Source organism: Schistocerca americana, chromosome 5, assembly GCF_021461395.2.
Source record: "Schistocerca americana isolate TAMUIC-IGC-003095 chromosome 5, iqSchAmer2.1, whole genome shotgun sequence".
NCBI lineage: Eukaryota > Metazoa > Arthropoda > Insecta > Orthoptera > Acrididae > Schistocerca > Schistocerca americana.
The window spans coordinates 412649672-412793850 of record NC_060123.1 but is presented as its reverse complement, the minus strand read 5'-3'; the positions used below and the strand labels follow the sequence as shown (position 1 = coordinate 412793850).

The following is a 144179-nucleotide window of genomic DNA, read 5'->3' as shown; positions in this document are numbered from 1 at the left end:
AAGGCGAAGTTTTTAAAAAAAGTGCACCACACTTCGAACATATAATAGTGCAGGAATTCATTTTGCCATAAACAATTGTGTTTTCACAAAATACCTAATCTGGATCCCATCCAGAAACAATCCCTGGGGCGGCCGGGGTGGCCGAGTGGTTCTAGGCGCTACAGTCTGGAACGGCGCGACCGCTACGGTTGCAGGTTCGAATCGTGCTTCGGGCATGGATATGTGTGATGTCCTTAGGTTAGTTAGGTTTAAGTAGTTCTAAGTTCTGGGGGCTGATGACCTCAGAAGTTAAGTCCCATAGTGTTCTGAGCCATTTGAACCATCCCTGGAGCGTTTACAATAGTTCTAGTCGTTTAGTTTATTTCTGGAGTTGTATTTTTGGTGAATGTAATTTTCAGTGCATTTATTAAGGTTGGAAGAGAATACAGCACCACTTTCAGGCAAGATGAAGATCAGCTACGACAACGGTTCAGAGATACATAGCAAAACATCCAGAGACAAAAGACGGTCAACAACACTCAGGTACACATCATGGACGTCTGCCTGAAAACAATGACAGAAGTATGTATACTATGACTTACAAGTCGCAAACATCACTAAATCAGTTTATACAAGTTAACTAACTGGGCATCAAAACATTCAATGCAATATTAAATGATATAACAAAAATTAAACTTGCAATGCAAGAACTATAAATCAGCCACGGGTTAACGGTAAACAGTCTGATCTTACCGGAATAAAAGGAACCCCTAATTTCTCTCGCATTCGAATGTTATTCAACTTCTCAACATGTATAACCGGTTAAACACATAATGCGTGTGGGAGGCAAATTGATTGTAGGTCGGTCATAAACTGAATACTCAACTACAATAGCCCTACGGAAGAGAAGAGTAGTTTAAAAACTAATTAATTGTAGGTCGGTCATAAACTGAATACTCAACTACAATAGCCCTACGGAAGAGAAGAGTAGTTGAAAAACTGAAACTCATTAGCAAACAATTTACTGGCTCATAAGCTGAATGTAATAACATATATGTTTCATTAGCAAACAATTTACTGGCTCATAAGCTGAATGTAATAACATATATGTTATGATATATTTATGTGTGTTCATATTTGTGTTCTGAGCTGAAGCGTAAGGCAGTGTAAACAAAGGAGCTTGTTTGTAAATGTATATGTTGTTCGATTAGCTATACGGGAGTCATAAACTGAATACTCAACTACAATAGCCCTACCGAAGAGAAGAGTAGTTGAAAAACTGACACTCATTAGCAAACAATTTACTGGCTCATAAGCTGAATGTAATAACATATATGTTATGATATATTTATGTGCGTTCATATTTGTGTTCTGAGATGAAGCGTAAGGCAGTGTAATCAAAGGAGCTTGTTTGTAAATGTATATGTTGTTCGATTAGCTATACGGGAGTAACTTGGTGACTGTATTCAATTATAGCAATTTCGTAGAGCCGATATGCTTTGGCATATGAGGCAAAGTTGACTACATCGAACGTAGACCAGTTAGACACCGTCAAGAAAGTACAGAGACCTAGATTTATTTTGTAGGCTCAATAGAAGAGACGTGTTTCACAGTAGCGGAAATAAAAGAATGCTCAAAGCTCTTACGGTATGCACTTTAGAGCCCACGATTACTGAATTTTTTTTCTTGTTTTGGACCAGGCTAGCTCCTCCCAAAACATAAAAAGCAAAGACCTTGCTGTAGGAGGGGTCAACCGTCAGATACAGCAGAACGACTTTGTCTTATAACTTTTGACTCGCTTCATACACTTACCCTTCTCCACAGTTCCTGAAAGTTCACAGAGACACCCACTAACTCATCTAGGTTGATGGTACTTTCTAAACTATGCACCGGTAGTCGTTGGTTTTTGTGTCTGCTGCTGTACTAGGCTCCTCGGTTGTGCACTAAAGTGGTTGTGCGGTGGTAGGTGTTGTCATCGTAGAGTAGCTGACTTGTGGGCCATCACACTGCGGTGATTACCAGGACATCTTCTGTCCCTTTCGCATCGATGTTTTATTCACGGGAAATAATTCGAAATACCTCTATAATGTATTGGAGCTTTCCGTCTATTCTCGAATGTTAATGAATGTTTTCGAATGCTCTACAATATTCTCCAATGACCTAGAATACAACTTTGATACAGTCTTTGTAACATTGATCCACTCTTCGGCAAAATGGTCCTAAACAACGAGTCGTGCAACGTAGACAGAAAAAGTGTATCCGCTCACAGAGCGAAAATATATACTCAAAGAATGGTCGTGTAAGCGAACAACTTTAGAAACAAAAAAGATAAAAAAAAATGTTCAAATGTGTGTGAAATCTTATGGGACTTAACTGCTAAGGTCATCAGTCCCTAAGCTTACACACTACTTAACGTAAATTTTCCTAAGGACACACACACCCATACCCGAGGGAGGACTCGAACCTCCGCCGGGACCAGCCGCACAGTCCGTGATTGCAGCGCCTATACCGCTCTGCTAATCCCGCGCGGCAAAAAAAAAAAAAAAAAAAAAAAAAAAAAAAAAAAAGTATGTAGCTTAATAAACAAATCAGCGAGTACAGAATATGACACCTAACACCTATGAAAGAAAAAAAATATTTGAATCCTTTGATACAACGATAAACGGAGATGAAAGTGTAAACTTTCCAACCAAATTCCATAATTTGCTCAATGTTTCTGGTATGCCGTCGCAAAAAACCCTTGTAAGCAACACCAAACAAGTGAAAATATCAACCGGGAAAAATAAGGATGAATCGGTATTCATACTAAAAAAGGACACTCATTGCAAGCAGCTTCATAGTTAGCTTTGAAAAACTCAAGTCTCCTATTTTATTAGCGTACTGTATAACTCAATAAAGCACAAGAACAAACATTCCATGTTGTGCAGTCAATGAAGAAGGACCCAGTTTCATCCACGGACAACAATACATAGGGGCGTGAGTCGTGCTTGGGTAGCTCAGGTGGTAGAGCACTTGCCCGCGAAAGGCAAAGGTCCCGAGTTCGAGTCTCTGTCCGGCAGACAATTTTAATGTGTCAGGAAGTTTCAATACATAGCACGTTCGCATGGAGGACGAACACAGAACTTATTTGCCTCACCTCCGAAAGAAGAGCGAAAGAATACTAAATGTAGTTAGAATATATCTTGAATAAGATTCTGTACAAGTGAGGTGGTAAATTGTACATGCTCTTACACTTAAGAAAAAACCATACACGAAAAGCAAGCGAAGCGGCTGTTATTCATCCAGTGAGTCACTAAACGTCGTGTACTGACCTAGAACTCACAAATTGTCTCCCCGAACTCTACTAGTCAGAGCAGTGCTTGGCGACAAAGAAAACCTGCAACGTCGGAAAGAAATTACCAGCATCCATCTCAGTGGATACCGTTCCAGGATAAATGATTTTGAAGTCCCGGCCGGCCGACGCCGAGAGTCTGAAAATGAGACTGGAATCCGGATGACCCGCCCGGAAGACGAAGAAGAATTTCGCGGCGCAGAGACGTCGGCAGCGAGAGGGAAGCGCTCTCAGTAATATTAAATGGGCTGCGACCGGCAGTAAAAGCAACAGTAGCCGCGCAGGCCGGCGCTGGAGGCGAGGCGGTCGTTCTGTCATACTTCAGCGATCTGCGATTTGCGTCACGTCCGCCACTAACGACTTGACCCCGGCGGGCTACGGCAGAGTCGGCGGTGCCTTCATGTTTGGGAATAACAGAGAAATTTATTGCGGCGGATCTGGCGGGCCAAGTGGGCCCGACTTTCTCGGGGGGCTTACTGCTGTTTCTCGGGACTTACGGCGTGACGTTGACGGATCGCTCCAGCCCCGCTGCTGCGTCCATCCTGGGAGCTTTTGCCAGCAGGTGTCTCCAGCCAACGAGAGCGCTGCCCCCTCTGGAAGCGTTGGAGGGTACATCTTTATTTACGAAATATATGAAATAGAACATGAAACATACCGTAAGAAGTGCCCAACTTCTTTATGGGGCATTTTAAGGGAAGGGCATTAAATTAGACATCATTTCGCCCATCATCGTTTTGTCGATAGGTTGACGACGCATATATGACCAGATCATAACGCGACTAAGCTCTCGAACAGCTCATCGCTACACGAATGGCACGCATCCGAACATTCGATCCACTATCGAGGAAGAGAGGGTAGAAAAGCTGTCATTTGCCAAGGTATTTGTTAAACGAAAATCGTATGTGAAACTTGGCCGCTATATCCTGTTTACGTACAGTCCGGAAGCAGGTAAGAAAGGTATCAAGAAAATCTTCTTTAGCCAACATGGGGACATGAAAAAAGCAAGATTGCCCTTCATGTAACCACACTGACAAAAAGTTGCAACACCAAAAGATAGTTAATAGAGAGTAACGAAATTTCGGGTATACATTGTCTAGGTAACATATGTAAGTGACGAAAATTCAAGGTCATAGACTATATGATCAAAAGTATCCGGACACCCCCAACAACATACGTTTCTTCATATTAAGTGCACTGTGCTGCCACCTACTGCCAAGTACTCCATATCAGTGACCTCAGTAGTCATTAGACGTCGTGAGAGAGCAGGATGGGCGCTCCGCGGAACACACGAACTTCGAACGTGGTCAGGTGATTCGGTGACATTTGTGTCATACGTCTGTACGCTAGATTTCCACACTCGTAAACATCCGTAGGTCCACTGTTTCGGATGTGATAGTGAAGTGGAAACGGGAAGGGACATGTACAACACAAAAGCGTAGAGGATGACCTCTTATGTTGACCGATAGAGTCCGCCGACAGTTGAAGAGGGTCGTAATGTGTAATAGGCAGACATCTATCCAGACAATCACACAGAAATTCCAGACTGCATCAGGATCCACTGCAAGTACGATGACAGTTAGGCGGGAGGTGAGAAAACTTGGATTTTATGGTCGAGCGGCTGCTCATAAACCACACATCAAACTGGTAAATGGCAAAGACGCCTCGCTTGGTGTTAGGAGCGTAGACGATTGAACAATGGAAAAACGTTGTACGGAGTGACGAATCACGGTACACTATGTGGCGATCCGATGGCAGTGTCTGGGCATGGCGAACGCCCGGTGAACGATGTCGGCCTGTGTGTGTGTGCGGTATGCCTGCGACAGTAAAAGCTGTCATCAAGACTTAGGGTGGGCCGACACCATACTGAGTTTCAGCATTACCGATGGAGGGCGCAAAGAACATGAAAGTCATTTTCAGCCAGTTGTCAAGATACTTTTCATCATATAGTGTAGGTCACCGTAAATTTCATATAAAACATTGCACAAGGGAAAGTATGGTACTATAATGACTGGTGAAACTGTTGGTATTTTGAATGCAAACATGCGAACGGGCGTGCACTGTGTTGTTCAGGTGCCGCAAGTCAATTTGTAGGATGGAGTTGCATGCCTATTGCACTCGGTCGGTCGATACAACGACGGTGTATGCCGGTTGTGGATAACGCTGGATTTTTCGTTCGATAAAGTCCCATATGTGCTTGATTGGAGACAGATCTGTTGATCGAGCAGGCCAAGGCAACACGCCGAAATTCCGTGGAGCACGCTAGGCTACAATAGCAGTGTCTGGCCAAGTGTGATCCTGTCGAAGAACGTCCCCTCGAATGCTGTTTATGAAGAGCAGAAGAACAGGTCAAACCACCAGACTGACGTACAAATTTGCAGGCAGGATGTGTGGCATAACCACAAGAGTGCTGCTGCTGTCATAAGAAATCGCGCCCGAGACCAAAACTCTAGGTGTAGGTCCGATGTGTTCAGCACGCAGACAGGTTGGTTGCGCCCTCAACTGGCCTCTCTCTAACCAACATACGACCATCACTGATATGGAGGCCGAACTAGCTTCCACCATAATACATTACAGACCTACGCATGCCCTCCAATGAGTTCTCGCTTTAAGCCAATGAAATCGCTATGGTGGTGATTTGAGGTCAGTGGAATGCACGCTATAAGGCATCTAGCTCGGAGCTGTCCCTGGAGTAACCCACTGTAACAACTCGTTGTGTCACTGTGCTGCTCAAATTGCTATTGAAGATGCAGTAAGATGCTACAGATCCATACCCCGAACACGACGGTCTTCCATCTTTCGGTAGTGCCACGTGGCCGTACAGAGGCCGGTCTTTTTGCAACCGCACATTTTTGTGCTCACCCCTGCCAGCAATCATGCACAGTGGCTACATTCCTGTCAATTCTTCCTGCAGTATCGCAGAAGGCACATCCAGTTTCACGTAGTCCTGTTACACTACCTAGTGAAAACTCAGTGAGGCGTTGATAATGTTGTGTTTGTCATCGTAAAGGTATTCTTGACTGACATCAGCTCACTACGCCCACTCTCAAAGGTAACTAACGCTCACGACTATTACAGCATGTATTTAAAGCAAGCCTGTTTTTCATCCACATAGTGGCTAAAGAATTTGCTATATAAAGTTTAATATACATTCCTGGAAATGGAAAAAAGAACACATTGACACCGGTGTGTCAGACCCACCATACTTGCTCCGGACACTGCGAGAGGGCTGTACAAGCAATGATCACACGCACGGCACAGCGGACACACCAGGAACCGCGGTGTTGGCCGTCGAATGGCGCTAGCTGCGCAGCGTTTGTGCACCGCCGCCGTCAGTGTCAGCCAGTTTGCCGTGGCATATGGAGCTCCATCGCAGTCTTTAACACTGGTAGCATGCCGCGACAGCGTGGACGTGAACCGTATGTGCAGTTGACGGACTTTGAGCGAGGGCGTATAGTGGGCATGCGGGAGGCCGGGTGGACGTACCGCCGAATTGCTCAACACGTGGGGCGTGAGGTCTCCACAGTACATCGATGTTGTCGCCAGTGGTCGGCGGAAGGTGCACGTGCCCGTCGACCTGGGACCGGACCGCAGCGACGCACGGATGCACGCCAAGACCGTAGGATCCTACGCAGTGCCGTAGGGGACCGCACCGCCACTTCCCAGCAAATTAGGGACACTGTTGCTCCTGGGGTATCGGCGAGGACCATTCGCAACCGTCTCCATGAAGCTGGGCTACGGTCCCGCACACCGTTAGGCCGTCTTCCGCTCACACCCCAACATCGTGCAGCCCGCCTCCAGTGGTGTCGCGACAGGCGTGAATGGAGGGACGAATGGAGACGTGTCGTCTTCAGCGATGAGAGTCGCTTCTGCTTTGGTGCCAATGATGGTCGTATGCGTGTTTGGCGCCGTGAGCGCCACAATCAGGAATGCACGTCCGCATGTATCCCGTGCCACCCAACGTGCTCTAGAAGGTGTAAGTCAACTACCCTGGCCAGCAAGATCTCCGGATCTGTCCCCCATTGAGCATGTTTGGGACTGGATGAAGCGTCGTCTCACGCGGTCTGCACGTCCAGCACGAACGCTGGTCCAACTGAGGCGCCAGGTGGAAGTGGCATGGCAAGCCGTTCCACAGGACTACATCCAGCATCTCTACGATCGTCTCCATGGGAGAATAGCAGCCTGCATTGCTGCGAAAGGTGGATATACACTGTACTAGTGCCGACATTGTGCATGCTCTGTTGCCTGTGTCTATGTGCCTGTGGTTCTGTCAGTGTGATCATGTGATGTATCTGACCCCAGGAATGTGTCAATAAAGTTTCCCCTTCCTGGGACAATGAATTCACGGTGTTCTTATTTCAATTTCCAGGAGTGTACATCTTCTCTGTGAAGTAGAAAAACGCATGCCAACTTTCGTTTATGTCATGCAACTTCTTGGCGTGACGATTTTTTTTCTCTCAGTGCATCTTCCTCATATGTATTTTTTTTAAATATCACGCCTCATTCTTGATTCGCTAATTCACCACCTCTCTTTCAGAGCAGTTTAAAAATGTAAACGCGACGTCATTAAAAATGTAACGTAAAATGACTTTGACTCTCCTGTAGAAACATAGAGTGCAGGTATCCGGAATAGAGTAACTGGTCCACTTGCCGGATTTCACGGTAAACAAATGGAAACACAAAAATAAATGCAAATCGGTAATTATGATTTTGTTAACTTATTCCCTCCACAGATGAGTAACATTTTCTGTCCTTTCTACAATAGCGTACATTGTAATTAGAGAAAGCTTCAAGTGAATACGGTTGACTGAATCGTGAGTGTGTAGCTTCAAAATGGTTCAAATGGCTCTGAGCACTATGGGACTTAACATCTGTGATCATCAGTCCCCTAGAACTTAGAACTACTTAAACCTAACTAACCTAAGGACAGCACACACATCCATGCCCGAGGCAGGATTCGAACCTGCGACCGTAGCGGTCACGCGGTTCGAGACTGAAGCGCCTAGAACCGCACGGCCACTCCGACCGGCTAGTGTGTAGCTCCTGTTTCCATTTGTTTACTGTCATCTCCAACAATAGGACGAGTTACATTATCCCGGATATCAGTTACGTAAGCTACAAGAAACTAAGAGAATTTTGTTTTATGTTCTTAACAATGTTAAGTTTGGATGATTTGCACATTGCGATACGTTTTTGAACAGATCTGAACCAGAGGATACTATTTAAAAAAGATAGAGATGTGAGAAAGCGAAAATGTTGAACGGTCATACGCCGATCTGTATATTGTAGTTACTGCAATGCTACATCTGACGAAGTATGTAGAGTCTTACGAAGAAGAGGCGTAAGATCTATTTCCCGACCACCTAAGAATGTAAAGGAGACATGCCCGGTAAGGACAGTCCCGTTTTCAGGGTCCCTGAAATTTATAAGATTCCACCTGATTGTGGAAACAAGTGGACCAGTCAGTCGTACCGTAACAGACCGACCAGGACACCAAAAGCACAGTGTACATCTAGAACATGAGGAATGAGCAGCCGTTGAGTACAGCCTCAGAATAATCTTTGATGATATTCAAATTTTTTCCCACGCTTTTTAATAATGGGATCCTGTTTTTAATGAAGCGGCAGAAATTAGGATGTGTGAGGCAACCGAATCTCGGACAGTGGCTATAACTGTAGTGGCGTGTGGAAGTCAGCTCTCGACTCTGAGGAAAGACAGAGAAGCGCTCCGAGTCGTTTACGTTCACACACGGGCTGTGGCGTCACCAGTGCAGATCTCTGGAAGCTTGACGTACTGACGTCGTAACCCGATCCATCCCTATAGTCCAGTTCACGAATGATGGCGGTCCGCGCAGGCCGAGGCACGGACGGGGATTTCTGTGTTTCTGGATCCAAGTGACAGTTGCAATGCGCACATGCAGGTGCTTTGGGCTTGAAAAAACCGTGTCTCCTGCAAGCAGGTTCGACTCCATTGATTTTGCCGCCCTCACTCACTCTCTCCCCTCCTCACGTCCTCCCCTCCTCGCATTTTCAGACACAATCAACCGTTCTCAGAATGTTACTCATTAATGACTAATCATGTCACACGTATTCACATGTATTTTTGACGTGAATATGTCTTTAAGACCAGGGCCAGGTATGGGACACCAATCAGTGGAACGGAAGGCAGTGTAAGACATTTTGAGCTCTAGCTCCCAAGTTAATTATGACACTCGCAAAGTACAGAAGTAACATATGTTCACTTTTTCTCGTTCTCTGAGGAGAGGGGAACGTGAGGTGCGAGACCTTTAACGACCAGCACAACTGAGCACCGCATTGTCGGCAGTATCGTCGGAGCTTTTGCTGCGTAAAGTGGAACGTCATAGGACATTGACTTACATGTAAATGCTTTATTTGTTGAATAAGTGTATAAATCCTCAGAGTCTATTTTGTGTGTTCTTAGTACATAATGGGCCAGAGGCCTTGCTGTAGCGGTAACGACGGTTCCCGCCAGATCACCGGTGTTAAGCGCTGTCGGCTCGGGCTTGGCTAACACTTGGATGGGTGACCGTCCGGTCTGCCGAACGTTGCTGGCAAGCGGGGTGCACTCAGATCTTGTGAGGGCAGTTGAAGAGGAAGTAGTGACTCCAGCCACGAAAACTGACAACGGCCGGGAGAGTGGTGTGCTGACCATATGCCCCTCCATAGCCGCGTTCAGTAACGCCTGTGAGTTGAGTATGATACGGTGGTGGGTCGGTTCCACTGAGCCTTCAAGGCCTTTTCGGACGGAGTTTAATTTAGTACATAAAGCAAAAACGTCTATGGTCGAATATTGAGAAGGTATGCTTTCCGACATGGCATGACAACGATTTATTGCTTAAAACAAGCAATTTTAGCGCTAAAGGCAACAATGAAATCCTAAGTAAACTTGTTGAAATGAAAATAGCGTGAAATACGAAGAAAGCGAATAAACAATTCATGCAGTGCAGTTTCATTGCTTCAGCTCCAAAATGAGCTTTGATAGGTTTTCTTTGTATTATGTTAATACCTGTTGATTATGGCCTCGATACTGAGAAAGAAGAGGCAGTGAAGGAAAACCTACAAAACATATATCTTCGAGGAAATGTAAGAATTTTATTCGGTCTTAAGTGTGCCAAAGTGCAGTGCTACACAACACTGTTATATTGCACGTCACTGTAATTCGCTCTGTGGAATTAAAACCTGTACATTTTGGAATTCAAGCCATCGAACCTATATTCAGGACAGTGTAAATTAAAATGTCTTGTGATGCCTCTCCTGCTCCCAGTTTAAGAAAAAACAAAGAGAAATAATTCAGAGGAGAGTCGCAAGAAGACGAATGTCAGTTGTATTAGGGGCAAATCAAAATGGTGGTGGAAGGATGCTACCCATCTTTCCAAGTGAAAACGCCGCTTAATCATAATGTCTGGAGAAAAAAGACAAAGGCATATGACAGACAGTACATACTGTACTTATTCTTTATTTATTTATTACAAAGTGTGTTTCTCAACGATAGTGCTATAGGTGTTCATTGTTGCTGTTTAGGAACTGTTAGGCCGTCAAATACCGACATTTATCTTTATACCATTATTATAAATATTTTCTCCCTGTAGAAGCTTTCAAGCGAACGTAGGTACTTTTTAAGTTCTGTGTAGGCATATGATATAAACTCAATTGGCAAATTGCCCCTAGAAAATTTTGCTGTTTTGCGTAACGCCCCAATGTGACCAACTCAAACGCTTCATTTTTTATCCGTTTGAAAATTCTGCAGACTATTTCTACTAAGACACTAGATTTTTAGGAACGATCTTTGTTTCCATCTTATTCTTACGTTTCTTCACTGATGAAAAATTATCACTGTCTTGTTTAATTTATCCTTTTGGAACCACATGAAAATTTAAGATTTGGACGCCCCTAAAAACATGCCGCCCTAGGCAGTGGCACGGCTCGCCCTTCCCTGGAGCCGACACTGCCTGCAAATTTTGTCTCTATCTTGCTTACGTAGAATTTGTCGCTTAATATCACAATAAGCAAAGAGAAGTCACGAGAAGCAGAGTAAACATTCACTAAATAATTCGCTATTATCCCGTTTAGTGCTCATGCTGGCTATGACGTTCATGGCAGAATACTGAGAACACCATTGAACGCTCATTCTGTGGTGTCGCCGCCAAACACCACACTTGCTAGGTGGTAGCCTTTAAATCGGCCGCGGTCCGGTAGTATACGTCGGACCCGCGTGTCGCCACACGGCAGGTCTGCTAGAGAAAGACTCCCTAGCACTTGCCCCAGTTGTACAGCCGACTTTGCTAGCGATGGTTCACTGTCTACATACGCCCTCATTTGCAGAGACGACAGTTTAGAGTAGCCTTGAGCTACATCATTTGCTACGACCTAGCAAGGCGCCATATTCAGTTACTATGAATATATTCTGAACAGATAATATTGTAAAACATGTACCGTCAAGAGCGACGTTCATCATTAATGGATTAGAGTTAAGAATCAAACTAATTACGTCCGCTTTCTGAATTCTAATTCCTTGTCATGTTCCAGACCTCACGTCAGTATTGTTCTTCTCTCCTCATGCCAGGCTGCGTGAGCTAAAACGCGCGCATTTCGGCCCCCACTAGTAACACGATGTTGGCTCTCCTGCCAACTCAACACATTCCCTGTCGGAGAACGAGCAGACCGAGCCTAAACTCAACCACCATAGTTAGTGACTCTAATTATAGCAGGCTATGTGCTTCAAATGGTCGTCACAACCGCAGGGAGAGCAGTCAGTCGTTCCTCGTGCAGGCAATACATGATTCCTTCGTAATCTCGATGTTGTACTCAGATTCGACGCAGCTGTAAAATCTAAAACGTTTTACACAAGGACGTCATGGAGAGAAACTTCGATGCGAAAGTGGCATAAAGTAATCAAAACAATCGAGAAAGATTCAGGAGACAGCTTCAAAATGAGAGACGCATACCGCTGATCCACCATATACCGTACAACTGTAAGCGAAAATCACGACGCAAACAAGCGTTGAGCTGAATGTGGTGAAATTATGAGAGTTGGGGAGTGGCAGAAGTTACTTCTAGGGACTCCAGGTAAGTCGTCTACGACATGGTGCTAAAGAGTGACGAAGTGAAACCGGAAGAGCACCCAGCCGCCACTGCTGCAGTGTAAGCCTTGTCTGTAACCATGAAGGCTACTTCAGCGACGGAGGATGTACAGACCTGATGGCGGCACGAAAATGTACTCCCACCACTGGAAACAATTAAACAACTGCAGGAATTACCACTTTTGCACTACATCCTGATGATCTTCCGGATTCCACAAACACTATTTTAGTGCATGAGGTAGCGAACCTTATGCTACCTATCTTTAAAGTAATACAGTTGAGGAAGGATCTATATCTTTGTAGGAAATAAGAAGTTATAACATTAATAAAATTAGTCGGTAAGCAGTAATTCATAACGTAACTGTTATCTTTTTCATTTGGTAACCAAATGAAATAAGAAACAAAATATGCACGCTAAAATGTGACAGTCTGCTTTAGTTTCCAATTAGCACACTTTTACGTAAACCAATTATAAAGAAATAAAGAAATCTTCATTTCTGCGCTAATGCAAATAAAACTGGAGAAACGTGTCTCTACTACGTTACTGCCTATGACCATGGTAGCAATTACTCGTACCTTGAAGATTCTGACGTAACTGATCAGTGATATACGGAACTGCTGCCTTCGGAATAAGTTCACCGGACCGCTTTGGAACAGTGCGTAATTATGATGTAGAGCCGGCACTAGGCCATCATGAGAGTCTCTACAGTTGACTTTAAGTTATGACGATGAGGTCGTGTGTACTTCGTTGGTTGTCCGGAAACGATGCGAGAAGATGGGTCGAGGTGAAGATGTGACAAAATGGCAGGAAGGAGCTACAGTGTTTGGACGTGACCATACCCATACCAAGAATGAAATTGTAAAATATTTTCATGTATCAACACAGCAGTCCAACGTATCTGCAAGGGGTGGTGTAGCCCTTAAAGCTATGTAACACAGAGTAGGAACAGTGGTCATAAATAGGTCCTATCTGACAGGAACCGGAGACAAGCAACACTAATTGTCAATGCAAACTCGGCAGGATTTGCTGCTATCAGCGAACACGTGTCCATCACAACCAGCTTCCGAGCAAACGTAGCGGAAAGAACTGCATGTAATGGATACTTGGAGACAGGTACCTCGAAGTGGGGCGTTGCTAGAGGCGCCGAACACTCGATGTCATCAGTGGCCCAAACAACATAGAAACTGGACAGTACCTAACTGGATGTCTATAGTGCGGACAGACGCGTCGTGATTTTACATCTTTTCAAATTACACGAGGCATCGAGTGCACCAACTGCCCAACGATACGTCCAGCCCACAGTGTGAGGAGGATGTAGTTTAGGACGCAGTTGGTTCAGAAATGGTTCATATGGCTCTAAGCATTATGGGACTTAATATCTGGGGTCACCAATCCCCTACTACTTAAACTTAACTAACATAAGGACCTAACACACATCCATCCCCGAGACAGGATTCGAACCTGCGACCGTAGCAACAAGGCGGTTCCGGACTGAAGCGCCCGGAGTTGGTTCTCTGGTAATTTAGGGTGCTTCTCACACATTGTATCTGGCCCACTCATTCGGCTTTCTGTGAACGTAGGACAGGATGTTTGTTCAACATTGTCAGTTGCAGAGAGTCTCTTCTACATCATCCCAAGATGACAACAGCCGTGTTCACAGCAATGCACGTACACGTTCCTGGTCTGACGATCACTCAGACATCCTACCGCAACTCGACTGACCCGATCTTAATCTCGAAGGACACGTCTGGGACGTTTTGGAACTGAGGTTCGAATGTAACAATCAAGAATCCCGCGTTTCGGCAGCTCTATGGGAACTAATAATCAATGAGTGGCTTCATCTATGATATACATACAGAAATTTGAGGGCCCGTTTCCTAGCCCAATTGGGCCCATCAGCAACACTAGAGATGGTATTACATGTTATTAGAGCGGTTTTCCCTGGGGTGACCAAGTATTAATGCTGCTGCTAAATATGGTATCAGGTAACCCTCATAACTGAAATTACGACCTTAAAATAATTATGCGAAACTACAACTAATGTACGCTTATGAGGAGCTGTCATAGGAATTCTTGTGTCAAAATAAAATATTATTGCACATCAGTGACATGTATCAGTGTGGGCCTGTCGCTTTAAATGCCTATAATGTGCAGTATTTGGCAATCAGGCTGGAAGCAGTTGGGATCAACCAAATAATACAGACAAAATTAACTAACGGAACTAATACATAAATTTAGTTTCCCCACTATAGCGAAGAAAAACACAAGAGATGCTGTAATTAAATCGCTCATAGCCAAGAATGCATAACACTACTTAATTTAAATCTCTAAGCAAGGCTATCTAAATTATACTGATTTTAATTCACTTTCTAAAGAATTCAAATGATAACAACAATAAAACCTACTCACTCACTCAGGCAACCATGTTAGCATAATTATTCATCACTCAGACAAACCAATTAAAAACCGTTATCATTTTACTACATGTCTTAACGGCACCCTACATCAATCGAGCAAGGTGACGCAGTGGTAAGACAATGGAACACTTAGCTGGACGACGGTTCAAATCCGCTCCCAGCCACATAGATTTATGTGTTCCATCATTTGCCTACATTGCTTAAAACGAATGCTGGGAAGAGTCCCCAATCTGATGTTATAGGACGCCAGCGTTTTGTTTCAATGTTCACGGGGCCGATCACTGTCCCTGATCTGGAACAGAGAGGAGGGATTTCGTGACGATCTCACTTGCACATTTCTCGACTTCCGCTTTAGACTGAAGATTTGTAGGACTTTCCCTTAAAACTTCACGTGCGTTCTATACCGTGGAAAAGGCTGGTAGGGTAGCTGACCACCTACATTTCAAGACAAAGAAACCCCTCTACAACAACATATTTCAGTCGACATAAAACAGTCGTCAGAGGGACTGTAGATGTTAAGTACAAATTGTCAACTTTCGATAAGACTGTATAACAATTTTTGTACCAAAATGAGCTAGGGACAGCCACTCAGAAAGCATTCAAACAATATGAAAGTAAGAGTTGAGCTACCCATTCACCAAGAAAACCTAACACATGTTAGTCATACATCAAATTGGGAAACGTTTCAAATCCTTCTATAAAATTATTCAATGACGGTACTAGCAGCAGTATAGAGCCAGTCCTAGGACACCCTGCACCATCTCTAACAGAAACCGATATACAGTACCTCTTCAGATATGTAGATGATACGTTTATCTTTGTTACTTGGCCTCATGCTAGCGAAAATCTCAATAAGTTTTTGGAACAGCTTAACTCTAAGCACAGAAATACATATTTCACCTTGGAACTGGAGGAGAATGATTTGGAAGTTTTGGTTAAAAGGAGAGCAGATTTAGCCACAGTATGTACCGCAAACTAAGACGCACCGAAAGCTATCAGGTATTATCACTCAGTGCAGAAGAATGGAGCTATGAGTACATGGATCCATGGGGCGCTCACTGTCAGACCAAAGCGCGACTGCTACGGTCGCAGGTTCGAATCCTGCCTCGGGCATGGATGTGTGTGATGTCCTTAGGTTAGTTACGTTTAAGTAGTTCTAAGTTCTAGGGGACTGATGACCATAGAAGTCCCATAGTGCTCAGAGCCATTTGATTTTGTCAGACCAAAACAATTTGACCATCCCAGCCTTCTGCAAAATTTATGAATGGTCAGGATTAGAAGGTCGTTGAACCACCCATTCCGTCACATGGTAGAGAAGAATAGCAAGATAAATCAATGACTGTGGCTTGCCTTCCCTGCATAGGAGCCATTTCGCCAAGGACGACAGGATTCTCAAGAAGCATAACATCAAGTATGTGTTCTGTCCACCTACCAAAATAATAGGACTACTGGAAAATGTGAAAGACTATCTTGGTTTACGAGAACCACCAGTTCATAATATACGTTGCCAGTGTGGCATGTCACACACTGGCAACTAAGACAGAGGACACTGTACACCAAGAACAACAGACATACCCAGCTGAGAAAAGCAACTACATCTGCTATTGCTGAGTACTGTCTGGAACTTAATCATACCATTGTCTATGGAGTAACGAGGGTTCTGGTACATACTCCCAGATAATGGGACGGTGTTATGAGAGATTCAGTGGAGAAGAATATTGCAAAAAATCTCACGAATCGTGACACTGAGTTGCTACTCTTAGCCTGGTATCCTGCACTGAACTTGCTAACAGCAGAACAGTTGCAGCAGCAGAAGTCAACAAAAAGAAAAAGTGAGAATGTGGACATGGGAAACGAGTCCCAGACAGAGCATCGGCGCACCATACAACGGACAGAAATCCAGATTGATGTCAGGCGCACTGAAGCGAAAACAGAACAGCAGTTCGTTGCAAGATGCACCGGAACAAAAACAGAACGTTTCAGTACAATTGTAATGGGAAGTGACCACAAACAGTGTGCCTAGATCCGACCATAGACTGAAAAGGCGGTAGTATAAATGAGATGGACATCTATAAATTAAATATTGGACCGTTTATACTAGACTACAACCTGATAAAGACGAAGAGTGACATTGCCGATACATTATACAAGGACGACAATGATTTCTTGCAGTATTCCCGATGTCTCAATATGGCAACTGATCGGCGTTAAAGCCTAAAGATTTACAGCCATTCGTTTGTTAAAGTAGTGGAAACCTAAGTTTTTAGACGAAAATAATATGTTGGGGTAGAGTTGCTATGTACACCCCAAGACGATCTGTGTTCTGTCTGTATATGGTATTAATTATTTTCCTGCAAATTATGTGGAAATTCCAATATTAATTACGACTCGATAGGCAGTACACCTACAGGCTATCACTTGTCTGACATTTCTATAATTCTGCTACATTTTGACAGTAGTATCTTGGTTTGAACACCTCAGAGTTTTGCAATATTATAAGCCATGCGGCTTAAAAATGCTTCACTGTATGTTACGTGGGAGGGGCATACCAATCGTAAAGGGAAGATTTTTTTTTTTTTTAAAAAAGTGGCCACACTGTTTCTTTAAAAGTTGAGCCATTGCCGCTTTTACAAGCAAAGTAAACGATGACAGAGTGAAAATACTCAATAAATAATAATGTAGGAATGCTCTACTTCGGTTCTTGTATGGTAAACATACTACATCGTCTGGAACACTGACCTGTGGCACAGAACACCACACAGCATGCATCGTCTTACAGGAACGCTTCAGTTATGCTCAGCAGTCTGGGACATTTGTCAGGTTATGTTACAAAAGAGACAGAGAAGGTCCGATTCTTATAGGCTTGCATGTGACCGTTTAGGAAGCGCGAGGTGGTTATGAAGGTGCTCAACGAACTCTAGTGTAGTCACTACAAGAGAGGCATTGTGCATCACGAAGAAGTTTACTGTTGAAAGAATCCGAGAGAGTACGTTCCAAGTAAAATATTATTTCCTCCCATACACGCCTCTTGAAATTATCACTACGATAAACTACAGTAAACATAGATTTATATCGACGATCATTCTTCCCACGAGAATAGAGCAGCAATAGGGGTTACATAACACAAGTTCTCTCCACTACACATACTAACATGATCCGTAATTATTAAGCACCTGACTTTTGGTAGAGACCTCATATAGACAATAGCATCGTTTGGCTCAAGCTTTATGAAGCATTAAATTTTATATGTTGTAAACCTATCTACCTTGAAATGAAGCCCTGTAAATGTATAAAATAACATTTCCAATTCTGATATGAGAATCATGCCCGTGAATTGCATATGTGGATGTCTGAACAGCTGTCGAGCCGAGCTGTGTACCGGACAAACGATCACAAACCTCGGTTTTGTCAGTCACAATTTTGTTGCACATTGTGCATGTAAGAACATGCACATCTAGCCGAAAATCTATATCAGAGTCAGCCATATCAATCCGTCCACTCTTGGACAGCATGGGGGAAAAATTATCAAGTGTGAATTGAACAAAAAAATAAGTCACTGTCATTCTCTACCTTCAAAATTAGAGTGTTTAATGCTTTTATAAACAGAGTAACCAGTAGCAGAGTGGCGATGTTCCGTAAATAATAAGTTGTAGAACTCCTCTGTGGCTCACAGTTTCTTACAGATACGGTGCTCAGTAATATCTAATTGTTTAATATGTACTGGACGTTAGATGGGTCGAGAAAAGGAGACTCTTAAGAGAATTGCGCTTGACAGTGATAAAACCATAACCTCACTGGTTGTCTGAAGTGCACGGCCATCGGCTTTGCCAGCATTACCCACTAGTTGTAATAACTCTAAAATGTATGGAAGAATCTTACAATTTTGCAGGATTCGGCAGTACGAGTGTCAAGAACAGCTGACGTGAATACACTTATCTGCTCCGTGTGTGGGGTTGGGTGATTAATGTGTGTTGACACATGTTCAGCAGGTTTTGCCCTCACGCTGTTAAGGGTCATTCCAAATCAGAGTCATTCCAAACGGCACTTCCAGCCAGCCAGAGGTGGTGGTGGTTCACACACAGTCCAAATCAGCCGATAGCAATGATTGCTGCCGCTTATCCCAGCATGAAGAGCTGCCTCCACTGCAGACGTCTCATGACAAACAGAGCAGTTTAGATACATAAACATTAGTATCCTACAACATCAGTACGCCTGAAATGGCTTCAACATTAAAAGTATTTATTTACGATAATCTATACTGAATAGCCAAATAAACTGTTGTAGGCATGCGTATTCAGATACAGAGATATGTAAACAGGCGGAATACGGCGCTGCGGTCGGCAACGCCTATATACGACAGTAAGCGTCGGGTGCAGTTGTTATATCGGTTACTGCTGCTACGACGGCAGGTTATCAAGATTTAAGTGAGTTTGAACGTGGTGTTGTAGTCGGCGCCCGAGCGATGGAACACAGCGTCTCCCAGGTAGCGATGAAGTGAGGATTTTCCCGTACGACTATTTCACGAGCGCACCGTGAATATCAGGAATCCGGCAAAACATGAGTTCTCCGACATCGTTGCGGCCGAAAAAGACGTGCAAGATTGGGAACAACGACGACTGAAGGGAAGAAGTGCACCCTTCCGCAAACTGCTGGAGATTTCAGTGCTAGGCCATCAACAAGTGTCAGCGCGCGAACCATTCAACGAAATATCATCGATGTGGACTTTAAGAGCCTTGTATACCCCTGAAGGCTGCACGCCCCCTGGGTCCGTCAATTCCGAAAATGTACTGTTGATGACTGGAAACATACTGCATGGTCGGACTAGTTCGTTTCAAATTGTATCTAGCGGATGGACGTGTGCGTGTATGGCAACAACCTCATGAATCCATGGACCCTGCATGTCAGCAGGGGACTGCTCAAGCTGGTGGAGGCTCTGTAACGGTGTGGGGCGTGGGCAGTTGGAGTGAAATGGGACACATGATACGACTCTGAAGGGTAACACGTACGTAAGGATCCTGTCTGATCATCTGCATCCATTCATGTCCATTGTGCATTTCGACGGACTTGGAAAATTCCAGCAGGACAACGAGACACTCCACACGTCTAGAATTGCTACAGAGTGGCTACAACAACACTCTTTTGAGTTAAAACACTTCCTCTGGCCACTAAACATCCCACATATGAACATTACTGACCACATCTGGGATGCCTTGCAACATGCTGGTCAGATCTCCATCCCTCGTACTCTTACGGATTCATTGTGTCAGTGCCGACCAGTACTACTTCAGACATTAGTCGAGTCCATTCCACGTCGTGTTGCGGCATTTACTCGTGCTCGCGGGGGGGTTTCTTGGCTCTTCTGTGTATAATTCTCTTTCGATAACGATCTTATAATGTTTACATAATGCACTAAACATGTCGGTAGTTGTTTAAACAAGCAAACTATCTTACATTTCTAGACATTTTGTACTTGGCGCAGTGCTGGTGATGCTTGAATTGTGTTTAACTTATACTGCCATATTTCGTTGTGGCATCTGTATTGAACTATACTAGCTGAGGTAAGTCTAACGTGGAAAAACTTCCGGCATACATATTGGCTCATAAATCATAGGGATAAAGATAAGGGTTCATAAATATAGAGTTGGCCATCTTGGGTAAAAAATTATAGTGATAAAGATACTAAATAAAGAAATGAAGTCTGGCAAACATGCAGGATGTCCTGTTGTGCCTCTGCCAAAACGACAACACTCCGTTTCCGATTTTATGGTTCTCACCATTTACACCTAACGGAATGGCATAGATGGGAGACGAAGGGGGCAAGGGGATTAGTAGTGAGAGGGAGATGGGAGGGGAAATCTCTGAACAATGCAAAGTGTCTTACTACAAGCACTGGCCTCTTCTTACACTGCGCCAAAACGGAGAATTAAAGCGAGAAGAACGAAATACATTCTACGGGTTTCGAAATTATTTCCCCCCAGGGAATCGCACACAATCATCAAGCAGGCCGGGGTGGCCGAGCGGGTCTAGGCGCTAAAGTCTATGGCATGGATGTATGTGATGTCCTTAGGTTAGTTAGGTTTAAGTAGTTCTACGTTCTAGGGAACTGATGACCTCAGAATTTACGTCCCATAGTGCTCAGAGCCATTTGAACAAACATCAAAATTACTAATACAAGGGTATGTGACCTTGCGATTGAAAATTAACCAAAATAGGGCAACAGAGGAAAGATCACAACATGATATATCCATACGATTTTGAAATATTCTCCTCTTCTTATACTACTCTATCGAAAACAAGTGTTCCAAGTGATCGCAAAAATGAGTAGTTCGTGCGTTCCCTGCCAATACATACACACTACTGTCGGACTATATAGCTGACATTTTGTGCCTGCATAATTTAACCATTATGGCTAATGTCAGTCTCTTGTAAAGTAATCAGAATTACTTCTGCAATCAGTGATACTGTACAGCCCGGCTCAGTGATCGGCCACCAGGCGCAGAATGCACTGAAAATCGATGCTAAGTTAATGCTACGCTCCTTCACTTCAGAAAGGCGTCCTGTATGATTCCGCATTGCTACGTAAAGAATACACTGAGGTGACAAAAGTCATGCGATACCTCCTAACATCGTGTCGGACCTCCTTCTGCTCAGCGTACAGCAGCAATTCGATGTGGCATGGACTCAACAAGTCGTTGGAAACCCCCGCCAGAAATATTGACCCATGCTGCCTCTGTACCCTTCCATAAATGCGGAAGTGCTTCCGGTGTGGGAGACGAACTGACCTCTCGATTATATCTCATAAATGTTATCGGGTTATCCTGATGGCCAAATCATTCATTCGATTTGGCCACAATGTTCTTCACAATAATCGCGAACAGTTGTGACGTAATGTCATGGAGCATTGTCTTCCATACAAATTGGCTGCAAATGGTCTCCAACCAAGTAACCACAAATAACCGTTTCAATGACGGGTTCAGGTGGACCAGAGGACTCAGCCCAGTCCAGGTGAACAGACCCCACACCGCAATGGAGCCACCACCAGCTTGATCAATGCCTTGTTGGCAAATTGATCCATCGCTTCGTGAAGCCTGCGCCACATTCGAAGCCTATCTTCCACTCTTAGCATCCGAAATTGGGACTCATCGGACCAGATCACGGTTTTCCACTCATATAGGGATTCCTTTTGTCTATTCACCTGTAGGATCTTATGGTGATAATAACTGCCGCGAGTTTGTTGGATTGTAACTCAAATGCACAGAAGATGGCTATTTACTGCCGAGATCTAGATAGACAAGATTAATAAAAATTACTGGAATTGAAACTGATTGCTCTATGCCTCTCCTTCCTGATTTAAAAACGTTGAATATTCAAAACTCTTTTATGTAAATAATTATTGATAGTCTGTAGTACGGTACAAGAAGATCTTAGCGAAATATATTAAATTTCCCACACAATCAAGTGTGCAACACTGTTTTAAGTTACGAGGAGGTGTAAAAGTAATTATGATATTCATGAGTGAATAATTATAATTTATTGTAGTGTTCACAGAACTTCCATTCTGATTTTAATGATGAAGAGTGTATTTTAAATTTCAAGGACGAATAACTTTCATTTTATATTTCAAAGAGGAAGTAAACGTGAAAAGTTGAAAGACTGGTTCCAAAACAAAAAGGGTAAGTGCTCGACAAACAGTCCAAAGTTACAGGCTTCGGTGTCCAAATGGTTCGAGAACTCTCGTATTACTTACTACTTCTCTGGTATTGTTTTTTCAACGTAGTAAATGCCATGTCACGATGTGTTTCGGAATTCACGTTGACTTCCTCACTTTGTGGAGCTCTTTCACTTGAGTAAATAATCCAGTGTTTCTGAAATTGTAATCATTTGTTTGTCGGTACATCTACTGATTTTCGTCCCATTCAGGTAATTCCTTCGTGGTGCATTTTTAAAAGGTGTATATAAAATACGATTGTTTTCGTATAAAAAGATATGTCTTTATTTAAAAAAGCTAGCTCCCGAAACAGGATTCACAGTCTCAATTACAATTCTTTTGGCCAATGAAATCCTACATGCCAATATCTATCTCTCAGAATTGGACTTAGTATGAGGCCCGAAACTTGAAGCTTGTGAACAGTAAACAGGAAGAGTATAGACCCATACAACAGATCTCGAATCATAAATTAGTTGTTGTAAATTGATGGAATAGTGACATGTAAAAAAAAAAAGACGTTACCAGTCTGCAAGAAATATTATAAGCCGCAATTGGATTGTTAAGAAACTCTGTGTGAAATATATTGAGGAGACTAACGGCACCTTCTACCACAAAAAACAGAGATTTTGAGACAATTTAAAAACTGACAGCACAACTGTGCTCTGATAGTGGAGCGACTATATGGGAAGTATTCGTTGGCAATAACAGTGTACAACGGATCCATCTTTAGCACAACAGTGATTTATTAAAAACTTTATTGATAAATTAATTGTGGAACTCAATAATACGTTCAAAGACACAACACGACATTCACGGTTGTCAAAAGCGACTCTTTTGGACAATACATTGAAAAGATAATAATTTTTTGATAATTCGTCCTATGTATGCGCCACAGATCCTTTAAGGGATGAATTATTTTGATTCACGACAGCATAGGATCACTGTGTAATGGCTACGTTAGTAGTGACATTTAGCAAGGAAATTATCGAGTAACATATACTGAAAACATATTTTACAAATATTATTCTTCTTCTCCCTCCCGAAACATTTCCGCTTGTGCAGATCGTTACGAATATGTGTCATTGCTTCTGAGGGCCTACTGTTGAGATATGGAGAGACAGTCTGCCATCTTTTTTCATTCTTTCGAAAGGGTTCCCTTTACCCAACGTGATTCTCATTCATGTTCATTTCTGAGACCCCGCAAAAATATAAGATTAACCATGCAAGGAGGATAGCACTTTACGACCGAGTGACGTGAACATTAACAAATAAAAAAATTTGGTCGCAATGGTTAGCACATTGGACACGCATTCGGGATGATGGTGGTTCAAATCCCTGACCAGCCACTCAGATTTCTCTTTTCGCTCCAGAGAAACACAGAGACGGGTCATTTGAAAAGCGCACGACCAACTTCATTCCCCATCCTTTCGTAATCCGAACTTGTGCTCTGTCTCTAATGACCACCCTGTGCACAGGTCTTAACTCTATTTCTTTTACTTTCTTATTTTTGCGACTGCACTACTGTTTGCATTGCTTCTTAATAGAAAAATCCTAACCATTATAGTGTGAAATGAGGTTGTTTCATTTGTGTAGATAAATCTCGTAAATCTTGCGTGCAATTTACTAGAGAATGCAAGAACTAGGTTCACAAGAAGTGCGTGCATGATCGGGGAAATGAAGTTCTCTCGTGTGATGACACAACAAGTTTTTAAACGGCATGGACTGTTAGGTTTCAAATGAGTGCAGAAATCATTCTTACTCAAGGAGAAGACGACAACAGTACACATATTCCAACTAGAAAGAAAATTACAGAGAGTAATGATTATTTTCTCAGATTTTAAAATTTTCTTACTGCAAAACAATGCTTTTCCTTATTTTATTCTATAGCCATTAAAATTTCGGTACCTACATGTTAGCTCCAGTGGGTCTTTTTTTATTTCTCCAGATGTTACTGTATAAAATTTTTGGTTGCTTTTCTACTTTAGCCCTAAAAAATCATTTATAATTCCAGTTTATTGTGATTGATAGCCTGAAAGGTATAGTTAAAAAGGGTGGCATGTTTTTACGCCTTTTAAGGCTTTACTGAATGTCATCTCCATGGAAGTGGAAACAATTTCTTTCTCTTTGCAGGTAGTGTTTAGTTCTATATACTTGTCACAAATGTTGACACTAGTAGCTCACCTGCTCTTACATTTGCGGCCGTATTGCGCATCTTTGGTGTGCTTTATTGTTAGTCATAATTATAGGCATAGTTTCTTACAAAGTTATGACGATTTTCTCCATTGGTGCCGGATATCGCAGATTCCTATAAATTAAATTGGGATGTATATTCATGTGTGTGTGTGTGTGTGTGTGTGTGTGTGTGAGAGAGAGAGAGAGAGAGAGAGAGAGAGAGAGAGAGAGAGTGAGAGAGAGAGAAAGACAAAAAGCATTTTCATGTTAAGAGAGCTACGAGAGAAGAGAGAAGAGGGAGAGAGAAAGAGAGAGAGAGAGACGTTTGTGTGGGGTGGATCTTGGGGCGGTGGGTAGAGTAAGAGAGTGACAACTGCACGTGCATTTGGAAAACAATTACACAAATGGAAAACCTTGCGTATTGCAGAGTATGCCGGCCGAAGTGGCCGTGCGGTTAAAGGCGCTGCAGTCTGGAACCGCAAGACCGCTACGGTCGCAGGTTCGAATCCTGCCTCGGGCATGGATGTTTGTGATGTTCTTAGGTTAGTTAGGTTTAACTAGTTCTAAGTTCTAGGGGACTAATAACCTCAGCAGTTGAGTCCCATAGTGCTCAGAGCCATTTGAACCATTTTTTGCAGAGTATGTTGTTTAAAAAGGCCTAAAATGTAATTCCTAAATTCGGAAAAGCTGTACCAACAGCTTCCAACCCCAGCAAATGTGTAACACTAATTCTTCAAAGAACAATTAAAACAATTTAAGCAATTCATACAGAAATTAATTTTCAAATTAAAAAGAAATTAAACGTTAGAAACTTCAATCAAGGTTTTATTTCTTGTAACATGTACAGCAGAAGTAAGCTCTCTTTTCAAAAAACGGAAACATAATGACCGTAAAGTGTATCGTGGCATCGGTATTCTAAACACTGGCTACAAATTATACTCAAAAGCAATCTATAAATGCATGAAGAATATCACAGAATCTATTATTTCAGAAGAGCAAAATGTATTTAGATCAGGCCGTTCATACACAGACAATCTGTAATTAAAAAAGTTATAAAAAAACACCGAGTGTAATATATAACCCATATGGCCTTTATCGACCTTGGGAAGGCTTTTGACAGTTTGAGCCGTGATAGCTCGTGGAAGATTATGTCTGAACGTGGATATCGTTATCAACTAATAGAGATAGTGAAAAGTCTTTACACGCATCGTAATCAACACAGGTAGAAGAAATAATTATTAACCAATGTGTTAGACAAGGTGTCGGCTATCACGTATCCCTTTTAATATTTACACTGACTTCATTCTTCCCAAATGAAAATGTAAAGCAAACAAAGGAATGACAATAACCAATGAGGAATACCTGAAAGTACTTTTGATTTCTGATGATATCGTTATTATTCAAAAGAATGAAGACGACCTCCAAAGATCACTATATAAGCTCAATGAAATTTGCAAGAGGTACAACTTTAAAATTTCTAGCAATAATGACTTTTTGAGGAAAATATAAAGTCAGATCAAAAACTGTTTTTGATAATTCAGTTTTAGAACAAGCGTCTCACATATCCTATTTAGGCTGTACTGTAAATTTTGATTTTGACTCTGATGTTAAGAATGAAATACACAAATTCCAAGTTGTCTCTGGTACCATTATCGGTACATTGGGCAATAAAATAAAAAAGGGGTTATCATGAAATTTTATAAAGTAATGGTGACTTCTGTGTTACCCTACAGAAGCGAAAGTTGAGTTACCACAAAACAAATACATAAGTAAATAAAATTCAGTCAGTAGAGATAGGGTTCCTAAGAAACACAAAGGGCTGCATAAGAAGAGACATGATTAGTAACGAAGATATTATGACTTATACATTTTCAACATGAACGGAAAATTTCAAAAATATAGTGAAGATAGGAGAAAACACCTCATGAGAATGCCACGTTACAGAAATTCCCGGAAGACCGAATGAGAAAAGAGAGATTCGAAGACCTCTAAAACGATGGGAATGATTTGTTTGATAAATGGAATGATTTTGGTTGATAAGTTCGGAACATTCAACAGCCGCCTAATCGTTAAAAAGAAGTAGATGATGATGGTATTTTCTTTTTATGCGGGTACATGCCTGCAGTCGTACACAGTGAAATCCTCGCGCTATGGCGCTCGTTAGAGTAATCAGAAGTAGTTGCGCAGCCCCTTGATGAAGTGGAGGATCGGGCGGTAAGTCGCTTTCTGTATTGGTGTAGTGTATCTCGCTGGGTCGATTAAAGAGTGCGGCAACAATGCAACATTGTATGAGACAATGATTAGTTGGAGCAGCCGCTCCCACTATAGACGAGTGCGAAAAACGAAGAACGAAGTGGCTGAGCACCTCTCTGCAAATACCCAGAAATCACAAGCGGGGGACCCGATGCTCGAAGAGCGACGGGTCTTAACGGCAGCGAAAATGGAAAACGTGAAAATCAGTCATGTGCTTATCCGCCTTATCACCACGGATGAGTATCACTCTGCCCCGGAAACAAAGGAACGAGACGAGAAATGGAAAGGTACCTATCAGGTCCTAAGAACCGCGCGATGACAACCAGGCGCCATATCATCCTCTGCATTGTGGCACAATTGGGATCCGGTTTGGAGGAGGCGTGGGGTCACCACACACCGCTCTCCTGATCACTGTCTGCTCTCCAGAACTTGGAGTCTCTGTTTCGTGTTCACGTAGATCCAGAATTAGCAACATTAGGCGATGTTGATCCCGTCCCCGTCGCCCCACCAAGGAAAACCGTGTGGCAATACGAGAAACATTTCGTGGTAGGCCGATGCGCTGCTACTCAGCTACCGAGGCCGACTATTTTTATTCACTATCGCCATAAAAGGTGAACCAAACTAACATCGATTTGGATTTCCGAAAACGTAAACGCTGGCCTATAGTTAGCGACCGACCGACCCTCCAGCGATTGCTTCGTTCGATGCAGTATTGAGGGGCTTGGGATCGGCACACAGCTCTCCCGGCCGTTGTCGGTTTTCATGCCCTGTAGCCGCGACACCCCGATCCAGGAAAAATGTCTAGCAACACTGTGAAACACACCCGAGTCCTCGGAATGGTGGTCGACCGCGGTGACTATTTGGATTCAACATAGCTGGAAACTTTGAAGACCCAACAACTATGGAGCAAAGTGTGTTTTGTAAGGTGGTGGTTCTAGCAAATTATACTTGCAATGGGGAAACCGTCACAGACGAGTACTATTGAAATATCTTGACGACGTCACGGGAGGACTGTGGAGGGGGCGTTTCGGTAACTTGTCTGGAAGAATGTTTTTGGTCCATGGCAACGCAGTGGCTCATACTCGCAGAACACAGTTTCACATGATGCTTCTTTGAGCGAACAGGTTTCCCTCAACGTCCTCCACCCGCCTTCTCCATGGATTTCCCTTTTTTCAAATAAAGGAGCCATTAGATGGCACGAATTACCAGAATGACACGGACATGATTTTCTGGCTTCCACAAGGAAGGTCTCTGTCAAGTCGTCCACCTTAGGGTATAAGTTGCCACACTGAAGCGAAAACATGTAGATAATAATAAACAACATTACCAGTTTCAGATAAAATAATTTTGGGGGGCTGGGCCGCGTCATTGTAAGTACCAAAACAGCTAAATTCCCCTACGTTTCGACCGACTAGCTGCGTCCTCTACAGGGTGGTTCGCTGCTGTATACTGGTGAACGTCTTCTTTTATATTTTGTCATTTTCATTACCTGGTGGCTTCCGACATCACGAATCTGAGATGTCATCGGACGATTTGAAACATTTGTTACAGAGGTGTGGATATTTGGTACGCTACTGCGTGAGCTTTGTTGGAGGATGATTGGAGGGCTTATTGGTAGACGATAACACATCGCCGACCGCGGTGGCCGTGCGGTTCTGGCGCTGCTGTCCGGAACCGCGGGGCTGCTACGGTCGCAGGTTCGAATCCCGCCTCGGGCATGGGTGTGTGTGATGTCCTTAGGTTAGTTACGTTTAAGTAGTTCTAAGTTCTAGGGGACTTATGACCTAAGATGTTAAGTCCCATAGTGCTCAGAGCCATTTTTTTGATAACACATCGGCTGTCTGCTGCCTGTACCACTCTGGTAAGTGATCCCGTTGGGGATTGGAAAGCAATAAAAAATCGGCAGTTTGTAACTAGGGGATGGTGTTTTCTTGCAACGAAGCATTCAAGACAGTACGGCAGTTCTCTCACGGCCGCCGTCCACACTGCCAAACCCGGGTTCATGGTCTTAGTATGATTTCTTTTCAGTGTGATAATTAAAATTTTATGATTACCAAAAGGATAGCAACTGTAGAAACATGAAGACGATACATCTACATCTACATCTACATCTACATCTACATACATACTCCGCAATCCACCATACGGTACGTGGCGGAGGGTACATCGTACCACAACTAGCATCTTCTCTCCCTGTTCCACTCCCAAACAGAACTAGGGAAAAATGACTGCCTATATGCCTCTGTACGAGCCCTAATCTCTCGTATCGTATCTTTGTGGTCTTTCCGCGAACAGTAAGTTGGTGGCAGTAAAATTGCACTGCAGTCAGCCTCAAATGCTGGTTCTCTAAATTTCCTCAGTAGCGATTCACGTAAAGAACGCCTCCTTTCCTGTATAGACTCCCACCCGAGTTCCTGAAGCATTTCTGTAACACTCGCATGATGATCCAAACATACCAGTAACGAATCTAGCAGCCAGCCTCTGAATTGCTTCTATGTCCTCCCTCAATCCGACCTGATAGGGATCCCAAACGCTCGAGCAGTACTCAAGAATAGGTCGCACCAGCGTTCTATAAGCGGTCTCCCTTACAGATGAACCACATCTTCCCAAAATTCTACCAATGAACCGATGACGACTATCCGCCTTCCTCACAACTGCCATTACATGCTTGTCCCACTTGATATCACTCTGCAATGTTACGCCCAAATATTTAAACGACGTTACTGTGTCAAGCGCTACACTACTAATGGAGTATACAAACATTACAGGATTCTTTTTCCTATTCATCTGCATTAATTTACATTTATCTATATTTAGAGTTAGCTGCCATTTTTCACACCAGTCACAAGTCCTGTCCAAGTCATCTTGTATCCTCCTTCAGTTACTCAACGACGACACCTTCCCGTACACCACGGCATCATCAGTAAGGAGCTGGACATTGCTATCCACCCTATCCAAAAGATCAGCTATGTAGGTAGAAAACAACAGCGCACCTACCACATTTCTCTGGGGCACTCCAGATGATACCCTCACCTCTGATGAACACTCACCATCGAGGACAACGTACTGGGTTCTATTACTTAAGAAGTCATGAACGAAAGCAACAGGGGAAGTGGATGCTGAGAATCCTAGTGAAACCTACAGGTACTCCACGCCGACTTGGAGTAAGCTTTGATGCGTGACTTGTGCGACAAATGTGCGAAGGGTGGTGATGTTGTGGCCGAGAGGTGTGGGCGGGGCCAGCGGGTGGCGGCGTCCCGCCCCCGGTCCGCCCTCAGCTGGGCCGCACCTCTGCGTATCGACGTGGGCGGCGCCAAGGCCGCGGGCCGAGCCGAGCCGCAGCAAATACTGCATGCGATATCACCCGCAGGCCGCCTGATAGCTCGCTCACTTATTCATCCGGCCTCTAAGACCTGCGATTGTTCGGCCGGCTTGCATTGCTAATGGCTGCGCGCGCTCCCCTAGGCCTGACACACACACACACGAGCGCGATCCCGTCCCGTAGACGCCCGCTGTGGACTTCTTTCAGCAGAGACGCGAGCTCAAACAAAAGCTAATTAGAACCCGTCGACCGACTTGTGCTAACAGACCGCACCCTTGGGGCCTCCCTGCTCCTTCCTCGCTTCTCGACGGTTCCAGAATATGCTACGTTTCTTTTGTCAGCGCTTTACCGGATGTGTTCTGGCAGATTAATGGGGTGTGCCACTTCTCAAGGGAATCGAAACTTCGTAAAGAAGGAAACTAAAAAATAAGAAAGGAATCACTATATATATCCATGGCACTGTGAAAGTACGAAAGGAAGATTCCAGCCACTGTGAATAATTTCATCTCAGATTTTCATGGATCCCTCTTCAGCCAATTACAACATAAGCTCATCTTTATCTTCTTTTCTTTCGAAAAAAAAAACAAATATTTGGCTTTCGTAACTGAATATACATGGTGACTGGTGTATATGGAAACGTCACGATCAGAAAATATAGGTAGTATCATAACGAGAAACTCTGTGGGGCCTATTTCCGTGGTAGTAGGTTTCTACTATGCATAAAAATACAAAAAATATTTCATCTCATGGCTGTCAATTAATATTGCTTTAGATGATATCTCAGATTTTATATTTAGAACAGAGAATAAACTAATAGTGTTTAACGTTTAGCTTTCTTCTTTCACGTAACATTACGTTGTCACATTACAAGTCATAAGAGGAGAAAATGAGCTCATTTATTTAATGGATTGAGGTTCGAGGATATGTACAGATACAAACAAGTAGTTTCTTATTGTTCATTTAATATCTTCCTTTCAGTAAAATAGAAATGACTTTGCAGATGACTACGTGTTAACATACACGGATTATTTACAACACTACGAACGAAATAACTGAAAATCTTTGCAATATTTTTGATAAATATTTAAAGCATTGTGAAGGTATGGAATTCCACCAGTTCTCTTCTGCTAATAACGCCTCCTGTGGCCTACTCTATAATGTAATGGCGGCCAACAATCATATAATGCAAATACGCTAAATGTGATACTTTTCATAGCCGTATACAGTGAAGAGCCAAAGAAACTGGTACACCTGCCTAACATCGTGCAGGTCCCCCGCAAGCACGAAGAAGTGCCGAAACACGACACGGAATGGACTCAACTAATGTCTAAAGTAGTGTTATAGGGAACTGATACCATGGATCCTGAAAGACTGTACATAAATCAGTAAGAGTACGAGGGTGTGGAGATCTCTTCTGAATAGCAACTTGCATCTAAGATATGCTCAATAATGTTCATGTCTGGAGAGTCTGGTGGCCAGCGGAAGTGTTTAAACTCAGAAGAGTGTTCCTGGAGCCACTCTGTAGCAATTCTGGACGTCTGGGGTGTCGCATTGTCCTGCTGGAATTGCCCAAGCCTGTCAGAATGCACAATGGACGTGAATGGATACAGGTGATCAGACAGGATGCTTACGTGTCACATGACAGACTCGTATCCAGACATATCAGGGGTCCCATATCACTCCAAGTGCACGCGCCCCACACCGTTACAGAGCGTCCACCAGTTTGAACTGTCTCCTGTTGACATGCAGGGTCCATGGAACCTTGAGGTTGTCTTCATTTCCGTACACGTCCATTCCTTCGATACAATTTGAAACGAGACTCGTCCGACCAGCCAACATATTTCCAGGAATTAACACTCCAATGTCGGTGCTGGCGGGACCAGGTGAGGCGTAAAGCTTTGTGTTGTGCAGTCTTTGAGGGTACACGAGGTGGCCTTCGGCTCCGAAAAGCCCTTATCGATGGTGTTCGTTGAATGGTCCGTACCCTGACACTTGTTGATGGCCCAGCACTGAAATCTGCTGCAGTTTGCGAAAGGGTTGTACTTCCGTCAGGCTGGACTATGGTCACATTCTTGTAGGATCTTTTTCTGGTCGCAGCGATGTCGGAAATTTGATGTTTTACCGGATTCCTGATATTTACGACACGTTCGTGTGACGGTCGGACGGCAAGTTCCCCACTTCATCGCTACCTCTAAGATTCTGTGTCCCATCGTTCGTGCGCCGACTATAACACCACTTTAAAACACAAATCTTGATAACGTGCCATTGTAGCAGCATTAACCGATCTAACAGCTGCGCCAGACCCTTGTGGCTTGTATAGGCGTTGCCGACCGCAGCGCCGTATTCTGTTTGTTTACATATCTCTGTATTAGAATACGCATCTCTATAACAGTTTCTTTCGCGCTTGAATGTAGATCATTAATGTATTATATGGCACAGGATACTACTTCACATGACCGAAAAAAATTTACATTTAACGATACTTCTTATATTTTCGTATTAAGTTACAGATAATACGAGATCTGATTATGTAGTACACACGCAACTGAGAGGCATGACTAATTAATTTGAAGAGACTGACTTCAGTTGTACTAATTATTTATTCCAACCATGACCGGTTTCGGGATTTTAAAATCTCACCTTCAAGTATATAGAGTTACCCAAAACATGCGGTCCGCCCCGTCAGTGCAAGGGCTCCAAATCACTCCGCCCACTTTGGGCAGCCACACCGTATGATCGCCAACCACAACTGATTAGAGGGCCACGATTGAGGTCTGTAGGCGCTGTGTGACGTAGGTGCCAATGACACACAAGCGGGTATGTTGATATTCTCTTTTCAACTCTTCGTTATCACTTTTTCATTGAGTATTTGACATTACTCAACCATATTTCTTTTTTTTCTTTTTTTTCATTTATGGCATTCTAGGCGACAGTACAATATGCACATGAAAATTCTTTTCTCTTTTGTTCGTCAACAGCTTAAACAACTGTCATAGTAACAATCTTAGACTGTGTTCGAACAGGCAAATTCCTTAGCAATTCCTGATTTGTGTTGTCCCAACATGGAATGAGATATACGCCTCCTCCTCTCGACGACAATCAGAAAGTACTGTGTAGCTGACACCTGGGCTTGGAGCAAGCAGGATGTTTCTAGCTTCTCAACTCTCGTTTGCTTCGCATACTACTTTCTCGTATATTTTACGAAAAAAGAACTTCGGCTTGACGAAGCAGCACCGAAAAGTCATTCTAACATGGTAATTTTATGTTTGAATTATCTAGCTTTATTTACTTTCTACATTTCATTCTTGAGATACAGGGATGTTGTGATAACTCTGAAAGTATTGGCATTCGTGAAAAACGGTAAAAATCTGTTTGAGCCTTTCAGCAATCATTTTCCTGTAAACCAGTAAATCATGGGTCCCCGACCTTTTGGCGTACATAGGCCACATTGGAAGAAGGAGAGTATCACTTACTTAACGCCACTAACAGTAACTGCTGAAAAAAGGAAAAAGAAAGAAAGAGATATGAGAGCAACGTGCGGCGGAAGTTTCAGACTGAAAATATTGAATTTATCATGACTTTATGTAAACAGATTCTTATGGAATTTTTCTCCCCGTCGGGTGAAGAATCGTTGCTTCTTGTTCCGCATTGATGCTCGCTTTTGGCCGCAATGATACTTGCTTAGGGTCGCATGCCGCCCGTGGGCTGCAGGCTGGACACCCCTGCACTACATGGCACAATGTACGCATGTGAGTTTCATTGAAAATATGAGGAGAGAAAACACGACAGTGATTCTGCCTCCGTCATTACACCGAAAACTATATAAGACGATGTTTTAGCCTCCATTACACTTCATCTGGAAATTGCTAAATACATAACTGGAAGACAAGTCAGGCAATGATTTCTTGCGATCACAACTTTTTTCAGTAGTAACATCAGTGACAGAGTATATTTAAGGTCTCCAAAGTGGTCCAAATAAGAAGTATTACTTATTTACAAACATAATACACGTGAATCAGCTTCGTTTTAGCGACGACAGCGTGTTGCATGCCGCAACGGCAGATAAAGTTTAACAATACATAAAAGAAAGTATGAAAACAAGTTTGAAAATAGTCCTGAATATCAGTTATAATAAGAATTAACTAATTTACATGATGAAAAACAGTACAAGTTTATAGGTCACGGAATCTGTGAAAGGGTTTTTGTATTTATAACGAGTGAAAATAGTGGCTAGACAGACACGAAAGGAAGTAAGAGAATAATAAAGATAGTCAAACATCTTTTGGTGATCTGAACAGAGCTTCCAGAGGAACCCTTCCATCGTGTCTGAAATGCAAACATCACTACCAGATGGGGTTAGCAGTTTTGTTCTATTGCAATGATATACTCGTATGTGAAAAACAATCAGTGAATGCGGAGTTTTCAGCAGACATTTAAAAGATATAGAATGGAAACTACCTGAAGTGTCAGGACAACTAATAAGTCATTCACGGAACAAGCTGATGTGAGCGGCTTAACCGTCACTGTAATTAATATAAATGGTCGTAGACTGAACATGTACAGAGGGAAATGGATAATGCTTCGACAAAGGAAGTTCTTTGCAGGATTTGACGCGATTTCTTTATATATCCAAGGCTAAAAAACCCACGAGCCGTTTGAAAATTAATGTGCTAAACACGGCGCTTTTTCATTCGCAAACACGGTCCACCCTTTACATAAAACTTGTTCTATTACGGCAAAACTACCTCTCCCCTGTATGTGTTCCCATAACTTTAAAAAAGAATACTTTTCCCTTGCATGTGTTTCCATAAGTTTAAAAAAGAATGGTTTTAAAAAGAATTGTAAATTGTAATGCCATTACAATTAAATTATTGAATACTTAGACAAATTTTCTGGATACGAAATCACGAAGAAATGAAATAATTTCGTATGTTAATGATAGGACCTTTAGTGTAAGTGCTACATAATTGAAACCATTCACGTAAGAATTTTACGAATTTAATGATATTTAAATTAAAATTATCTGTCTGCAAAAACAGAAATGATTGTTTATCCATACCAAAGTAACTTACCGTGTAATACCCGTTGAAAAGAAGTTGTGTGAAAAACAGAAATTCTGTTAAATATTAAAATACGTAAGAGCATTTACTGTGAGCTTGCACCACATAGAAAGTATAAAACTATGCGAAAGTACCAATTTTACGAACGTAGAAATATTATTTAAATGAAAGAGAAATAAAGATTTTAAAAATAAAACCGAACTGGCTAGAGACCCTTTTTTATGGACCTGAAAAAAATCTGAACCCTATAAACATTTAGCAACAAGGAATCATTTTGTAGGCAGCGGAGACAACGACTACTGTTGAAAAGAAAACAAATTCGTATAAGTAGGAACCCATAATGAGAAAATATTAAACTGTCCTAATTGATCCTCTATTTCAAGATCAGTTATCAAAAGCTTGAGTTCACGGTAGGATTTTGTGTCAATTTGAAACTGGTTTCATCAGTTATCAACAAAAAATGAGGGCGAAGGAAGCTAGACCAGACAAAACATATTTGGATGAATGACAGAAAAACTTTCAGGTGTTAAATCTTGGTCATTAATATACACCCAAAACAATAGGGAAGCAGGTAAGTTATGATTTTCATTGGCGTCGATAATAAATTCACAGATGTCCTGTATTTATCAAAACTGAAATGAATGCACACAATTTTGTAAGACATAAATAACGTCTGCAAAACATTAGGCAGAAAATGTATGACCATTAAAATAACCGTCTAAAATAGAAATAAGTAATGTAAAACAAACTCTTCTGCTGCAGAGGGGTTGGTGGTGATCCTGCAGATAGATTCCTCATTCTTATCTTAACGTCCCACCTGATTTTCAACCTCCTTCCGCAGCAGAACGTCACAGACTCTTCGATTCTCTTCTTTTCCGGCTTCCGCACGTTCCATAATTCACTGCAATACAATGCTATCCTCAAAATGTAGGTTCTCAGGTATCTCTTCCTCAAATTAATGCCATTGTTTGATTTCTTTTTGGTAGCAACGCCCTCTCCGCCTGTGGTAGGCAAAATTTTATGTTCTCGTTTGTTCGTAAATGGCTCTGAGCACTATGGGACTTAAAATCTGATGTCATCAGTCCCCTAGAACTTAGAACTGCTTAAACCTAACTAACCTAAGGACATCACACACATCCATGCCTAAAACAGGATTCGAACCTGCAACCGTAGCAGTCGCGCGGTTCCGAACTGAAGGGCCTAGAACCGCTCGGCCAACGCGGCCGGCTGTTGGTAAACCACGTATTATTTTGCTTCCTTCTAATCTTATTTCTGCCCCTCCTTATTATTTTCATCTTTCTTCTGTTTAATCTCAAACCAAATGCATTACTCAGTAGATGTCATTTCAGTCGTTGTGTCCGTCCTAGTTTCACTCTTTTATTAGTGATAGCTAGGCTTTCATCAACTATTATCACTGATAGGCTTTCACGTGAATATTAGTTGGACTTCTTGACCCGCCTTACATTTCCGTCAATGCTTCGTCGATGTACTGATTGAACAGTAAGGGAGAAAGAGAGCATCCCTGTGTCACATCCTTTCCAATCCGCGCGCTTCGCTATTGATCTTCCGTTGTTATTGTTATTTCTTCGTTCTTGTACACATTGTATATTACCAGTTTTTCCCTATACTTTCCTCATGATTTCGAGCATCTTGCACCAGTTTACATTTTCGAACGATTTTTCTAGGTCGGTAAATCCTATGAACTTGTCTAGACAATGCCTAACTCTTGCTTGCATTATCAAGCGCAGCATCACAACTGTTTCTCTTGTGCCTTTACCTTTCCTAAAGCGAAACTAATCTTTGTCTAGCAGATCCTCTATTCAATTTTTCATGATTTAATAAATTTTTCTTGAAAGCAACTTGGATATACTAGGTGCTAAACTGCCCTTGGTAACCACAGAATTGTGTGGATGATATTATTCCGAAAACTGATAGTACAGTATGTCACGGAGTCTTATATAAGGTGTTTGGAAAAAAAAACCTTAACAAACATTGGGGACAGGTTCCCTACACCAAAACAAGAAAAAATTCCTGTAAACATAGGTTCTAAAACGAGTACTTTAGGACCTATGAGCACTTGTTCAGTAGAAGTAGAGAAGAGGAACAAGTGCTCACAGCTGTAAAGGTACGCCTTTTGAGCCCATCCTTACTCGAAGTTTTTTCTTGTTTTGGTCCACACTATCTCTTCCCAAAATATGGGAAGCAACGAGCCTACAATAGAAGAGACGTGTTTCAACGTGTCGAGGATGAACAACTGCACTTACGTCTTAACGTATGCGTTTTAGAGCCCATGCTTACTGGACTTTTTTTCATTTTGGTATAAAGAATCTGTTCCCAAAATTTGTAAACGTATATTTAAAATACGCTGCAGATAGTGCACACCATCTTGAATAGTAGCGTGGTTGCCGTTTCCCACAATGAGAGAATTTTCTCATTTTGAAAATAGAAGGAGCGTTCTGATTTAGTTGCAAGGTCGTACGAATATTTCTTTGCTTAAAAGAATCGGTTTCAACACACTTTGCTCTGATATTCAGTTCTTAAATGATCATTTTGTTATGAAGGGTGTTCATTTTGAGTTGGACCTCACATTAATTTGTCATGCGGATAAAAAGTTTCACAGAAAGTTGTTTTGTGTTTTCTATATGCTGAGTCTGTCCTCTCAAACACAAATTATTTTTCGATTCCTTTGCTTTTTTTTGCATCAGTTTTGTCTTGCCTTCACCACACTGCCTGTTTATTTGGTTCCTAAGTTTCCTATACTGCTGTATTTCTGTCTTTCCCTGAGCATTTTTGTACTTCCATGTTTCGTCGGCCTGTTGATGTATTTCTTTTCTTCCCGAAAGTATCGTCACAGTTACCTTCCTTGTAACTAAACGTGTCAGACCATCTTCGGTAGTTGCCCTTTCTAGAGATGTCCTCTCCTCTTCAGCTGCACTGTCTTCTATGGTAATCTAGAGCCTCTGAGAGCCCTGTATCTCACTTCTTTCCCCTTGATTCTTCCTCATGACTATCTTAAATTTCAGCCTTCGTTTCTTTAATCCTAAACTGTTATCTGAGCCTGTATCTGCTCATGGTTCCATCTTCCAACCCAATATGTTTTTGGAATCTGTCTCTCACAGTGATGTAGTCCAGCTGGAGTACTCTCGTGTCTGCAGGTCTTTTCCAAGCGTACGCGGTCCTCTTGTTGTTTTGGAATAGTGTATTCGCTATTACTAGCTGAAAGTTGTTGCGAAACTCAGTATTATTCTCCTCTACTCCTTCCCATATCACAGTGACCCATCACTCATGTAAACTGAATTCTCATCTCCCTTTTAATGGCGAGTTATCCATTCAATGCCCTCATATAATCTATCTCTTGATCTTCTGCTTGTGACGTTGGCATGTATACCTGAACTATAGCTGATGACGTCAGTTTTGCTGTCAACTCTGGTGGGAATTATCACAATTACTCACTCTCTGAGTGCCTTCCTAATCACAACGGATGCTACAATTTTCTGCTGCTATTGACGTTACCCTGCAAAAAGAAATCATCTTCTTTCCATTTCAGTGCACCGATCCTCACTATATCCACACTGAGCGATTAACTCACAAAATGTTATGTATCAGATATTTCCTTCCAAGGTCTAAATCTGTACTCCAACACATGGCTTTTTAAAGGTATTCATAATGACCTGCAGATTTTTTCCGATTTTAATCTTCTGACCATTATTGCGGGCTTTCAGAACGGAAAAATGTCATGAGTGGTGGCCCCCAACTACGAAACCTCTGAATCAGAGCTGAAATATTAAAAGTTACATGCCTGTAATTCATACCAATTTAGGTTTACACTGATAGATTTCTAAAGACACGTCGATCGACGAAATGGGATGAAGCGTTTAGATTCTGGAAATTCGTTGCTGAGTATTACTGGTATAATTTACTGTCGGATACGAAACTTTAAACTAAATAATATGACTGGTTTCGTTGTCTAGGGGCTGGGATACGTAGTTGCCGCATTACAGGCCAAATACTGCTGAGTCTAGAGTATACAATATGAATACAAACATGAATCGAATGGTCGAAAGCCCTTTTCACTCAACAATTGCGAAATAATACAGAAATTTATAAATGAAAGACTGCAATTACATAAAATCTGCGGGTACTATTTTAATGACTTTCAATGATGAGTACGATAGTGGAAGTACTTTTGAGAATGCGGTATATTTCTGCAAAACACTTACTGGTGTCGATGGTCCAGCAGTTAGAACAACAACATAGCTCGCGAGATATTCACTTCCAAACGCGTGCTACGTCTTCACTGCAGAAGCCACGGATATCTCACAAGTACACAAGTCGGCTCTACGAAATATTTCTATCTCTCGCGACCACGCACAAACTGCTCCACTCCAAGTCTTTCCCGCGACTCCGCGTCCGTCGCTACGTCGCGTCCAGCACTTTCCGTGTCCTCTCCCTACTGTCCAGCACTGCCGCACTCTTCCGAACTACCCATGTGTCCTCTCTCGAAACGAACTTCCTACCCCACTTCCCTACAGTCTCACCATTAACGAGCGCTGTGATTGGCTAGAGCGCTCCCTCCATGCCTCCAAGCCGACGTACACTCACAAGCATATTTAAGCACATACGAAATACTGGATTTACATATAAATACTTGAAATTAGATAAATATTCCTACGGCTGGACCATAAACAGGCTCTAACACATTATTAAATACATAAATCAATTAAATAAACATATATCAAAGGGATGGCATCAAAAGGTAGGCCAGTAACCTAATGTCTCTGTGCTTTCTAAAACACAGATTAGATTAGATTAGATTAATTATTCATTCCAAAGACCAATAAAAGAGGGAATCCTCCTGGGTGTGGAACATGTCAGATATACATATTACGAAAATGTAATTACAAAAACTTGAGTTACATTAATTTTATGATTCTCAGTCAATAAACAGTAAAATTATGTACATGAATTAAATTTAAACTCGTAATATTTACAGGTTTAATACTTACATCTTCTTTCATTAAATCCATCATTCAGACATTTGCTAGTTTCTTGGCTATTACACTCAAGTATTGTCAAAAATTAAAGTAAATTATTCATTTCAGTGTTCCTCAGTTAAGAACTGTCAGATTACGTACAAGATTTAAAATTAAACTTCCACTATTTACCGGCTTAAGACTTACATCTCCTTTCCATACATCCATCATTCACACAGTAGGTAGTTACTTGACTGTTACAACCAAGTACTTTCATTACAATGGTCTACTGCACTTGTTGAGAAACTCATGGATGGAATAGAAGGAGTTGGCCACCAAAAACCCTTTTAAATTATGTTTAAATTGTGCCTTGTCTGAAACTAAACTCTTAATGGTTGCTGGTAACTTATTGAAAATATGCGTTGCTGAATACTGGACTCCCTTCTGCGTAAGAGTAAGTGATTTTAAATCTTTATGCATATTGTTCTTATTCCTAGTATTGATACTGTGTACTAAGTAGTAAGTTGGAAAAAGAGGTGTACTATTTACAACAAACTTCATTAAGGAATAAATATACTGAGAATCTGTGGTTAATATGCCCAATTCTTTGAATAGGTTTCGATATGATGTTATTGGATTTACACTACTCATTACTCTTATAATAAGCTTCTGTACTCTAAACATTTTTTTTCTCTGTTTGTGGAGTTACCCCAAAATATGATACCATACGACATAATGGAGTGAAAATAAGCAAAATATGCCAATTTTTTTGTATTAATATCTCCTGTGTCTGACATCATTCGCACCTGACGGAGTGGCCGTGCGGTTCTAGGCACTAGTCTGGAGCCGAGAGACCGCTACGGTCGCAGGTTCGAATCCTGCCTCGGGCATGGATGTGTGTGATGTCCTTAGGTTAGCTAGGTTTAATTAGTTTTAAGTTCTAGGTGACTGATGACCTCAGATGTTAAGTCCCATAGTGCTCAGAGCCATTTGAACCATTTTACATCATTCGCATTGCAAACACAGACTTTTTTAGGCGCCTTAGCAGTTCGTTGGTACGTTGCTCCAAACTGAATTTATTATCAAGTTGCAATCGCAAGAATTTTACACTCAACTTCTCCTATTCCCAAGTCATCATATTTTATACACACACCAGAAGGAAATCTCTTGGAAGTTCTGAACTGCATGTAGTGGGTCTTTTCAAAGTTTAATGACAGTGAATTGCCTATGAACCACTTACAAATGTCAGTAAAAACTTGATTAGCTGCCCTTTGTATTTGATTTACTATTTATTGCAATGTTTGTATCGTCTGCAAATAAGACAAACTTTGCATCTGGTAATGTAACAGATGAAATGCCTTTAATATACACAAGAAACAGTAGTGGACCTAGTATGGAACCTTGGGGAACACCACATGTAATTGCTTCCCAGTCAGATGATGTTTGATTGCCTACTGCTAAAGTGTTACGTAATAACACCCTTTGTTTTCTATTAGTAAGATATGACTGAAACCACTTTGCAGCACTACCAGTGACGCCATAATATTTTAATTTACTTAAAAGAGTAAATATTAAACAGTAAATCTTTAACGAATTTCTTCATGAAAAGTATATATCGGATATTAACAAAAACATAGATGAATAAACATGTTTATAAGCATGCTGCTACCGTTTTCTCGTGTAACTCTGAAGTACTTATGGCCTGACACGATCGATAGTAATTGGCCACTTTGACTTCCAATAATTCATGTACTATTCAAGTTACATGGCTGTAATTCATACCAATTTAGGTTTACACTGATAGATTTCTAAAGACACGTCGATCGACGAAATGGGATGAAGCGTTTAGATTCTGGAAATTCGTTGCTGAGTATTACTGGTATAATTTACTGTCGGATACTAAACTTTAAACTAAATAAATATTGAAAATCGGATTACACTATCAGGATTGTCGTACAAATAACAGTAATGTTCATGTTTCTTTTTGAGGTATCATGATTCATCTGGCTACTATTAATTTCTATACGAATTGTGAAATGTCTGCCATTAAGGTTTCACAAAGTCCGCCATCTTGGCCCTTCCCAGCACACAGCGTCACCAAGGATTTCCCAGCCATTTGCTCGATGGACTACGTGCTCCGGCCGTTGTGAGGCACCACGTGGATGCTAACGAGCTCGACCCTGCCGCGCGGCCCGATCGGTGGCCGCCAACTTTAAACTTTAGAATATTTCAGGGCGCCGCAATTCACCCGTTACCTCGCAGTATTCTGTAGCCAGCCACCACTTCCTGCCTCTACCACCCTTTTCATATCGGAGCGATACTTATATCCAACATCCAAAGTTATTTCTTGGAAATATTCCAGTCTGTATCTTCTCTTAGAGTTTCTGACCTCTACGGCTCCCTATAGTCCCATGGAAGCTATTCCCTGACGTTTTTGACATGACCTACCATTCTGTTGTTTCTTCGAGTCACTCGGCTCCATATATTCCTTTCCTACCCCATTCGGCGAAGAATCGTCTTTTTTCTCATCTTATCAGTCCGCTTAATTTTCAGTGTCTTCCTGTAGTACCCAACATCATTTCTTCGACTATCTTTTTTCCGGTTTTCCATGTTTCTTCATCTGCCATACGGTTCTCAATTTTGATGTCAAGTTTCTGCTATTGATCCTCAGTACTTTGTCACTTCTATGGATTTCTCTGCATTCGTATTCAGCATTCAGTAGATTCAACAGATGCTATAAATCTTCCTTTCACACAGTATTAGCACTGACATTCTTTCACTCTCAATTGTAGTTTCATTGCGCAGCCCGTCTCTCATGTCCTTCTGTGCTTCTTCGATGTACCAGACGTCACTTGGTCTTCTATCCTATTGCTCCCTCTTGGTCTTTGTACTTATGGAATCCCTATGGCGTATTTTACAAAGGATTTCAAACTATTGAGCCGCTCCTTTTAAACATAATGCATTGCCCTTAATCCTCCGTTCTTATTGCTTCGTCTTGGTTCTTGTTTCTACAGTGTGTTTCCTACACTTCCCTACGGAGTATTTTACCGAGAATTTCAAACTTCTTGCCCTGCATTTCCTGTTCCATTAGCTTCACGTTGTCTAAGCCTGTACATGAGCCACAATCCCATAGATTTTCTGTCTTAGTCATGCGGCTAAAAGTGGGAAGTATGTAGGAATGAGTAGTATGTCAGTTAGTTAGTTGTTTATTGATTCATATACGAGTATAATTTACGAAATGATGATCATATGCGTTTTATTATTCGAAGTAGAGGACGATATAAAAAGTTTGTAATTTATGCATAGAGTGATACCTTACTAAAAATAATGTAACACTACAAATTTTTATCACAGATCACTTCATAAACTACGCACAACACACACTACATCATGCTAAACTGCTGTGATATAACATACTGCATTAACAAAGCGGTGTGTTTCCCAACATCTACCTAAACGACAAATGATGATCGCAATAGTTGAAAATATTTTTATTCGTTAAAAAGTTGAGTTATTTTTGTGCATGCAAACGAGTACGGATGTGTGCCACACGTCTTAAAGGGGGGACAACTATGCCAGCTTACTATGCTTGCAGTTACTCTGTGCTGCGATGTTCGGCTAGGAAAAGCGGGGCGCGCCACCATATAAAAAGCTCGTTGCGGTAATGAAGATGATGCTACGGGAAAAAGAAAGAGCCTCGTTATCTGCCAAATCGGAAAGAATTGTCATTCGCTGCTATGAGACAGAGATCATGCTGTCGTATGTTGAATGTACATCATGTAACTGTATTTTCAGTGCACCTTTACAACCACAAATTCTGACGGAAGACGCAATATTGATATTATTAGAAGATATATTTTCTGTTATTTATGAGAAAGCTCCAACAGTATCAAAGTTTTCAGATGCCAGCACAAGAAAAACTCCCGCAGAGAAGTAGTCCCAACTTCTCTTATCGGCACAGTTTTATTAAAATGTTAAATAAAGAAGTAATAGTTCTATGTTGAGTGGTGTCAGACAACACAGATTTTATACATTAATAATAATTAACTGAAATGAAGGAAATTCTAGCACTCTATTGGAGGACTGAGAATAGATTTTGTGCTGAGAATCAAAGAAATACCAATTGAGAAGAAACTGACGTTTTTCGACGCTAAAATTTTCGACCACTATCACTGTTGTCTTTAGAAACGTGATCGACAGGAGAAATATTATGACGCAGTGGTTCAGTAATAACGTCCAAGAAGTGTATATGTCGATTAGTAACAAGTAAATAAGTTAGTAGCAATTTTGTCGAAGGAAGATTATAAACTCTATTACTCGGAGGATTGGCGGCCACGACTACATAGGTCTACAACTGTTTGATCTGGTCCACAACTACGGCCAAACAACTAGTAGAAAAATCGTCAACTGCTGGCTTATCAACGGCAGCGCAGTTCAGCAAGTGCAGCGATTAAGTTTCGTCAGATGCTACGAGACACGCAGTCAGCTGTGGTGTGCTGTGTTGAAGCCAATTTACATATCTTCATGTTTGGGTGTTGCTGTATTTGGAGTTTTTAAGGTGCAACTTGTCTGTAGGAGGTTATTTTTCTTAAATAACTACCACTCCCACGGGGACAGTTTTTAGCAGGAGAATAGTTGTAAGTAGGCTGTTTATGTTTTCTTGCTGGCAACGTTACGTAGCGCTCAATATGAAAATCACTGGCTGTGCTGTGTGCAGTGTGTGGCTGCTTTGCATTGTTGTAATACTCGCCATTGTAGTGTTAGGCAGCTGGCTGTGAACAGCGCGTAGCGTTGCGCAGTTGGAGGTGAGCCGCCAGCAGTGGTGGATGTGGAGAGAGAGATGGTGGAGTTTTGAAATTTGTCATGAACTGCTATATTTATATATGATGATATCAAGGTAAATACATTGTTTGCTCTCTATTAATATCTTTCATTTGCTAACTATCCCTATCAGTAGTTAGTGCCTTCAGTAGTTTGAATCTTTTATTTAGCTGGCAGTAGTGGCGCTCGCTGTATTGCAGTAGCTTGAGCAGTGAAGATTTTTGTGAGGTAAGTGATTTGTGAAACGTATAGTTTAATGTTAATCAGGGCCATTCTTTTGTAGGGAATTTTGAAAGTCAGATTGCGTTGCGCTAAAAAATATTGTGTGTCAGGTTAAGCACAGTCATGTATAATTGTTCAAAGGGGACGTTTCATATGGTGATCCTGCCAGGATTCGCGGAGTTTTGAAATTTGTCATGAACTGCTATATTTATATATGATGATATCAAGGTAAATACATTGTTTGTTCTCTATTAATATCTTTCATTTGCTAACTATCCCTATCAGTAGTTAGTGCCTTCAGTAGTTTGAATCTTTTATTTAGCTGGCAGTAGTGGCGCTCGCTGTATTGCAGTAGCTTGAGCAGCGAAGATTTTTGTGAGGTAAGTGATTTGTGAAACGTATAATGTTAGTCAGGGCCATTCTTTTGTAGGGAATTTTGAAAGTCAGATTGCGTTGCGCTAAAAAATATTGTGTGTCAGGTTAAGCACAGTCATGTATAATTGTTCAAAGGGGACATTTCATAGTTTTAAACAAACTGTTATATTCTTTTGTATTCACATTCTGATCAAAAGTATGGAGGAGGTTCTGAAGGCTATTGTGGAATTAAAAACTAACAATACATTAGCTTTAAATAAGGCAGAATTAAAAGTAGAGCTTAAGTCGATAATTGAACGGTTAGAAACTGCTAACAAAAATATAGTAGCAAACTGATACGAGTTAAAAACCGAATTTCATACCAAATTAAACTGCAGTAATGCTAAGGTAATAGAACAGCTAAAGACTCGAAGTGACGAGTTTAAATAGCAATTACAAGTACCAAACCAGAATACCGATCAACATATTACAGAGTCCGACAAAGGAGAGATAGAAATTAATAATAAACTATCTCAGTTTCAACCTAAAATGTCTACCTTACCAAAGGAGCTACGTTCTGGGGTGACTTAAGATTTTTACTTAGAAAGAGACAAGGTTAATGAATAATTCAGGTATGTGAACAGAGATTTAAAAGAGATTAAAGGTCTTTCTAAACAAAGAGAGTCTAAGATACTGCAGTAGGGTTAAACGCTTTAGAGCGAAATAAAGATGTTGGCAGAACTGTAACCTCAGTTTCTATCCTTGTAACTTCGCAGGAGCGTTTAAATGAATTAATTAAACAAAACATTCAGTAAAAAGTGAAATTATCATTCATTCTTCAGTTGACACACATAGAATACAAGCAGAGTTCCAAAAGCTTTGGGATGAGTTTGCTGAAACAAAGATTCTTTCGTAAATCTGGTGACTCATTGATGTCAAGAATCAGGTCGGTAATTAATAAATTAATAGTGGCTGTGAAACAGTTATTATTAATATAAAACAATCTGACACTAATCTAAACGTTACGTTTGTCAGCGGTAAAGCTGACTCAATGATAAATCAAGAGCAAATAAACACAGATTTAAAGGCCCAACGCACTGAAACAAAGGCAACGTGAGATATAACTAACAACAAAATAAATATGCCAATTCTTGACATATACCAGGAAAACGTGGAATCAGTATAGAATTTTATAATTAGAATCCACCATAGTAAATAAAGTCAGAGAGTTATACGCTGACATAGCTGAACAGTCGGATTCTCTGATAAAGCCATTACGTTGATGTTATGATGAAGTTAATACTGAGTTGAAGACAAATTCAGACAGTAATGTAAGTTTAAATATTTCAGCATGCAGATTAGAGTGAGATTATCGTTTCCCGTTCCAAACTAACCACTTTGGAGTGGTGTAATGATTGTCTAGCTGAACTAAATATTCTACCTAGTATTACATTATTCGTTAACAGGTCTCTTTCATCTAATGATGTTTGCAATAAGTATATTTGGGAAAGACTATTTGTCTTCAGTACATAGTAGTATATAACTGGTGAAATACACATGTGACAGATTTTTGTCAGAATTTCGAAATTATTTTATAGATTTTGCGTATCTGATAGCATCTGGCAATAATGTGACATGTATGATTTTTCATACGATGAAGTACAAATGATATGGTGTTAGCAGTAGGACAACGTGAGGTTTAATAGTACATCTATAATAGATTTAGATTTTTTCTTTGTGTTCCGCTACATAGTGACTTTAAATATTTAGAGAAGATTAAAATGTGGCGGATTTGAAGTGCAAGGCCGACGCTGTCATGTTTATATTAAACGTACTGAAGTACGTGCGTCGGCTAGTATATCCAGAGAAATATATTTAGGGTACGCTTTTCGATGCCAGAGGCACAAACAGATCGTAAGTATGTGTCATATTTCTTCATGTTTCCTTTATATTTGTTGTTGTTGTTGTTGTTGTTGTTGTGGTCTTCAGTCCTGAGACTGATCTGATGCAGCTCTCCATGCTACTCTATCCTGTGCAAGCTTCTTCATCTCCCAGTACTTACTGCAACCTACATCCTTCTGAATCTGCTTAGTGTATTCATCTCTTGGTCTCCCTCTACGATTTTTACCTTCCACGCTGCCCTCCAATGCTAAATTTGTGATCCCTCGATGTCTCAGAACATGTCCTACCTACCGGTCCCTTCTTCTTGTCAAGTTGTGCCCCAAACTCCTCTTCTCCCCAATTCTGTTCAATACCTCCTCATTAGTTATGTGATCTACCCATCTAATCTTCAGCATTCTTCTGTAGCACCACATTTCGAAAGCTTCTATTCTCTTCTTGTCCAAACTATTTATCATCCATGTTTCACTTCAATACATGGCTACACTCCATACAAATACTTTCAGAAACGACTTCCTGACACTTAAATCTATACTCGATGTTAACAAATTTCTCTTCTTCAGAAACGCTTTCCTTGCCATTTCCAGTATACATTTTATATCCTCTCTACTTCGACCATCATCAGTTATTTTGCTCCTCAAATAGCAAAACTCCTTCACTACGCTAAGTGTCTCCTTTCCTAATCTAATTCCCTCAGCATCACCCGACTTAATTCGACTAATACCATTATCCTCGTTTTGCTTTTGTTGATGTTCATCTTATATCCACCTTTCAAGACACTGTCCATTCCGTTCAACTGCTCTTCCAAGTCCTTTGCTGTCTCTGACAGAATTACAATGTCATCGGCGAACCTCAAATTTTTTATTTCTTCTCCATGGATTGTAATACCTACTCCGAATTTTTCTTTTGTTTCCTTTACTGCTTACTCAATATAGAAATTGAATAACATCGGGGAGAGGCTACAACCCTGTCTCACTCCCTTCCCAACCACTGCTTCCCTTTCATGCCCCTCGACTCTTATAACTGCCATCTGGTTTCTGTACGAACTGTAAATAGCCTTTCGCTCCCTGTATTTCACCATTATATTTATATAATCTATAAATTGTATTTCTTTCGCTATCCTGTTCATTATGAGCAATGAAACGAGTAATGAATGAGTAATGAAACAAGTGTATTGACCTTCTATACTTACATCACATGAGTGTGTCATTAACTAACAGAAGTTTAATATTACCACAAAACCAGAAATGCTGTACATTATCGATATAAATATTTCTATACAGTCCAGCAGTCTGAGATGTGGGCATTAGCGATGCTACATTGAAGAGACGAAGAATGGGAGAGATGAGGAGTACTGATTTGGAATAAGTTGCATGACCTCATAAAATCCTAGTATAACCATACACATTCATGAGAGTTTACGTCAACGGAATTCTAATGGAATGTGGAGGAGTATGTAGGACACACAAAGTGAGGGAACTTAATAATTAGGTTTGGATTCTCAGTAAAATAGGAGTAAGTTTAACTCAAAATGTGGGCGTAGAGACGAGAGGGGGAGGGTATATAGTGGATGGTGTACTCTTACGTATACATGGCGTTATGAGCAGTACATACATACCAAGAAAGCAGGACAAACACCTTGAGTGTGGAAAGGGGGCAATTATATGGGCACAACATTTCTGTGTGGAAGGTCGTATGATGTGTAAAATGTCCTTCTTATGGAGGAGGTGTCATTAGTAGTGTGCACAGAAGTAGAATATTACGATTTTTTAGAATCCCTCCAAAGTTCAAGTTATAGGAACCTACCTGAGTTTCACTGGTCTATTGGATATACTGAATAATTGATAGTGAGATGAGTGTGTTTGCTTTGTATCCTGTCCATAATGAGAGTTAGGGCAAGTGAGAGAGTAGAGTACACAAAACTCAAAAAAATTGTCAGTTGCTGCAAAAATGTAACACCTCTGATTAAGCACTATGACCAAAGAGTGATTAAGAAAATGTAAATTATGTGCTGTTATAGAGAATTGAATGCCTACATTACTCTGGGTGATAAGTAATAACTACCGCTTACATCTGGAGTTTTAGTTTATAGATGTATACTGTGTGGCCATATTTTCGGATATTTATGAGGGATTTGTAGCTCTACTTTATAAAATGGGATATTTCAACGAAAAATTAGCAACGATGATTTCAATAAGTTTCCATAAAGGGATTTTATATTGTTTTGAGTGCAGCGAATGACATCATTGGATTAGAATAATTTTCGAACAGATGATGACTTACACAACGATGGCTAACATAACCGTAATATGTATAGTAAAGCATACACTTATTTGGATTTACCAAGAGAATTTAAGAATGAGCTACAGCGATTACTCAATAGCAACAATGTACAAATAACTTGTAGTTAAGACGTTAATTTAAGAATTAATTACACATAGGTTTCCAGAGAGAATTTACACTGTGTAGTGGTATGTGCACTGATCTGAAACTTCCCGGTAGACTAAAACTGCGTGGTGGGCCGGATCTCAAACCTGGGACATCTGCCTCTTGCAGGAAAGTGGTCTTCCAAGTGAGATACCCGAAAACGACTCACGACACGCACTCACAATTTTACTTACGAGATTACGAGGACATGGATGACCCACAGCCAGGGCAACCTACGTGAAGGATTACCTGTAGCAGCATCCAAGTAGTATCCCAATGAAACTGGACGACCTAAAAATTCATGACATAATATGTTACTTACTTTATTCCTATCGGAGATAAATAAGGCTTATTATTTAACCCAAATTAACAAACAAATTTAAGACTAAGCTATTGGTGAAACTGGTTTACGTGTAGACATGAACTGAGACAGTATATAAGCAAACTATGGTTAAGGCAGTTGATGACTGCAGTTTACTTACGGAATTAAAAGTTGTATTACTACCTTCTAGATCAGAGCTGGTTAACGTCAGACGCGTAACAGAGGTTAGCTGACAAGGATTCTAGTGCGGTATAACAAACCACTGCCATAATAGGCAAATATTATTCATTTGCTTATGTAATGGAGTTTTTGCGACGTCTCAGGGTGGGGATATGTGGTGTGCTATGTAACTTCGGTAAAGGTACCAAAATTTTTGCCTAACCAACGAGTGATGAACGCGTCTGTTAATTCACAGCACAAAAGAGACAGGTTTCGGGTTGTTTCTAAATTAAAAGAAAATTTAAATATACGGCAAAAACAGCTTCATAAACAGAGATTTAGATTATAATATGGCTGCTAGTTTAATTATGCACAGAATCAACTGCTACAGAGAAACAAAACAAAGTTATTATCCAAGAGAGAGGGAGCTGTGTCATCCGAACAAGACGCAGTCAGGGCAAAAGCACCACACGCGCCAAGATGCGAGCTGGTAGTTCACGCCGCTCCGCTCCGGTTCGCCATGTTTTGATACAAGGGAAGCAAGTTGACCGCTGCGCTCGAGCTCCTCGTCGCAGCGTTGGGGAACACCCGCGGCCGCAAACGCCGGCCGCGTCGGATACGCACACGACGGGCGCCGGACGTCGTCCAGTGCTACAAGTGCCAGCAGATGGGGCACATGGCTCGTGCTTGCAAGAGCGCTGTCGTGTGTCTGAATTGCGCGGCAGCGCGCGACACGTGCAACTGCCCCAAACGACGTGGTGCCACAGCAAGGCGTGAACTGCGGCGGTTTACACGCTGCTAACTCACGCAGTTGCAGCTACCGTAAGGCAGCTCGCCGCCAAACCACCGCTCCACGCCCAGCGGTGTCTGCCGCCAAGTCGGCTGGCCCGCCCCCCTCACCCTGGCGAGGGGTGCGAGCCGCGCCGCCTCGAAGCCGCCACTGATCAACCTGTGGCCTTTGCGGCAGAAAGGGCCGCACTACAGGAGGAGCTCGTAGCTGTTCATCGCCAGCTCCAGCAGCTGCTTGACGAGCTGCGAGCTCTCATGAAGGCGCCGCCGGTTCCTGCCGTCGCCTCCCTTGTGAGTCGGCCGGTGGGGGTCGACGCCACCACGCAGACATCCACCACCTCGCCCAGTGCAGCTCTGCAAGCGGTGGCGCCCATGGAGACCGAAGACTTGACGCCTGGGCCGCCCCCCACTGCGGGGGACAGCCGCAAGCAAAGGTGCCACGGCACCGTCCGGTTTCTCTCACGCTGAGAAGCCACCAAGAAAGGTGAGACGGTGCCTACAACTCCCAGGAGTGCGTGAACTGTAGCCCGCCCTCAAGGCGATTGCGGCGGCACTGCAGGATGGATCCTGGGCCATCATGGACAACCCGTACCCCTTCACCCCCCCCCCCCCCCCCCCCCCGCACGGCCCTAGCCTCCTCTTCCCCACCGCCGGCACCGCTTCGGCGACTGGCGTGGCTTCCGGGAGGAGGTGGTCACCCAGAAGGAGCTCGCCGTCATCAACTCCCACCCCGTATTCACACCCCGCGACTGGACATACTGTCCCCCGTCGCGGTTGAATGGGTGAAGGAAGGGTGCCGTTCTGGACGGAACCAGGAAAACGCCGAGGCCAGGGCAGCCAGGGAAGCCATCGCAGGCCAAAAACGCCAACTTTCCCAACTCCAGTAGCGCAACCTCGAGAGGTCATCACGAGAGGGGGCGGGACTCATTGTCGGCACCCACCGGCCAGCCACTTAGGTCGTTCGTTTTCCTCTTCTCTTACTGTCTCCTCTGACTATCCTTTCATCTTTCCTAAAATGAAAAAACACAAAAAAAATGCATATGCACACCGTCATGCCATTCCATACCGCCACGACCCAACTCGCCACACCTCCACGCCTCCACGAGAAAGGCGAAGCGCACCAGCGCTAGAACTTCCTAATCACGTCGAGGGTCCACCCTTGCCTGTGCAGCATCAACGTCAGCGTCAGCAAGATGCGAGCTGGTGCCAGAACAGCGGCTTTCGCCCCCTTGGTTATAGGTTTATCGTCCAGGGCTGATTTAGACAGGGAACGTCGTTTAGTGAACTCCTAGACACGAAAAGGCAGTTGCTGTAAACTTCACTTGCTATGTACTGTGAAGCTTACCTACGATTATTTGTACTTAGCCGTTGAGGGCCTTTCTCGTGTTACATTACAGTGTTGCGAACGCCATAATTCAGTAAGTCACAAGTATAAGTAAACTTTTTTAACTCATATGTGTGACTTCGATACTAATTTATTGGAGTGTTGCAGAACCTTCGTTCTGGTATCGTGTTACCGACCCTGGGGCAGAGCTGTGTAATAGTGATAGGGAGAAATTGTCCAAGATGTAGTAGTGTGGTATTGGGGATACGGGTGAAATTTTGATATCAAATTGATATATAAATTAATTAAATTTATCAATTAATCACCCCCTGACCACGTCCACACCCACACCCACCCCTGCATGACGTCACGTGTCTTTCTCAGCCTGCATGTGGGCCACAGCCACCCCCCTCCTCTCTCCCCCTCCCCCAACCTATACCATTGGCGGGAATTTCAAATTTTGGCGGGAATTTCGAATTTTGAGAGAATTTTTTTGTCCCAGGGCAGTGCTGACACCCCCATGCCCCCTTCCCCAAGAATTGGCAGAAAATTCAAATTGGTGGTAGACTTTCTGGGACTCGAACCCTTGTTATCGTGGATAAAAAGTCTAAGTGAACTCCGAACACATGGAAACTGTTTGATGCAGGAAAGGACGGTTAGGTTAGTGTATTTTCAAATAACTTCCGGGAATTCAGCCAGGTAACACTTTCAGCGACCGCCGATATTTCGGCGGGAGAACACCCCGCCATTTTCAAGGCAGACAGCGACGGACAGGCGGTGTACATGCAAATTTAAAACCTCGGTTCTCGGACTGAAGCAGGAAAGATAACACACACACTGAACACTAGCGGCACCAAAGATGACCAAGTGAGACTATGAATTCGCAGGTGAGGTAGCATTGACTCTGTCCCTCTGTTTTTTGACAACGGAGAGAGCCGGATTCCAAACAGAGTTTAAACAGAAGCCTCCATCCCTGTTAACGAGGTTGCTCGCTAATTTAATCTCAACTGCTTCCCTAATAACACCGTCCCAATAGCTGGACGTGCATGCCAATATCTCAGTGTTATTATATAACATGGGGTGACCAGTATCCAAGCAATGTTCGGCAACAGCAGATCTATTTGGCTGCTGTAATCGTGTGTGCCGTTTATGCTCAGTACATCGGTCCTCCACGGTCCTGATAGTTTGACCAATATATGCCATGCCGCAGCTACAAGGAACACGATATACACACGCCTTACGCAGTACAAGATCATCCTTAACGGAACTCAAAAGTGCTCTAATTTTAGATGGAGGTCGGAAAACACATTTCACATCGTATTTCCGTAAAATACGACCGATCTTGTTGGACGTGTTTTCTACGTAAGGCAAAAAGGCAGTAGACTTAGGTGTTGACAGAATTATCATCAATCACCCGATGTACAGTTGGTCGATAGCGCAACGCACGTTCAATCTGTCTATCACTATAACCATTTTGACGAAATGTAACTTCAAGATGGGATGGCTCAGCTGGCAAAGTCTCAGCGTCAGAAACGACATGTGCCCTGTGTACCAAGGTACGAAGTACCCCTTCACGCTGAGCCGAATGGTGAAAACTATTAGCCTGTAAGTACAAGTCGGTGTGAATACGTTTCCTGTAGACTGCATGTCCCAATGATCCATCATCCTTCCTCCTAACCAACACGTCAAGAAAGGGACGGCAACCATCGTCTTCCACCTCCATCGTAAAACGAATGTTCGGGTGGATCGAGTTCAGATGTTCTAGAAAGACGTTCAAATTCTCCCTACCATGAGGCCAAATAACGAAGGTATCGTCAACGTATCTAAAGAAACAGGCGGGTTTCAAAGGTGTCGACTCCAATGCACGTTCCTTTATTTAATTTGGTCGGGAGTCTGACACAAAGATCGGTCCTAATGATGTAATGGCACTACACAAGGATGGCAAAAAGGCGCAATAAAACTAAAAAACTGACTATGCCGTACAGCTGGTGTTATCATGCTGTGAAAAAAATTTCTCTACACCACATGAAACTAGTGACAGACAGACTAAAACTCTACCCTTCATATAAAAACTGACAGGAAAACGTCTGAGGTGTAAGGTACTATTTTTATTCTTTTTGGTGGGAAATATGTTCAACTGATGTGATGCTGGCGTTGGACAGAAAGGAGTTTAGTAAGTGTATTAATTGTAGGCATACAGCTGAGGCCAGCATTTACAGTTGTTTGATGTCAGAGTTTGCTACAGATGCCTACTCAAAAATCACCCTGCAGCCCAGGAAGTCGAAGACAATACACCCTACCACAACTGATGGAAAAATACGTCACAGTTCTAACTACACTTCGAAATTGTCGTGGAAAAATACATAATGCAGTACATGTACTGGGGAAAATCGTAGTCCTAAAAAACTGCAGGGGGGGGGGGGGGGGGAGGGGCGTTTGTTGAACTGCGTTCTCCTCAATGTGCAATCACAAATTGCAGAAAATCCAGCCTCTCTCCACTCCCTCCCTCCTTCAATAAACCTACAGGGAGGAGAGAGGCATTTAGTCATTTTCAAATGGCCAGCTATTCCGCCTCACGGCACATGCTGGCCACTGTCCACCTTGAGGCAATGGTCCTTCATCGGTGCAAAATCAGGTATAATTAACTAAACAATACAGGATATAAGAACGGCCGTCCCAGCGACACTTGATCGTCTATAGTGGCACAGCCACCCCTAATGATTAGGGGGAGCACCTGCTGCGCCGACTGACACACGTTAGGCAGGCCCCAAACACCTCCAATAGGACTCTCGTTCTGTAATGACACTTTTATTCAACGTGAACAGCTCTTTTTTGCAATCTGTTAAAAGTACTTCTCGGAAAGACCAGAGCCCTCTGGGACAACAACCGGAGAATGGTACAGATGGTCCGCAGCACTCGGCTTTGAACCATCTGGCCGCTACCTTAAGGCGACACTCTTATGCCAGCACAATAGTGTGTACAGTCAACTAAACAATAGGAGATAAAAGGACAGCCATCTCAAGTGCAACTATTTTGTCTAAAATGTAGAGAAAGAACTCCCACACGGCGTCCCCTGGTTAGAGAGCGCCTGTGTCTGACGACCACCAGTGGCAGACACACCCCCACTGCCACGCCCTCTTGGGGCGCTGGCCACACGTCCTAGACAACACAAACGGAAAATTAAGTAGCATAACCCCGACCATCCAGAGAACGCTCCAGAAGGCTATTTCGTAGTTCGGCTGCTTGCAAAAAAGGAAGTCCCTTCCGCCTAAAGCGTGCGCAGACTCTCACTGCAGTTCCTTCAGTACAAAAGTGTGACGCTGGCATCTCTCAGAACGAGAACGCGACAAATGACTGCTAGCCCAAATGAGAGATGTTTGTCTAAAGGGAGAGCCGTGATCTCTTACGGAACTCGTGCGCAGCAGCCCGCCGTTCTGTGCTGGAATATTTAAGATCAATGTGACTCCTTTAACAAAGCAACTATTAAAAAACGGAAAGCACAATTGTGACGATAATAAATGTCCTCCTTCCCCGAAAACAGGCAATGTCCATTTTCTTTTTGTTTTTTGAGCAAAATCGGTATAATTTTCACGTTTGACTGCAGGATAAAATTGATGATGATGATGATGATGTCCATACTCCTTGACAAAGCATACGTGAACGATGCGGGAGACCCGCACCGCCGTACTAGGCAAGGTCAGTTTAGAACCTGACACAGACGTCGAAGTCGTAGTGGAAAATGAACAAAATGTATGGCAGTGTACAAAGCGTGTTACAGAAGAAAAAACCTGTGTATCAAACAACGAAACAGGGACCCTCCCCTGCAACTGATAATCTGTGGGAGATGGTTCTCGTACAGTACAGGTGATGAAACTTGACACCGGTCTATCCAAGCGACATCGATCACTGGTCGCCTGCTGCAATGGATACGGGGTAAGTCACAAACTATTGCCACCTAGAATAACTCTGGAAGTATGATAGTAGCTGAAAAGTTAGTGGGACAAACGTTGCATGGGACAACGGGGACCATAATATGACGTTGATTTTTTGTTGCTAGGTGGGGTCGCGTCAGAGATATGAAGGTCGACTTTGTATCTTTAAATGGGATGCTATAGTTTGGTACTTATTTTTTGATAGCGGCTGTCGAGACAAATCTAGTGATGTGTAACAGTAAGGTCTTTGAAGGTCAACGAAGGTCACAAAGGTGGCAAGAACGTCCATTTACAGAAGGTGTTCGAAATGATGAGCATTGGTATCAATGCAGTTCTGAAATCTTCTTGTCATGGATCGAGTGGTGTTCCTTATCGCATCGGCACTTATCGAAGCACATGCTCTGACAAGTCTCATACGTATATCGTGCAAATAGTACATACTCGCCGAATACGGTGCATCCATCTGACATGCCATTGACATGTAAACACCATTCGACGGTTTCGCAATACAACACTGATAGGAACGGTAAGACTAATATCGTCAAATCAAGCGAATGTGAATCATGTATTCCTTCGAAGAAAAAGTCGATATCCTTCTCATTTACGGAGAATGCCAACGAAATTCAGTGAGAGCTAGAGACTTATACGCTGTAAGATATCGTCAATGCACTCACCCTACACGTCGTACATTGAAATACGGTTATTATAAATTGAGAACAAGTTGATCTGTAACGCATCAGAAACGTATCCATCAAAGGAAAGTTACTAACGAGGATATTGGTACTCTTGCCACTGTGGTTCGAGAGCCTTGTGTTAGTTTGCGTCTAATCGCAAGGGAATCTGGCATGAGCCAGAGTAGTGTTTCTCGTGTTCTGCACTGCCATATACAGGGTGATTCAAAAAGAATACCACAACTTTAAAAATATGTATTTAATGAAAGAAACATAATATAATCTTCTGTTATACATCATTACGAAGAGTATTCAAAAAGGTTTTTCTTCACTCAAAAACAAGTTCAGAGATGTTCAATATGGCCCCCTCCAGACACACGAGCAATATCAACCCGATACTCCAACTCGTTCCACACTCTCTGTAGCATATCAGGCGTAACAGTTTGGATAGCTGCTGTTATTTCTCGTTTCAAATCATCAATGGTGGCTGGGAGAGGTGGCCGAAACACCATATCCTTAACATACCCCCATAAGAAAAAAACGCAGTGGGTAAGATCAGGGCTTCTTGGAGGCCAGTGATGACGTGCTCTGTCACGGGCTGCCTGGCGGCCGATCCATCGCCTCGGGTAGTTGACGTTCATGTAGTTACGGACAGATAAGTGCCAATGTGGTGGCGCTCCATCCTGCTGAAATATGAATTGTTGTGCTTCTTGTTCGAGCTGAGGGAACAGCCAATTCTCTAACATCTCCAGATACTGTAGTCCAGTTACAGTAGCACCTTCGAAGAAAAAGGGACCAAAAACTTTATTGGCTGAAATGGCGAACAAATGTACAACTAAATGAAACTTTATAGCTCCCTTAATTCGCCGACAGATAGTGCTTAGCTCTGCCTTTTGTCGTTGCAGAGTTTTAAATTCCTAAAGTTGTGGTATTCTTTGTGAATCACCCTGTATATCATCCTTACCAAATCAGTCTCCACCAAGAAGAATTAACAGGTACGGGTTGTCGCAATGAATTCTGCTGATAGGTTCAACTTCAGATTCAGAGGGATGACACATTTATTAATTTGATTTTATTTACTGACGAGGCTACGTTCACGAAGCATGGAAATGTTAATTTGGATAACACGAATTATTGGGCAATTGAAAATCCATGTTGGCTGCGGAAAGACACTGACCTCACGGATCTCCAAATCATGTTAGAAAGAAACAAAGTGCATGGCGGTATACATTAATTGGGTGTATTAAACTGAAAAAAAACTATGTGCTAAACTGCTTATGATGGAACAATACATGAATTCTCTCGTGTGATAGATAGTCTGTTGCATATGGTCATCCTACAGTACAGGTGATGAAACTTTACACCGGTCTGTGGAAGCAACTTCGATCATGACAAAGATGCAGAGGGACTGTGTAAAAAACAGCGCTGGAATTTTTTCTGTATGGGACCCTTAGCAGATAGGTTCGAAAGCTTAGAGGTAAGAGAATGGCATGAATATGATGTAATCATTAAAAGACGTCTCTACAAGATCCAACACAAGTACGTGGTGGAATGGATAGACTTGATTCCAAATAGTAGACAGCATTCTTACCCAAAAGCATAACACTATCAGCGACTCGTGTGTGTGCCTGTGGACTCAAGACTGCTTTTTATGCAGTGTGACAGTAACATTGTCGCCATGATAGTGTTTTTAATAGCGCAGGTCTTACGCGAAATGTATGGTGTGTGCTGTAGAATCCCTCTGCGGTCAGCTTAATATGTTGGTTCTCAATAGTGTTCCTCGAAAGGAACATCGACTTCCCTCGATGGACTACCGTTTGACCTACCTGGTGAGTGTAATCCGACTACTGAAAACAAAAAATTAGATCACTCGACAAGAAAAATGACTCTCAGGATCAATTTAATTCCTTAGCCTATCATATTGATATCAATGACGTGCCGCCTGGTGGGTGGTCGACGGCTAGGGACCACGAAATGATGCTTAAGAGGCTTTTCTTTTCTTTTCTTTTTTTTTCGTTGCGGCGATATCTTTTAACGAAATTTCAATCTCTCACCTACACAGAGCGAGACAGGCTCTCAAGATTTGATTCATAATCGCTAGTGTGATATAGCATCGCACTGGTAAAAGGGGATCTGTAACAGTAACAACTACGTTCTCTCGAATTATAGCTTGTTGCTGTCAAATCTAAAATGAATGTGTTTTATTCCGACATGTGAGCCGGTGGCGTGAAAGATTGTCTGGAATATTTGTAATACACATACGCATGACAGTTCATTTACAGACACTGAAGGTGAGAGATGCTCTCAGGTCTTATAATATGTTCAACAAGCTGAAAGAAATTGTTTAATATAGATTATCTGTTCTTTGGAGTTTAAATTCACGCCTTTTCTTTACTCCGATGACTGATTTGAGATAATGAGGACATTCTGTGCTGATCGGTAATTTTCGCAGCAAAACAGTTGAATTTTTTTCCTGATTTCCCACATGGTGGACATGTCTCCGCTGATCATTTGTTATCGGTGACGGTACACTTCGTCTGACGTCACAAAATAATCAGATGCGAATTGTATCCTGCAGTCTAACGTATACCGATTTTGCACATAAAACAAAAAGAAACGGGACTTTGCCTATTTTCATGGAAAAAAGGACATTTATTACCATCGCAATTGTGTTTTCCTTTTTATTAGTTGCTTTATTGCAGGAGTCGCATTGATGTTAAGTAGTCCAGCACAGAATGGGGGGCTACTTTTAGCGAGTTCTATAAGACATCACGGCTCTCCTTTTAGACAAACAATCCTCGGCCGTGCTGGCAGTCATTTGTCGCGGTTTCGTTCTGAGGGATGCCGGCGTCACACATTTGTACTGAAAAAATTGCATTGTGAGACTGCGCACGCTTTAGGTGGAAGGGACTTTCTTTTTTGCAAGCAGCCGACCTTCGAAATAAAAAGAAGTATATATTAAAACCTTCAGCTGCTGACGGGCGTAGATATACATCAACGGTGACAGGTGAAAATTTGTGCCTCGACTGGGAGTCGGACCCGGGATCTCCTGCTTACATGACAGACGCCCTATCCATCTGAGCTACCGAGGGCACGCAAACAGTGTAACTGCAGGGACTATCTCGCGAACGCCTTCGGCGAGACCCACATTCTCTCCTTATATGTCCACACATTACATTCGTAGTTTCCCTACCCAACACACTCATTACACGTAGAAGATACTCTTACCAAATCCCGTAAGAGTTCGGGTAATATGTGTGCATCCGCACAGAAGAGGAAGGTCATGGCCGGTATTGCCAGAACTATACAGGGTGGTCCATTGATCGTGACCAGTACAAATATCTCACGAAATAAGTGTCAATCGAAAAAAACACAAACAACGAAACTTGTCTAGCTTGAAGGGGAAACCAGATAGCGCTACGGTTGGCCCGCTAGATGTCGCTACCATAGGTCAAAAGGATATCAATTGCTTTTTTTTTAGGTAGGAACCCCCATTTTTATTACATATTCGTGTAGTACGTAAAGAAATATGAATGTTCTAGTAGGACCACTTTTTTCGCATTGTGATAGATGGCGCTGTAATAGTCACAAACATATGGCTCATAATTTTAGACGAACAGTTGGTAACATATAGGTTTTTTAAATTAAAATACAGAACGTAGGTACGTTTGAACATTTTATTTCGGTTGTTCCAATGTGATACATGTTCTTTTGTGAACTTACCATTTCTGAGAACGCATGCTGTTACAGCGTGATCACCTGTAAATAAGACATTAATGCAATAAATGCTCAAAATGATGTCCGTCAACCCCAATGCATTTGGCAATACGTGTAACGACTTTCCTCTCAACAGCGAGTAGTTCGCCGTCCGTAATGTTCGCACATGCATTGACAATGCGCTGACGCATGTTGTCAGGCGTTGTCGGTAGGTCACGATAGCAAATATCCTTCAACTTTCCCCACAGAAAGAAATCCGGGGACGTCAGATCCGGTGAACGTGCGGGCCATGGTATGGTGCTTCGACGACCAATCCACCTGTCATGAAATATGCTTTCCAATACCGCTTCAACCGCACGCGAGCTATGTGCCGGACATCCATCATGTTGGAAGTACATCGCCATTCTGTCATGCGGTGAAACATCATGTAGTAACACCGGTAGAACATTACGTAGGAAATCACCATACATTGCACCATTTAGATTGCCATCGATAAAATCGGGGCCAATTATCTTTCCTCCCATAACGCCGCAGCATACATTAACCCGGCAAGATCGCTGATGTTCCACTTGTCGCAGCCATCGTGGATTTTCCGTTGCCCAGTAGTGCAAATTATCCCGGTTTATGTTACCGCTGCTGGTGAATGACGTTTCGTTCCTAAATAAAAAGCGTGCAAAAATCTATCATCGTCCCGTAATTTCTCTTGTGCCCATTGGCACAACTGCACACGACGTTCAAAGTCGTCGCCATGTAATTCCTGGTGCAGAGAAATATGGTACGGGTGCAGTCGATGTTGATGTAGCATTCTCAACACCGACGTTTTTGAGATTCCCGATTCTCGCGCAATTTGTCTGCTACTGACGTGCGGATCAGCCGCGACAGCAGCTAAAACACTTAGTTGGGCATCATCGTTTGATGCAGGTCGTTGTTGACGTTTCACATGTGGCCGAACACTTCCTCTGTCCTTAAATAACGTAACTCTCCGGCGAACAGTCCGGAAACTTGGATGATGTCGTCCAGGATACCGATCAACATACATAGCACACGTCTGTTGGGCATTTTGATCGCAATAGCCATACATCAAGACGATATCGACCTTTTCCGCAGTTGGTAAACGGTCCATTTTAACACGGGTAATGTACAGGGTATTTCAAAAATGACCGGTATATTTGAAACGGCAATAAAAACTAAACGAGCAGCGATAGAAATACACTGTTTGTTGCAATATGCTTTGGACAACAGTACATTTTCAGGCACACAAACTTTCGAAATTACAGTAGTTACAATTTTCAACAACAGATGGCGCTGCAAGTGATGTGAAAGATATAGAAGACAACGCAGTCTGTGGGTGCGCCATTCTGTACGTCGTCTTTCTGCTGTAAGCGTGTGCTGTTCATAACGTGCAAGTGTGCTGTAGACAACATGGTTTATTCCTTAGAACAGAGGATTTTTCTGGTGTTGGAATTCCACCGCCTAGAACACAGTGTTGTTGCAACAAGACGAAGTTTTCAACGGAGGTTTAATGTGACCAAAGGACCGAAAAGCGATACAATAAAGGATCTGTTTGAAAAATTTCAACGGACTGGGAACGTGACGGATGAACATGCTGGAAAGGTAGGGCGACCACGTACGGCAACCACAGAGGGCAACGCGCAGCTAGTGCAGCAGGTGATCCAACAGCGGCCTCGGGTTTCCGTTCGCCGTGTTGCAGCTGCGGTCCAAATGACGCCAACGTCCACGTATCGTCTCATGCGCCAGAGTTTACACCTCTATCCATACAAAATTCAAACGCGGCAACCCCTCAGCGCCGCTACCATTGCTGCACGAGAGACATTCGCTAACGATATAGTGCACAGGATTGATGACGGCGATATGCATGTGGGCAGCATTTGGTTTACTGACGAAGCTTATTTTTACCTGGACAGCTTCGTCAATAAACTGTACTGGCGCATATGGGGAACCGAAAAGCCCCATGTTGCAGTCCCATCGTCCCTGCATCCTCAAAAAGTACTGGTCTGGGCCGCCATTTCTTCCAAAGAAATCATTGGCCCATTTTTCAGATCCGAAACGATTACTGCATCACGCTATCTGGACATTCTTCGTGAATTTGTGGCGGTACAAACTGCCTTAGACGACACTGCGAACACCTCGTGGTTTATGCAAGATGGTGCCCGGCCACATCGCACGGCCGACGTCTTTAATTTCCTGAATGAATATTTCGATGATCGTGTGATTGCTTTGGGCTATCCGAAACATACAGGAGGCGGCGTGGATTGGCCTCCCTATTCGCCAGACATGAACCCCTGTGACTGCTTTCTGTGGGGACACTTGAAAGATCAGGTGTACCGCCAGAATCGAGAAACAATTGAACAGCTGAAGCAGTACATCTCATCTGCATGTGAAGCCATTCCGCCAGACACGTTGTCAAAGGTTTCGGGTAATTTCATTCAGAGACTACGCCATATTATTGCTACGCATGGTGGATATGTGGAAAATATCGTACTATAGAGTTTCCCAGACCGCAGCGCCATCTGTTGTGGAAAATTGTAACTACTGTAATTTCGAAAGTTTGTCTGCCTGAAAATGTACTGTTGTCCCAAGCATATTGCAACAAACGGTGTATTTCTATCGCTGCTCGTTTAGTTTTTATTGCCGTTTCAAATATACCGGTCATTTTTGAAACACCCTGTATCACGAAGCAAATACCGCCCGCAGTGTCAGAATTTTACGTGATAACACATACATATACGTTTGTGACTATTACAGCGCCCTCTACCACAAAGCGAAAAATGTGGTCCATCTAAAATATTCATATTTCTTTATGTACTATACGAATATGTAATAAAATGGGGGTTCCTATTTTAAAAAAAAAAAACAGTTGATATCCGTTTGACCTATGGCAGCGCCATCTAGCGGGCCAACCATAGCGCCATATCGTTAACCGCTTCAAGCTAGACGAGTTTCGTTCTTTGTAGTTTCTTCGTTTGACGCTCATTTCGTGAGATATTTGGCCCGGTCACTATCAATGGAGCACCCTGTATACTTATATGGTTTCGGTTCTTTCGGACATGTCCGAAAGAACAGTAACAATACCCACATAAGTATATGAACTTCGATATAGCCTTCTGGAGCGTTCTCTGGATGGTCGGGGTTATGCTACTTAATTTTCCGTTTGTGTTGTCGCCTCAAGACATGGCATGTATCGCGAATGACCGCGGAGGGCCGAGTGTGGCCAGCGCCCTTTGAGGAGGCGGCAGCGGGGATGTGTCTGCTATGAGTGGTCGCCGGACACAGACGCTTTCTACCAGGGGGCGGCATGTGGGAGCTCTGTGGCTATATTTTAGATGAACAGATTGCACTTGAGGTGGCCGTCCTTTTATCTCCTATTGATTAGCTGACTACATACACTATTGTGTTGGCGTAGGAGAGTCGCCTTAAGGCGGTGGCCAGATTGTGGAAAGCCGAGTGCTGCGAACTATCTGGACCATTCTCCACAATTTCGTTGTTGTTTCAGAGGGCTCCGGTCTTTATAAGAAATACTTTTAACAGATTGCAAGAAAGAGTTGTTGTCATTAAATAAAAGTGTTTCAATGGCAGAATGAGAGGTCTATTGGAGGTGTTGGGGGGGCTGTCTTGTCTGTGTCAGTCACCGCCTAAAGTGCACCCACTAACCATTAGAGCAGCTGTGTCACTATAGACCAACAAGTTGCACTTGGGACGGCCGTTCTTTTATTTCCTATTGTTTAGTTAACTGTGCCTGCTTTTGTATCAGCGAAGGACCATCGCCTCAAGGTGGACAGTGGCCAGCACGTGCCGTGAGGCGGATTAGCTGGCCATTTGAAAATGCCTGTTTCCTCCTTGTAGGTATGGAGGGAGAGAGGGAGGGAGAGGGACACGATTTCCGGCAGTTTATGATTGTACATCGAGGAGAATGCACGTTCAACAACCGCCCCCTCTGCAGTCTCTTAGGACTACGATTTTCCCCAGTTCATGTGTTGTATTATGACCCGTTTATTATGAGTGCTGCTTTTTTCACGACAATTTCGAATTGTAATTGGAACTGTGACACTTTCTTTTCCATCAGTTGGGGTAGTGTGCATTGTCTTCGATTATCTGGGCTGCAGGGTATTTTTGAGCAGGCATCTGTAGCGAACTCTGACATTAAACTACTATAAACACTGGGCTCAGCTGTAAGCTTACAGGTAATACACTTATTAAACTCCTCTCTGTCCAACACCAGCATCTCGTCAATTGAACGTTTTTCCCACCAAATAGAATAAAGGTAGCACCTTAAACACCAGCCTTTTCCCCGCCATCTTGTAGTTGAAGGGTAGAGTTTGAGTGTGTCTGCCACTAGTTGGGAGTGGTATTGCGAAATTTTTTCTCAGCTTGATAATACTAGTTGCATAGCATTGTCAGTTTTTGTAGTTTCATTGCGCTTCTATGCCATCCTCGTGTAGCGCCACACACATATAGTTGTGTAATTAGGCCTGAACTTTATGATTAATTACATTCTTAGGACCGATCTTCGCCGTAGTTTCCTGACCAAAATAAATAAGTACACTAACCTAACCTTCCACTCCTGTATCTGGGTAGTTTCCATGTGATGGGGTTGAGGAAGAGGGCGGGGGTGCACTTGGGCTTTCCATCCACGAGAACCAAGTTCCGAGTCTCAGTAACGGTACGCCAATTTTAATTTACCGCCACTTCGAAGCACCTCTGGTGGTATAATTGTGTTGGGGATTGCACTTGGGCTTTCCATCGAGGAGGACCAGGATTTGAGTCGCGGAAGGGGTACCACCAATTTTAATTTCCTTCCATTTCCTGAGTGGAGGGTGGGGTGCGTTGTCAGCACTGCCCTGGGACGAAAAAATTCACGCCAAAATTCGAAATTCCTGTCAGTAGTGTAGGTGGTGGAGTGGGAGGGTTGAGATGGGGGCGCCTGGGGCCAAAATGCAGGTAGAAAAAAACATGCGACGTCATACAGGGGTGAGGGTGGAGATTAAATTGGTCGGGGTGGGAGTGGGCGTAGTCAGGGGATGACTAGTTGATCTACTGATCTATTGAATTTATTTGCGTATCAACTTGATATCAAAATTGCACCTGAAAACCTACTGCTCTACCACTAGTGGTGTACTGCACTACAAGCCGTCTCACAAACTCAAAAACACGGCGTACCGTAACAACAGTGCCAAATTGGCCTCCACAGCAGTAGCGACGAGGCCTTAACAAAACTGGCGACGAGGGTTTACAAAAGAGGGGGTGTACGAAAATGTGGAAGCACAACACGTTATCAAGCCTAATGCGGTGTAGGAAGTCTATCGGCATTCAGAAAACTTCCAAAGGTCTCGGAATGGAAAAATGCAGGTCCTCTATGGTTTTTGAGGGAATCTTACACCATTCTTCCTGCAGAATAGTGGGAAGCCCAGGCATCGATGAGTGAGGCGGATAGCGGCCGCCCACACGTCTCTCCAAAGCGCACCACAAACGCTCAATGATATTGACATGTGGTGCCTGCGTTGGCTAGGGGAGATGCGATAATTCATCAACTTGTTCACAAAAATAGTATTGGACTATGAGAAGTTGTGAAAAGCGGCCCAAATCAGGAAAAGTAGGCACATGATGCTTGGCATTAGTGTAACCTTTCAGAATAACCATTGGGCCTATGGAATACCATTATATGGTTGCCCAAATCACCACCTTACCTCCGCTGTGTTTCATTTTAGATACGAAAACTCGGTCAGAAATTAGACACAATATGAAATAAGACTCATTCTACCGAACGACTTCCTCTCTTTGTTAGTGCACGTTTTACGGTTTCGGTAGCACGTTGTCCCGTTATGTGTATTAGAATAGCTAATTTGGAAAGCCAGCTCGCATTGCAGCTCCCTGGTTATGTGGTTCCCTTAGTATGTCTTTGGTACTCATAAGGTCCGCAAATACGACATTCCAATTTGTCCATTTCGAATTCAATTGTCTCCGACACAATGCACTCACAACTACACAGAATACTGTTCTAACAGTGACTGGCGCCTGCAGAGTAATGAGGACATTTCACAGGTCAAATATAGTAGCTAAACCTGGAGGCACAGCTAGCATCGGCTTTTATGTTCAACCACGCATTTTTCGCGATGTTTCTGTCCAACTTCTGTACGTGCGTTAATCGCGACTTATGGTAAAACCACTCCAGACTGTGAGCGACTTTAATTTCAATATATGTGGTAACTGAGACATGGACATACGCCTCCGTAAAAGAAACTACACTCCTGGAAATTGAAATAAGAACACCGTGAATTCATTGTCCCAGGAAGGGGAAACTTTATTGACACATTCCTGGGGTCAGATACATCACATGATCACACTGACAGAACCACAGGCACATAGACACAGGCAACAGAGCATGCACAATGTCGGCACTAGTACAGTGTATATCCACCTTTCGCAGCAACGCAGGCTGCTATTCTCCCATGGAGACGATCGTAGAGATGCTGGATGTAGTCCTGTGGAACGGCTTGCCATGCCATTTCCACCTGGCGCCTCAGTTGGACCAGCGTTCGTGCTGGACGTGCAGACCGCGTGAGACGACGCTTCATCCAGTCCCAAACACGCTCAATGGGGGACAGATCCGGAGATCTTGCTGGCCAGGGTAGTTGACTTACACCTTCTAGAGCACGTTGGGTGGCACGGGATACATGCGGACGTGCATTGTCCTGTTGGAACAGCAAGTTCGCTTGCCGGTCTAGGAATGGTAGAACGATGGGTTCGATGACGGTTTGGATGTACCGTGCACTATTCAGTGTCCCCTCGACGATCACCAGTGGTGTACGGCCAGTGTAGGAGATCGCTCCCCACACCATGATGCCGGGTGTTGGCCCTGTGTGCCTCGGTCGTACGCAGTCCTGATTGTGGCGCTCACCTGCACGGCGCCAAACACGCATACGACCATCATTGGCACCAAGGCAGAGGAGACTCTCATCGCTGAAGACGACACGTCTCCATTCGTCCCTCCATTCACGCCTGTCGCGACACCACTGGAGGCGGGCTGCACGATGTTGGGGCGTGAGCGGAAGACGGCCTAACGGTGTGTGGGACCGTAGCCCAGCTTCATGGAGACGGTTGTGAATGGTCCTCGCCGATACCCCAGGAGCAACAGTGTCCCTAATTTGCTGGGAAGTGGCGGTGCGGTCCCCTACGGCACTGCGTAGGATCCTACGGTCTTGGCGTGCATCCGTGCGTCGCTGCGGTCCGGTCCCAGGTCGACGGGCACGTGCACCTTCCGCCGACCACTGGCGACAACATCGATGTACTGTGGAGACCTCACGCCCCACGTGTTGAGCAATTCGGCGGTACGTCCACCCGGCCTCCCGCATGCCCACTATACGCCCTCGCTCAAAGTCCGTCAACTGCACATACGGTTCACGTCCACGCTGTCGCGGCATGCTACCAGTGTTAAAGACTGCGATGGAGCTCCGTATGCCACGGCAAACTGACTGACACTGACGGCGGCGGTGCACAAATGCTGCGCAGCTAGCGCCATTCGACGGCCAACACCGCGGTTCCTGGTGTGTCCGCTGTGCCGTGCGCGTGATCATTGCTTGTACAGCCCTCTCGCAGTGTCCGGAGCAAATATGGTGGGTCTGACACACCGGTGTCAATGTGTTCTTTTTTCCATTTCCAGGAGTGTAAATGCTTACCTCTTTGGAGCACGGTGGTATACATAGTATACCACCTTTTGAAAATTTTCTTGGCTCTTTGCACAGTGGTTTAACTGCACGACCACCACTCTAATATGCTCACCTAGTTCTCTACTTATCAGACAGATGGCACTCACTGCCTATAAGGAATCAGTTCCCGCCAAGAATTGCATAGATTACAACTGTGAAAGCTGCGTGCTGAGTTGTGCATGGTTTTTGCGTGTGAATAGTGGTTTATAACGAATTTCTTGTTGCGCCTGTGTTTTTTCCATATCTTGGACGTCACAGCTACGGTATGAACCCATGTATACATTCATATGCACAATCTTCCGTTATTTATATACAATTTATTTTGGTGGTATATTATTTGTACCACCGTGCATGTAGCAGTATTCTATTGCATTTCGTTTCCTAGTATAAAATTCGAAATCCTCCGCTACAAAGTTTAGTTTTTAATTGTGTTGTGACTTATTTTAGCTCTTTCTCCATTTTGTTTTGCTTACGTATTCTTTACTTGGATTCAGGCTGTTGTTTGAAAATGAAAATGTCAAGAAGAGGCTTACGAGATGAAGAAATCGAACGATTATTGTGTGAAATTCCATCAGACGAGGATTCCACTGTTGACACCACAGATGACGAATCTGATTATGAAGCAAGCATTGTTGCGGAGGCTATTGTGTCGTCTGAAGGCGAAGTTTCAGAGAGCGAGGAAGAAAGTGAGTCCACTCCGCCAAAACGCGCTGCTGACACAGCGCCAACTTGGGGACAACAATTCAATGCTACCTCAGGAATGCAGTTCGACAGTGAATCAGGACCAAGTGCTTTTATTAGGGACATTGATGATCCAGAACCTATCGATATATTCGAAAAAATATTTCCAAAAGAGCTAGTTGAGCTAATCGTTTTCCAAACAAATTTATATGCGACGCAATCTGGCAAGTCTTTCACTCCAACAACTGACAATGAAATACGAACTTTCCTGGGAATCAACATTTTGATGGGTATAAAGCGTATGCCAGCATACAGAGACTACTGGTCTAGTGCCCCAGAACTTCATGATCGTTATATTGCATCTCTGATGGCAGTAAATCGGTTTGGATGGTTACTGAGGAACATTCATCTGAATGATAACACATTGCATCCAGAAAAAGGACACCCAGGTTATGACAAACTGTACAAGCTGCGACCAGTGATCAAGATACTATCTGAATCTTTTTCCAAGTGTTACCAACCCAGCAAACACCTAGCAATTGATGAGTCAATGATCAAATTCAAAGGCCGCAACAGTATGAAACAATACATGAGAGATAAACCCATAAAGCGTGGTTACAAAGTGTGGATGCTGTGTGACAAGACCTCTTACAACTTGAAATTTGATATTTACACCGGAAAAGTAGGTGACACAGTGCAAACAGGCCTTGGGGAGCATGTAGTGCTGAGTTTGTCCTCTGAACTCGTAAATAAAGGCCATTATCTTTATTTCGACAACTATTTCAATAGCTATAACTTGTTGGCTGGTTTACAGCAGAGAAACATATATGCCTGTGGGACAGTTCAACCAACAAGGAAACATTTACCCAAATTAAAAACAGACAAAGAATTAAGCAGAGGTGAATTTGACTGGAGGGTCAGCAACTGTGGCATCCTCTACTTGAAGTGGAAAGATAAGAGAGCTGTTCATCTCCTTTCAAATTTTCACAGTCCTGAAGTTACTACAGTGACTCGCCGTGAAAGAGATGGTTCACGCATAGAGCTACCTTGTCCTCAAGCAGTGATGGATTACAATGCACACATGAACAATGTCGACAAGTTCGACCAACTGAAAAAATCATATGAAATAAGCCGGAGAAGTAAAAAGTGGTGGCACCGAATATTCTTTCACCTGCTTGATGTCAGTATCGTCAACAGCTATATAATTTGGAAGGAACTAGGCGATAGAGAAAAAATGACTGCCAAAGTCTTCAGGATGAGTATCCTGCAAAGCTTAGTAACCCAGAAAACACCATTGAGGCCATCTAGACTTCATGAGAGTCAAGTCCACGTAAAGAAAAACAAGCCATATGTTTCCTCACGCCAGCGTCTCGACAATTCATCCCACCAGCCAGAGCGTACTACCGCCAGACGTTGTGCGAAATGCAGTACAAAAAAGAAGCAAGTGCGCACTTTCTGGATGTGCGCTGAATGCAAAGTGCCTTTGTGCCTTAGCAAAACAAAAAGGTGCTTTCAAGATTTTCACAAAAAGGAATAAGAAACATATTTTATTTGTAAGGTTTGTAATTTGATTTTGTATTGTAAATGACCAATTGCCAGAAATAAAATTATTTTACATTAATTATACTAATTATTACTGCTTAGAGTAGAATTTAAAGGTGAGTTACAAGCACAAACCAAGATATCTCAAAAACTTTAGGTACGGCCCTAAGTGGCATGGTGGTATATTATATATACCACCATCTAAAACCAAAATCAATACAATAAAAAATTTTAATTCATGTTTTCCTTTATTAGCAACCCCACCAGACATAGAAAATGCATGTTTTATTAAAAAATTAATTAAACATAAAATCTGTGCATCAAAGAGTTACCGCATCAACCGATGTAAATAAAATCGCGTACATACAAAATAATTCAATGGTAGACAATGCAGATCACTTGTGAGCAATGATTTGCAAGTTTTTTCCCATAGCAAAGTCTCACTCACCCAGTTAAAACCACTAGTAGGTTTCCCAAATCTTGGCTAACTCGTCAGGAACTGACAGACAAGTAATGTTTCATACAGTAGGATCGCAGTGCTGATTTCTTTTTGCAGTCTCGTAGACAAACCACAAAGCCGAGTGAACAAGTCACACAGGAACAAGATTCATAATAGCATTCACATAGTAGTTTCTGTGTCTTATCCGTATTATCGAAAATATCTGCTTAAGGGTGTAGGACGTCAAACGGGCCGACTTGGAGCACGAGAGGCACCACAGGAGATTTTAATTTCCACTGTGTATACTTTCAACAATAAATTCATAAAACTTTGTCAACATTAAAAGGAAGGACTCAGGTTTCTCACTCACAGCAGTGGAAGTTCAAAAACATAACAAAATAATTTTTTTTTATGTGAAATTTCATCTTTTTTCACTTACTATTAACTGCATTTGGTGCTATAGGTACACTTTGCTTAATAAGTAAGACAGATTCTTCCATGAACTTTGCACACCATACAGACCATACTTACAGGTGTATGAAACTCTACAACTTATTTAATTCAAGATTTTAAACATGGCTGCAGCAGCAACTGTTAAAATTCTTCACAATAAAGAAGAACTTATTTAATTTATGAAGGAATGAAAGACCTGTTACATTTTAAACTTCATGTTTAGAAAAAAAAACTCAAATTTTATATTTACTTATCTCAATTTTTGCCACAGTTTTTAATATATTTGGAAAATTCTAGAGTTTTGCTTTAAGGAGTTCGTGTTCAATAAGTAGTGGAAAATTCATGGAATAATCTCTCTTACTTATGAAGGAAAATGTACCTATAGCAACAAATGCAGCCAATAGTAAGTGAAAAAATTATTAAATTTCACACGTAAAAAAAAAAATTGTTATGTTTTTGAATTTCCACTGCTATTAGTGTGAATCCTGAATCCTTCCTGGTTTTGCTGGCAAAGTTTCATGAATTTATTTGTAAACGCATAGACAGTGGAAATTAAAATGTCCTATGGTGCCTCTCCTGCTCCAAGTCGGCCGTTTTAAGTCCTACCCCACTCAAGTTTATTTGAATGGATTTCCAAAACACATTTCTTTGCAGTATATAAGTCTTATAATAAAGAGTACATAATCTTTAATTATTTAAACCGCTAACCTAACTAACAGCTTGTAGCCATATGAGAGTAGTGTTAGTTTTACATTAATCTTTCCTCGACCATTCTTCTTTTGTTAGTAGACTCCCTCAGCTGGATCAAGCTGGTGCGCCCCATGACCCTGACGGAAGGTAACACGAATCTCTGCATAACACAGTAGTCAACTCCATGTTCAAAACAGATAAATCCACGGCTATAAATACTGTAATTTATCCGAAATAATCCAAATATATTTTGAGGAGTGAAACGACGTTGAATGCGTCTCTTTTAGCACTGTGATACCAGCAACAGAAATCACTATAATTCAGTTTGAACAACTGAAGCTGATACCAGTTACCGCGAAATTAACATATGATAGGAAACTATATATCATTAAGAGAGAACTTTTTCTCACTTAATCTTCTTGACAACAGACCTACGATTTCGCTAACTTTTCAGGATATGTCTGAGGTGAATAGTTTAGCGAATTACTCTGTATTTCACCCTACATAGAACAACGAACTTTGAGTGTCAAACTAACAGGATAAAAATAGTAATTACAACAATATTAATAATAAACAAAAGCGTAAGAATTTACATCATTTACAAATCCTGATGATGACCACGAAAGGCACGATATACATCGCAGCAAGAAAAAAACTGGTATTCTCCTCGAATACATTTGGGAAAAAGATTGAGATCACAATTAGAAAAATTCTCCAAATGAATACGCGCGCGCGCGCGCGTGTGTGTGTGTGGGGAGAGGGGGGGGGGGAAGCGCGTGGGTGGGTGAGGATGGCTAGGTAGATGCCACTAATTCTGGATGGAAGCCCTTCCCTAATACCTGCAAATAAACATTACGTTTTGTCCAGTGACGAACGTATTGCTGATATTGATTTGACGTGTCATATTTCTGTTCCGATATTTTATAACAAGATTTGGATTGCGAACACACAGGTAGAAGAGTGGATTATGCAAGAGAGTAATGCAATTTACGTGTAGTATCCCCTCACATCACGTATTTTCGTAGCAAACGTTACATCAAGTTAGTGTGTGTTTTTTTTATTGTTTCTGCAAAATGAAGTTGCTTCTGTTTCTTTATACCCAAATTTTTATGTTTTGTACGTAAGTACGTCTTAAATTTTTATTTTATGCTTTCTCTACTGCATCATTTTTTTACGTTCTGTAATTTCATAAAAATATTATGGAATTTAATAGCCTACTATGCGGTGAAATCTCGTGTCTTCCTGACAGGACAACGATGTTTTGTATCTGAGTCTTTTTGAAACACTGTTTCATATGAACTGGAACGTAAGGCGACATCCGTGTTCAGGAGTCATATGGAGGTGGAGATCGCCGTTACTTACCTCTGTCAACGGTTTTACTGCACCGTGTTGCTGTATCTTGAGGCAGTAGACACCGTTCTCGAAGGTACCAATTCCATGCCAGGTGGAAATCTCAAACACCAGTCACTAAAAGATAAATTGTCGTGCTCCTTCTTTATTGTGTATGTATTTTACTCCGTTATTACATTCCGTATTAGATTTTTCTACAGTAAAGTATTAACAAAGCTTACAATACATAAATACTTTTGTCATTTAGCTCTGTCTTCTGTGAGTCTGCCTTGACCATCGTCTCTCATGGCGAGGTTCTGTGGTCCGCAGTGAATCTCCGAGATGGGGCGGCGTTTTCATAGAGTAACTATCCCTATGAGCAGGTGTCTCCATGCGCTGGAACCCAGGGGCCAATCTCCCCTGCCTTGCAGACACGTTGCATCCACCTTCACCCTCATGAAATGCACAAAATAAGCAAAATTTCCCGTACAATATTCGACTCAGAACAAACAATATCTAAAAATACCCCTCAGCGTACTGCTAGAGATTTCTGGCTTCGATTTATTCTACGTAAGGCGTTTGCCGGCAGATGCACCACAATTCCCACTTGGATCTATATTTGACGTAAGTGAATTAAGTTCTAGTGGAAGCAATGTACTTATACCCTCTAAGGGGAGTATTGTGCTGTGGGCTTTCATATGGCCAAGGGATATGATAACGTTTAAAGCAGTGATCACAGTTATCTGTAACTGAAGAAGGTCATCTGACTTAAAGTCCTCATCCGGCTGTCTTTTCTTAGCACTTATATGAGTTCCTTAAATCCCCTGACGCGAAGTTCAGAATGTTATTTTCCTAAACAAGCTACCTCTCCGACCGACAGTGCTCTTCATCTGTAACAACGCTGATGTAAATCTGAAACTGAAATGATAACATATTTCTTGTCATAACCTCAGCTCGGTTCCTAACCGTCCCTGAAGGGTAAAAGTGAATTTTCAGTGGAAAACTGCAAAGTATACTCTTAACGAAAGTGAAATGTCTGAGAGAAAGTTTTCTACCGTGTATTCATATGTATGTGGGCCATTTGTCGCATATTGTGTGAACGCTTCCTTCGATGTACTTATTTAGATACCTTTTCAAATAGTATTTCTGCTGCCCACGCCGCTGTCTTGAATAATCTGCTATAGAGCTCTCTTGTTGTAAATGAAAACTGTAGTAACGAGTAAAACATTACAGCTGGTAAAGAGTGGAATAGGAAACGAAATAATGAAATATATCTTCACATGTCAAAAAGTAAAGATCTTATTAGTATAAGAGAACATTAGACTATTTCATTTTTCTTTCTCAAAAAGTGGTAGTTGCTACACAAATAATAACCAGTAACTTGATGCAGTAGCTACTGTTTTAAGTAAATTACTTGTACAATAACGAGTGTCATTACTTCAGCCTTCTCCTACTCTTAACTGCTACTGTGCACCCCTAAATATTGCTTCCTGTTCCACGGACACGCAGTGGCTGCTGTACATTCCATAACACCTGCTAGCACGGTGTATGTCTTCATATTCCTGTGATATACGGTTTCTGTACCGACAGTAGATTTATAGACACTCGTGGAAGGCATAAAAATTCACAGAAACCTGATTACCAGCCGCTGGTAGATACCGAACGTGCCATTAAATCATAGTGAAACTTAATACATTTGCTACTCGTATATGATTCTGCTGTAACTTAAAGAATTTAAATAATAAAAAATAGATTTTAAAACTGTTATTATTACATTAAACGATGAAAAATCCAGGATGGAATGCAACAATATTATGAAAGGGATAGTTGCTACTCTCCATAAAACGCAGATGCTGAGTCGTTGAACTTAGCTGACCTCATTAGCCAGAGACTGTGGCCACGTGTGTATCAGTTGCTAACTTTCTGACAGTCTTTTTGTTGTGAATATCAGAAATTCAGCACCTCCGCTATATGATGAATAGCAACTATCCATTTCATAATATTGTTATTATTAAATGATGTAGTGGTGATCATACTTAAATACGAAAGTAACTTTCGCATGATTTGTCAGTGCCAAGTGACATAGTACGAAGTACACTACTGGCCAATAAAATTGCTACACCACGAAGATGAGGTGCGAAATTTAACCGACAGGAAGAAGATGCTGTGATATGCTAATGATTAGATTTTCAGAGAATTCACACAATGTTGGCGCCGGTGGCGACACCTACAACGTGCTGACATGAGGAAAATTTCCAACAGATTTCTCATACACAAACAGCAGTTGACCGGCTTTGCCGGGTGAAACGTTGTTGTGATGCCTCGTGTAAGGAGGAGAAATGCGTACCATCACGTTTCCGACATTGATACAGATCGGACTGTAGCCTATCGTGATTACGGTTTATCGTATCGCGACATTGCTGCTCGCATTAGTCGAGATCCAATGACTGTTAGCAGAATATGGAATCGGTGTGTTCAGGTGCGTAATACGGAACGCCGTGCTGGATCCAAACGGCCTCGTATCACTAGCAGTCGAGATGACTGGCATCTTATCCGCATGGCTGTAACGGATCGTGGAGCCACGTCTCGATCCCTGAGTCAACAGATGGGGACGTTTGCAAGACAACAACCACTTGCACGAACAGTTCGACGACGTTTGCAGCAGCATGGACTATCAGCTCGGAGACCATGGCTGTGGTAACCCTTGACAGACAAGAGCGCCTGCGATGGTGTACTCAACGACGAACCTGGGTGCACGAATGGCAAAACGTCAGGTTCTGTTTACAGCATCATGATGGTCGCATCCGTCTTTGGCGACATCGCGGTGAACGCACATTGGAGGCGTGTATTCGTCATCGCTATACTGGCGTATCACGCGGCGTGATGGTATGGTGTGCCATTGGTTACACGTCTCGGTCACCTCTTGTTCGCACTGATGGCACTTTGAACAGTCCACGTTACGATCCGCGACTCTACCCTTCATTTGATCCCTGCGAAAACCTACATTTCAGCAGGATGATGCACGATCGCATGTTGCAGGTCCTGTACGGGCCTTTCTGGATACATGAAATGTTCGACTGCTGCCCTCGCCAGCACACTCTCCGGATCTCTCACCAACTGAAAACGTCTGGTCAATGGTGGCCGAGCAACTGGCCGTCAGTATACGCCAGTCACTACTCTTGATGAACAGTGATATCGGGTCGAAGCTGCATGGCAGCTGTACTTGTACCCGCCATCCAAGCTCTGTTTTAGTCAACGACCAGGTGTATCAAGGCCGTTATTACGGCCAGAGGTCGTCGTTGTGGGTACTGATTTCTCAGGATCTATGCATCTATACTGCGTGAAAATGTAATCACATGACAGTTCTAGTATAATATATTTGTCAATGAATACCAATTTATCATCTGCATTTCTTTTTCGTGTAGCAATTTTAATGGCTAGTAGTGTAACTTGGATCTTACACAGAAAGAACTACTGCAGTGTAATACAGGACGTAACTGAAAGAAATACGCAGTGACACATAAGAAATAACAGTTTTATTCAAAGAAAATAATGACACTGAAGACACAGCGATTTATGACACTATTTTGTAGTGTGTGTGTGTGTGTGTGTGTGTGTGTGTGTGTGTGTGTGTGTGTGTGTGTGTGATCACCACCGATGGCGATGCATGTTCTCCAGCCGGTTCCCATGCTGGCCGCCAGGTTCGTAAGGAATTTCGTGGTAGAGTGCTCCATTCCTCCACCAGTGCGGTTGGTAAATGGTGGATGACCGTTGATCCCCGTACCCCAACGCACCCCACTGTGTGATTCGGGGGAACGGGTGGTCTAGTCCACTCACCGTATATCCTCTCGTTCCAAGAGTTACTTCAACTACGCTGTTCGATTCGGGCGCGCATTCTCATCCATGAAAATTAAGTCAGGGCTGAATGTACTCCTCAAGAGACGCACATAGCGAAGGAGTACAGTGGCATAATAGGACTGAGCGGTGAACCTCCCTTGTTGACACATTTTCCGGTCATAACGTGCATGGAACATTACGCATCCGCATGTCATAACACATCGACAGCAAAAAGCATCACGTTCTACAACGTTCCATGGTGCATTACCTGTTCCCATGTCTCGCTATATGAAGGAACACAACGCGTTGTATTTCATTGCAGTGTTTTGAACAGATTTCTTAATCAATATTTTCTTATATGCTGAAGTCCAAAAATTTAGCAACAAACGGAAGTTTTGCAATGTTGCGTTTATTCTGCCACAAAGAAGTGTAAACAGGTGATGGTAAAGTAGAAACAATGTAAAGAAAACAAAAGTAAACAACTACATCATGCATACGGGCAGACAAAAATGTTCTTCGTTTTTCTCACTTAACTGATTTGCACACACATTCTAGCAACTGGTTAATGCGCTCGGTACGCGGTGTGACCACCTCTGGCAGCAATATAGGCGCGGCTACGACGAGGCATGCTGTGAATGATGTCATCAGTCTCATATCGAGGCAATAACGCCCATCCCTCCTGCAGAGCTGATCGCAAGTCTTGGAGAGTGGTTACTGGATGCTGACGTGATGCAATCCGTCTCCCTAGTGCATCCCACACGTGCCCTATGGAATTCAAATCCGGAGAGCGAGCAGGCCACATCATACGTGAAATATCTTCCAAAAAACATCAATCACCTGTGCTCTATGGGGTCGAGCATTATCGTCGAGCATTATCGTCCATCAATACGACGTCTGGGCCCACAGCACAACGCAACAACCCCACATGCGGTCCCAAGATCTCGTCACGATATCTGACAGCAGTTACACCTTGCCGATTCACCGACAAACACTGTCTCGTTTGATAGGTGCCCTGACGTCATCGTTGGCGTGTTGCCCGTTGACCAGAATGCCATCTTCCGTGCAGATCACGATCGTACAGACACCTGTTGACAGTTTGTATGATTATATCGTGAACGTGGCACAAGATTGTGAAACAGCAGTTTTTTTGCATTAATGTTGGACACCAGTGTATTAGCACAAAACCATCTTTCTCCGGAGTTTTCACTTACATTGCTTCAGAATTCGCAAGGTGATTCAGGAGTGACCTGCGAGACAATCTCTATGCACACGAATTATCAATGTCGGTAATTTGTTCATATTTTCCATGTTGTTGCCACAGAGAGTCCTTGAGCTTATTTAACCTTACTAGAAAGGCTATCAAACAACGGCCTCCAAAATTTTTGTTTATTACCTATACTCGTCAAGACCCTTTGTACTTTTAAAGTCAGAACGTGGCGGGACTGAGCATCACTTCAGTGCTCCTAATGAATGACTCTAGTAGTCGCCTTACCATGTTCTGCTGTGACCAGGACAAGAAAAGAAGTGTTCAAATGTGTGTCAGTTGTCGATTCCTAAGGGACCAGATTGCTGAGGCCATCGGTTCCTACACATACACACTACTTAAACTAACTTTATGCTAAGAACGACACACACACCCATGCCGGAGGGAGGACTCGAACCTCCGGCGGGAGGGGCCGCGCAATCCGTGACATAGCGCCTCAAACCGCGCAGGCACTCCGTCCGGACAGGACAAAAACTTATGGAGGAAACTAACAGGTGTCTTGAAGAGATTCACGCTTTTGATACGTTCTGACACAACCAGGATAAAAAGGTAGGAACCGTTGTAGTCAGTAAACAGAAGTAAACTAAGCGTTTTTGGAAAATGTTAGTTATTTTGGATCATGAATGGTAAATTACGTTTTAAAGTCGCGTATTCCTCCAAAAATATTACATTCATTGAAATAATGACGTATATTTAAAATGAATGTCATCGTGAGTAACCTTTCTTAAAAGTCTAAATCAGTACTTTTTGTGTATCATCTGGAATAATAACCGATTGGCTGCTCTTTTAAATAATTGATATAACAACCGGTTTAGTAGCCTAGAGGTCACATCATTAGGTTAGATCTATTAAATTAGAAAAATTGTTCGCTACAGTTGTGGTAAAATTATAGTTACTGGCAACACTGAGAGGTAGAGAAAATTTCTTGCATATTAAATCAGAACATTAAACTTGAAACATGGACGATACCGAACAGTTCTCGTCTATCAATAAATGGCGCAATCAGAGAATCATCAGGTAAGCAGAAAGTATGGGTGGGAACGAAGTTTTTCGCGATAGCACTTATATGTAAAGCATTCTCGGTATTCATGGCACGTCAGTTCTCGAGCATTTGACGATTACCTCCATCGTCATCGTCAGGAGCAACTGACTATTGCTCCTGACGATGACGATGGAGGTAATCGTCGAAGGCTCAAGTTTTTATCCAGAACTGACGCGGCAAGAATACCGATAATGTTTTACGTTGAAAATATGGGTTCACGCAGGGTCCCTCAAACGCGTTCTAGGGTGTATAGTTACTATACGTTGTTTACGGTTGCTCAAGCGGAAAAATACGAAAAGACTTAGTATAGATTAAGTGAATATTTTAGAGACTCTGACACACTAAGCCGAAATATTCGGAAGAGGGAACAGTTGAACATGGAAAGGCGGCGCGTATGTGGACACTGGTCACGTTTCTGCCCAACCTGATAAGGCCTATGACCAGTGGAGTTTGCGCAGATGAACGACCGAGCCGACGGGCAATGCTTCCAAAGAGAACAACGGCCAGCGCAGATCGCACATTAGTGGTCAGTGCTCCAGGAACTGTAAGCATACTGAACTCACGTGAGTAACGTATCTGGCGATGCGCAGGAGGACGACAGGACAATGGCCTACCGCGCCAGTATAGATGAAAAACAATGGAAATCCGGCATGTGTGTCGACGTTGGTCACGTTTCTGCCCAACGTTAGAAGCATAGATCAACGTCCGAAGAGTCAATCGCTGCCTGAGGAACTTCGCGACATTGGCAAAAACACTGAATAATACCTCTGACAAATGGGCATGAGGTGGTCCTTTGAGGAAGTCCTTCGAGAGGAGAAAGGAGACACGAAGAAACGTCGCCTGGAGGGAGGGACCGATGGTTAGTCAGCAGACGTCATAGTTCGCTACAACGACTTAGCTGCTCCGCTGTTAGACAGAAGGAGATGTCGGTACCGGGCAGAAGATGCCATACCAGATGTTACACAGAAAGAAGTTCGTGTGGTATTGGCTGGTGAGGACGAAGGGACTGCGGCCTCACCAAATGGGTCACCTGTGAACCTAGAGGTTGATGAACTCCGCTAGAGGAGGCCAAACCTGAGAGTCGCTGGTTCGATTAGGAATGGAGCACTCCACGCCACGCCTTAGCCGCTTCTTAATAACGCAACGAGCGAATTCGCAAGGAGAAGGCCGCGCCGCCGCCACAGTGAGTCACGGTTACTGTACTGAACGGAAGAATGCGCCGCCGGCGCGCCGCTGCAACATGAGCCATCGTCATATCAGAAGTCACTGGAATCTGCACACTACGACTCCTCCGCTCCACAGCTGCGAGGAACTGAGCGAGTTAAAACACATTCTTTGTTTCAAGGGTCTTCTGTCACAATAAATGTCTGCTGTGGAACCACCAATGGTTCACTCACACCTCGCCTGCTCAGCCAAGGAAGAGTCCACCCCACCGCAACGAAGTGTCCCTTGCTTCCCTCCATCCCTGACAAAATAATGACCTTCGCTCCCCACTGTCACCGAAGTTCAGAATCTATTGTCACTATACCCTAACCCGCTATAGCGTCAAAAAAAGAAAAAAAAATAATTATCAGAGGTGTTTTCGTCGCGACTTTCTGTTTCCTCCGAATGTATCATTTAAGTGATTCCTTATTGACGATTTCCGCTTGGGACTCTTTTTCCGCATTGTCTGTATTACGACGTCAGAAGCGAATTAAATGAATTCCAGATGAGATTAAATACTGTTGTTGTCATTATGCGACATTGTAAGGGTATACTCGGATACTTGTGAGTTACAGTGTAAGTTTACAATTACCCAATATGGATTCAACGTTATATTGAACAATTTGTTGTTGTTGTGGTCTTGAGTCCAAAGACTGGTTTGGAGCAGCTTTCCATACTGCTCTGTCCTGTGCACGCCTCTTGATTATAAACTGCCCCGCTTCACAAACACACCCACACACACACTTTCGTCCAGAACTGAATTTAATTCTTGGCTAGGAATGTGTCCTAAAACCGATCCCCTCTTTTAGCAGTTATTCCACAATTTTTTTCCACCTTTCGTTCAGTACTACCTCTTTGGTTACCCAGTCTATCAATCAAATCATCAACATTCTTCCGCAGCACCACATATCAAGAGCTATTCTCTTCTTGTCTGACGTGCATATCATCCACGTTTTACTTCCGCACAAGGCTACGCTCAAAACAATTACCTCCAAAAAAAAAAAAAAAAAAAAAAAAAAAAAAATTCCTTACCTCAAAATTTTAGTTGATGTTAACAAATTTCTTTTCTTCAGAATCGTTTATTTTCCTGTTGTCAGACTGAATTTGATGTCCTTTCTACTTTGGCAATCATCTGCTTTTTTGCTGCCCAAATAGTAAAACTCTTCTAGTCCTTTTAGTATGTCATTTCCCCGATCTAATTCCCCCAGTAACGCCTAATTTTATTCTACTACATTCCGTTATTCTTGTTTCGCTTTTGTTCATCTTTATCTTGTGTCCCCCTACCTACAATTACAATGCCATCAGCAAACACCAAAATTTTTATTTCTGCTCCCTGAACTTGAATTCCTTTAGAAAATTGCTTTACTACTAACTCAGTGTACAAACTGAGTAACATTGGTGGTAGGATGCAACCCTGTGTCACTCCAATCTCCACCACAGCTTACCTTTTTGCCCTACGACCCCTCACAACTGCTTTCTGTACAAGTTAAAAATGTTCCTCTCGTGCCTGTCGGTACTATCAACGGATGGGGTTTCACGATGCATGGCATACACCTAAACATGACTGGGAATGAAAGACTGGTGCAGCTGATACATGAAAGTATAAGGGGTGGGTCTCGGGCCACACATGGTCAAATACCTTTGTCATAGGTGGGAAAAGTAGGTCTTTTTTTAGGATAAATCCTGACAACAGGTTTCCCTGCATAAAGAGTATCTCCAGCACTTTAAAAAATACTGAAACAATCACTCACAAGGCAGATTTTTAACACCTCAAATATTACATACACCAGATGTCACAAAGGAAAACAAACAATAGGAAAGAGTAACAAGGGGCATTTTACAGACTTAACAATCGTCCATCAAAACATGCAACCAAAAAAAAAATTAAATACAACTATTTGAAGTTGAGCTGCAACCTTTGAACTGCACAGTAGGGGGTTGGGTTGTTTGGGGAAGGAGACCAGACAGCGAGGTCATCGGTCTCATCGGATTAGGGAAGGATGGGGAAGGAAGTCGGCCGTGCCCTTTCAAAGGAACCATCCCGGCATTTGCCTGGAGCGATTTAGGGAAATCACGGAAAACCTAAAACAGGATGGCCAGACGCGGGATTGAACCGTCGTCCTCCCGAATGCGAGTCCAGTGTCTAACCACTGCGCCACCTCGCTCGGTAACTGCACAGTAGTTTGTATTACTGAGCACTGGTGTAGAGACACAGAAATAAAACATGTAGTATTATCACTGTATGAAAAGGCAAACTCTTAATGCAGAACTACTTCAAGGGGTGGAGAATCATGCATTTACATCAGAAAAGGAACACAGTTCAAATCAAGACATGACCTCAGTAAAATAACTGAAGACAAACACTTTGAAATATCAGCTATTGAATTAACAGGGCTTGATATTACCAAGAAATTGATCAATTTGTGTGTGTATAGACCCCCAGTGATAGTGTGGACACATTTTTTAATAAGTTAACAGAAGTTCTAGTTACAGTCTCAAATACGAAGGTCAACATAATTCTGCATGTGGACATTAACATCAACGCTAATATCATAAATGAATCCAGCAGCACCTACATAGAAATCCTTCATAGTTTTGGTATGTCCCTATTGGTCAACAGTGCAACAAGAGTCACTACAACGACTTCATCAGTAACTGACCACGTGGCCACAAATATGGACAGGGAAGAATGTGGTGTAGCTTTAAAAGATCTCGGACTATCAGACCATCTCTGTCAAATAACAACAGTAAAACCAGGCACTCAACCATTACCTAAACTATAAGCCTACAAACGACATCTTACAGAAATCTAAATAAAAGATTTTTCAAAAGAACTAGAAAAACAAAGCTGGGATGAAGTCTATAAGGAAACCAATGTGAACATGAAAGTCTCTAAATTCTCGACATTGTTTAAATTGAACATTGAAAAGTCATTTCCAAAAGTATGCGTGTCTGTATCAACATCTCACAAATGCAGATGGATAACAAACCTGAGTTCCATGAAAAAGATTTGCAATGATCCAGAATTCTTAAATTTCTATCATAGATACAAATGATCTATGGGAAGGTGCTGATTCCTGCAAAAAGTCATTTAATGTTATAAAAAAGGAAACGGGGGGAGGCAACCAAACGTAGAATAACATACTGCTAATGGTGAAGGATAAGGTAATAAATGATCCACAACATGTAGGAAACCATGTAAACGAGCATTTTTCAAGTATTGCAGAGAAGTTACTGCAAACGTTCCCGCAAACCTATATAAAACCTGTAAATAACGTTGCCTTAAATACAATGATGTTACTTCCAACCACAGGGAATGAAGTCAATAAAACTGTTCAAAAACTAAAAAATAAAGACTCAGTAGGTTTAGATGACGTACCAATATGTGTACTGAAACAATGCATAGAGATTATACAAGGCCCCTTAACAAATATAATAAATGAATCCTTCACATCAGGGACATTTCCAGAGCAGTTAAAAGAGGCGAGAATTGTACCTTTGCTTAAGAAAGGTAACGCAGAAGACACAGAAAATTACTGGCCCATTTTCCTACTGCACAATTGCCAAAAATAATAGAGGCAATTATGAAAGACCGATTTATGAATTACCTGAATAAATACAATCTTTTAAGCGAATCACAGTTTGGTTTCCGAAGTGGCATATATACGGAGTCAGCCATAGTAGAATTCACAAAAGTTCTACTTGATGCTTTCGATAAAGATGAGTGTGTCACAGGCATATTTTTGGATCTTACTAAGGCATTTGATACAGTCGACCACAAGATTCTAATAAATAAATTACAAGCATTAGGAATAAGAGGGGTAGCTAATGACTGGCTTCGATCATACCTAACAGAGAGGGTACGAAGAGTAGAGATAACACATACTCCAAATAGATCCAAACATTTAGTAAATCATCTATCAGAACCAAAATACATTAATGAAGGGGTTCCACATGGTAGCATATTAGGACCAATACTGTTCCTGATATACATCAATGACTCTCCCAGTAGTGTTATTCATGGAGAAAAAACTCTTTTCGCTGATAATAGAAATGTTATAGTCACTGAGAAAACAAGAGAACTCCTTGCCAAGAAAGGAAATTAAACTCTCAAGGAAGTTTATAATTAGTCAACAAGCAATAAACTGACATTGAACATAAAGAAAACTAATGCCATGAATCTCAATTTGAAGAGGAAAAATGACAAAGTTAAATTAAATGTAGTTGGCACCTCTATAGACCATGTAACAAATGTAAAATTTCTAGGAATAAACATTGATTCTCAGTTGAAGCGGTGTGAACACACAAAGGTAGTTGCAAACAGAATGTCATCAGCATGTTATGACCTTAGACTCCTATCACGAATGTGTAACATGCAGTGTCTTTTAGTTACATGTTACTCATATGTACACCAATTCTTAACTATGGCATTCCCTTTTGGGGAACAAATGCAAAAAATATGAACACAATTTTCAAACTGCATAAAAGAGCCCTAATAATAATAACCAAAAATGCCAGTCGAGCTCATTGTAAAGTTCGGTTCAAAAGACTGGTGATTTTAACTGCTCCATGGGAATACATTTCCCAGTCAGTTGTACAAATCAAAAACAACATTCCTAATTACTGCACAAACAGCTCTGTTCATGAGCATAGATAGACTCAACTAACATTTACCAAGAAAAAATAAACATAAAACTCAAAACGACATTTTCTCCCAAGGAATAAATCTGTACAATAATTTACCAAAAGAGATTAAAGAAATTGCAAAAATACACTTATTTAAAAAAGCAGCTGAAAAATACCTGTTACGCAATACATTTTATACATTGAAGGATTACTTAGCTAAAACAGAGTACGGTTTGATAAAAAAAATGTTATACAAATAAATAATAATAATGATTATAAGATATCCAACATTTCACATAACTCCTTCACTTTATGATTTTTTTCCCTTCTTTTTTTCTTTCTAGAAATACTTACCCCCAAACTGTGCATAGCACAATCCTAACACCTCTTCCTCTTTTTGTGCTCAACATCTCACTCGTTATGGAGGGATGCTGACTCAGTTTTTCAGGATATAAAATGGGAAGTTGTGGTACAGAAAATGACCCAGAGGTCACCAGTGTGTGTGTAGTGAGTGAAGTGTTATGAAAGAATGTGTGTATAGTGTGTGCAGTGGCTGATACTGAGATACGAGTGAACAGTGTGGCATTACATTATTTAATAAGTTATTTGTAAAAAAAGATTTGTATACCAGGAGTAAATCTAATGATTGTCTTTAACTAGAAGTCTGTAAATATATGTATAAACGAATTAGCTTATTTTAAATTGATCTAAATTTGTAAATACTCTGGCATGTCCTATGTCCTTGTAAGAAGAGATCTACGGATGAATAAAGCTACTACTACTACTGGTACTTTCGTCTCGGTAATTTACTACTGCTACAATCATAATCTGAAAGAGTGTATTCCAGTCAAGACCGTCGAAAGCTTTTTCTATTTCTAAAACTGCATTTCTCTAACAGATTCTCTATGATATATCGTAGGATCGGTACTGCTTCGTGTGTTCCTATATTTCTTCTGAAGTGAAACTGATCTCCCCCCAAGCTGGATTCTAAAAATTTTTTCCCATTGTTCCGCAATTATTTCGTGTCAGCACTTCGCAACCATGATTTTCTAAACTGATTATTCGGTGATTTCTACGCCATTCAGCACCTGCTTTCTTTTCAACTGGAATTATTACATTATTCATACCGAAAATAAAGAAAAGTAATTGCATCGATAACAGTTTGTGGAGACAGTGACACACACGAGTTAAAAGTAGATAGCTTAACAAACATAAATTTTTAGAAATAAATATTATTAACCGGTAGGAGTTTATGAATACACAAAAATAATAATTTCAAATACCGTTTTTTGCCTGCAGAGCTCTGTCAGCAGTGTGTAACAGTGCGTGCCCTTTAGATACATGTTGTTCATATGTAGCCTACATTCAATTTTTAGCCATGGAATTCTTTTGTGGGGAACAAATGTAGGAAATATAAATTGGCTTCACTTTTTCTGGGAGGGCGCCATAGCCGCAATAAATTTAAGGAATGACGTCGTTTCCCGCTGACTTTTGTTTTAATCCCCTGACCGCGAGCGACTCGCACGTGTGCGTTCAGCTCTTTTGCGTATGATTCCACAGGGAACACAGTTATCTCGTGGGGTATAATTTCTGGGCTGCTTGGACGTCGGAAGTCGCCGTTTCTCCGTCGAATCCTTTTCTGTTGCTCTGGAACATCCGAAGTCGCTATTCCCTCGTCGAATTTTTTCCTGTTGTTCTGGAACATAGTGATTCGCATTTCGCATGTTCTCAACTCTCGTCCGCACACTTAAATATACACCTCATCGTGCCAGTAAATTTGTAACCATTTTCGCGAAATTGTGTACTATGTAACTTTGCTTCAGCATGACAATGACATTTACGATCGTTTGTTGAGCATCCAAACACGGATAGGCCCATCATGATGTTGTAGACAAAACCAGGTCTTCTCTGTTGAGACGTCGCCGTGTAACACCTGTGATCCGGCTTGTCATTTGGCCCACCACTGTAGGGGCGCTTCTCTCTAGTCCTGCATCATAGGAAGCCGCAACAGTGATTACGCTTTTTGCAGTCTGTGGCGGTACAAACTGTCAGAAAATTTAACAGGAAGTTTCTCCTCCGTTAATAAGTTGAACACGATTTTCGCGTTTCCCGCAGTATATACGTTAAACGTCACTAAAATCACTTCCAGATTCCGTTTTTTTCGTAAGATTTCTTTAATACAATCCTTACAACTATTCTAACTATCAGGCGAAATTGGCCCCCGATTTCATACAGAAAAATTGGAAGGTCGTCCGTACGTCAATAGCTAGTTTCGAGCTTGTGATTCACAAGTCCATAATGCACTGTCCAGTTACGTTAATGTGACCACCGTCTATGTTCGACGACAACGTACAATGATCACTCACAGACGGCAGGTAGCATCTGTAGCAAAGGAGGATATATAAAGCCTGTCGGAGGGGAGAAGGGGTGGATGCGGAAAACAGTGCATTCGTGGTCTGTCGCATCGCGGAAACGATCGATTTATCTAATGTCCAAAAGGGCATAATCTTTGGCTTTAGAGTCAAGGGTGCAAGCATTTCCGAAACGGCTAGGTTTGTAAATTGTCCTGATAGCGCCGCAGTTAAGCATATCGTGCATGGCAGAATGGCGCCGTCCAAAACCATCTCCGAGTCAACTGTGGTTCACCACGGACCATAGTTGACACAGGTGAACGACGGCTGCGGAGGTGTATACTGGCTAATAGAGTTCAACTTTTTAACAAATGACTGCCTAGATGAACCAAGAGGCTACCAACAGTGTCTACTCAATGACGGTACCGCGAACGTTGCTACGTATAGGCCTCTGCAGAAAGCACCTGGTTAATGCACCCATCCTGTTCATCGGCGATGAAGGTAGTTAGTATTCGCACGACAGGTACCGGACGTCCACTCAGTGGCGACAGGTGACGTTTTCAGATTAATCGTACTTTATGCTCCATCAGGCAGACGGCCGTTGTCGTGTACAGTGTGAAACGTCTGAAAGCAAACAACCTGCAACAATCGTCGAAGGCTCCAGGCCAGAGGAGGGAGGGTTATGGTTTGGGGAATGTTTTCGTGGCATTCCCTGGGTGTTCTCGTCATTCTGGAAGCCACAATGGATCAACAGAGGTCTGGATGCATCTATCCTTGGGTACAATATCCATCCCCACATGGCCGGCCGAGGTGGCCGAGCCGTTCTAGGCACTACAGTCTGGAACCGCGCGACCGCTACGGTCACAGGTTCGAATCCTGCGTCGGGCATGGATGTGTGTGATGCCCTTAGTTTAGTTAGGTCTAAGTAGTTCTGAGTTCTCATGGACTGATGACCTGAGAAGTTTAAGTCCCATAGTACTCAGGGCCACTTGAACCATCCCCATATGCAGTTTGTTTTTCCTCAGCAATGTGGCATTCACCAGCAGGACAATGCGGTTGTCACAAAGCTCGTAGTGTATGTGTGTGGTTCTAAGGGCACTAGGATGAGTTAACAGCAACTTTGGGGCGCCAAATCCGCGAATTTAAAGCCTATCGAGAAGCTATGGGACCACGTTTATCGTGCTGTTGGTGCCTTGTATCCTCGACTGAGAAACAACGGAGCTCGCTAAGCCTGTAAAGTCGGCGTGACTCCACATCCATGTTGGTACCTTCCAGAAACTCACTGACCCTCTTTCTGCGTGTCTCGCAGTGGTCGGTGCCGCGAAAGGTGGCTGCTCGTAGTTCGACGGGTGGTCACATTAATGTGACTCGACAGTTTATGTGGAAACATTATTCCCGTAAGCCGTAACACGCAAAAGTCACATGCTCAACAAAAGTCACATGCACGATGTGCTCGTTAACGTATGTAGTTACATATACCGCTTTTGACTACCAAGATCTAGTTTTTGTTGATAAAGGGTACTAAGGAGTAATAGTCAAATCTTAATCTGGATATAATCCGTGCATAATTTTATTTGACTACAGAATCTATATTTTTAGGCCATAACTGAGAATAAAACACGCATATATTCAGAAAGAGTTTTCACTCTACAGTGAAGTGTACACTGGTCTGAGACTTCAGTGAAGATTAAAACGAAGCAGACCGGAACTCGAATTTCAGACACCTAGCTTTTGGGGTCATCTGCACCGTCGACCCATCCAAGCACGGAAATAGAAATCTGAAGATAGGTCCTGAGTCGGTCCTGAGTCTTAGTTTGTGGTTCAGTCGGTAAGGCACTTTCTCTTTAAAGAAAAGGGCCCCTCATTCGAGTCTAGTGCACATGTTTAATCCGACAATTAGTTTCACCAAACATACAGTTTGAAATCAAAATTCCTAGCACTGTCTTCCAAATAAAATAAACCAACATATAGTTTGGAGCCAGTATAACCGGAAACTAGGAGACTGAAGTCACGTGTAACTTTAATATTACATATAAAAGTTCAGTTTTACTTCAAATTTCGCTTTCAGTACCTAGTGCATGTTTCACACATGAGAGCAGCAACGTCCAAACAATTTTTTTTTGCCTTTTTTGCACATGAACCACTCACTTCTATCTTTTGAACGAGAGCAAGTGACACGACAGCCTTCATAGTTTTAGACGCTTTGCTTCTCACTGTAATGGAGTACTGAGAAGCTGATTTATTACAGTTCGAAGTTTTCTGGGAAGAGGGCAGGTGACTTCCACACGTCCCTCGTGATTATTTTTCACGAAATCAGTAGCAGCGGTGTTAAAAAAAAAAAAAAAAAAAAAAAAAAAAAAAAAAAAAAAAAAAAAAAAAAGACTGGCATGTTTTTGCATTTTGAAAGCCGTCTGTGTCAGCCACATTACGCAGGTAAATGATTATAAGATGTAATAATTAGTACATGGCTAGATACGGTTCTGTAAGTCACGTAAAATTTGTACATATTAATATACAGCTTGATAACAGTTATTCTGTAACGTAATACAAACTGTATTCCAGAACAATACTGTGAGCTAAAACAGTACTGTAACATAATACAAACTAGCAATCATACCACACGTGACAACATTATTATTTGATGTAATGTACGAAGAAAACCTATAAATAAGTTTAGAAAACATTGTTCCTGGAGCGCACCTATAAATAAGTTTAGGAAACATTGTTCCTGGAGAGCAGCGATCTGGTGCTATCCTTTGGGTAAAAACAACAGTCTAGATCGCAATAACATTTTTTTATTATGTTGGCGATCGTGGTATCACGTGGAAAACCTAGCAGCCGCCAGGACCTGCCTTGGGGGACCCAAAAATTTGAGGATGGCTTTAACATATGCCGAAGCCGGTCATAATATACAAATATTATTGTGATCTCGACTACTGTTTTTAGCCAAAAAACTATACAACTACACAAGCCTGTATTACAAGTACATGCACATACGACTTTGAGATAGATTCTCAGGAACATATATGAAATAGCACGAACATAATGTACAGAACACTTTTCCGTGATATATACAAGAATTAGAATTCTTTGTGACTAAATATTATTTTCAGACAAATAAGACTTAGATTAGATCGTGACTGGAGGTTATTTCATACCCCACTAAGTCCTATAAACGAACTAACATTGAGTTAAATATTAGCTGTTTTCTTTCCTTTGTTGCTGATATGAACTAATATACACATTACACTTACTGACATTAAAGCAGTAGGAAGTAGAATGGATAAACACGGACAGCACGAACGAGTGAGGGCAGGGCATGGAGTTCATGTGGAAAGTACTAGCAAGGGTAACACTACTCAACAATGCCGAACTTGGTAGTCCCCTTCCCTAGCTGGTATAGATTTAGGGGCAACTGTATCTATTCTTTCCTACCTTCCATTTTTCAGTATTCTCAAAAGTTGAAGACACATTTATAAATTCCTACTTTTATGTAATTTTGTTATAAATGAGTATTTACGCTGCAGAAATAGAAAAAGTATACAGAAAAATGCAGACAAGAGAACGTGTAGCATGACCTCCACGTGGCGCTGCATGGGAGGGATACAGTGTCCACTACCTGAACTACGTAATGCAGTCTCACTGCACAGTCGGGGCAGTGAGTGACGTCCAAGAGGACTGTGTGGAACACTATGACCGGTATTAACTTACCAGAGGGTGGACTCAAGTGGATAAAATGAAGCTCTGAAAAAAATCCATAGCTTTGTAGGTTCTTGTCGTAGATGTGGGGAAATGTCCGTTTAATCTTAACTTTCAAAGACGGCTCATTGTGTGACCTGACAGGAGAGAATTTGTCCCGCTTTATTCAAATATGCGTCTTACGACTCAACAGTCAGACCAGGTCGCGGACTGTGTACTGTTTCACTGAACTCATATTCAAAGCTTTGTTCGGTAAACTGGTGTGGGGGCGTTGTTAGCTTCCACCCGATTGGGCAAATAGTTCGCCGCTGTGAGTCACTCTCTGGGAGGTTGCATCAGTGAGCACGGTGTCTGCAATTTTTTGAAGGTAGTTGGTAACAGTAAGTCGGTATCTGACGTTGTAGTCAGTAACACGTGCTGCATCGATGTGTATTTAAGACAACAGATTTTTTTTGTTGCGAATCCGGTTAGTAGTATCTGTTTCGTAATGTAGTCTGTGCAGTAATTAAATTCAATTATCAAAGGACATGTAAGTTTTTTGTATGGGCACCTGCAGCTTATTCTATGCACAGTTACTTTTTTAATTTTTGGGGTAAAAGTTTCTAAAGAATTGTAGAGTACAAATGTAGCTGCTAATCCTCGTGTATTGTCGAATTAAGGTACAACCATTTTAGAGATAATAAATCACATCTACAGGTTCAGATTGGCTGAATTACATGAAGCCATTAAATCAATACGATCTCCGGCTTTCTGTAAGCAGAGATATGCAAAATAGTTTAACAAAAGTATTCTAATTCAAAATGCCAGTATTTGATTACTTTTTAAAATCTGAAATTAAAAAACGACACGCCTTTAAATAAAGGTATTTAAATACAAAATGCAAAATAAGTATTTTCAAAATACTTCTATTCAAATACTATTTAGTTCACTGATTTTAACATTAATGACTGTTCAAATCTTTTATTTCACATGTTCTCCTGTGTGGCTTCATTACTATTCTACCAAAACAAAACACTCGTTCAGCTGGAGCAGAACTTGGTAAATAGGTGTTATATTTAAGGAAAAGACTTTTTGCAGTTGGACGTCTGTTTCTAGGAATTTAAACTACTGTTCTCATTATTTTTTAAATCCTGTAGAGTATCCATATCTAAAGTAGTGGGGGCACTATCAGTGGCTGCAAAAGAATCATAGTCCTCAATAAAAATATAACAAGACCTCTCTTTTTCAGTCAGAAGGTCCAAATTCTTCCCATGTTCTGCTGTTTTTTCATCCTCTAGACTTCTGAAATAAACAACTCTTTAACGTATTACCTCGTAGCCTTCGGTACCCATTTCATTTTAGAAAGGTAGTAAGATGCGGATGCTATTATGCCACCCTTGCTTTTGGTTCCTCTAATTTACAGAATCTATGAAAACGCCTATTAACACTTTCTTTAATAACTTCACACCATTGTCAGCACACTACATAACGTAGAGTGCAAGCTGCTTAGCATTGTTTGCATTCTCTTTGGTTCTGGCAGAAGACAACCATAGTAGGTATCTTTAACCCTTTCTAAATTTGATGCCGTCCTCAAAAGGTTTCAGACAGCATGTGTATTCATTAAGACATTATGCCTAAATTTCTTTAAAAGCTGCTAATCTGATTTCCCTTAAGTTTCATTTAGAGCATCATTGACTGTGAGTAGATCTTGACTAGAATTATAGTATGAATTCCATCGTGTTGAACATGGATAAGTAGAGGATTTTACAGTTGATCCTAAATGGGTTTTACAAGCCTTAACACACACTGAACACAGACTGCAAATGCTTGAATTTGGCATGGCTGCATCAAACAATTTTTTGTATGAATTACGTTGAGATCTGTCCTTACCCATATCTCTTTCTGCTACTAAATGTAATGTGTGCATGTAGTGCACCTCTCATGATTAGGCAGTTGCAATTCTTCAAAGCATTCAGATGTCTGGAAATACTCTTAGACTTAACACATAATCATCATCATCATTATCATAATCATTATCATTCACAAATTCAATATTTTAAATATGAACTGACTCGCTTTCACTTGTTCTATATCCCAAACTATTCCACAAATTGTAAATGTTTCGGCTATACTCCATTTGTTGCTAGTAATAGTTTTCACAGTTTTCGTCAGGTTTAAATCAAATTCAGAATAAGTGTCCATAAACTCATTAGCGACTTTATGGTAACTGCGTGTTCCCTAAAACTTGTTGAAACCCAGAGCGAAACGTTTTCGTTTAGATGCTTCACAATGAATCCAAAGAACAGTTAAACACAGATAACGTCTCCTGAATAATAATTGAATATCAGCAGTGGTCGATAAAAATCAACCTTTTACAAAGGTTCTTTTGCGTCCTGTACATATTCTGTATATTGTTCTGCAATTTTTTATTAGTTGTTTTCCAACACACAATTTTTGGTAGGACAGATAAACACTGTGTACCTTCAATAAGAGCCTTAAAGGATTCATTTTCAGCAAATGATAAAGATGACATGGTATCACTTAGGAAACAATCACCACAGTCAAACTGTTGTCTGGACTTGCAATGTAGTGATGGATAAACATCGCTAGTACAACAATAGTACCGAAATTATCGATGTTACCGATAGCCGACAAAACTGCACATATTCAAACAGTGTTTAAGAAGGTAGAGCTGTCACAGTCACATTGAATGAAATATCTTAGTGTAGCCTGTGATTGAACTCATAATATCGCAGAAATACGATATTGACCTCGCTCGCTCGCTACTTCACTTCCTTTTGAGATCACTAGGCATTATCAGCTGATTTCGGTATGATTTTCATTAAAGATACAATAGTAGTTCATACATAATGTGTACCGAAGTATACTGCCTCTTCAAATAACTAGGGTCATGGCTGTATTCACTTGACAGGAATACCTTTGGAGCTTATGCACCATCTGTATCCGTCATGGAACTATTTTTGTTTAAACAAATGCCTCATTAAATGAATGAAAATTAGAATGTATGAAATAAAAAATCGAGGGAAGCATTTTGCATTTTACAAACACTAAATATGAATATTTTAATTATTGTAAGTAACATAGAAAATGCTTTTTGCAAAAGTATTTCAGATGCACAATAAATACAGGTGTTTACCATTTTGTATTTGCATCTCATATACATGTATTACACATAATGCACACATAATCACAGCTCTGTCTTTATGGCACATATCTCGGCACCAGCAAATGTAAAGGATATTGGAAGATCAGTCAATAATATTCGATAATTACAAGTCATCACTGAGGAGCATTCTAATTTGGACCAGTACTGAATTCCAACAGTACTTAGCTGGTTTTTTAAGTACTATCAGGAATTCAACACTGCTCCAAATAAGAATGTATTAGAATGTCCTTCAGTAATAAGTGTCAAAAATCTAAGCTGACTGATGGATCTTTCAACTTCTATAACATTTGATGGTGGCAGAATATGTGCCTTATAGAAGGTTGGGAAATCGTATTGATTTAATGGCTTAATGTAATCCAACCAGTTATCATGAAGATGTGATTCATTACCGTGAAACCAGTTGCACCTTGATTCCACAATAAACGACAATTAGGAGCTACAAGCAGATTCCACAATATTTTGGAAGATTTTACGGAAAAATTAAAAGAAATTATTATCAAGGAAGTTATCAAGCTAAATTTCGTGTATATAACTTTTAACCGGTTTTCAACTTCGTTTTGGAAGGGACGCTTGGTTTTTTCATCAACCACTCAAATTATATGAATTCATGATACTGTGCTACAGATTTCTTTCAACAGAATGAATGGGCACGACCGAGGGTTGACAGTAACAGCACGAAATCCATAGGAACTATTGATGATTTTATCTTCTATTGCATTCACCCCATTGCTGCGGCGAGTGCTTGAAGTTTCAATACGTTCACAGGAGCATCTCTCATGACACAATCCTTTGCTAACAAGATAATGTCCACATAATTTATTACGAAATCAAGTCATGTAAGGAACCATAATGTTAAGGTGAATCTTGGTTCTAAAATGAGATGAGAATAACTCGTTTAAATAGCTGTCATTCCATTGGGGTATGATTCACTATTTTCTTCGCCTACATGCATCACACCGCTCCCACTCCAATGAATAATTAGACTACCTGTCCTAGCTTGAGAAGCGTCGTTCTAAATCATCAATGTAGTTCATTTCATGATTAGTCGTACCGAAGTCATTTAGTAAGGTTCCGTTGTGCGTTTTCAGGTAAATCACCGGGTCAGATATTATGTTTCCTCATTGACTTCACTATAAATGCATTTCAAAATGAACAGCACTAGAAACTGCTTAATAAACTAAAATTTTAAGTTATAGCTACATGGAACTGTTTTTATCCTCATATTTATAAAACATGATATTAATTCAAAGTTAATGTTTGTGGCCATCAGGACATGTAAATGTTTTCAAGGTGGATTGGTAGCCAGAGAGCTATTTCTAACAGGGGATAGGAAATAATATCCACATTCCGACTGTACGAGGAAGGAGAGCACCAAGTGATCGATCATGATGCTTGTACTCAATCCCCACTAGCAGACTTACAGAAAAAGTCACGCTCATATGTAACTTGTATTTGTGAAGCCTTCGTCACTTCTGAATAACATCTTCCGCTACTGCCACTTCTTCTGCATAGGACATACATGTGTGCCCAGGTGAGTACTCCAAAGAAATGAGTGACTTTGTGAGTCAGTGTACCCATAAGACAGGCACAGACAATTTAATAAATTTAAAATACCTTATAGGCAGTTACTCGTGGAGACAAATTACCTCTTATTGCTGCAAAAACTATTATATTTTAGAAACAAAAATACAATTAAAAGTTTGCATGCTTTCGTGATCGTTGGCACTGGAGGTTAGAGGTTCGTTCTAGTTATTAAGCCGCGTCATGTTCTTCTTCAATTTCTTCTTATGTCAATTAACATTCTAATACAGTTAATATTTTGACCCATCTGCTGAGATCTTCTCCAGGTTCTTTCGGTGTATCCGGTTAACTGAACACCGCCAAAGATCGGCGTAGCGATCACTATTAAACGAAGTTCTTCCCAGCTTTTATTGAAGTAGTGGCTGCTTTGGGTTATATTTTTCTGCTAATATTGATGGTACATCATCATTGGATGGGTAATGATATATCTGGAAGAAGATTCCAGCAGAGGGGCCGACTGTGTAAGAAGAATTTGAAGAGTGACTTGAAACGATCTCACAACCTATAATATTTTGCGTTCGTCGATTAAAACGGTTGAGGATATTCCTTGCTGTTCAAATGCTGTTCAAACAAAATTCCGAATGGGAACAGCTTAATTCTGCCGTATGGCAATGCTGAAGTTGTACGCTAAGGGTACTTGAGTAATTGTTTTCACTAGTACAGATAAAATCAGAGAAGAAGAGAGACTCTCCTTTCAGATGGACTACACCACGACAAGACGGTACATCCGTTAATCTTGACGAATAAACGAATGGTAACATCCGAAACCGAGCAGGCTGTCAACACGAAACGTCGGGAACAGAGAAAGTTCGCACCTGACAGCACACGATCGTATCGCTTGTTACAGGAAATGTTCAAAATGTCCTCCGTTAGCGAGGATACATGCATCCACCCTCCGTCGCATGGAATCCTTGATGCGCTGATTCAGCCCTGGAGAATGGAGTATTGTATCACAGCCGTCCACAATACGAGCACGAAGATTCTCTACATTTGGTACCGGGGTTGCGTAGACAAGAGCTTTCAAATGCCCCCATAAATGAAAGTCAAGAGGGTTGAGGTCAGGAGAGCGTGGAGGCCATGGAATTGGTCCGCCTCTACCAATCCATCGATCACCAAATCTGTTGTTGAGAAGCGTACGGACACTTCAACTGTAATGTGCAGGAGCACCATCGTGCATGAACCACGTCTTGTGTCGTACTTGTAAAGGCACATGTTCTAGCAGCACAGGTAGAGTATCCCGTAGGTGGAAGAACATGGGGCCCAATCAAGACATCACCAACAATGCCTGCCCAAACGTTCACAGAAAAGCTGTGTTGATGACGTGATTGCACAATTGCGTGCAGATTCTCGTCAGCCCACACATGTTGATTGTGAAAATTTACATTTTGGTCAGGTTGGAATGAAGCCTCATCCGTAAAGAGAACATTTGTACTGAAATGAGGATTGACCCATTGTTGGATGAACCATTCGCAGAAGCGTACCCGTGGAGGCCAATCAGCTGCTGATAGTGCCTGCACACGCTGTACATAGTACGGTAACAACTGGTTCTCCCGTAGCACTCTCCATACAGTGACGTGGTCAACGTTACCTTGTACAGCAGCAACTTCTCTGACGCTGACATTAGGGTTATTGTCAACTGCACGAAGAATTGTCTCGTCCATTGCAGGTGTCCTCGTCGTTCTAGGTCTTCCCCAGTCACGAGTCGTAGGCTGGAATGATCCGTGCTCCCTAAGACGCCGATCAATTGCTTCGAACGTCTTCCTGTCGGGACACCTTCATTCTGGAAATCTGTCTCGATACAAACGTACCGTGCCACGGCCATTGCCCCGTGGTAATCCATACATCAAATGGGCATCTGCCAACTCCGCATTTGTAAACATTGCACTGACTGCAAAACCACGTTCGTGATGAACACTAACCTGTTGATGCTACGTACTGATGTGATTGATGCTAATACTGTGGAGCAATGAGTCGCATGTCAACACAAGCACCACAGTCAACATTACCTTCCATCAATTGGGCCAACTGGCGGTGAATCGAGGAAGTACAGTACATACTGACGAAACTAAAATGAGCCGGCCGCGATGGCTGTGCGGTTCTAGGCGCTTCAGTCCGGAGCCGCGCTGCTGCATCGGTCGCAGGTTCGAATCCTGCTTCGGGCATGCGTGTGTGTGATGTCCTTAGGTTAGTTAGGTTTAAGTAGTTCTAAGTTCTAGGGGACTGATGACCACAGCAGTTGAGTCCCACAGTGCTCAGAGCCATTTGAACCATTTTTGAAACTAAAATGAGCTCTAACATGGAAATTAAGCGTTTCCGGACACATGTCCACGTAACATCTTTTCTTTACTTGTGTGTGAGGGATTTTTCTCGAAAGTAAGCCGTACCTTTTTGTAACAACCTGTGTATGACGGAAGTCTGTGGACACCTGTGTCCTAAGTGTATATCATTGCTGCAGATTTCGTCGTGTCATCTACATCACAGCCCTGACGATGCTTCGAAGGTGTAATAACATCTGCTCTCTGACCTCTGCGATAGCGTACTGAATACTTCCTCTTCTGCAAGTACCGCAATTACTGAGGTTTATTGCGTCACACTTCCTATGACGTCTCATTGCTGAGACGGTCACAAGAGCCTGTTGCTACCCCACATGAGATCGTGGCACAAAATCACCTCCTTCCTTTAAGAGATATGATCCACCATATCGTCCTTACAACACATTCTATAATTTCAAAAACAGGTACTATATATGCAGTGTTTCTTATCCTAGTTCTGCTTAAACGATACAGCTAATTGGCCAAGTATTTAACTAATACTTATTTTCCAAGCTTAATCTGGAAACTGATGCAGTTGTAACATAGCTGAGAGGGCAAATTTCCGACTAAAAGAGATCCAGGTTGCACAAAATAGAATATGAACAACAATGACACTAGAAATTGAGACACTCATCCATGCAAATTTCGACGTTGTTCATTACGGTATTTCTGCACTGATGGAGCACCTGTTCCGTAATAAAACGTCCTCTTTGAGTAGCTGAAAGCTCTTCCTGTGAGTGGATGATGTGTGGTTCCAAATTGTCGTCAAGGTAGGTTGCGCTCTGAGATGGGAGTTCTTCCAGTGGTTTGTCTGGTCAATACAGTGGAGGTTGTGTCACATTCATGATGGTGGTCCCAGCAATGAAAGCTGCCGCTAGTTAAGAAACCATTAACTTGCAGCTCTACTCACATGACGCCGCTATGTTGGCTTTGCTCGCAGCGATTTGCAACCATAGCATCAGGTTTGTACAAGAAAAGTATCCAACATACTCCTCGCCTATGGAAATAAAGTTTCAGCGCCCCGATATCCCGTTGGCGTCCTCCCCTTCCTGCAGGTACCTTGCCTGTCTCTGTGGCGGTCTGGATCACTTTGGCAATGGATAACACACAACCAGATTCCTGTCACTTCCATTACAGGATACGCTCAACATCGTAATTACTTACTTACAGAATACAGAATTGACAGATGTGAAAATTACCGAACTATCAGTTTAATAAGCCACGGCTCCAAAATACTAACGCGAATTCTTTACAGACGAATGGAGAGACTGGCAAAAGCCGACCTCGGGGAAGATCAGTTTGGATTCTGTAGACAAGTTGGAACACGTGAGACAATGCTGAGCCAACGACTTACCTTAGAAAATGGATTAAGGGTAAGCAAACCTACCTTTCTAGCATTTGTAGACTTAAAGAAAGCTTTTGTCAATGTTGACTGGAATACTCTATTTCAGGTTCTGAAGGTGGCAGGGGTAAAATACAGGGAGAGAAAGGTTATTTACAATTTATACAGAAACCAGATGGCAGTTGTAAGAGTGAGGGGTATGAAAGGGACGCAGTGGTTGGGAATGGAGTGAGAACAGGGTTGTAGCCTATTCCCGGTGTTATTCAAACTGTATATTGAGCAAGAAGTAAAGGAAACAAATGAAAAATGGAGAAGGAATTAAAATCCATGGAGAAGAAATAAAAACTTTGAGGTTCGCCGATGACATTGTAATTCTGTCAGAGACAGGAAAGGACCTGGAACAGCAGCTGAACGGAAAGGACAGTGTCTTGAAAGGAGGATATAACATGAACATCAACAAAACATAAACGAGGATAATGGAATGTAGTCGAATTAAATCGAGTGATGCGACGCTTAAAACAGTAAATGAGTTTTGCTATTTGGGCAACAAAATAACTGATGATTGTCGAAGTAGATAGGATATAAAATGTAGACTGGCAATGGCAAGGAAAGCGTTTCTGAAAAAGAGAAATTTGTTAATATAGAGTATAGATTTATGTGTCAGGAAGTCGTTTCTGACAGTATTTGTATGGAGTGTAGCCACGTATGGAAGTGAAACGCGGAAGATAAATAGTATAGACAAGAAGAGAACGGAAGCTTTCGAAATGTGGTGCTACAGAAGAATGTTGAAGATTAGATGGGTAGACCGCATAACTAATGAGGAGGTATTGAATGCAATTAGGGAGAAGAGAAATTTGTGGCACAACGTCACTAAAAGAAGGGATCGCTTGGTAGGACATATTCTGAGGCATCAAGGGATCACCAATTTAGTATTGGAGGGCAGCGTGGAGTGTAAAAATCGTAGAGGCAGACCAAGAGATAAATACACTAAACAGATTCAGAAGGATGTAGGTTGCAGTGCGTACTGGGCGATGCAGAAACTTGCACGGGATAGAGTCGCATGGAGAGCTGCATCAAAGCAGTTTCTGGACTGAAGACCACAACAACACAGAATAAACATTATTTTATGTGTTCTGTAGTACTGCATCAGATCACTCAAGATACCCAATGTAATGCATAAACATCTCAATCAACAACAAAAAAATACTCCTGTCATTAATGACAAGAAATTTTCACGTGAAATGCCACAATGGACTCTCTACTCGTAATTACCATTGTCATCAAAAATTAACACACGTGAAAATAAAACGCCAGTAGACAAAATGCTTCACCACAAATTCATTCATGGTCATCCTTGGTGGCGACGCTGCGTCGGGATGGAAAGCTGCAATCACTTACCCTCCCCCTACATTAAAAAAAAGAAGATTTCAAGATAAAATTACATCAACGAATGACAACTTTTAGCAGTGATTCTCATAATCCCTTGCTTGCTATAAACATATAACCACAAACAATGAACATCGTAAACTAACATTTCAAATAAAATTCCTACATACAAAAATATAAGGTAAACTACTTTCACAAAAATTGCACTTAAAACATATTAGTCTACCCCTGTGCTTTCGCGATTTTAATGCACGTGGCATTTTGCACATGACTTGTATAAGTGTCTGTGACTTCTTATCCTTCCTCATTCCTCCTAATTTATTCTCATGAAGTTGTGCTGGTGGCTAAGGACGAAAGGCCACAGCAGTGACACGCTCTCGCCGCACAGGCCATGACATTTAGGAACACATAGGTGGCCCTGGCACGAACTGTGGACCTCCAGAATCGGTGGCCAACAGCAGAGCCAACGCTAGCCAGCAGGTAGCCAACATCTGATGGGCACTGAGACCCAATGCAGACAAAATGTCAGCACATAGTGGAGACAGAGTTTCACGGTGGCAGACTGCTGATCCCTCTCGTATCGTAGACCACCGTGGACTTCTCCCAGTAGCTGGCTCCTTGTAGTGACCTCGTGATGCTTGTCTAGAGCTGATGGTATGTATGCAAGCCTGGTCTACCATTGCTTCTATAACAATATCGGTCTTGGCCTCTCTCTCGCAACAATATCGGGGTGCAAGGCATGACCATTGAGCAATCAAGAGATCCTTGCCCCAGTTTTCCCGATGTGTCAGCTACTTCACAGCCAAGATCAGCGTTTCTCGACCACTGTGTCGCAACACATTATTTGTGTGTCGCGAACAGATACCAGGTAAGCCTTAACATTTTTAATGTCTTCTAATTCTCAAGTGGTAATATATCTGGCTTATAAAAAATTATAGCCAAATCGATTCTTGGAGCATTAATTTTGTAGAATTTGTGTCTCATAGCTGTTCCATCAAAAACGTATTGTATGTGCTTTATGTGATTACTTTTTTGCATTTTCCGGCCGCGGTAGCCGAGTGATTCTAGGCTAGGAACCACGCGGCTGCTACGGTTGCAGGTTCGAATCCTGCCTCGGGCATGGATGTGTGTGATAACCTTAGGTTAATTAGGTTTAAGTAGTTCTAAGTCTAGGGGACTGATGACCTCAGATGTTAAATCCCATAGTGCTTAGAGCCATTTGAACAATTTTTTTGCATTTAGGGAAAAAATCACATTTAAGGGTAGCCTGAAAGCTTGAAACGTACATTGGCGTGCTGCGAAGGAAAGAAGCTGGTAAATGCGGGCCTAGATGATGCTGTAAAGGTGTAATAAAAAATGGGCCAATATGAAGAGCTCACTGACGTCATACGTGGACTAGTCATTGGATGTCACTCGATAAATATTTCAGCTCTTCTATAGCAGCGCAGGTGTAGATTTGGTGATGTGATTATGAAGTGCAAAGACGAGGAAATACCAACAGCTTGTGCTGTTTGCCGTAGGGAGAACATTTACTTATAAGAAATTATGAACAGTGCTATGAATTCAGACGTACGAAAAATGTAGAGAAAAAACATTTCTCATTCAACGTAATTGTATTTAAAAATCGATTTGTTATGTATATTTTTCTTTGTTCTACGTCACAAATATTAATAGCGGTGGAACAGTGCAATGATTTTATGTTAATACCTACTCTGATCTTGACTTGGACGAGCATTGACGTGAGAGACATTGTAAGTGTACTTATGTTGCATTTTGGTTAAATATATGTGCTTATTTACGCTTGAAACCTTTATTTATGTATCTTTAGCGTCCCTACATGTTAGCAAACTAATAACATTTTATTTCAGATTATCAGAAAGCGCAATACAGCACTAGCCTATGAATGTTTGTCGTCGGCCATTTGCACGACCGCAACGTCTTCTTTAAATATTGCCAATATTAAAAGGCACAGACCCGCGACAATAACTTAAAAAGATTGCACTTTTTACATTATTTAACTTCGGTGTAATTTTAATTTATTTCCAAGGACTAATAGTACTTTTCATTAAATTGTTGGGCTTGCCACATAACGGCTATCTCATATCTCAGCTACGTAAATTCACAGAAATTAACTTCCTCCGAGGTGATCAGTGATAAATACATCGCACAATAACATTTCTCTACGCGAACCAAAGACGTTAAATCAGCATTAATTTCAATGAAATTGCAATGCAAAACCGAACCTGTGTGGTTAACTTACGAGCTAGTGCGGTGCTTCACACCGTTCTTTACGTGTTTCATGTTACGGGTGTTAAACCTTCAAATAATATTTCCATAAAAAAGGACTGTGTAATTTGCCCGTGATAAATTGTGTTGTCACTCAAGTGTGTGTCGCGTCATTTGATGTGTAACTATACCTATATGTCCCTACAAATCATGCAGTTAATGAGCTGTACATATACAAACAATTAATGAGCTCTACGTATACAAACAATTACAGCACACCACTTGACGTACAGAAAAGAACAGAATAACATACATATTAAAGTACAACACAAGCTGTACCAAGACCAAGAAGACCTATTAATGAAACACCTTTGGGATAACCCACCACCCGCGGGTTTACTGCCGCTCCATAGTGGCCAACGCGTAGAATATTTCGGCTGTCAGACAGGTCGCCATCATCAGATGCGTTGCTGTTGGTCACTATGACTATTGGACATTATGGAGCTGCAATATACCGGTGGATGTTCGATCAACAAATACGCCGAGAGAAACTGAAGAGTCACCTTTGGGATGGGTAGGACGTCGATTTAGCTACAGGCCCCACCGTCCAACATTACTACATTATCTGATTTGGGCTCTTTAGCAAACATCGGCTGCCATTCCTCAACAGATATTCAGACAGCTCATTATAAGTGTCCCCAATAGAGTTCCAGCCGTAAGAAAGGTGAATGATGGACTCATCCCACCATAATGCACGCTAGTTACTAGTAGACGTCCTTATAAATTTTATTGGATAGCGTATATATGCAGCTTTCGAATAATCGATCTCCCGGAGCTCGTCTCGCGAATCTAAGACGAAAGTTGTGAAGTGGTAATGACACACAACGCACGGGCTGAGTACAGTGCTAAAAAATAATGCTTCCGAATTTTTTACGTGGAGACGGTTGATAATTTTTAAATGAAACCAATGTTATTAACATTCCACGTCTTTATTCTTCATGTTAATATATTTATTTCTCATATTAGTCATCCCACAGAGAGACCAGTTTGTTGAAACCATCGCTGCAGAGTGTTTGACTTTTTTCACAGAGCCACAACCTCACATTTGCTTGGACCGTTTCATCACTGTCAAACTTAAGTCCTCGATAGTGAAAATCGGACGGGGCCAAGTCGGCAGTGTATGAAGGGTGATCGATGACAGAGAGCCCAAGTTGTTACATTGTTGCGGATGTCGCAGAGCTCGTGTGTGGTCTGACACTCTCGTGTCGAGGGAGAGGGTGCTTCGTGTGTGGACGAACTTTTCGAAACCGAAATTTCATTACAGCATGCTGTTTCTTACTCAACGACATAGCTACGTTGCATATCATAGCTACGTTAGACACCACCAATCAAAACGCTACGATTCGGAGCCCTCTAGCGGAAGCGGACTGAAAATACCTTTCGCAGCAATGCAGGCTGCTACTCTCCCATGGAGACGATCGTAGAGATGCTGGATGTAGTCCTGTGGAACGGCTTGCCATGCCATTTCCACCTGGCGCCTCAGTTGGACCAGCGTTCGTGCTGGGCGTGCAGACCGCGTGAGACGACGCTTCATCCAGTCCCAAACATGCTCAATGGGGGACAGATCCGGAGATCTTGATGGCCAGGGTAGTTGACTTACACCTTCTAGAGCACGTTGGGTAGCACGGGATACATGCGGACGTGCATTGTCCTGTTGGAACAGCAAGTTCCCTTGCCGGTCTAGGAATGGTAGAACGATGGGTTCGATGACGGTTTGGATGTACCGTGCACTATTCAGTGTCCCCTCGACGATCACCAGTGGTGTACGGCCAGTGTAGGAGATCGCTCCCCACACCATGATGCCGGGTGTTGGCCCTGTGTGCCTCGGTCGTATGCAGTCCTGATTGTGGCGCTCACCTGCACGGCGCCAAACACGCATACTACCATCATTGGCACCAAGGCAGAAGCGAATCTCATCGCTGAAGACGACACGTCTCCATTCGTCCCTCCATTCACGCCTGTCGCGACACCACTGGAGGCGGGCTGCACGATGTTGGGGCGTGAGCGGAAGACGGCCTAACGGTGTGCGGGACCGTAGCCCAGCTTCATGGAGACGGTTGCGAATGGTCCTCGCCGATACCCCAGGAGCAACAGTGTCCCTAATTTGCTGGGAAGTGGCGGTGCGGTCCCCTACGGCACTGCGTAGGATCCTACGGTCTTGGCGTGCATCCGTGCGTCGCTGCGGTCCGGTCCCAGGTCGACGGGCACGTGCACCTTCCGCCGACCACTGGCGACAACATCGATGTACTGTGGAGACCTCACGCCCCACGTGTTGAGCAATTCGGCGGTACGTCCACCCGGCCTCCCGCATGCCCACTATACGCCCTCGCTCAAAGTCCGTCAACAGCACATACGGTTCACGTCCACGCTGTCGCGGCATGCTACAAGTGTTAAAGACTGCGATGGAGCTCCGTATGCCACGGCAAACTGGCTGACACTGACGGCGGCGGTGCACAAATGCTGCGCAGCTAGCGCCATTCGACGGCCAACACCGCGGTTCCTGGTGTGTCCGCTGTGCCGTGCGTGTGATCATTGCTTGTACAGCCCTCTCGCAGTGTCCGGAGCAAGTATGGTGGGTCTGACACACCGGTGTCAATGTATTCTTTTTTCCATTTCCAGGAGTGTATACAGACATGAAGAATAAAGATGCAGATTGCTTATAACGTTTCTTTTCTTTACAATGCTTCAAGAGTTTTTTCATATGAAATATTCGGAGGTATTACCTTTCGGCACGCCTTCGTATAATTTCATGATCGTCAGGTCAGTTATTTCTATGATCCACTGGTTTCACATTTACAACAAGATTTAAACTCAGCCAGTCCCTTTACGGTGTGCAGTACCATCGTCAGCCCACTAAGCACTTCTGTGGGGTATAGAGAATCAGATCCATCTTTGCATGCATAACCGGAGCCATCAAGTCCTAGATTCCATGAAAATTTGTGGAGTGTGTAGTTCGGAGACTTGTCGGGTGTATATGAAATAACTTCTGTTTGGTGATTTTCCTTTGGTAAACGGCTGACTGGCCGCTGTCTCGTATCCACGATGGATCAACAAAGAGGAAGTAGCATTTTGCCTGGCTCATCTAGAAACCTACTCCCTCTGGATTCTTGGCACACAACGAGTCTGTTGCAGCGTCTGCCACAGCAGTAGTTTGAACATCTTGGAGACCATTTCGCTCTTGGTAAATGATCCTGTGCAAAAGTAGCTGCTCTTCTGTTGATCTTCCCTACTCCCTCTTTCAGTCTTAACTGGTCAGATACCAGATGGACGAAAAATGTTCAGATAGTGGACGCAGGAAAGTTTTGTAAGCTACATCTTTTCATGGATGGAGAATACTTCTCGAGGATTCCCCAACAAATCTCAGTCTGGTGTCAGCGTTACTTGCAAATTACGTTTATGCGTGCGCTCCATTTCAAATCACTTCGTACGCATACTCCCAGACATTAATGAATTTGATTTTTCTGTAATCATCTATGATTTAATGACTCGTCTTTCCATGAATTTACATTCGACACATTTGCGAATGCTAATGGTCAACTGTCAATCCCTGCACCAAATGTCTAGCCCACGCACGTCATGCTGTATTTAGTTTTGTTTTTCCTAATGGTGCTACTTCTGCATATATAGCAGCATTTTACGCGAAAAGCGCAATAGAGGTTCCGACGATATTCACTAGGTCGTTTATATACAGTGCGGTTCACCCGAAGTTAATAGCACCTCTGAAGATGTCCGTCTGTTAAGAACGACATGCTCTTCAATCCAGTCACAGAACATGTCTTCTTCCTTGTACTCAAATTTCTGTTTAGAAGGTGATAGTTCGTACCTTTACCGAATGCCTTTAAGAAAGTCAAGAAAATGTCATCAACATGGGTATCGGAATCTGCTGTCTTCTGGGTTTAGTGGATAAAAAGAGAGGCTATGATGCCGAAGGGTCTTCCGGGTTGTGTATTTGTGGATCACGAAACACTTCATTCCTGTAATTTCGTTGAAAACTTCTTAGGTCATCATCATAGGTGCTCTGGACGAAGCGTCAGAAACGAAACGGTACAATGGATCATGAGTGTACAGCATGGAAAATTAATCAGAAACTGAATGTGAGGGAACGTCTGATAACTTATACTGTTAGGTGTTAAGTAAAGTGTAAATGACGAAGCAGTATATTGAGACTAATACAGAAGAAGCCCTGGGGATCTACTAAAGACCAGAGGGTTTGAGTTTGTGTATAATTTATCATCATTTACTGCACTTGGGAGTAAAAGTTCTCAGTGATAACTGTAAGGCTGCTGGGTGTCAAAACGTCATAGGCTAGAGGGAAACGTCCAAGACTGATTCTGAGCCTACAAAATGCTTCCAAGAGGAGCTTGAGAGAACATAACAGGACTGAGGACTGGTTGACACTCGAGTGTTGAATGCGCAAAGAATTCAATGCCAATCAGCATTCATAATTTTTGGAAGTTCTCAGGACCGCTGGAGTACCACTCTGGGCATTAGAACAGCTTCATCTTATTCCGGAAAGAAGTGTGTTTATACCGTGGCAAACGCAATCGGTTCGTGCCATGTTTAAGTAGGAGATACGGACAATGTACACTACTGGCCATTAAAATTGCTACACCACGAAGATGACGTGCTACAGACGCGAAATTTAACTGACAGGAAGAAGATGCTGTGATATGCATGTGATAAGCTTTTCATAGCATTCTCACAAGGTTGGCGCCGGTGGCGACACCTACAACGTGCTGACATGAGGAAAGTTTCCAAACGATTTCTCATACACAAACAGCAGTTGACCGCCGTTGCCTGGTGAAACGTTGTTGTGATGCCTCGTGTAAGGAGGAGAAATGCGTACCATCACGTTTCCGACTTTGATAAAGGTCGGATTGTAGCCTATCGCGATTGCGGTTTATCGTATCGCGACATTGCTACTCGCGTTGGTCAAGATCCAATGACTGTTAGCAGAATATGGTATCGGTGGGTTCAGAAGGGTAATACGGAACGCCGTGCTGGATCCCAACGGCCTCGTATCACCAGCAGTAGAGATGACAGGCATCTTATCCGCATGGCTGTTACGGATAATGCAGCCACGTCTCGATCCCTGAGTCAACAGATGGGGACGTTTGCAAAACAACAGCCATCTGGACGAACAGTTCGACGACGTTTGCAGCAGCATGGTCTATCAGCTCGGAGGCCATGGCTGCAGTTACCCATGACGCTGCATCACAGACAGGAGCGCCTGCGATGGTGTACTCAACGACGAACCTGGGTGCACGAATGGCAAAACGTCGTTTTTTCGGATGAATCCAGGTTCTGTTTGTAGCATCATGATGGTCGCATCCGCGTTTGGCAAGATCGCGGTGTACGCACATTGGAAGCATATATTCGTCATCGCCATACTGGTGTATCATCCGGCGTGGTGGTATGGGGTGCCATTGGTTACACGTATCAGTCCCCTTTTGTTCACACTGATGGCACTTTGAACAGTGAACGTTACATTTCAAATAGGTTACGACCCGTGGCTCTATCCTTCATTCGATCCCTGCGAAAACCTACATTTCAGCTGGACAATGCACGACCGCATGTTCCAGGTCCCGTACGGGCATTTCTGGATACAGAAAATGTTGGACTGCTGCCCTGACCAGCACATTCTCCAGATCTCTCACCAACTGAAAACGTCTGGTGAATGGTGGCCGAGCAACTGGCTCGTCACAATACGCCAGTCACTCGTCTTGATGAACTGTTAACTGTTGTATCGTGTTGAAGCTGCATGGGCAGCTGCACCTGTAGACGCCATCCAAGCTGTGTTTGACTCAATACCCAGGCGTATCAAGGCCGTTATTACGTTCAGAGGTGGTTCTTCTGGGTATTGATTTCTCAGGATCTGTGCACCCAAATTGCTTGAAAATGTAATCACATATCAGTTCTAGTACAATATATCTGTCCAATGAATACCGGTTTATCATCTGCATTTCTTCTTGGTGTAGCAATTTTAATGGCCAGTAGTGTATGTGGTTGGTGAGCTGTGGCTCAGGAAAGTTGTATCACCTGTCTGATGCGCTTATTAAACCTGCAGCTAGTTCAGTCGTGTTACTCAAAGCTTATAGTCGTTTTGTTAATTTTTTTTTCGTATTTGTTAAGTCAGCTCTACAAGTCAACAACTTGAGTCGATATAATAAACTAACCTTCACAAGCATGCATCTGATTTATTATTGTAGCTTCAGTCTCAACATTGTTCATGTTGACTGATATGGTTTGCAGACAATGTGTGATGGTGACCCGTTAATATACGGAAATGTATTTGTTTTTCCAGGCTACTTTCGTGTCGAATCCTTGCGTAAATTGGAGACCGAAAAGAAATTGAGGCAACGTGTGTGGTAGCCCACGAGGGGTTGCTCCTGGAACTCCCATACAAATACGATGGACGATCAGAAACTTTCCTTTCGAAGGCCGTACAGTTCAGAATCGATATGCCAATTAGGCGAAATCCCCGTCAGCACAGAGTTAATCATTCCATCGACGCACCTGGTTAAGATACCCGTTTGATAAAACACCGTGACCTGCTACGTGGAGAAGTCAGTAACTGGATGCTACACATCATCGTCCTACAGGAATCGTCAACTCATCAGATCTATTTTAAGGAAGGCCTCAAAGGCGTGATAATTGCATGGGGAGCGATCAGGACTATAGGGCGGGTGCTGGAGTATCGCACTTGAGTTGGCCTAACTCCCAGACCGACTGCGTCTTATGTTGAGTAGCTAACAGAAGGGAATTTGGCGCACCATTGTACAACAATAATTCTCGACTGACTTGCTGCCCCAAAAACATTCTTCATTCTCTGATGGATGTCTATCGGTGTTTGTCCTATCGCAATCAGGAAAAGGATAACACGTTGGTCCTGTGTGGGCGCGTTTTGTAATAACGTGGCGATAGTTTACTTTTCCCCATTTACCGCACTCACTTTATAAAGACACAAATTTCACACTGTTCCCTTTTCTACATGTCGGTGCTTGCACACCTGCATCGAAGTGGCGCTGCGTTGCATATACACTGTAACAATGCCCTTATATGAAAACTTTTTGATCGTCACTTACACATCACCGTACCAGAAGCTGCTAAATACGCTAAATAAGGCACGGATCGCAAAAGCCTCCACTGAATGATCAGAACGAGCTGAATTTCACACGTCACCTTGTTTCTGGGATTTATTTTTATTCATCATCGCCATTTGGATGTTCTTATGTTTAAAAAAGGAGTTTGTGAGTACTAAGCCAATACTGGCACAGAAATCCAAGAGTTGTTTCCCGTTCCTGTTGGCCTCCTTATCCTCTCCAAATTTAACCATAACCTTTTCATACCCTTCTGTTCGATTTCCAATCCTGGCATTAAAATCACCCATGAGCAGAACACTGTGCTTCTCCTTTACTCTAACAACTACATCACTAAGTGCATCATAAAAACTATCCATCTTATCTTGATCTGTCCCTTCACAATGCGAATATACTGACACAATCCTAATTTTCTTGCTAGACACTGTCAAATCTATCCACATGAGTCGTTAGTTTACATACGTTATTGCAACTACGCTGGGTTCCATTTCTTTCCTGATGTAAAGCCCTAGACCCCATTGTGCTATTCCTGCTTTGACTCCTGAAAGGTAGACCTTGTATTCTCCCACTTCCTCTTCTTTCTCACCCCTTACCCGAATGTCACTAACAGCTAAAACGTCCAACCCCATCTTACTTGCAGCCTCTGCCAGCTCTACCTTCTTCCCAGAGTAGCCCCCATTGATATTAATAGCTCCCCATCGTTACCATTCGTTTGCCGAGTCGTATCTTAGGAGTCCCTGGTTTGTCAATTAGAAGTGGGACTGCGTGACCTCCAAAGGTCCCAGGCATTTTTCTCTGATTGTTGCCAGCATCATATTTAAAGTACCAGGGAAGCAGGTTGCTAGCCTTACTTGTCCCGGTTCCCATTGAGTTTTACCTCTAACGGTTGAAGGACTAACCGGTAGATTTGGTAGTCTTTGCCGTATGAGCACAGAGGTGACCACGACTCAGAATATGTCCGAGATGCCCAGCCTTATTCCAAAGTAACTGGTATCCCGACTGTCAGGACCACTTACTTGGCCACTCATACGTTGCCCGTGGTTCATGAACTAGGACATGACGACAGGAAACCACACCATGAACCTTTTTTTTTTTTTAAACAGAGATTTTCAGTTTCTATGAATCTTACCACGCGCGAGCATGAAAAGTGATCCAAATCCGTATAACAGACTAACATCAGCCATATATAGTGTGCTTTTGAGATTTTTTTCTAAACGAGTTGGTTATCCTACAGAGAGAGAGAGAGAGAGAGAACCCGGCAAACGCAGCCAGTCAAGCGGAATCCGCGCCCGAGCTGCTGAGCTGTGGGGCTAGCGACGTCGCATCTGGAGTTGGTGCAGAGCCGCGCCTGGAGTTGGAACAGACGTCGGCTTCTGCTGTCAGGATGGTGGCTGCGGGGGCGGCGCGGGGGAGGCGAAGCGGGCGAACTCGAAACTCACAGCCTGCGCGCCAGTAAACGCTGCCCCCGCTCACAAAGCGAGTTCTTGTTCTCCCAAAGAAAATATTTATATTGCTCCCTGCTCCTGTGATGCTGCCTTTTAATTCCGGGCATTCTTTATGTTCAGCAGACGTCTTACAAAAGGATGAAGCAGTGGTTTACTACAGAATTTCTTCTTCGCAGCGCAAAGGCATATTATCGCGGCTTAATTCATTCCTTCGTCCTTTGGCGTGCGTTCAACAAATGCTGTACTGTCGTAATATCAAATAAAATTATGTCTCTTTTGAATACTAGAACATGCTAAGCATTCCTAGATACAGTTAAAAATCTGGTACAGTTCACTTATTATTTACGTTGAAATAATTCGTGTCAGAGGCTATTTCACCTTCTTTCTCACAGAGTCTTTCACACATGTACACACGCATGCACAAACTAGTTAATTATGTGTAACTGTGGCCAGATAGCACACAGCTGAAAAACGAACATCCAAGGCACAAAGTTTTTATGAGACATTCTATTATGATTTGTATAAATGGCACACACGTGCCATTGTAAACACTGACGTGACACCCCTGACTCTGAAAAAGCATCTCCTTTGCTTAGACATGGGGATAACGGAAAGGCAAAATTGGAAACTGATTTTCAGGTCTCAGCTAACGAACTGAACGATTTCTTCTCTGCACGTCTCAACGTCCACACTACAGGAAACAATAGCACACAAGAATCCCCCAAACTAAGTAACTAATCTAGAACCTTTCCATCTAAAACACGAACAATAAACAAAAGAAAATCAGTGATGAGAACCTCTCCAGAAACAATAGGCTACGATGGTACCAGCATAAACATGATCAAGAATGTCACCGATAACTTAATACCTGTCTTAAGTCACATGTTTAATTTCTGTCTCGTAAATGGAATACATCCTACTCAATGGAACATAAGCATAATCAACCAATCCCTATGATCGATAAACCACAATCATGTAATGATTATCGGACAGTTAGTGTATCACTATAATAGCTGCTGTTTCCAAAGCCCTGGAATATATTGTTCACGACAAAATCGCTGAACACTAGTGCTAATTCAACCTATATGACAAATAACAGTTTGGCTTTCGCGAAAACCATGGCACAATCACTGCACATTCGGTAACTGATGGCCCGAGATTTGCCATCGACAACTGTGATGCAACAACAGTCACATTACTAGACTTTAGCAAAGCTTCTGATACTGTCAACTTTGACATACTGCCCAGAAAAATGCGACAGCTCAATTGCGCAGGTAGAGCACTGAAGTAGTTTGAAATCTGCTGGAAAAGTTCTCTCAGGAGTGCTCTGGGGTCCATCTTAGTCTCACTTTTGTTTGCCTTGTACTCGTTCGTCAATAACATTTCATCAGTTGTGTCCTTCTATAAATATCATTTCTATGCCCTCGACCTCCAGGTATTGTGAAGATACAAATACTACGATCGTTCAGAAAAATCATGATCTTTCTTCGGTACTAACGTGAAATGAAAACCTGAGGCTTAAACTACAGACAAGAAAGGCAGAAGTAATCTTAGTACCCAATCAGAAATTAAGAATTTCAGAATTCCACTAGCCACTGCCTCTTTTTCAGCTCCACGGTATTCCAATACCATACCACAAAAGTGTGAACTTGGATGTAACTTTGGATGAGCGTCTTACCTGAGCAGAGAATACTTTTGCAACGTGCCAGAAGAGTTAGTCTTGTTTGTCCGCCCTCAAAAAGTTTTTGGTACGCATTTCCACGGGATCCGAAACGCAGACTCACGCAAGCACTCTTTCTACCTCACCTCCACTATTTCGATGTAATTCAACACGGTACGACTAGTGAAAACACTAGACGGCAGAAGTAACCATAAATGCTTGAGTGGTTTACACATGCAACATCAGTCTATTTGACCATGTCCGTGCTTCAGGCGCCCAGTTACGTTGGTGGCAGCTTCACAAATTACGTTATTGTTCTATGCTACGTCTACTTCCTCACTGCGGAAGCACCCGATTTCTTTCACACTGTTGTTGGCGTGTATACATGTCCAGCTACGACATTCTACATGTGTTGTGGACGTGTATACGCGCGCCCCTTACGTTTTTTTGGAAATTTATGGTAAGGTCTTATGGGGCCAAACTACTTAGGTCGTCGGTCCCTAAGCCTACTCACTACTGAACCTTAACCTAGACCTGGCGGCTACCCCGCGCGGCCTTAGGTATTCTTACAGCGTTATCGACCTCTGCGTGAGCCCTGGGCCACCGATCTCTCACTGCTGCGGACGAGTTACTTCCATATCTCGGTGAATCAAAATGTTTCGAGTATTTATGATACAACATACGTGCTTGATTTCGTGCTATCATTTGCAGGAAACCTCGTTTCGATATCTTGAATCGTTTATGAGATATGATGAGTACTACGACCACATGATTCGCTATGCGCTAGACACCATTCATGTCATCATAATCCAAACACAAGGTCCCACTTATCTAGCAAAACAAAAACAGTCGCAAACCCCTTAGCCGTCGCTGCTGTTTGGCCACGCTCAGGGCCCGCTCCTTTTAAGAAGTTGAAGCATTTTCTTCCGTAGCGCTGATAACCTCCCTTCTGGCAAAGAGCAAAATCAAAGAGCCTAGGATCTCTAAGCTACACTGAAGTGACAAAAGATGGTGCTAGCATCGCAAGGTATAAAAGGGCAGTGCATTGGCGAACTGTCGTTTGTACCCAGATGATTCATGTGAAAAGGTTTTCGGCCTGATTATGGCCGCACAACGAGAATTAACAGACGTAGATCGCGAAATGATAGTTAAAGCTGGAACCATGGGATATTCCATTAGAGGGATCGTTAAGGAATTCAGTATCTCGAGACCCACTGTGGCAAGAACGTGCCGAGAATACCAAATATCAGGCTTTACTTCTCACCACAGAAAACGCAGTGGCCTTCTCTTAACGAGCGAGAGCAGCTGCTTTTGCGTAGAGTTGCCAGTCCAAGCAGACAAACAACACTGTGTACAATAACCATAAAAACCAATATGGGACATACGACAACGTATCTGTTCGGACAGCTTGGCGAAATTTGGCAGTAATGGGCTATGGCAGCAAACAACCGAAGCCTGGCCCCGTGACCGTATCAGTTGGACCCTAACTCTGACCGTAACCTGGTCAGATGAGTCCCATTTTTAGTTGGTAAGAGCAGTGTTAGGGTCAGAGTGTGGTGCAGACACCACGAAGGCAAGTTGTCAGCAAGACACTGTGCATGATTGTGGTGGCTCTATAATGGTATGGACTATGTTTACATGGAAGGGACTGAGTCCTCTGGGTCCAACTGAACCGATCACTGACTGGAAATGTTTCTGTTCGACTACTTGGTGACCATCAGTAGCCATTCATAGGCTTCATGATGCCAAAATATTTCTGGGTGACAAGGAGCCACGTCACCGGGCTACCATCATTCGCGACTAATTTGAAGAACATTCTGGACAATTCGAGCCAATCATTTGGCTTCCAAGATCGCCCGATGTGAATCCCGTCGAACATTCATGGGAAGTAATCCTGCACCGGCAACACTTTCGCAGTTATGAACGTCTATAGAGACACCATGGCTCAGTATTTCTGCATTTGACTTCTAGCGACTTGTTGAGTTCACGCCACGTCCAGTTGATGCCCTGCGTCCTGCAAGAGGATGTCCGACTTCATATTAGGAGGTATCCCATGACTTTTGTCACCTCTGTGTAAATTACTTTCTCTTTTTCTTTCACTATGAGTCACGCCACCTTCTTTACACTCTTGTTCTTTATAGTCTCGCTGTAATTTCTGTATGCGTGTAATTTTTAATTTCCAAACGTAGTACAATATGCTTTCCGAAGTATGTGAAACATAAAATACACGGAATCCTCCGGTTAGCTGTAAGAGGAGGCCTGATTGCCCACTCTTCCCACGTTGCATATATCTATAAATAACTAAATAAAAAGAAATCAATATTAAAATGTGTGTTGTAGCTGTGACTCTGTTTACAAATAACGTCCATGGAATTGATGCACGAGACTTTTCATATCTGCTTAACAAGTGCAACCTTCGATTCACAGCTGATTACATATTTAAGTATTTTACTCCTCCCACTTCAAATCTAGTAACTAGAATTTTTCATATGTGTGACCTCTGTTAAAGAATGTAGTATCGCCAATTGCAAAGAATCCTTCCTTACTGACGGTGTGAGCAGGGAAATAAGTATTTAAAATGGTAAAAATTACGCATTGCATTAAGAAAAGTTCGCCTTTGGAAGGACATGTCACAAATGCAATAGCACCATGTGTTTACTGATTATCACACACGAAACTGGAATTAATTCTGATATTATCTCTCATTAGGTCCATTGCACTATGTGTGCCATCGCTTTTTATGTTTGCTTTTTGGTTTATCAGGCCGTGGTGGCTATTGTAAATCATCATTGTTTGAAAGCATTTTGACCATGAAAATCCTATACTGATTTCAACATAAATAGTGGTAATAAGTACTAAATCGTACTTCGTGGAAAAGAATGCGCATGTTCGATTTGGTACGTACGTAACATATTTAGCAGAAAAGTGATAATTCTTTTTCAAGAAATGAGGAAGTACGTAGAACCCAATAGACATACCTTAGTTCTCTTCGCAAGAGCTCTTCTCTTCCCTACTTTTGTTTAGGAAAAAACTGAACGAAATTTAAAATTTATTGTTGACATTTCCTGTGTACAAATTCTGTGACCTACAATCTAAATCAGTTCTCTTACGCATGAGATTACGTTAAATTTCCATTACATGGTTCTCATACAAAGTGATTATTCCATCATAAAATAAAAAAATTAAAGAAGTACGTCTTTTAAAACATATGTTTTACTGCCTCATTGAATTCTGGAAGTTACGATTCGAAGACACCTCACTTCCAGGATTCTGTTGACGTTATTTAAGTAGCAATGGGTCATGGTCTTTTGAGATAGTTACAAATATTTTGTTTCGACTGTACTATGATTTACAGATTTGCAGAAATGGCTACAGGTGCAGTTGATCGGAACGTTTACTTGCGCACTTGGGATGTCTGGAATTGTTTTGGCTGTTGCCCAGCCAAATATTTTGTTTCAATCACCCAACCGCGCACGAGACCAGGGAAAATGGACCGTAAAACTCCTATATGAACCTTAAGACTCTCTCATTATGAATTAAAAAAGTAGATAACAGAGAATAATTTCTCAATTCGTTACAAGCAAGGACTGACTTGACTATTCAGTTTGTGAAACAACATAAATTACTTTCTGTTTCAACTTTCATGGTATGTTAATACATTCGATTGTATTTCAGTGTTCATATATATCGATCTTCTTACTAAATTCAGTACTTCATGTGCTATGTTACCAAAAGTTTATCTTTCAACTCGATTATATTTTGTTTTTATTTACACAGTTATTGTGTTCACGGAGCAAATTATTTGTTATTATAATTCTGTTGGAATGTGAAAGTTTTTGGTGTATGGCGAGCGCCCTGCATAGGTGGATCGCGGTGAAATCAGCGAGTCAGGGCGGTCGTCGGATTGCCACAGTAGTCAAAGCTACAGAGTCGGGTTTCGCGGTTGATCTTCCCCACCAAGTTGAATTATCGCTCACCAGGGTTGGTTACGTGCAGCAGTTGTACGGTTGTATCAGTTCTCTACAATACATCGCCTGTTTTACTGTACACAGAGAAAAACAGTGGTAATAAGTTGTTCGAAATGGTTCAAATGGCTCTGAGCACTATGGGACTTAACATCTGATGCCATCAGTCCCCTGGAACTTAGAACTACTTAAACCTAACGAACCTAAGGACGGTCACACACATCCATGCCCGAGGCAGGATTCGAACCTGCGACCGATGCAGTCGCGAGGTTCCGGACTGAAGCGTCTAGAACCGCTCGGTCACGACGGCCGGCTAATAAGTTGTTGAACTTTTATTTTACAATAGTTTAGATTGTTTGGTTTATGTGTCTGTTTTCGTTTACTCGAGCCGTACTAGATAGAGAGGGTCTCCTTCCGCTCTGTTAATGTTACTATGTAAATTACAAGTCAATGTTGTTCTCATCTTTATTATTTCGTCAACAGTCTTTTATTCATTTCCAGAAGTTACATCTTTTACGTATTACTGTCTACACTTTTCGTAACCACCAAGCACTTTTGAAGCGATTTTGGATGATGATTTTTAATGATAGTTTTCAATTAGTTCATAACTGCACTGATTATGAGCCTACATTTTAAAAGTGGCAGTTGACTGGCGCCGTGGGCCGTATTGTCGAGGTCGTAAGTAGCACTCTCCAATGCCCAGCATTGCTACACATATTGATAGTGTTTACACCTCTGAAGAAATTCAAATTGTGAACAGAGAAGTGGTTTCGAGACCGCTACGGTCGCAGGTTCGAATCCTGCCTCGGGCATGGGTGTGTGTGTGATGTCCTTAGGTTAGTTAGGTTTAACTAGTTCTAAGTTCTAGGGGACTAATGACCTCAGAAGTTGAGTCCCATAGTGCTCAGAGACATTTGAACCATTTTTAGAGAAGTGGTTTACTTCACGTGAAGAGTTCATCCGCTGCAGCAGTTGCCATTGGATTTGCTCTACACTTAGTTGTTCGAGTTCGCAGCAGTGACCACTACACTACGCTGTCTCGCTCCTCTTCTGTCTGTCACTGCGCATACATCACTTGCGATAACCATTCGTCTGGGTGTCCACAACGGCCTCACGTACGTTAACACGAATACTTCTGCTGTACCGTCGTGCATGCTACGACATATTTTTCCCGTCTTTGTATAGATTTCGCATCCTAACTGTTCTCGTGTAGTTGGGCTCCTTACAGTTTATGTCCTCAACATACAGAGGAGCAATCTCTACATCCAGTCGTGTTTATAAGAGGGTCCCTGGAAAAAACTTTTCTAACTGTTGGTGTTCCAGTAGGTTCAAAATGGCTCTGAGCACTATGGGACTCAACTGCTGAGGTCATAAGTCCCCCAGAACTTAGAATTACTTAAACCTAACTAACCTAAGGACAACACACACATCCATACCGGAGGCAGGATTCGAACTTGCGACCGTAGCGGTCGCGCGGTTCCAGACTGTAGCGCCAGAACCGCTCGGCCACCAGCGGCCGGCTGTTCCAGTAGGCTCTCTTCTTACAGAATAGCTAAAAAAGTCAGTTCTGCACCTTTCCGACTGAATGAACTGACCGGCCCATTTATTTCTCTTTCTTGTGTGTCATACAGACGGGCATCCCCAAACTCATCACCGATGTGTGTGCTCATCAGTGACGGTTCATTCACAGTACATTTTTTCGGTACTAATTTTTTCCACAGGCTACTAACCTGAGCATTAACTTTGTCATACCACTGTGCTATCTCACGATGTAATTCAGCTTTAATATGCGTTTGCTCATTTGTTAAGACATCATTCAATCGGCTGCATTCACGAGCCATTTCTTGGGTTACAATCCGTGCAGCCGCACAAAACTCACACTAAGTGATTGATTAATGTGAACTTATTGTGTTTCTAACCTTAACGAAAAGTCGTCTTCAATATCTTAACTTTTCCCATCAGAACTATCTTTGATATTTCCTTCTCGCTCCACAGCTAAATTCTGAACCTGCGCTCCTCTGCACAGTGTTTCCATTGTGATCTGCGCCATCTTTAGCATAACCACGAAATTCATTAACTGGTTTATCGCATCCAGTACACCTCGATACGCGTATTTAGTGTTGTCATTGCAGTACGATTTCCTGCGGAAAACTGATTCTGATTGTTCTTCCGCAACCTGATCAAGCGTTATTTTTATTTGACTCCTTACAGCTTTCCTTCTTTTTTTGGACAGGTCTATGTGTCTTTTTGTATTCGTTATAGGCTACCTCACGTATTACACATAAAGAAAGCAATTTGAACACAATTACGTACAATTTGTCGAGATGCGCGTCGCCAGTTGTAATGTGTTCTTCCTTACTGACGACATAAGAAGTGAAACAAATACTTAAATCTGGGAAAATATGCATTTGCCTCGGGAATGACACGCCACAAATGTGATGGCACGATGCCCCTACTACTTTAACACATTCGTGTGCCACCGCTGTTTACGTTTGCTTTTTGGTGTATCTGGCCTTGGGGGCTATTGTACATCATAGTTGTCTGAAAGCACCTTGACCGTGAAACTGCTATACTACATTAGCTGGACTTCTGAGAAAAGAATGTATAGGTTCTACTTCGTATGTACATAATACTTAAACGATACGAGGCGTTAAGCTGTATATCGTTCTGTTCTCAAACAATGAGTGCATCAATCTGATTTATCCTTCTGAAACATAAAACTCATACACGAAAATTAAATTATTCTCTCTAAAGGAATGCTACAAATGACTGCAGACACATGTAGTAGAATAGTGATAATTATTATTCAGTAAATGAGGAAGTTCCCAGAGCCCAAAACACATGCCTTCCATCGCTTCACAGGAGACAACTGGCGTGCCTGCAGGAAGAGTAACTCTTCGCTTCCTTACCTTTGTTTAAGAAAAATAAACACATAGTTTTGAAAATTATCCTCAACATTTCTCGTGCACGCAATCTGTGGGTTTCCGCCAACATTGTTTTTCTCACGCACAACGTCACATGCATTTTGCATTACATGGATCTCGTACAAATTATCTATTACATTATAAGATAAAAACTGTTGTACTTTTACGCCCTTTACAAAATATGTTTAATAACGTATTAGCCAGTTTTTCTCAATAAATCAAATTTTTTACTGCTGAATGAGAAAAAAAAATAGTTTTTTAATTCATCCACCTAGGGATAGTGGCATAGTTAGCAACAAAAAATTACAGTAATTGTGTAAAAAAGTGATAAAATATTTACAAAAGGGGCAGGATTTCAAGAGTTAATAGTAAACACAATGGATTTTATAGAGAAACATTCAAATATTCACTTAACATTTTACTCACTGTAATAATTACAAGATTTTTCAGGAGTTCCATAATGTTCATTAGTATTATCATCATCTGTGCACAGTTTAGGCTTGTGAGTCTCTTCTGATTCATCAACCCATTCGTTACATTGTCTCCCGAGGCATATAATACTGAGCGGTCAGTATGCAATAGATTATTTTGGCGACTGTTCGTTGCCCAAGTAAAGGAAATGAGAGATCGATTTTGGATTTTATTTTGTTTTATATTATTTATTTATTTATTGTTTTTGCCTTTTCCTTCAAATGGGTACGATATTCAGTTCTGATGACTTCGTTGTGGACGTGAATCAGTCTACTACACACTTTATCTCTTTTCAGAATATTAGTATTTGTGGCATGGTTTCAGCTCCTGTCACTGGTTTCTCGGCGCCATACCTCAAGACCACACAGAGAAGTAGGGATTCTGCTGCTTTGCAGAGATTCATCAGCCTTTCTCTAAGGCGGGTTATCAGAAAGACCATTTTGACTCTGTTGGACTGTGACTCATAAAAATAGAAAACCGTGTCTGATGCATTAAATGTAAGACGTACACAGAGGCGAGTCATACACGGACAACACCATCAAGAAATTCCAGAGACATGAAGGAATGTGTGGTACATGTAAACTGAAAGATAGTGGTAAATAGTCTTCATGGGTTTGCTGCCGGATGACGTTGTGTAAATTCCACAGAGTTTCCTCGGAGCAACTGTACGACAAGCAAGGTTGAACCACCTGACGGTGTTCGACAGTTGGTCCGAGGAAATACTGTGGAATTTGCACAGCGTCATTCGGCGGCAAACACGTGAAGACTGTTTACAAACTATCCACCGGGGAAGCTTGAAAAGTCACGAATGAAAGTTATTCTGTATAATAATAGCCGCAAATAAGACATTTGTACGTTCAGAGAAATTATTACAAATGAGCTTTAGAAAGCAATGTAAACATATTGCATGCTGATGATTTATAATAATCGTTAATTTCTTTCGGAAAAATGAACTATTTTATTCCAAGCTTTTAGAAAATTTCTGAGTTATTATGACATAGTAAAGATTATAAAATATATCTTTATAAGAATCAAATCAGATTCCGCTTTATTTCTTTGGACGTGTTATAGCAATTCCTTCTATGTATCTTCACACTTCACAGCTTCATGTTCTGAAATTTTAAATTCACTATTCTTTCGAGGTGGGTACTACTCAAATAAGAGCAGCTGATATTTTGTCGAACAATGTACTCACTATATTTACAAATTTTTGTTAATAGCTCTTATAATTCAAACAAATTAAATTATTTAACAGTGTAAAAGTCATCTAATCTCTTGTGACAAACTTTTTATCTCAGAGTAGCACTTGAAACCTTCGGCATCAGTTATTTCTTGGATGTGTTCCAGTCTCTGTCACACTATAATGTTTTTACCCTCTATGGCTCCCTCTAGTACAATGGAAACTATTCCGTGATGTCGTAAGAGATGTCCTACCATCCTGCCCCCTTCTTCTTGTCGCTGTTTTCCATATATTTCTTTTCTCACAGTTTCTGCGGAGGATCTCTTCATTCCTTACCTTATCAGTCCACCCTATTTCCAACATTCGTCTGTAGCACCACATCTCAAATGCTTCTATCCTCTTCTCTTCCAAGTTCTCCCAGGGTCCATACATTCTAAGACATTTCTTCCCCAAATTTAGCCCTATGTTTGATGTTAGTAGAATTCTTTTGGCCAGGAACGCACTTTTGGTCACCGCTAGTCTGCTCTTTACACTGAAGAGCCGGAGAAACTGGCACATCTGCGTAATATCGTCTTGGGCTCACGCGAGAACGCAGAAGTGACGCAACACGATGAGGCATGGACTCAACTAATGTCTGGAGTGGTGCTGGAGGGAATTGTCACCATGAATCCTGCAGGGCTGTTCATAAATCCATAAATCCCTAAGTATACGAAGGGGTAGAGATTTCTGAACAGCACGTTTCAAGGCATCCCTGATACGCTCAGTAATGTTCATGTCTGGGGAGTTTGATGGCCAGCGAAATTGTTTAAGCTCAGAAGAGTGTTCCTCAAGCCACTTTGTAGCAATTCTGGACGTGGGTGTTGCCGCATTGTCCTGCTAGAATTGCCCAAGTCCGTCCGAATGCACAATGGACATTAATGAATGCAGGTGATTAAACAGGATGCTTACGTACGTGTCTCCTGTCAGAGACCTATCTAGACGTATCAGGAGTCCCATATCACTCCAACCGCACATGCCCCACACCATTACAGAGCCTCCACCATCTTGAACAGTCCCCTGCTGATAAGCAGGGTCTATGGATTTATGAGGTTGTCTCCATACCCGTAAACGTCCATCCGCTCGATACAATTTGAAATGAGACTCGTCCGACCAGGCAACATGTTTCCGGTAGACACTATGGGCGTTGCCAACCGCAGCACCATATCCCGCCTTTTTACATATATCTGTATTTGAATACGCATGCCATTACCACTTTCTTTGGCACTTCAGTGTATGTCCTCCTCTATCCGTCCCACATGGGTTATTTTGTTGCCTAGGTAGCAGAATTTCATAACTGAGTCTACTTCGTGCCCCAGTTCAGAAGTTGAGTTTCTCGCTATTCTCATTTCTGCTACTTCTCACATCTTTCCTCTTTCTTCGATTTTCTCTTAATCCGTATTCTGTACCTATTAGACAGTTCGTTGCATTCAATAGATCCTATAATTTTTTTTTCTATTTCAGTGAGGATAGCAATGTCATTAGCGAATGTTGTCACTTAAATCCTTTCACCTTGAACTTTAGTCACACTCTTGATCCTTTCTTTTATTTCCATCGTTCCATCATTGCTTCTTCAATGTAGAGATTGAACACTAGGGGCGAAAGCCTGCATCCGTGCCTTACATCCATTTTCACCCAAGTAGTTCGTTCTTTGATTCTAGTGTTATTGTTTCCTCTTAGTACATGTAGATATTGTGCACCACCTGTATTTCCCTATAGGTTGCCTCAATTTTTCTCAGAATTTCGTACATGTTGTACCATTTTACATTGTCGAACAATTTTTCCAGGTCGCGAAATACTACGAATGGTTCTTGATTTCTTTTCAATCTTACTTCCATTGTCAAACGCAACGTCAGAGCTGCCTCTCTGGTGATTTTGCTTTTCCTCGAGACAATCTCATCGTCTTCTAACAGCTCTTCAATTTTTTTCCATTCTCCTGTATGTTATTCTTAACTAGGATCCATGAGCTGCTATGCTGACTATGCGGTCATTCTCCCCACCTCTCAGCTGTTTATATTTTCGGAACTGTGGGGATGATATTTTTCTGAAGGTGTGATGTTCTGTCACCAGATTCGTACATTCTACGAACCAACGTGAATGATCATTCTGTTGCCACTTCCCCCAAAGTGATTATAAATCCCGATTGAATGTTTGCAGCCCTTCTGTCTTATTTAATGTTAAGTTGTCCAATGCTGTTTTAAATTCCGATCCTAAAACTGGATCCCCGATCTCTTCCGCATCGACTCTTGTTTCTTCTTGTATTGCGTCACCAGACAAGCCGTCCTCCTCACATCGGGCTCGTACGTACTGTTTCCACATGTACCCTCTCTCTTCTACATTTCCATTGCATTCTTAATGCTACCACATTGCTTTTGATCTCACCAAAAGTGGTTTTCTCTTTTCTGCATGTGGAGTCAGTCCTTTCGACAATCATTTATTTTTCGATACATTCACATTTTTTATTCAGCCATTTCACCTCAACGTCCTTGCGCTCCTTATTTACTTCGTACCTAATTGGCATGTATTTCTGTGCTCCTGAATTTATCTGAACAGTTTTGTACCCCATTCTTCGTCGATCTGAAGTAGTCTTCTGCTATTCACGATCTCTTCGCAGTACCTTCATTGTACCTACGTTTTTCTTACCAGTTTCTGTGACGGCCGTTTTCAGAGATGTTCATTTTTCTTCAACAGAACTGCCTACTGAACTATTCTTTACCGCAGTATCCGTAGCCTCATAGACCTCCAACCGTATCTCTTCATTCCTTAATAGCCGGCCGCCGTGGCTCAGCGGTTCTAGGCTCATCAGCCCGGAGCCACGCGACCGCTACGGTCACAGGTTCGAATCCTGCCTCGGGTATTAGTGTGTGTGTGATGTCCCTAGGTTGGTTAGATTTAAGTAGTTCTAAGTTCAAGGGGACTGATGACTATAGGTGTTGAGTCTCATAGTGCTCAGAGCTATTTGAACCATTCCTTAATAATTCCGAAACCCAATTCTTTGCGTATTGAGTTTACTGACTAGTCTCTTATACTACAGCGTACTGTTTATCGTTAGTAAATGGTGATCTTAGTCTATATGTGTTCTGGGTAGACGTTACAATGAATGCAATATCTCACTTTTGGAATCTCTCCCTGACCATGATGTGATATAAATGGAATTTTCCCGCATCTTCCAGCCTTTTCTCAGTATACCTGCTCCTCTTGTGATACCTGAGAGGAATATTCGCTCTTACTTGCTGAAATTTATTCCAGCACCAGTTAAGCTTTCTCCTCTCTCATTCCTACTGTGCCCTTATTGACACGCAACCCCTTCTCCTACTCCTTTCCTTATAACCGCATTCCAATCTCCCATGGCTAATAGATTTTCATCTCCCTTTACGTGCTGAATTACCAGTTCAATATCCACATATAATTTCCTTATCTCTTGATTATGTGCTTGTGACGTCGGCATGTACAACTGATTTATCGTTACCGCTGTTGGTTTGGTGTTTATGCTGATGAGCACAGCTCTATGACTTAACTGTTTACAATAACCTGCCCTCTGACCTACGTTCCTATTCATACTGAATCCTTCTCTCGCGGTATAAGCAGTAGTGGACATAACAGCCAGAATGGAAAATGAAATAGTTCTTAAGTAAATATGTAGCTGTGAATCCTAAAATATGAAACAGTGAAAAGATCACTGACAATGAGTTATCTTAAACGCTTTCACTTGCGTATTCTCGTATAATATAAAAAATGCTAGCCTCATACCCAAGCACGTTCCAGTAAAAGCCAGGATGCAGTGCGGCGGCAACAGAATTATCGTAGCCGCTTCATTAAACTGGTAAGTCGGTTTGTACTATTTCAAAAGCAGGAGCCCAAGTGCTTGTAGAGGACTGAGGGGTGGATGTACATTATAATAACACGGGTAGGATTTGTACACTAACGTTCAGCAATTTATAGAAGGGGAAATCAAGGAGAAAAATTATGATCGAAGATACTTGTTGTTGACTGTAGAGCTAATTTTTTTCTTGTCATCAGGATTATGAATGGTTTGATGAGGTATGTCACCACTTTCTCGCCAATGACAACTTCTCCATCTCATTGTAGCACTTATACCCAGCGTCATTGATTCTCCACTAGATACACTCTATCCTTGTCTTTCTCTTCAGTTTTTCCCTTTTACGGCTCCCTCTAGGACCATGGAAGATGTCTTACCACATGTCCCGTCACTCTACCCCATTACTCTACTAATTGTCTCTTTATATTCCTTTCCTGGCGGATTCTGTGAAGGAACAGCTAATTTCTCAACTTATCAGGTCACTTAGCTTCCAGCATCCTTCTGTAACATCATATTTCAGACTTTCGTTTCTGTTATTTTCCGGTTTTCCAACAGTCCAAAGTTCACTTCCATATAATGCTGAGTTCTAGTAGTCCTTCCTCAAACTAAGGCTAATTTCTGATACTAGGAGACATCTTTTAGCTGAGAATACTCTGGTTTTCTATGTTAGTCTATTTCTTATTCCTCCTCGTTTCATACACCGTACATATTTTTCTTACAGTGTAGCAGAAATCCTTCACTTTGTCTGACACATAGTCCTCCATTTTCATATCACGTATGTCGTTAGTCTCCTTTCTGCCACTTATCATTACTAATTTCGGTTTACTCTTAGTCTGTATTTTGTTTTCATTAGAGTATTCCTTTTAACACGGCCTGCAATTTCTCCTCACTTTCGCCGAGGATAGTAATGTTATACGTGAATCATTCTTTTGGTTTTCTTCCACACTGAATTTTAAACCCTACAATATGAACGGTAGGAGAGAAGGGCCTCGCTCTTGTATTACAGCCAACCTTTTCGAGGATTTCTCTCTCGATCAGTTCAAAAAAATAGTTCAAATGGCTTTGAACGCTATGGGACTTAAAATCTGTGGTCATCAGTCCCCTAGAACTTAGAACTACTTAAACCTAACTAACCTAAGGACATCACACACATCCATGCCCGAGGCAGGATTCGAACCTGCGACCGTAGCGGTCAGGCGCTTCCAGACTGAAGCGCTTAGAACCGCACGGCCACACCGGCCGCCTTCCTCGATCAGTTCTTACGTTTCCCTCTTAGGTCTTGTACTTATTACACACTGGAGTGCAAAACTTAAGGATGAAAGTAACTTTTCAGGTTGTATGAGCGGCAAGTAACGTATCGCGATGAAACTTGGACCATAGATATAAATTACGAGTGGTATGTCAAAGTCGTGCCGTACATATGTATAGGAGGTTCAAAGTTTATTACTCTCGAAATATGTTTTATTTTAATGGCCATTGTAAGACTCTGGTACCATCTATGATACGTAAAAAGAAATCTTGTTTGTTTATCATGTCATCAGAGACGAGATAGTCCCGAAATGCGTCTTGACAAGGTACACTAAAGAAATCCATAAAGACAAAAGAATATTTTTGAGCAATATTACAGCATTTTCAAAGCCTGTTTCAAGTTAAATGTTGCTGTTTGTAACAAATATTTGGAATGAGAACGTCTCTTGTCTGGTTTTCAGGCAAGCGTGCCTATTGCGGCAAACAGTGCCTGAAGCAAGACGATCTCCGGGACGCTCATGTTTTGCCAAGTTGCAGGTTGAAAACGATTGACGATGCTCCCCTACACATTACAATAGGCAGAACATCGTTCTTAAAGGTGTGTGTGACCACCAGGGATGGAAGTGTATGCTCTGCAACTTTCTGGCCAGAAGAGAAGTAAGGAGTTCTTGCGGTAGGATTTTCCATTGCTCCTCCAGTTCAGTTGACAACTGCCTGATGGTCGCTGATGCTTGTAGGCGTGCTGTACCACTAATCACCAACGAGAAAGCTTAATCATTTACGAGGGGAAGGTGGAAAACAAGTTTACCCTGTTGACTGTGGGCAGAGTTGTGTGATATGAGCGAAAGAATACGGCGGGTGAAAGCGCACGTGCAAGACACCGATACACCACTGGGTACAGGTCGACCGCGATCAAGCAGATGGCGCTGTCGCAGTACCTGCGCAAAGCTGAGGCCAGCCGCTCAGTCTTTTCCTGGAGCTATGGAGAGAAGGTGCGTTTTGCAGTCGTGGTCAGAGGCGGAAGTGTGAGCTGTTATCCGCTATGAATGGGCACGTGGAGAATCAGGCACAGAAATTGAAGTGTATGGGTCAGGTGTGATGTTGAGACAAATGGTACGGAGATGGTGCCACCAATTCAGTGATGGACGTCAGCAAGTGCAAGACATACCGAGACCTGAACGGACGCGCACGGTCACTACATATGTAAATGTTAGGAAGGTGGATGACATGATTAAAGCGAACCGGCGTATCGCCATAGATGGAGTAGCGAAATCACAAGATCATCCACGACATTCTTCGATACAGGAAGGTGCCAGCAGGATGGGTGCCCCACCAACTGACCCCGACACACATGGAACAGCTCATGGCGTTAAGCAGGGAACAGCTCGTGCGTTACCATGAATCTGGAAATGACCTTCTGTTTCGGATTGTCAAGGGGGTTGAAACGTGCGTCCACCATTACACGCCCGAATCGAAGGCTGCATCCACGGAGTGGAAACATTCGTCATCACCTGTCCGAAAGAAGTTCAAAAGCACTCCGTCTGCAGGTAAAGTGCTACTCACCGTTTTCTGGGACGCCAAAGGAGTCTGCTGGACGATCTGGAGGATGCAACCATCAATGCTGTGCAGTACTGCGCCAAATGGTTCAAATGGCTCTGAGCATTATGGGACTTAACTACTGAGGTCGTCAGTCCCCTAGAACTTAGAACTACTTAAACCTAACTAACCTAAGGACATCACACACATCCATGCCCGAAGCAGGATTCGAACCTGCGAGTACTGCGCCATTCTGTCGAAAAGAGGTGACTCGAAAAAAGCGGCCTGGCCTTCTCAGATCTGGCGTTCTGCTGTTGAATGACAGTGTGAGAAAGCACGCGGTGACGGCAACGCAAAACCATATTGCAACTCTTGGTCGGGAGCGCCTACACCATCCGCCTTACAGTCCGGATCTCGCACCAAGTGACTTATATCTTCACCAACTGCGACATAATCGCGTGTACAAACTGTCATCCAATATTGTAAAATGCTTTTTTATTCCAGCCTCTGGTCACAAATGAATTCTTTAGACGATGACCGATTTCAGTCTGTAAAGACCATCTTCAGATCTTTTTTACACCATCTGAAGATGGTCATTACAGACTGAAACCGGTCATCGTCTAAAGAATTCATTTGTGATCAGAGACTGCAATAAAAATGCATTTTGACTTATATCTGTTTCCTGCTTTGAAGAAGACACTCGGCGGAAGGCGCTTTGACAGCAATGCTGACGTCAAACAAGCCGTTCAAAGCTTCTTCCGTATGCAACGCCCAGTTTTTTTCTGGAAGGCTTTTTGTAGCTTATAAAGTGGTATGACAAATGTCTCGATGTACTTAGAAATTATGTACAAAAATAATAATATGTCTTATCTTTAATGTCTCTTTTTTTTCCCTTCACACACAACTTTGACCACAGTCGACAGGGGAAACTTATTTTCCAGCTCCCCTCGTATATTCAGTCCCACGAACCGTTTTGATTTTTAAGCGCTGCCTCCCTTATCAACCGCTTCTCTGATGCTGTTGCAGATCGTGACCTAACCCAGCCTCAATTTTATTTCCGAATATTCTGTAGAGTGTTCTTATCAGCACCATTGTGATCAAAAAACTATTAATATTTTAATAAACGTGAAGAAGGAAAAGCCATGTCTCTGGGAGTTTTAAAAATTTACATGGTTTGCTCAATAGATGAACAGAATTTTTATGTTTCGGACCGCTTCTGTTCTTCTTCGAGAGCAAGGGTTTACCTCCCCGGTGGACAGATCCCTTGCGGACCAGTACTTTCCAAACCCCTCATCTTTTTCCTCTTTTTGTGAAATAAAGGTATATTTACGTCAGTGCGGAGGGCGCGTCATTACGGGGGCGAGCTCTCGCCAGAGCTTTGTGCGGGTGGAAGGGGCAAGGAAGGGGGATGGGGGAGGCGGGGGTGGGGGCGACGGGACAGGGCGGCAGGGGCGGATGCGCCACTGTGACCGATGGCGTTTTGAATGCTCTATTTTTCATTCGCCCGCGCAGAAACAGATAATTACGGAGGAGCGGCGCGCAGGAACTAATGAAGCCCAGCGCTGCCCGGCCCTGGCAGCCGGAGTGATCTCCAAATCGCGCTGTCTTAATCTCCGTCGCGAGTGCGCGAGATTAATGATTCGTTTACTAGTTCATCAGCAGCGCTGCAAATCTGCACGCGTCCGGATGACCCGCCAGATGGCTTCCCGAATTGTATTCGACAAGTCGGCGAAAGACTGTACCGCGCCTGAGACAATACCTCATTTTTTAAAAGTTTTCTTTTTCATTGCTGTCACTGCCAATCAGCATTCTATAGAATCCTCAACCGAGCGTTCTAAACACATGCATTTTCAGGTACAGTCTTCATTCCGCCCAATGATCTATTGCGAAAGTTTGTGTGCCCATCATCACACCTCCTTCGAATCTTAAATATATTCCCTAAATGTTAGCGGTTCTATGCGCTACAGTCTGGAACCGTGCGAGCGCTACGGTGCTCAGAGCCTTTTAAACCCTTAACGTTATCACTTCATTCCCTCGCTTGAATGGTCTCTCTCCATATTTCTTGTAATTGGATCGATACGTTGGGAGGATCGAAAGTGGAAAAATACTTTTCCTTATGGGAGAAGATAAATATTTCCGCGGAATTTTCATTTAAGTAGAAACACTTTTTAGGGTTCCATACCTCAGTCGATAAAAATCAAACCCTTATGGATCATTTTATATTACGTCTGCCTGTCTCTCTGTATGTCTGCCCAACCTTTAAAGAACCGTCATTCTCAGGTACGGGTAGAGATATCCATTTGAAATTTATGTCAGATGCTCAGCTCTTTGGTCCCTTGGAGATGTGAAAAATTTAAGCTTTTTCATTGCAGTCGAAACATGCGGTCATCAATAGCAGATGTTTCAATACTCGCAAAATCACGCATGAGAACCTATAGGCTGTTTCCTGTTGACCTAGAATCTTAGAAGTTGACAAGATACAAGTTTCCACGGTGCAAAAATTGATTCAAATGGCTCTGAGCACTTTGGGACTTAACATCTGAGGTCATCAGTCCCCTAGGCTTAGAACTAATTAAACCCAACTAACCTAAAGACATCACACACCTCCGTGCCCGAGGCAGGATTCGAAGCTGCGACCGTAGCAGCAGCGCGGTTCCGAACTGAGGCGCCTAGAACCACTCGGCCATAAGCGCCGGTTTTCACGGTGCAAGTAAAGGAGGAAATACACAAATTATTAATTTGTAGTTATATCACATAAAATATACATTTCTCTGCCATTTTTATATCTGTCCATCCATTAAGATCTTTCTTCTCAGGAAATTTATGACAGGTACTAAGGTCTACTGTAATTCGACAGCGTAAAAAATTTATACTTCAAATGATAAAGCCATTTACGTCACATGTTTTGATGCAAACTCACTCATCAGAACAACGCTTCACTTCTCAATGACTTGAGGGTCCGACATAGACAACACGAGAAACGGATTGCACTGTAAACTGTGGGCGTCTTTACCCAGTTGGGTAAGGAGACTAGGTTAGGGACACTTGATGCCGAAGTGGCGTCCCATAGAAACACTTGCACCAGGCCACTGAACCGTACGAAGTTACTATTCAAATACAAAGGGCGTTCAAAAAGTTTTATAAAGTCATCTCTAAGTTTTTTTATTTTTTGCGGGAGGTTCAAAAATGGCTCTGAGCACTATGGGACTTAACTTCTGAGGTCGTAAGTCCCCTAGAATTTAGAAATACTTAAACCTAACTAACCTAAGGACGTCACACACATCAATGCCCGATGCAGGATTCGAACCTGCGACCGTAGCGGTCTCGCGGTTCCAGACTGTAGCGACTAGAACCGCTCGACCATTCCGGCCGGCTTTGCGGGAGGAGAATTAAATTTTTTTGTGAACGTACTTGGAACATCTAGCTATACATTGAGCCTACTCAGTGTAGCCTCCATCAGCTGTGACGCATCAGGCCCTACGTTCTTTCCGTAATGTAAATGCACTTTGGTAAAATTCTGGGGATTGACTTTTACACCATCGCTTGACGCTGGAAATAAGGTCTTTCTCACTACGAAATGTTTTACCGTGCTGGTGGGCCTTCAGACGACCAAAGAGGTGAAAATCAAACGGAGCCAAGTGCGGGCTGTAGGGAGGATGAGGCACAATTTTCCAACACATTTTCCTGATATTCTCCTGCATCATAAGGGCAGTATACGGTTTGGCATTTTCATGGTGTAGTCTGATGAGATGACTCTGAAGCTGTGGTCTGTGGGTCCTGATGGCACGTCGCAGCTGGTCCAATGACAAGCAGTAACGGTCCCGGTCAATTGTAGAGCCAGGTTCCTAAAAGTCAAAGATTATGACACCACACTGATCCCAGAAGAAGGAGGCAATCATCTTTCGGCCTGCCGTTAGTGAAAGTCTTGGTTTCTTCTTCCGAAGGGAACGCGCATGACCCCTCTCCATGGATTGGTTTTTGCTCTCAGTTTCGGACAAAAACAACCGTGTTTCGTCCTGGGTAATGACGCCGCCAAAACACTGTTTCCACTCTTCATTAAAAGTCTTCATGAAACCCACGCACACATTCTTCCTCATCGTTTTCATTTCTCTTGTCAGTAATCTAGGCACCCAACGTGCACAGATTTTTCTGTACCCTAGTGACTGTACCAGTGATACCACACTACCCAATGACAAACGAGTCATTTCAGCAAGCTGGCATGTCATCACTCATATGTCATTTTGGATCATTTGATCAATGGTCTCTTTATTCACATCACTCACTGACGTCGATGGCCTGCCGCATCGTTGATTGTCCACTAGAAAGAAATTGTTTTGGTTGGCAGGAGAGCCAACACCGTGTTACTAGAATGAGGCCGAAAGGCACGCGTTTTAGCTCACGCAGGCTGGCGTCAGGTCTGGAACAGGACAAGGAAATTAGAATTTAGAAAATCGGACGTAGCTGTTGGAATACTTAACTTTAATCCGTTAATGGTGAACGTCGGTCTGGACGGTACATGATTCAATATCAATAGTAACTGATAATGGCGCCTCGCTAGGTCGTAGCAAATGACGTAGCTGGAGGCTATGCTAAACTATCGTCTCGGCAAATGAGAGCGTATTTTGTCAGTGAACCATCGCTAGCAAAGTCGGTTGTACAACTGGGGCGAGTGCTAGGAAGTCTCTCTAGACCTGCCGTGTGGCGGCGCTCGGTCTGCAATCACTTATAGTGGCGACACGCGGGTCCGCCGTATACTAACGGACCGCGGCCGATTTAAAGGCTACCACCTAGCAAGTGTGGTGTCTGGCGGTGACACCACAGAAATCAGCTTCTTTAAACCTCCGCAGCCACCGCTAGATACTGCTGCGATCCACTGTGTCCTCACCATAAATATGGAGCAACTATCTGTGAATCTATGTGGCAGAGTCATCGCCGGTCTTGATGAAGAACTCTATCACCGACCGTTGTCACAACCTGACATCTACTTCACGGTCCATTATGGCTCACCTGTAAATAAAAGAAAATACTTTTATATACCAACTTATAACTAAATGTTCCAAGTATGTTCAGAAAAAATTTCATTCTCCTCCTGCAAAAAATTAAAAAATTAGAGACGACTGCGCCCAACTTTTTGAACGCCCTTTGTACATAATTAAATTTATACGCAACCCCCAGAGCTCGGGTTCTACTCGCATCTGTCCGATTTTCTTTTTTTAGTCATCACTCCTTCGATGGTTTTCATGCCCTTTCTCTCTTTTTGCATCCTGTGCTAATGTTTTCGTTCATATGTAACTATTACACGAAACTTCATCAATAATCTGTTTCGCACATCCTTGTCTAGATCAACCTCTACTACAAAAGTGGTTGGGGTGGGGGAATTACAGTTTATCACAACCTGTGGCACCCACCGAAATGTAAATTGCCATCACGACCGCTTTTAGCGTACCACAGTCAAAGAAAATTTTATTGGGCCTGATTTGAACCGACGACAAATTTTTGTGTTCGAATTTTATATTAGGGTCAATCATAAACAAAAAGAAACTATGACAGAATGACATATGTGAAGACGTTTTAACAGAGAGGGCAAAAAAATGGAAGAAAGAGAAATGTTCAAGGAAAAAATTGAATGCTATGATAAATTTAAATAGAAAAGAAAGCACAGCAAGGATAATTAGAACTGAAACTGATTTTGATCGACATTTAAGAGCAGACTGAAAGAATACCAAAATAGAAGTTGTGTATTTCATAAATGAAAATGGCATACTTCGCTTAAGCAACACTGAAAATTACTAAGGACTAGTAAAATATTTTGAACTGATTCTTACTTTTTGAAAGATAATCCTTAAGCACGAATCCTCACTCATGAAAACCTAGAAGATGCTTTACCTCCGACTATCAAAGAAATTAAAGAAGCAGTTAAAAACTTAGAAACAATTAAAGCTAGTGTAGGAAAAGCTATTACAGTGGTACTTACGAGATGATCTCTACCGAAAATGAAAAAAATAGCTTTGAGGAAATATGGTTCAAATGTCTCTGACCGCTATGGGACTTAACTTCTGAGGTCATCAGTCTCTTAGAACTTAGAACTACTTAAATATAACTAACTTAAGGACATCACACACATTTATGCCCAAGACAGGATTCGAACCTGCGAACGTAGCGGACGCTCGGTTCCAGACTGTAGCCCCTATGACAGCTCGGCCACTCTGGCCGGCTGAGGAAATACGCAGAACGGAAAAAAAACACAGGAGATTTAAAGGTAGCCTCGATGCTTCCAGTACACGAGAAATGCAATAAACAAGACGGTAATGAGTGCAGCAAAATTTCTTTCCTTCGAGTTGCATATAAAATATTTTTAAGATTTTAACCAAATAGAGTGTAAAGAATACTAGATAGCAGTTTAGGTTAGTATCAAAGTGGTTTCACGAAGAGCGGATTATGTTCTGAACATTATTTAATCTGAAGTCAGTCATTCGCTACAGATTACGGAATTCAAAAGGTATAGTAATAACGTTGGTTGACTCCAAACGACCTTTGATTGCGTTGACAGACAAACTACAGATAAAATAACCCGAGAATATGATGTAAAGTCTAAATTAGCAAATGTAATTGATGAAGCACTTAAAGACCTGGTATCAAAAGGGAAATTTATGGAATAAAGATCTCAGCCCTTCAGAATAAACGCAGGCGATCGCCAAGGTGATGGCCTGTCTACGATTCCTTTTAATTATATTTAGAAAAGAACCATGGGAATTTGATACGAAAAATGGAATGAATGTTTGATTTCACCAATAAATTTGGGAAGCTGAGGCGAAGAAACAAAAATATTGGAATAAACTGACTTGCCTTTGGGGACGACCGTGCTACACTTGATGAAAGTGGGACAATGTCTGCAACAGAAATTACTCCTTAAGACGAAACAAGCAGGAAGACTGGCTTAAAAATTTCTACAGAAAAATGGAACATTAAAATTGCACCGAATTTTCTTGAAAACAAATACTGAGCATATTAAAAAGGTTAACAAATTTACTTTGGGGAGATAATCCAAGAAGATGGTTTGGAAAATGATGCTATAGAGAAAGTATACCTAAGATGGAAAGGGCATAAGATTTACCTAAAAAATTTTATGTGTCTGAAACTGAAAAAATAAATCCATTAGTGAAGCCCGAGTATCTGTATGCAAGGGAATATCTAGCATTAAACTATAACTTAGAAATACTAGAAAAGTCTATTGAGCCGTGCGTGGCTTGTGTCCGTGCCATTTCTGATTTTACATCTTGTTTTTCTTTGCCGTACCGCCACCTCGTTATCTTAATTTTCAATAACTGGTGTCACTGAGTTGCTGCCTTGCCTGCCCGTGAGCGGCAGCAGCAGCGCTTATCGATATAGGGCCTGCCGTATTATCTTTGCTGGACTGCTATTACTTCCCGGTCGTCGTGTGTTGTGAGTTAGTTCGGACCTGGGAGAGTTTGAGTTGGCAGGCGCCACAAGTTCAGTCGGGCCACGGCAGCAGTGTGGTCCTGACCTCCATAGCTCGCTCGACGGTTGCCGACACACATGATTGGAGTGGCGGCGAATTTGGTTGGTCGTCGGTCGGTCGTCTTGCCGGACGACGTGTATTTGGCCGGCGACCGCTTATGGGTTGGCTGTGTGTGCCGACTCGTCATTCGTCCCTGTTGTTGTACAGTCACTGCCGTTAGCATTTTCTAGTTCTACGTACAGTGTTTGTGAAATTGTGTGTAGTTTGTGTGATTTTGATGGACAAGTTATTTTAAACGTTGTCGGCGTACTGGCTCCGAGAGTCGGTCGGCTTGGAGCGGTGAGGAATTCTCAGCGGGGCGTAGTTTTGCCTGGCCGGGACCCGCTGGCGGTTTCTACGCGGTGTCGGACAGTATGACGTTGTTCCCATTGCTACGAGTTCCGTGGCTTACCGACCCAGGACATGAAAGTTGAGTTTTGATTTAACCTACCAGCAAGTCAAGACTGTTCACATTGTGTCGTTTGGAGTTCGTTGTCGGCTGTTGGGGTATTCCCGCAAGCATCAACGTGGTTTTTAAGTTGGAAAATTCTAGCCACCCACCGGTGGAGTTTCACTGTATTTGGTTATTTGAATTGAAGTGCACCAGCGGAATCTTCTGCCTTGTGGGCGTTAACGTTCCGTTTACCTGCCCTGGGCGTAGACGTAAATTTAAGGCAGTGTAGTTTCCTCATCGTGTTGTTGCTGTCCAACACTGTGTGGAGTTTGACAGCTCCTTGTATATTGGGTGTGGGCGCCAATATCTTCTACGTTGTTCCGTTGAACTCCCTGTTGTGCCCTGTTGGGGTAAATTGGAAGTTGTCGTTGGGTCCGCTGACTGTCGGTCGGTTGGGTTGTCCTTGGATCGTGAATGTTTGGCCCGACTGGCTGTCTCACCTAAGCGAGCGTTAGTGTTTGAATTACAGGACGACCCTCGAACATCTTGGCGTACTTGTGTGTACTGCCATTTTTTTTTTAGTTTGTTCTTGTTGGTGGTAGTTGTATGGCTTCTAGCCGGTTTTGTTTTTTAAATTAGAGTTGTTTTACTCTTAACGCCTTCAGCCTAGTTTATGATACTGTTTCACGTAACCCCTTTGGCATTTTAAATTTTTTTAAAAGTTTACTTCAGCCTAACTAAAGAACTGTTTTAAGATAAGGCTTGCCTTTTAAAGCCGGCCGGAGTGGCCGAGCAGTTCTGGGCGCTACAGTCTGGAACCGCGCGACCGCTACGTCGCAGGTTCGAATCCTGCCTCGGGCAAAGATGTGTGTGCTGTCCTTGGGTTGGTTGGGTTTACGTAGTTCTAAGTTCTAGGGGGCTGATGACCTGAGAAGTTAAGTCCCATAGTGCTCACAGCCATTTGACCCACTTTTTTTGCCTTTTAAATTTCTGATTATGCTTGCGTTTTAAGGTATTGTCCTTCAGCCGTATTTAAATTAAAGTGGCTTTCAGCCGGTAATTAAGTCCCAAAGATTAAAGCTGTGTGTTTAAAAAAATTTTTTTGGCTCTTGTAATGTTTGATCAAAGAATAAAGAGCCGGCAGTGGTAGCCGAGCGGTTCTAGGCGCTTCAGTCTGGAACCGCGTGACCGCTACGGTCACAGGTTCGGATCCTGCCTCGTGCACGGATGTGTGTTATGTCCTTAGGTTAGTTAGGTTTAAATAATTCTAAGTTCTAGGAGACTGATGACCTCAGCTATTAAGTGCTCAGGGCCATTTGAAAGAATAAAGTTGTGTGTTGGAGTATAAACGACAGTTCCATATTTTGGCCCCTTTCCACAATTTATTCTATCTGTCCTGACTTGCGAGTTAAGCAGGGCATTTCACCTGTCATTAGGAAAGTATTAGACGCACGAAAAATGATGAAAATAATCGAAACGTAGAAAACATATGAGAAGTTATGAGAAAAAGAAGGCTGTTGTTTTTGGACATCTTTATTGAATGCAAAACAGCAGGTTAATCAAAAAGGCCATTAACTATTAGTTGTACAAGAAGACAAGTTTTATCCATGAAGGAAAATACGCTTAGAAATATAATATAAAAGCTAAAGATGTAACTGAGTGAAGTGTTTAGGGGAGAAGTATTGATTATGGAAGCATCTCAGGGAAATTAGGTAAAAATATTTCGTCTGAAGCGGTCAGAATACAGAAAGGAAAAGCATAGAGAACAGATGAAGAAATACTGGCAGAAAAGACGAGACCAGTGAATAAGGAATTGAAATTGGCACCTAGTTCTCTATTAGCCCTTCCACGAACAAAAAAAAAACGTAAAAGACTGCACTGTTATAATAACAGAAACAGTTTTCATCAGTGCTTAAGCGCAACTTCAAAAAACTAGTAGTTCATAGAAATGTACCACATCAAACCCATTCATCTGCAGTTCATGTAAGAAGTATAATACCAACTAATCTTACAACTCTGACATTGTCATAATTTTGTGAGGTAAACTGAGGAGCTATTTGATTGAGAAGTAGCGGCTCCGGTCTCGGAAACTGGCATATGGCCGGAAGAGCTGTGTGCTGACCAAATGCCGCTCCATATCCGTATCAGGTTACGCCTGTGGGCTGAGGAAGTCACGGCGAACGGTCGGTACCTCTGGGTCCGCCAGGGCCTGTGGACGGAGTTAACGTTTTACGTTTACGAAATCAAAGTGTGCTTCTAGCATAATCAGCATATCACTTAGCACTGTAACTGTGAGCACAGATCTGCGGTCTGTAGCAATGCAAGGGAAGGGTGGAAATGCTGCCTCTTATAGTCATTCCGCCTAATTTTTCTTAGAGTCAACATTTTATAGTTTTCTGGTTATGCTTGTGGAATCACAAACCATATGGGATTTGTTGTTAACAACAGTGGATCGGCATCACTTTCTCTATGGTATGTCTTCTGCACCCGTTCAGGCCGCAAGTCCATCAACATGTCTTGTGGGGAAGAAGCTTGGAAGAAACCTGTGTCAAACATAGGTCGCAATTTTCTAACATTTGTTAACATTTACGATACTCTTAGTTTTCATGCTATTTTATTTAGAAATGTTGAAAGTGATATACGTAACATACGTAAGAATGGACCCGTGGTCTAGGGGTAGCGTCTTTGATTCATAATCAAAACGTCTTCGGTCGCGGGTTCGATCCCCGGCACTGCCTAAATTTTGATAAATAATCAGCATTGGCGGCCGAAGACTTCCGGCATAAGAAGTCAGCCTCATTATACCAACGGCCTTGTCAAAGAGGCAGTCTGCTTTCGGCCGGTGAGCGGCGAGGACGTCTTGTTTACGTCCCGTCCGCAGAGTCGCGAGCGCGCGTAGTTTGTTTACTTCCTCGCCGCAACTAATAATCGCGTCCGTGAACACTGAGTCGCCATGGCTCATTCGTACAGACAAGCTACCATCAAGATCAGCTTCCAGCCCGACTACGCACGACCACGAGCCTTTGAAGTCGAACGATTCATCCGTGACGAAGTTCAAATACCAACACAGCACATCATCGGTATCCACCTATCCACCACGAGTAGCGTCGTTTACGTCAAGATGGTCGATGACGAGTTATGTCACGCAGTTGTGGATGCGCGAAGACTCTCAAGTTCAAACACTCTGATGGTCACATCGGAGAGGTTACTGTTGACCATGCTGGACTAGGATTACGCACACTAAGAGTCTTCGAACTCCCTTTCGAAGTACCACCGGACGTCTTTACCTCAGCTTTCCGCCCTTATGGGACGGTAATTAGCCACGTGGCCGAAAAATGGAACAACTTCGAGACGTACCAAGTCCTCAACGGCGTCCGACAAGTGAAAATTGAATTAAAGAAACATGTGCCGTCCTACTTAGTCATAGGTGGCTGTCGAGTAATAATAATGTACGACGGCCAACCTCGTACTTGTTCTGGTTGCGGCCAGGAGGGTCATGTGCGCTCGGCGTTTATTCAACGTCGGGTTACACAACTTCCATTGCATGACACGACACCACCTCCTACGCTCACGGCCCTCCCCCTCAATTACGCAGAGGTGACACGATCGACCGTCATGACTGACGACAACCCCCCCGAACGACAGGAAGCGTTAGAATGCGGACCTGTCGCCGGTCCTGGATTGACCAACACCATTACGGTGTCTGCAGAGGTTGAAGAACGCCGCCCATCGACTCCACATGAAGATTCGGACGAGAGAATGGAACTCGACGCTAGGGTTGTACCGACCTCTGCCTTTCTCCCTGAGGAGGATGCTCTTCGGGAACCACAAACTCTTTCGGACACAGAAACCCACGTCCGCAAACAAAGGTCACCGAGAAAACATAAAAAGCGACGTCGCACACCCTCAGACGATTGCCTCCAGCGGACGTCTTCTCCAGTTGACGACCGCACGGCCGACGAAACGACGAGGAAAATGGATGACACGAGATCGCCCTCACCTGTCACTTTGGCTGATTTTGACAAACCCGATTCCGCTTCCTCGGACAAACGGATGGCCAGCACAGCGCCCGCCGTTGGTACACAACCGGAAACAACTGCGGATTCACCCTTAGTCACTCAGCCCACAAGTGTTCTACCGCAGCCACCGTTAACTTACGGACCTTGGGCGGATGACATTGAAGACGATTCTACGGCCGCTGTGGTGGATGAGAAGAGGGGTCTCTCCTCTCACACCTCGGCCACTCCCGAGTAGCAACAGATGACGGCGCGGACGCGGCCAGCAGATCACAGGCCCCACCTTTTACGGCGACACTGACGGCAGCCCGCACCACAGGAGACGATTTACAGACCTATCGCTTAACGACCATCAACATTAACACCATTCGGACACGCACGAAGTTGTCGCTGCTCCAAGACACGCTCAATGCAGCAGACGTTGACATTGTCTTTCTCCAAGAAAAAGTCTTCGTCGCCGATTTCCCGGGTATGTATGGTTATACGGCTCATGTGTCCCACGCCTCACCAACTAACAGTGGAGTCGCCATTCTCCTCAGAGAGGGCCTCGAGGCGGACGAAGTCCGATATCTCACCGACGCTGGAGGAATGGCCGTAACGGTGCAAGGCGTCCGGTTTATCAATGTGTACGCCCATTCCGGAACGAATCGCCATCGTGACCGATCGCTCTTCTTCGCAGAAGGAATAGCACCGCTTTTTCAGGGCAGGCACGATGACTTGATATTAGGGGGCGATTTCAATTGCACCCGAGCACCTAAAGATCAGCTGCCACGCCATTCACCGTTCCCCGAACTTGGGACACTCATCGGCGAACTCCAGCTGGTGGATACATGGGAACATGTCCGACGAAATAGACCGGTATACACCCTTTTCACGAGTCACTCGTCTAGTCGCATCGATAGGATTTACGTCTCCCGTTCTCTCGCAGCAACGGTGAGTGACGCGGAGGTGTGGCCAGTAGCCTTTTCTGATCACGAGGCCTATATATGTGCCGTCACCCTTCGTCGCCAACGGGTGTGGCGCAGCCGACATCCCTGGAAATTAAACCTTGCTCATCTCGCTTCTCCGGATTGTCGACGCGCCATCGAAGACACGTGGAGTTTTTGCGTCCGCCGCCTCCCAACGTATCCTACGTCGATTAGTTGGTGGTTAACCTGCGCCAAGCCGGCCCTACGGCGAACCTTCATTACGTATGGTCGTGAGACTGCTGCTTGGAGGCGGCAGACCCTCGATTTTTATTTCACCGTCCTTCGCGAATGCGCCTCCTTGTCACCCACACTGGAACGACAGCTGACAGTTCAGCGTGCGAAAGCACAGATCGTATCCCATATGCGCCGACACCTCGAAGGAACGATCGTCCGAGCGCGGACACAAGACAGACTCGCAACGGAACGACCCACCATGTACCACGTCATCCGAGAACGTACACTGCGAAGACGGGCGCTGATACATGCCATCACCACTGAGGACGGCCATCATCACACCACACAACGCGGTATTGCTGCAGCCTTCTTCGACCATTACGCACGACTTTATTTTGCTCAATGTTCCGACCCTATGACGGTGACAGCAGTCTCACAACTGGTTTACGGCATTGTCCCACAGGATTTACAAACTGAATTATTGAACGACATTACGGAAGACGAAGTTATCGACACCATAGGTAAAGGAGCGGCGAATAAGTCTCCTGGCCCCGACGGGCTCCCTGTGGAGTTTTATAGAACTTTCCAGCATTTACTGGCTCCCAAGTTAACAGACATCTGTCGGGAGCTTATGTCGCCCGCGGTGCCGCTCCTTGCGACCTTCGTAGAAGGAATCATTATACCGGTTCACAAGCCTAAAGGTGGGGCCCGAATACAAGATTACCGCCCGCTAACACTCGTCAACTGCGACATGAAGATATTCACCAGACTATTAGCAAACCGTCTACGACGTTACTATATGCTCTGGCACTGGAACCGCTCCTCTGTGGTCTCCGTCAACGCCTCACCGGTCTTACCCTACGTGACGTCACATTTCGCTGTGCAGAATATGCAGACGACCTGGTTCTCGTGTTCCGCAATCGCGACTACGTCAACAGAGCACTAGAATAGATTACCACGTACAGTGTGGCTTCCGGCAGCTGTCTCAACGTCGCCAAATCGGTCGCCATGGCCATAGGAGACGGGTTGACCCCAGCGTGTGTCGAACCCCTACAGCTTCGTGGCACTATCAAATGTCTCGGAATAGAGTTTCACGACGACATACGGCGCACCGCGGCTCTTAACTACCGTTGATTATTACAACAAATTCGGGTCCAGATCTTCAACCTTCGTCTGCGGATCCTCGTCAATGTTTACCTCGCATCGCGCCTTCCACACATAGCGCGTGTTCTCCCAATACCGTTACTGATGGCTCGACGTCTATTAGCGGCATTCGGAGCCTACGTCAGTACAGGCATGCTCTTCAAAGTCAGTTATGAGTCACTGACCCTTCCCCCTGAAAGGGGAGGTCTTGGTCTAGTCCACGTCCACGACAGAGCTGTGGCCCTGTATGTCAGCTCACACATCAAGCTGTGGCGCCACCACCCGGAAAGTTTGACCGGTTTGCTGTTGGAGTCCTTAGCTCCGCCCTCCCTTATGCCCCCACTGACGACGCAAGACATACCCCCACCCTTCTACTACTTCGGGAACTTTTACATTGAACACAGCTATGTCCGTATCGCAGTACCACCGACGAAACAGGCGTCGGCGCGGGATATATATCATGTCCTACAGCAGAGGCGCCCACCAAACATCGTGGAGACCAAAAGCCCTCAGGTTAATTGGAAGGTGGTGTGGAAGACGATTCACGCGGTTCCACTGGACACAGCCGTCCGATCCACATGGTACATCACAGTCAATGGTAAACAGATCACCCGATCACGCCTCCACAAGATAAACATGGCGGAATCGCCTCTCTGCGTAGACTGCGGGATACCAGA

The 144179-nt window shown here is 42.7% G+C and overlaps 1 protein-coding gene across 1 annotated transcript; it reads left to right on the top strand.

Moving 5' to 3' along the window:
* The first annotated feature begins 69188 nt into the window (after nucleotides 1-69188).
* LOC124616406 (piggyBac transposable element-derived protein 4-like) lies at nucleotides 69189-112459 on the top strand. Its single transcript, XM_047144710.1, has 2 exons — nucleotides 69189-70037; nucleotides 112238-112459. Exons 1-2 carry the CDS (start codon nucleotides 69189-69191, stop codon nucleotides 112457-112459), a joined length of 1071 nt encoding a protein of 356 aa, XP_047000666.1.
* The last annotated feature ends 31720 nt before the right edge of the window (nucleotides 112460-144179 follow it).

Excerpts from the sequence above, each read along its gene's own strand:
- LOC124616406 (XM_047144710.1), top strand. The coding sequence starts at position 69,189 with ATGTCAAGAAGAGGCTTACGAGATGAAGAAATCGAACGATTATTGTGT. Across the intron at positions 70,038-112,237 it reads TTGATATTTACACCGGAAAA|AGAGAGAGAGAGAGAGAGAA; the intron begins GTAGGTGACACA and ends GTTATCCTACAG.